At 37.7% G+C, this 144179-nt stretch overlaps 1 protein-coding gene across 1 annotated transcript; it reads right to left on the reverse strand.

The window, feature by feature from the left end:
• Nucleotides 1-41199: 41199 nt before the first annotated feature.
• Nucleotides 41200-109162, reverse strand: LOC101441606 (butyrophilin subfamily 1 member A1-like). The gene is made up of 7 exons (XM_058282294.1): nt 108916-109162; nt 73756-74037; nt 69504-69524; nt 43296-43316; nt 43176-43202; nt 43039-43065; nt 41200-41765 (listed from the first exon to the last, which is right to left on the reverse strand). Exons 1-7 carry the CDS (start codon nt 109160-109162, stop codon nt 41200-41202), a joined length of 1191 nt encoding a protein of 396 aa, XP_058138277.1.
• Nucleotides 109163-144179: the final 35017 nt, after the last annotated feature.

Raw genomic sequence — 144179 nt, forward strand, 5'->3', positions numbered from 1 at the left:
TTAACTAAAGAGGTAAAAAACTTATACACTGAGAACTATACAAGACTGTTCAAGGAAATCAAAGAAGACCTAAATAAATGGAAGAATATTCCTTGTTCATGGATAGGAAGACTGAATATTATTAAGATGTCTATCCTACCAAAACTGATCTACACATTCAATGCAATCCCAATAAAAATCAACACAGCCTTCTTTAAGGAACTAGAAAAACTATGAAATTTATTTAAAAGGAAAGAGGCCCCAAACAGCCAAAGACATATTGAAAAAGAAAAACGAAATTGAGGAATCACACTTCCTGACTTCAAAACATACTACAAAGCTACAGTAGTGAAAACAGCATGGTATTGGCATAAGGAGAGACACACAGACCAATGGAATTGAATTGAAAGTTCTTATATAGAACCTCATATATATAGCCATATAACATTCGATAAAGCCACCAAACCCTCTCAACTGGCAGAGAATGGCCTATTCAACAAATGGTGCCTGGAGAACTGGATAGCCATAGGTAGAAGAATGAAAGAGGATTACCATCTCACACCTTATACAAAGATCAACTCAAGATGGATCAAAGACCTAAATATAAGAGCCAAGACCATAAAGACCTTGGAAAGCAGTGTAGAGAAACATCTACAGGACCTTGTAATAGGAAATGGCTTCATGAATATCACACCAAAAGTACGAGCAGCAAAAGAACAAATAGATAAATGGGACCTCCTCAAAATTAAAGCCTTCTGCACCTCAAAGGAGTTTGTCAAGAAAGTAAAAAGGGAACCTGCACAATGGGAGAAAATATTTGGCAACCATATATCTGATAAGAGACTTATAACTTGCATATATAAAGAACTCATATATCTTGAAAATAAAAAGACAAACAACTCATTTAAAAAATGGGAAAAAGATTTAAACAGACACTTCTCCAAAGAAGAAATACAAATGGCTAAAAAGCACATGAAAAAATGCTCCAAATCTCTAGCTATCAGGGAAATGCAAATCAAAACTACAATGAGATACCATCTTACTCCCATAAGATTGGCAGCTATGAAAAAAACAGAAGAATACAAATGCTGGAGAGGATGTGAAGAAAGGGGAACACTCATCCACTGCTGGTGGGAATGCAGAAGGATCCAACCATTCTGGAGAACTGTTTGGCGGTTTCTCAAAAAACTAACCGTAGATTTGCCATATGACCCAGCAATACCACTGCTGGGTATATACCCAGCAGAACTGAAAACAAGGACCCATGTATGTACACCAATGTTCATAGCAGCATTGTTCACTATCGCCAAAAGTTGCAAGCAATCCAAATGCCCATCAACAGATGAGTGGATCAATAAAATGTGGTATATACACACAATGGAATACTACTCGGCTGTAAGAACAAATACACTACAAACACGTGAGAACATGGATGAATCTTGAGAACCTTATGTTGAGTGAAGCAACCCAGGCATTGAAGGACAAATACTACATGACCTCAATGATATGAAATAAGCAACCTGCCTCAGAGAGCTAGAGACTGGAAGATAGGCTTACAGGAAATCGGGTGGTGGAGGAAGGATGTGAGCCGACGTCTGCAGGGGTGGAATCTATGTTGAGCTGGTGCTAAGTATGAGCACAAAGAAGGGACAAAATGGGGGCAAGGGGTTGCCTTTGGGTGGGGCTTTGTGGGTTTGAGGGGGGCTGGGGATGGGTGGAGGGGTAATAATGTCCAAAAATTAGGGGGAGGGAGGGGCAACATACGAACATAAGAGAGTGTCAGGTGTTCGTTGAGAGTAAAATGTTGAGAAAATCGTATCAAAATATAATTAGGAGGGTTACCTGTTTAGGATGCTCAGGGGGGATGGTCTGATGTGGGACAGACTCTGGGGGAATAACTGAAGGCTCATTTTGTCAGGGTGGGTTGTACCATTGGGTAGAGACCCAAGTAGTGAGAGTTGGGGTGGACCCACCTCCTGGGGAGGACTAATACCATCAAATAGAGAGAACTATATCTCTGGTGAGAAAGGATGGCTCCCAGGGCATTAGGGCAGTTGAGAAAGTCAGGTCCTGAACACTGCTGCAAGTATCTCTGGACGTGGCTTCTCAGGAAATGGAGATTGGCTGGTGCTGTGGGCCCCAAGGGGAGGGGAAAATGGATGTGGAATGGATGGAACCAAGGTAAATGTGGGGGCAAGAGAGGAGTTTTGCGAGAGTACATGATGATGAATATAAAACATGTAATATTACACCAAAAACATATAGGGGACAACAGACTAATAATGTAAACCGTAATGCAAAACATAGGATAACTAAAAAATTTAGAAAACTGTACATTCTAAAGTATGGACCACATTGTAAGCACAGATGTCACCTTGTTTGAAAGCTATTATTTCAGAATCTGTACATCAGTTTCAGGAAATATGATATGAATAAGTTAAAAGATTATCACTTTGGAAGGGAAAAGGTCTTATGGTGGATGTGTGGGAGTACTGTATATTGTATATATGAATTACTATGATCTAAGACTCTTGTGAAGAGAAGCTCAATAATTAGAAAAAAAAAAAAAGAAAAGAAAAAGATAGGAGGTAGAAATTTTTCCAAATCAATATGTACTCTAGATCTAACCTTTAAACTCATCACTATATTCCATTTTACTAGTAAGGGAAACTGACATTATGTTGGGATTCACTTTACAGGAAGTTTTGGATCACAGAGTGGTTCAACAATGGCGGTGGAGGAATACTGATATAGGATGTTATTGACAGGCTATATATGGTTGACAGGGAGTTATGCAGGGCATATGCCCAGGGTACATGGTAATGTTTAGATATACTCATAGTGGAAACAATTAAAAACAACAGCTGGGGGGGTACTGGGTTCCTGGCCGGGGGGTCTCTGTCATGGTCCCTGGGGGAGCAGCGGCAGTCCCCCAGGTGTAATGGCAAGAACCAGGAAGGAATGAGGGCCCAACCATGGGCACCTGATACTAATGGCTATGCTTGCGAGTCTATACACCTGCAATAAGAACAAGGCCTAGAGTAGCATTGTGCCTGGGAGTTTCCTCCTGACAGCCTTCATGTTACTCAAATGTGGCCACTCTCAAAGCCAAACTCAGCACATAGATGCAGTGCATTCCCCCCAGCGTCGGACATGACACCCGGGGATGAGCCTCCCTGGCACCGATGGATCACTACCACATACCAGCTGAAGATGCAACTAGAAAATGACCTTGAATTAAAGGTTCAATGCGGATCAGCAGAATATCCCTGTCTACATATAATAACATGACGTTAAAATGCTGTTTGACCTAATGTAAGGGGGAAATGGAAAGGAGAAATGAGTTTATAAGGCGACGAGTCTCTAAAAAAGAGTCTGGAGGTTGTCAGAAGGAATGCCCTTATGCACAACTGAGCAGAGACTAAGAGACAGATAAAGTAGATACATCCCCAGGTATTGGTTCTTTTGAGGGATAAAGAGAACCCATGGGTTCTATGGTGATGGCAGATGGGGTTCACTGCGATGTCAGATGACCCTTCTTTGGAGCTGGTGTTTCTGCATGATGGAACTGGACTCAGAGGGGATCTCTTTTCACAAGACTTGCATGCTACTTTACTGGAATTGTAGTTGGTGCTGGGGTTTAAGATATATTTAGGGGATTTGAATCTCTGGACTGACAATATGATACCCAGGCCCAGAGCCTCAATAGACTTCAGCTCCTACACTCTGATTTATTGGACTTACTCCACTCAGCTAACATGGAGTTGAAGAAGGTCAACCACCGCACCATGGAACCTAGAGTGTCTACAACTGAAAGCAGGAGGAGTGCATCCAGTATCCAAGTGGAATCTAAGCCCCCACTTGACATAGATGTGCAATGGACACAACCAATCCAATGTCCACAGAGAAAATGTGGCATGGGTGTGGGAAGGGTGGCCATGGTGGCTGCTGGGTGCGGGAAATGGGAGGAAGAGATGAGATGGGGAGGTGTTTTCCGGACGTGGAGTTGTCCTGGGTGGTGCTTCATGGTCAATTAGGGGACATTGTAGATCCCCCCAGGGCCCACTGGATGGAACGTGGGAGAGTGTGGGCTATGATGTGGACCATTGACTATGGGGTGCAGTGATTCTCAGAGATGTACTTTCCAGGTGCAATGGATGTGTCACGATGATGGGAGAGAGTGTTGCTGTGGGGGGAGTGGGGGGTGGAGGCGGTGGGGTTGAATGGGACCTCATATTTTTTGAATGTAATATTTTTAAAAAATTAAAAAAAATAAATTGTAAGAGGGAAACAAAGTCACAATAAACTGAGTATTACTATTTTTGAAGATAATTATGGCCTCATTTTTAACCTACATACAGGAAGGATGGTTACTAATGCATAAGGGTTGAGAATGAAATGGTAATATGAGATTATCGATTCTTTGTCTTTCTTTATAGGGTTTAAGTGGCAATCAATTATCAATTGGTTTAGGGAATATATGGGTTTTATTCAGATATATATGAAAGAATGGATTTTTCCAGGTTAACACTCTAAGTAATGATGGGTTAGGTATATAGGCCTAATAAGTGTAATTACTGGCAGCTTCCTTATTACTTACGATCACCATCATCAGAAGTTGTAGAAGACTCCATCTCTTCATTCTGGGGTTTAATCCTTTTCACAGATAACTAAATTTGTTCTCCATTTTCTGAAATGATAAGAGCATAGCCTCACCCCCTTACTTTAATCCTGCCTTTCTTTCCATTCATTGCTTAAAATATCTTTCTAGAATATTGGTTGATCTTCATTTCCTGTGTCTACTGTAGATGTTTAACATTTTCCAGAGTTACATTCTGCAGGTGTTAATGAATTATAAACATTAAGAAAATGTAAAGTAAATAAAGCTTTTGCCAGTTGATCTTTAGGTGTTATAATACCATTATCTCCCCCTTTTTGTTTTAAAAGCATAGTTTTTAGGGTATGATGGCTGCATTCAACTATGGCTTGACCTGTAGGATTATAAGGAATGCTGGTAACATGTTGAATACCATATTTTAAAAAGAAAGATTCAAAGGATTTACTAATGTAAGAAGGTGTATTATTAATTTTTAGAGGGCAACCCATTACAGCAAAAGCAGGCTAGTTGTGAATGAACATGATGCAACTGTTCCTTACTTTGAGCAGTAGTCTACATAAAATGAGAATAAGTGTCAATATAAACATGAACATATTGTAGTTTACTAAAGGATGGTATGTGAGTAACATCCATCTGCTATAATTGATTAGGAATTAGGCCTCTGGGATTAGTTTCAGCCTGAAAAGGCACCACTGTTAGTGGTCCACAAGTAGGACAAGTGCAAATAATTTCTTGTGCCTGTAGTCTTGTTAACTTTTGATATTTATTTCATAGGCCTTTAGCATTAATGTGAGTTAAAGTATGGTAATCATGAGCACTTTGTAAACACCCTACTAATAAATCAGCTTGAGCATTATTTTCTGTCATAGGACCAGGAAAGAGGTATGAGAGCATATGTGAGTAATGTAAATAGGATGCTGTTTTAACCTGATGAGATGTTGCAAGTTAGTGAAAAGTTAAGATAACTCATCAGTAGCAAAGATATGAGCTGTTTTAATAGGCTTGACAGTAAGACATACATATTTAGAGTCAGAGACAATGTTCAAGGGCTCTTAAAACATTTATAAAACTTTAATGACGGCTGAAAGCTCTGTGCATTGATCAGAAGAAAAAGGAGTTTGCTAACCTGTTCTTTTTGAGAAGTAATGTATGCTGTTTTTTATTACTATTACTATCAGTAAATACTGTACAAGATGGTTGGGCTATGCACATAGCCTTGAAAAGCACTGCAAAAGTTTATTGTTGGGTTTTTTACAGATAGAGGAATGCAGCTGGCTTGATTTGTCTAAGAAGACACTAAAGAAAGTCTTAGCAAGTTTTAAAACAAAGTGATAGCAATTCAGCTGGATGTTAACTTTTTGCAACAAACTAGCAGTGTTTGGGATTGCTGCATACTAGTGTTGTTACTTTAATCTATGATAAGAGGTTGTTTCTGTAACACATACTTTTTTATAATAACTAAAACCATAAATAACCACATTGTACTTCTCTTTAATATTATCCTGAAATATTGGTAACTTTATACACTTTTAAGCATTCATAGGAACCTTTTATTCATATGACTTTAATTAATAGAGGGTTTAAGGAAAGAAAAAACTTGTTAATTTTATAGCACTTTAAAACACCTTTTATTTAACTTATAACATATTAAATAAACTCAATTATTACTTTAATTTTTCTTTCAAGGTAAAAGAACAAATCTCTTATAATTAGTTTGGAATAAAAGGCTACTGTTCAGGATTAGGTTTTGAGAAAGCAGTTTTGAACATTATGTTCCTTTAAAAGAGATAAAACTTTACTTTCTTGGAACACCGAGGAAATGATGAGCACAAGACGCACAAGAAGCTATTTTGATAAAGCAGACTTTCTTTGTATACTGATTATTGAGGATAAAAACTTGTACTAAAACAGATTGATTTGAGAGACCTTGAGAAAGAACAAAATTTTTAACTTTGCATTAGCATAGTACTTGATACTAAAGCCTTTAAAATTTTATAGATAGACCCATTAAATTTTATTTAACTTTAACTATAAAAATTCCTTTTCCACCAACCTTCTGCACTTTCAGTATTCACTCAGGTTTTGTCCCACACTCTACTCTTTCCAATAATCAATCATTTTATCTTAGGACAAAATTATCTTCTGTCTCCTTAACAATAAAAACACATTCCATATAGCCTACATACAAAGTTATGAAGCAAACTTCTTATAACATAATACCGTGAACACTAAACAAGCTTATTAAAATAATGAACTTTTCTTTAAATACTTAGTAGCATGCAATATCAGAAACAGTTTTCTAGAAGCAAGTTGTGAAGGGAGGCTGGCTGCAGCCAAGCTTTTTTGTTATAAAATTACTTTTTATTATTATTATTATTAATTCAGGTTTGTTTAAACACTTGAATTTAAACAATGCTTTATAAAACTTCTTATAATTATTTATAACCATATAGACTATAATTATATTATTTTAAGACAAGTTTTACCTTTATAGAACACATTTCTTTACTTAAAGTTACCACAATACTTTCTATAACTTGCCTCATGCATTTAAGTTCCAAGAGTTTATGAAAATTAGCCATCCTACTTTAGGACAAAACACACCTTTTTGCAAAAACTTATTAAATTTCAGTTAGCATTTTCACAAACTTTTAACCAAATATTCATTTAAGTTTTACATCCTTCATATTATCCTGTGAAGAAAAATAAGTTATTTATTTCAATCTAGGCCAGAATGACTCTTTATAAAAAGGCTTATAGTAATTTTGTTAATCAAGACTTATGATTTTTATCATTGTAGAGATTTTATTAACATTTAAACTTAAGTATTAATATAAGTGCTTATTTAATTTTTGGCCATTTGAATAGAGCTCTTTTATAAATTTTTATTAATTTATATTACCATCTGGAGGTATCAAAATATACACTGACATTGAACGAACAGACAAACACAGAACAATCACAACACAGTAACAGAAACATACAGTTTAAAATTAACTCATAATTCTTACTTTCTTGGTATAGCTGCTTTTAAGTTCTCCATTATATGACATTTTAAATATCACTTCTTAAGATTTCTTCTGGAATCCATGTTGCCTGTAATATGCAAGCTGGTACTTGGAAACATTGTTATTAGTTTAGTTATGGTTAAACATTGTTCAAAGTAAGGGGAGGGGACAGCTAGCCTGAACTTTGGGAAGGGTTTATTGCTTCTCACATTTGAAAACGCTTGGGGGAATGACTGTTACTCCGTTAGTAATGTGCGGGTACTTACACATTTGGCTTTATTATAATAGAGAGCTTTCTAGGTAATATAAGTTCGGGGGTTAAAATAGGAAGGGCTAGATTTTTCTAATCAGTAGGTGTATTGTGAGCATGAGAAATGCTGTTTAATAACATCTGAGCACAGGGGCTATTAAGACTATATTTTTGAATGGCTTTAGGAAGGTGAGCAATGGTTTTATGATGCCAAGGAGCCTAAAAGGGAGGAGAATCTCATTGTGGTAATTTACTGGAAAGAAGTGAGGAGGAGTGAATGGGTGGTGATTAAGGACAATTGCAGTAAGTGGAGCTGAAAGAGGAGGTGTAGAAGGCGCGGCAGTGAAAGAGTTAGTAAGCGGAGCTGAAAAGGGAGGTGCAGTAGGCGTGGCAGTGGGAGAGTTAAGCTCCAGCAGTTTTAGCCAGTGTCTAGTGGGGTGCCTGTAAGGCAGCCATGAATAGCTAAAAGAGTGGGTATGAGACTAAGGGGGAAGGCTTTGCCTTCGTGGACCTTAGTGGATTTGACTTGCCTGAGCAATTTAGCCCAAGTGGCAGGATTCCATATTGCAGCAGTGGAAAACCACGGGTTAAAATGGACAAGAAGTTCCGAATACTGATAGAGGTATTTTTTAGTGATTTTAAGGCGGCAGCTAGCTAAATAGGGCATGTAACGCCTGTGCTTCTAGTGCATTCTCAGAAGAGGCTAAGTTCCCCATTCTGAGGTTCACTTACCGATATGAAGCGGTCACTTCGGATCCTGCTGGTTGCTGTCCGGACGAGGTGGGGGGTCCCTGAGTTTGGGCGCCAGTTGTGGAGTGCCCCTGGGGCCGTTAGGTAGATGGCTGGCCTGGCCGTTAGCTAGACGGCTTTTGTCTCGGTGAGGCGAACTTCTCGAACGGGTTGTGAGTGATGATGGGGCCCCGGTATCACACAGCCAGGTTAAACACACAGTAACCACCCCGGAGACGCAGGCTCATGGCGCAGGTCTGGTTTATTGGGGAAGGGGCACAGCTTATATAGGCAGGGGTGGGGGCTTGAGGTGATGTGTCAATTATAGAAAGGCTAAGGGGATTGGGATAATATGAAGCAGCTACTTGATGGGATGAGGTAGTTTTGAAGTTGGCGTGCGCAGGCTTCTCTGGCAGGAAGCAGGCTAGGAAGAAGGGAGGTGCCTTTTGTGATAGCCATTGCGTATGCTTAGTGGCCATTTTGGCTACATGTTGTTTGCCGGCAAGCTCACCAACAGTTTATAGTTTTGGTTGTGTAAAACAAACTCCAGTTTAACCACAAATAAATATTTACAAATTTACAGAAAAGGAAATTAGAAGATCAGACATATACATTGCAAAAGATTAACTAAACAGGAAAGGAGGCTGTAATAGAGGTAAAGGGTAATAAAAAATAAAGGATATATACAATACAAAGGACAAAATGACTGAAGTAAGCATGGCCTTAAGAGTAAAAACAGTGAATGTTAATGGATTAATATCCCCAATCAAAAGAATGAAAGAATGGATAAAAAAATAAAGCACAATCCCTCTATATGTTGTTTACAAGAAACCTATCATAGACCAAAAGACAAAAATAAATTAATTCATGTAAGTAGTAATCAAATGTGAGCTGGTTTTTCTGTACTAATAATGGACAAAATGAACCTTAAGTGAAATGCTGTTGATAAGGGCTATGGGTGGGAGGCTCTTTGTCTCTTCAGAGATAACCTAAACTATCTGTGACTTGTGGGTGTGGGATGATAAAAGGCTGCAGTCCTGCCCTTGGTGAGCAGGAAACAGTTTAACAATGCAAGGTCTATAAACTTTAAGTATTCAGGGGAAATGCAAACCAAATATGCTAAAAGCTTATCGAATGCCTGAGGTCCATACTAAAAGCTTACCTAAGATGTGGAAATATATGCTAATTCAAGCCTATTGAGAACTGAAACAAAAGGACCATTTGGCCTTTCCTCTCTGTATAAAAGTGACTAAAAAATCTTGTTCAGGGCTCAGGATTGAAACAGAAAGTTCCCGAGTCTAGCTGGCCATCAATAAACCATTTTTCCTTCTCAAAATCATTCCTGAGTCCTGGCCTCTCTATACTCAAATAATTGAACTTCTCTCAATTTCTACAACATTTTTGGCGACCACGAAGGGACAACAAATGAAGGCCAGAGATGGTAGCATTTTGCTGCCCCTTCCAAATCCCTGAGGAAGCTGGGAGGACTTGGGTGAACTCCAAAGCTGGGCACCCCTGGATTAAATTTAATCCAGAAAAGATGTGGGCTCCACCAGAATCTTCCCGACAAAAATCAAGGGCAATGGAAGGTCTGAAGAGAAAGATTCTGGGAACAAAAAAGAACTTCGAACATGGAAGAAGGTAAGACTCCCCAGGTGAGCACAGTCTGGGAGGCCCTAGCTTTAATTGCTAGGAAGGGGAGGCTGATCACTTCCCGAGAGAACCCTAGTAGCCCCAGAAAATTGGGGGGAAGCCATTCTCTCTAGGCTTGGGAAAAGGAGAAAAACTGGGGAAAAACCCTGGTGTTTTGGGTTTGTCTAACTGCATGTTAGAATCTGGTACTGGTCTTATATCCACTAAAGGAGTGGAGTCTTGATTTTAATAGGAAGGGCTATTTATAGGTTCGAGTCCTAATGTCCTGGAGAAAAATCGGGAAAAAGCCCTGGTGTTTTGGGTTTGTCTAACTGCATATTAGAATCTGGTACTAGTCTTATATCCACTAAAGGAGTGGAGGCTTGATTTTAATAGGAAGGGCTATTTATAGGTTCAAGTCCTAACATCCTGGAAATTGGTCTAGATTAAAACAAAACAAAACAAAACAAAACAAAACTTGGTTACAGGAAAATGGATTGGCTTTTCTAGTGGAGCTTGGTCTGGATGTAAAGTTTAAACAGCGGAAAAAGTCTAGCTGAAATCTTTTGTTATGTTGCTAAATTGTGAATGAATTCACTTTATACCAAATGTTAAGTGTTCTGAGGTTTGTGATGGCTGTGGGGGCAGCCATGGTGAAAAAATATATATATAAACTTGTGGGTCAGATTAGTGACCTTTGTGCTTCTGTCTGTGTCAGCTCAATGCTAGTGTTGGAGTTGTGTCCTTATGTAAAGTAGAATTACAGCTGAGCTGGAGCCCTCCCTTGCCATTGGCAAGGGGGTGAAATGATTATGGGGCAAAACTGAGGAGTCTGGATGTTTGCACATGCTCTGCTGTCTTGTCTCTGGTCTGCCCCTTTGCCAGGGCTTGAAGGCCATCTGTATCTGTGTCTGTGCCACACACCCAAGTTTATTGGGGCTGCCCCAGTCAGGGTGGCTGGGTCCCCTGGAGAGTTGCCGAATTTGAGTAGGTTCTGTCTTCCCATTTTGGCTGAAAGCTGGAAAGTGGGGAGCGGCTTGCCCCTTTCCAGTGAGTTCACACCTTCTATTCATAAACCGCATTCCTGTTTGATTGTTGTGCACCCGACTGCCTGGAAGGGGGGGAAGTGAAGGGGGTGAAAAGCAGAATCAGAATAAATGCAGTAAAGTTCCCTCCTTAGGGTGTCAAAGCCAAAATACGTTTGCATTGTGCCCAGGTTCTTAGAAGGTATTGTAGTAACTTTAAGTAAGAGAATGTGTTCTGTGAAGGTAAAATTTGTCTTAAAGGTATAAATAATTATAAAAGTTTTACAAAGCATTGTTTAAATTAAGGTATTTAAATGGCTAATTACAGAAAGTCATTATTAAACAAAAACTGAATTAATAATAATAATAAAAGGTAATCTTATAACAAATTTACTTGGCAGCCAGCCTCCCCTGCCAACTTGCTTCCAAAGAATGTTTCTGGTATTACATGCTACTAAGTATTTAAAGTGAAGAAAAGTTCACTATTTTAACAAGCTTGTTTAGTATTAATGGCAATTATATATTGTAAGAAGTTTGCCTGGTAACTTAGTATGTGGGATACATGGAATGTGTTTTTATTGTTAAGGAAATAGAAGATGATTTTGTCCTAAGATAAAATGATTGATTATTGAGAAGAGTAGAGTGTGGGACAAAACCTGAATGAATACTGAAAGTGTAGAAGGTTTGTGGAAGGAAAATTTTATGATTAAAATTGAGTAAGATCAGTATACAAAAAAAATCTGTTTTATCAAAATAACTTCTTGTGCTTTAACCTCATCATTTCCTCAGTGTTTGAAAAAGAAGGGGTCTTCTCTTTTAAAGAACATTATATTCTAGAGATCAAATCCTGAAAAGTAGTTTTTTATTTCAAACTAACTGCAAGAGATTTATTCTTTTACCTTAAAAGAAAAACTAAAGTAATAGTTAAGTTCATTTAATATGTTATAAGTCGAATAAAAGGTGTTTAAAGGTGTTACAAAATTAACAGTTTTTAAAAAAATTAATAAAAACTGTAACCAAGTTAAAATCATTTATAAATGCATTTATATTATAAAACAGTGGAAAGATAATAACTGAAATTATAGCTGGGTGAATTTAGCCTGAAATTATTATTTAAGTGTAAACTCTAAACTTTACCTGTCCTTAGTCTATGGTTACTTCAAGCCTAACCTCACCCCTTGCCTTTGCTTATGGTTATTTCATAATAGCTTCTGCCCCTATAGGCCAGAGAAGAGCTGGGACATCACTGTCTCCTGTCCTGGTATTAGTAACCCTTTCTCTCATGAATTCAAGTGTAAACTAATAAATTGCTGCCTGATGGAATAAGGTTAAATGACCACTGGAGTTCTATTATCTTCAAAATCAAAAAGGGGGGTGGAGGGGGTGAAGTCTCCTGCCTTGATGGTCAGTGTTCCTAAGAGTGGCAATTCATGAGAAAAACCAGTCTGTCTCCCTGAGGCTTCAAATAGCCCCAGTAAATATATATAAAATTAATCTTGTTGCTTATCCAAAATTCTGCTAAATTCAAAGTAAAATATAAAGTTCTGAAATAAAAAAATAGTGCTAAAGCATTGAGAACATTTTGGTTACAATCCATTAAGAAAGAAAAATTCTTGTGTAAAACTGCATAGTCATAGTATAAAACTGCACAGTCATAGTGCAAATTAAGAAGAGTTTCAGGAGTCTTTGAAATGTTTTGCAGTCACACTTGTTTTGTAAGAATTAGAAGTTTAAAGTAACTAATGTTATGTTTTTGTGTCAAACTATTCATGTCTGCCTATTTGCTCAAATTGTTGAGGTTAAATATGCAGTTATAAGGAATATGTATTTCAGGACCCCAAATTAAGCTAAACAGTATATAAAATAATGCAAATTATAAGTAATATCAATGAGTTTTGTTTCTGTGTCTCTTTGTGTCTGCCCATTTGCTCAGTGTATGTCTTCATACATCAGGATAATAATATCAAATTAACAAATGAAAATTCTTAAAAGAGCTCTATTCAAATTGTTAATTAAATATGCAGTTATATATATAAATAAATGTTCTTAAAGCCCAAATTAAACTAAGCAGGATGAAAAAGTCATAGAAATCTGATTATAGAAACAATTGGGAAAGGGCCTCCTCTTTGCAAGAGCTTTAAAGGCAGGACTAGGTGTGGCAGATTAAACCTATCTACCAGGCTAGGGAATTAAGAATCAGTTTGCCCCATAATTTCCCAGTTTAAACCTTTTGTCAGCCATAAAATGTAAAAAACCAAAGATTAGGCTAATTTTCACATAAGGAAAAAAAAAAGTTGATTGGTGTAACCTGGTGGCCTGCTGCCACAGTGTCCCACTCCCGGGTTGGACAGCAGTGGAGGAGACCAGTTTAGGCCAGTCCTATGGGCAGTGGAAGGATGCCCAAGAAGGAGCTAAGTCGGTGCCATTTCAGCACTAAATTCTATTCCTTATTTGACAAAGGGGAGCAGGTAAAAACTAAAATGGTTGGAATGTGATAGAGGAAGCAGTTAAATCACAAACTTTTGCGTGGGAAAGTTAGATCTCAGATAAGCTGTAACTTCTGAAGTATCCAATCTATGAAAAAACAGGAAGAGCTTGCATGCTAGGCTTAGGGGTATAAATTGTGCTATTTTTCTTTGTTTGGGCACCAGCCATATCTGGCTCTGAGCCCCTTCTTGCAAGATTGAGAATTAATTCTTTTCTTCTCCACAATCTGGTGAGCCTTATTTTCTTCCAGAAGATTTCTTTCCAACAAAATAAAGGTAATTAGTGGCTTTATTAACAAATTTCAGTAAGTAAAGGAAAGTCCATAAAACTATGGAGAGATCTTTCCTGGGTTATGATTAAAAAATTAAGTAATTGTGTAATGTGTTTTAAAACCTGGTAGTCAGTATGCTTTTAAATTATTAATTTTCATAACTTAAACAAAGAAAAGAAGTTTTTAGCTTCCTGTAAGGGAAAAAGAGAACATTCCTTGCATAAACTATAATGGTTTCAATTTTATTTAACTTGAGTGTAATCTCCCATAGTTAATTTATAAACTAAATTAACATTATGTATGAAATCTTTAGAGTAATGAAAATTGTAAGTTCACATTAGTGAAATTAGGCTAAAGGAAAAAGATTGTAGATATGCTCTCTTAAATAAATAGAGTAACTTTCTTTGGTAATTGTAATTTAATAAGTTTATTTAAACATGAGGTGGCTAGTCAATGTGGTTATAGTCAATTATAAGGAGTTTGTAAAACATCCGCCAAACTGAAAATGTTTAAATAGTTCTAGTTCTAGAAGTCATTGTTAACTAAAACTTAGATTGGTATTGGTAGCAGAAATAACTTAATGATAATAAAACCTGTCTGAAGGCCACCGCAAAGTACATATTTAAGTAAATGGTAATAAAAAGTTATCTTGATTCTATTGGAAATCTTCTGTTTTCATTTTAACAATGAAAAATAATATTTTTCCTCTATTACTAAAGTAAAGTACCTACTGTTATCTTCATAGTAAAATTGTGTAAGTAAACAGTCATTTGATATATGTGCTGCATTAAGTTGTTTAAAATATATATAAAAACAAGGAATAAACTTTAACATTGTCAAACTCTTGTGCATTCAAACCAGGCCTTGAATACATTACAGGTGGCCTCTCCATGTGAGTTATTGGCTAGGCTGGTCACTGACCCCTCAATTAAAAATATTTGCTATATCAGCCTCTAGTTCTGCTCCTGAAGTTGATGGAAACTACGTTGCAGTTTCAAGTTCCTGCAGCAGCCAATAATGACTCGGTACAGCCAAGTGTACAATGGATATTGCCTCCAGACTGGCACTGTTCCATAGTGCCAAAGAGCACTATCCACCAGGCTAGTATAGAATACTGGAAAATCTCTCTAAGATCAAGGATGCTGCGACTTGCTCACTGCGTTGAAGAACATGCTAAGTGGAGCCATGATACCAGGATACTGTAAGTGAAACTTAAACACAATTGGCATTATGGCCTGCTCTCATGGAGAGATAACATGTAAAGTATTACAAACCTGAAACTCAAAACTAATAATTGTAACTCTGAATCCTTATGCATTAAGTAATACATTAGTTAATATTAAGTGCTGTACTTTTATCCTGTACTAAATATATGCCTAATAATTATAATGTTATCTTTTCTATTTTGGATCAAGTGCAGAAGTATATTAGACATGTTAAATTCCTGGTAAAATCATTTTCTAAACAGTTAATAAACATGTCTATAGAATAAGGTGGCAGTCTCACTAGTCTCAGTCAACTTCTGTATTCTACTGTACTCTGCTGTGTAGCAAAGGTGAGACTTGCCTGCTGATGGCGAGTCACCTATTGAACAAGTCAAAATTGCTAGAAGTTGTACAATTAAAACCAAGGTGTTAAAAAACCTTTATTCTGTAGTTCTGATCACTCCCACAGGTGAAAACTAAGAGAATTTCCAACTTAGTGTTCTAATCCTGAGTGAAGCCAGTTGCCCAAGGAGTACCAGTTCACCAGGAGCATCTGACAGAGCAAATGAGTGCCAATCATTGAACAGCTTGGAATGTGTCTTCAGACAAAGCTAAGTGTCTGTTGCAATTTCTCTCTAAAGATGAATAACTTAAAAAAGAATATATATGCTGTTCCCACCAACTTTTAAGGAGTGCCATCTTTATAGGCACCTAACCTTGTCTACCTCTGTAATCCAATGTCCTCTTTTAAAAACGGATATTCCAAATTTTTAATTAAGTTTGTTTCTTTCAGAGTAAACATCTTATTAACCATATGAAAACTTCATCCAACTTCGTACAGAATGCCAGATCCATCTTCCGCCAGTTAAAATAAATTAAGAGTTTTATACCTTATTAGGCAATGACTACAGCCCATGGCCAGCAGGAAGCAGTTACAGAAAAGAGATCATCTCCCTTCAGCACCCCTTTTAAATTAAAGGTGTAAACTCTTCAAGGGTAAAACAAAATTAATAGATGGATCTGGAACCTGACTGGAAATCCACGTGAGCGCCGGTGGCCGCAGGACGACTGCAGGAGGCCCCCGCCCCAGGATTCTGCTGTCCAGAATGAAAACTTCTAAACTTTTAAAAACAGTCCTGGATGCTACACTAAAGATTGATAAATAATCAATCAAAACAACAAACAGCCATCCACCTCATAGCTCCAACAATAATTATGCCAAAGCTTAGCAAGTTAAACTTTGGCAAAGAGGTGTAATGATGTGGGCTATGGGTGGGAGGCTCTTTGTCTCTTCAGAGATAATCTAAACTATCTGTGACTTGTGGGTGTGGGATGATAAAAGGCTGCAGTCCTGCCCTTGGTGAGCAGGAAACAGTTTAACAATGCAAGGTCTATAAACTTTAAGTATTCAGGGGAAATGCAAACAAAATATGCTAAAAGCTTATTGAATGCCTGAGGTCCATGCTAAAAGCTTACCTAAGATGTGGAAATATATGCTAATTCAAGCCTATTGAGAACTGAAACAAAAAGACCTTTTGGCCTTTCCTTTCTGTATAAAAGGGACTAAAAAATCTTGTTCGGGGCTCGGGATTGAAACAGAAAGTTCCCGAGTCTAGCTGGCCATCAATAAACCATTTTTCCTTCTCAAAATCATTCCTGAGTCCTGGCCTCTCTATACTCAAATAATTGAACTTCTCTCAAATTCTACAACACTGTTACAGGAGACAAAGGAGGACACTATATATTAAAAAGGGTCAGTCCACCAAGAAGAAATAAGCTCCTAACCACTATGTCCCCAAATATATCAGGCAAACACTGGCAAAAACAAATGTAGAAACAGACATCTCTACAATAATATTTGGAGTCTTCAATACAACACTTACATCAATAGGTCAAACATCTAGACAAATGATCCAAAGGGAAACATAGAACTTGGATAATGTGTAAACGAACTAGAATTAAAAGACATATACAGAACATTGCATTCCAAAAGAGGAGGATATACACTATTCTCATGTGCACACAGATGATTCCCCAAGTTATACCAGATTTTGGGTCACAAAACAAGTGTTAATAATGTTAAAAGTATTGAAATTATACTAAGCATTTTCTCTGACAGTAATGGATGAAACTGGAAATCATTCACAGGCAGAGAACTGGAAAATAACAAATATATGAATGTTAAGTAACACACCTAAATAATCAATGGGTCATAGAAGAAGTCACAAAATCAGCAAATATCTTGATACAAATGAAAACTAGAACACAACAAATCAAATTTGTGGGATCAATTGAAAGAAATGCTCAAAGGTATACTTAAAACCATAAATATTTACATTGAAAAAGAAGAAAGAGATAAATTCAAAGACATAACTGCACATAACTATAAAAAGAATAATAAACTAAAATCAAATCAAACAGAAAGAATTTAAAAAAAATTAAAACAAATAAATGAAATAGAAGAAAATAATTGAGAATATTAACAAAACCAAAAGTTAATTCTTTTTAAAGATTTTTTAAAAATGTGTAAACCTTTAGTTATACTGAAAAAAAGAAAAAGAGATCATGAGAATACATACATAAAATCAGAAATGATGGTAGGGCATTACCACCAAATCCATAGGAAATAAGGATAATAAATAACTGTATGTCATCAAGTTAGACAAACTAGATGAGATGGACAAACTCTTAGAAATATTGAAAAACTGTACTGACTAAAGGAAGACCTCAACAGATCAATTACAAGTAAAGAGATTGAATCAGTCATCAAAGGCCTCCCAGGAAAGAAATTGTTTCATGCGTGAATTCTACCAAATATTCAAAGTAAGTGACAGTTTAAGATTATTTATGAATCCCCAAAAATAAATATTACATTTGTAAACAAATCTATTCCTCTGGGTGAGATACCCTTTATTGTATTAAATTCAGAGGATTTAAGTTCTCTTGATAAAATTAATTTAGGACTTTTGATTCAAATACTTCAGTAGAGCATGACTCAGCTTGAGCCCTTGCCCACTGGTGGGCTGATATAAATGGACACTTAGTCAAGAAGACACACAGAAGAGGAGAGAACATTGTCACTTTTGATCTTCTGGTCTCAGGGAGAGATGACCCATTTTCCTGATAATTTGTAGCTGAAGAGAACAGAGTAGCTGAGCAATTGAGAAGACCTGGAAAGAAATGAACCTTATGCCAGAGACTGATATAGGGAGTCCTGAAAGACAAGCCCTATGCCAGCCTACAGCTAAAAATAGGAAGCAGATGAGCCTATGGAGCTTAAAAAGGAAGAGGAAACCCTAGAAGAAGGAGAGTCCAGGCAGAGATCAGTGACCATCTGGCTTCAAAACATGGCGACTAACTTTGGTGAAAAAGCAACCTTGATTTGGAGTTTTTAGGGCCTTGTAACCATAAGCTTTGACAAAAAATAAATACCCTTTATAAAAGCCAACAGATTTCTGGTACTTTGCATTAGCACTTCTTTGGCAGAATAATACAAAGTATTAACACAAATTCTACTCAAATTCTTCCAAAAAAATTAAAGAGGATAGAGCACTACTTAAATCCTTCTGGAAGCCAACAATCACCTTAATACAAAAGCCAGATAAATGTATGAAAAGGAAAAGAAAATATCAGACCAATATCTCTTATGAGTAGAGATGAAAAAATTTGCAACACATACTAGCAAACAAGATCTAGCACCAAGTTAAAAGAAATATGGTACATGATCTATTGAGATTTATTCCATGTATATAGGGGTGGTTATATAAAAAAACAAGTAATATAATACCCCCCATTAGCAGAAGGAAAGAGAAATCAAATGACCATCTCAATTGATGTAGAAAGGGCACTTGATGAAATCAAGCAATACTCATTTATTAAAAACACATAAACTAGGAATAGGAGGAAACTTCCTCAAAATGTTAATATACATATACAAAAAACTACTGCTAACATCATGTTCAATGGTAAAAGCCTGAAAACTTTTCTTTAAGATCTGGAAAGAGAGAAAGACTCCCACTCTCACTACTGTTATTTAATATTTTATGGATGTTCTAGCCAAAGTAATTAGGCAAGACAAAGAAACAAGAGATCTATGGATTAGAAAGGAAGAAATAAAACTTTCCTTATTGGTAAACAACATGATTCTACATATTGAAATTTCTAAAAATGTCTTCAAGAAAGCTTCTAGAATTAATAAATGAATTCATCCAAGTGGCAGGGTTCAAGATCAACAGACCAAAACCAGTAGCTTCTATATACTAGTAATAAAGGATGAGGAGCAAATAAAAAAAAATCATATTCAATTGAAATAAAAAGAATCAGATATATAGGAATTAATTAAATCAAGGGTGTAGAGGATATATAATTTTTTCTAAAAGAAATCAAATATCTAATAAATGGATGGGCATTCTATATTCATGGAATGGGAGACTAAATATTATCCAGATGTCAATTCTACCCAAAATAATTTACAGATTCTACACAATCTCAATAAACTTTCCAACAACTTTATTTATAGAAATGCAAAAGCCAATCATCAAACTTTTCTCAAAGGGTAAACAGACTGAATGGCCCCAAACATCTTGAAATAGAAGAATAAAATTAGAGGATTCACATTTCCCAAATATTAAATTTATTACATATCTGCAGTGGTAAAAACACAAACAAATGTGATATTTATGCATGGATAGATAAATGGATGAATGGAATTCCTTTATAGTCAGAATGTGATGAAAGCCTGTGTATCTATATCTGAAAATATAAAAACTCTGAAAAAAAGACAAATATATTTGACTACATTAAAATAAGCAAAAAAGAAATTCATGATTAAAAAATACCATAAACAAAATGAAGGGACAAATCATAAAATGGGATAAAAATAATCAACATATATCACAGAAAAAATAGTTAATCTCACCAATACATAAAGAGCACTTACAAACTAAGAAAACAATAGATAAATGGCAAAACCATGAAATTTCCCCAGAAAAGTTAGACAAAGAGCCCTTAAATTATGAAAAGGTGTTTACCCTCTTCCAATTCACTCTTGCATCTTCTGTAGGTAAAATCTCACTAGTTTATGATATACTCTTCCTTTAATATCCATAGAGGTAAAGTGGAAGGAAAACAGGAGTCAAGGTCTCAAACAATTCCAAAAACTTTCAAGGCACACACTATAAGGTTTCAAGGTCTGAGAGTAATCTATGATGTCTTGTCTTCAGAGCACAATGGAGTGACAACCTTTCCAAGGGCTTGCCCAATGGCTGTGCTCTTGACTCCGCTCTCATCAAGCATTGGGGTGGCAGCAGAATGCCAGGCTCCATCCTCTGAAAACACTGGGGTGATGGTCAGACTCTCCCTAATCTAAGGACAAAGGTTGAACATGCTCAGAAGTTCAAGGTTTTGGCCAAACTCGCTCAAATCATTGGGGGATGTGCTCCCTCTTTGATGCCTGGGGAGGCAGCATTCTTCCTGACAATGGGGCAGAAATCTCACCCTCTTCAAGCACAGGGGCATATTCACCCTTTCTGCACATATAAGTGGGTCCTTCCTCCTTGCTCAAGAAGATGTCTTCAGTCTAGATGTGGGCTTCTTTGGTTCTGCTTTTGAAGTCATTTTAAATTCAACTTGTCCCTTTTATGTCCTTTCTCATACAGTTTGTAAGTTGTTCCATTCATACAGATTTTGAAATAAACATGTTGGTTTGGCATGTGGGACACAGGGGCTCCAAATCTTTGATAATAGGATTTTCCACAAATCCTTCCTTGATAACTGCATTTCCAATCCTGTTTTGCTAGAAATGGCTGGCTGGTTCCAAGTTCAGTTAAATCCTCATGTGGAGCACTATTATCTGGGAACTTGTGGGAAGCTCAGAATTTTCTAAACCATCAATTTCTGATGTCTTTATGCCCAGGAGATCAGTTCTCAGCATAATACTTTCCTCTCGCATTTTACTCCAAACTGCAAGGAGAAGCCAGGCCACACTCTTCATATTTAGTTTGGAGATCTCCTCAACTAAATATCCAAATTCATCACTTTCACATTCTTCCTTATATCTCACATCAAGCATTAAGTTTGGCAAGTTCTCTGCCACTTTAAAACATGGGTCACCTTTCATCCAGTTTGCAATGACAGATTCATCATTTCTCTCTAAGGCCTCATCAGAAGTACATTTAGTGACCCTGTTTCTACCAACAGTCTCTTCAAAGCAAGTTAGGCATTTACCATCAAGCATCTCATTCTTGCCACATATCTAGTCAATAAGTCATTTCCATATTTTTGATATTTTGCAAATGTAGCACCTACTGTCTTGGTACCAAAATCTATTTTTATAATATATTTTTTATTGAAGTATATCATTCATACATGAACATGCATAACTAATAAGTGTATAGTAAAGATTGTGAACTTACAAAATTAACATGCTTAACATCATACAGGGGTCTCATATATCACCCTTCCACCAACACCTTGCATTGTTATGAAACATTTGTTACAAACTATGCAAGAGCAGCATCAGAATATTACTAACTATAATCCCTACCTTACATTTTGTGTATTTTCCACCAACCCATCCTATTATTTAAAAATATATTTTTTATTATGGATGTTGTGAACTTACAATACTATCATGCACGTGTGTAGAATTCCCATACAGCACCCCTTCACCAACCCACCACACCATGGTGGAACATTTGCTACAGATTATGTGATAATATCATCAGTCTATTACCAGCAACCATGGTCCATAACATACATCCATTATCAAAACAGTACATCTTTGGCATTGATGCAATATTATAGTATTGCTGTTACCCACAGCTTATAGGTCATACCAATTGTAGTTTTCCCATGCTTTTCCACATTCCCACCACCCTGCAATAGTGATGTACATCTGCTTTAGCTCACAGAAGGACACTCTTGCATTTTTATGCTCAACCATAATTCTCACCCACCTCTGGGTTCACCGTGTTATTCAGTCTCTAGATTATTCTTTAACTTGCTTTCAATTGATATTTGCTTGCCCAGACTACCCTTTTCAGCCACAATCCCATTTATAAACCAGTTGCTACTCACTATAATGTATTACCCTTAACTCTATCCATTTCCACACTTTTACAGACAAGTTAATTAAAACTTTTACATACATTAAGCATCAATTCTTTTCAACCTTCTTCTTGTCTTCTAATAACCTATACTCTAAGTTTTAAGTCCATGTGTTTATTCTTCATATTTAGTTCATATTAATGAGACCATGCAATATTGTCCTTTTGCATATGGCTTACTTCACTTAGTATGTCATCAATAATCATTCATGTTATCATATATATCTCAATTTCTTGTCTTCCTACTGCAGCATAGTATTCCATCATATGTATAAACCACATTTTGTTTATTCATTCATTGGCTGATGGACACTTGGGATGTTTCCATCTTTTGGCAATTGTGAATAGCACCATTATGAACATTGGTGTGCCAATGTCTGTGTCACAGATTTTTGTTCTTTTGGATATATTCCTAATAGAGGAATTGTTGGATAATTTGGAAGTTCTATAATTAGGTTCCAGAAGAACAGCCAAACTGTCTTCTAAAGAGGCTGCACCATTTTATAATCCTACAATATTGAAAGAGTGTTCCTATTTCTTCACATCCTCTCCAGCACTGTTTGTTATCTGCTTTTTAAAAAATAATGGCCATTTGGTATTAGATGATATATCATCATTGTTTTGATTTGCATTTCCCTAGGAGAATGTATACTAGACTCATGTAAGTTGTGTAGAGTTATAACAGTAAGTAGAGTACCTATATGAGACAGTCAACTGAATATGGGGAGGAATATAGTATGAATTAAAGGCCAATTTTTTCTTGAGAGAGGGAAAGAGAAAAGAAAGACAATAATATAAAGAGTGAATAAAAGACAGAAAACAGAACAAAGGTATTACAAATAAAAAGTCAGACAATTTGGGGGCCAAACAAATGGAGGTGAGATGTAAGAGAAACAATAGATGGTGGAGCATAGAAAGATGTAGAGGAAAGGGGATAGTGTTGGTGGCCAAAATCAGTATACACAGAAAAGAGGAAATGAAAGATGAGGACACACAGCAAATGTGAAGTGCTGCCTGCAGCACCTATTATATTAAAAATAAAATAAAATAAAAAAGAAGAGAAAGGAAGAAAGAGAAAAAAGAGGGGGATAAAAAAGGGGGGAAGCAAGCAAAAAAAAAAAAAAAGAAAAAGAGAAGAAAAGAAAAGAAAAGAAAAGGGGCCTTGGGGGGATAAAGAGGAAGGAAAAAACCTGGAGACAATGCAGCAATAACAACAACAGCAACAAAACAAAAACAAAAACAAAAACCCAAAGTTTCAAACTAGAAATCCTCTTTGCAGTTAAATAAAATGCTTAGGGATCTGACGTTCCCCCTTTCTCCCTTCCTCACTTCCCTCTCTCCCAGAGCAGCAGGAAAGCTGCATGAGAGGTCCAGTAGGAGATTCAAGTGGGTCCTTGGTGAACCAACTCAACACAGAAGATCGTGACTCTTTACTTCCAGCGAGAGAGAACCTACACCTCACCAGGAACCCCAAATATGCTATTGGAAGCTTGGAAAGCATGTCCTATAGTCCCTCCCCCTTAGGTGTGCTAGGAGAGGTTTAATTGATTTTCTGACTCCACCTTCTCCCAGACCAAGTTTCTTATCCCAGGGTATTTAGGTAAATTGGGCTTTCTCAGCAGATTCACCTCTCCTTTCTTCCCAGGCTCTCCCCAAGCCAGCTGGTATGCTTCTCCAAGCTCAAAAACAAACAGGCAAGCAAACGAACAAACAAAAACAAAAAACAAAAAAATGCAGAGGGCTAGGGTAATCATGGACTTCAGATGGACCTCAGGGCATGATGGATTTGGGAATGGGAAGTCCAGGATATTGTGGACTCAAGGTATGTGAGTCTGTGGAGCCTGGGCTATGAGGGTTTAGGGGATATGGACCTGGGAACCACGCATCCAGTAAACACGGGGTTTGGGAATGCTGCATCACAACCAACAGTTTTCAGGGATCACCATGGCTGCCAGCCCTAGGGGGAAGGTTCCCGCCCACAACTTCTGACCTCCATGTCAGAAACCCAAAATTGTACCTCTTGCAAGGACCTCTTCTATCACTGTCTCACCAAATTGGTGTCCAGACACCTCCTGCCCTGCAAGCCCCAGAAACAATCCACTCCAGCAGGACTCTGACCCTACTCAGCCACTTCTTTGCAGGAGAGATGATAAGGTGCACTCTCTCAGATGCCACCTTGCCCTGCCTCCTCTCCTGCATTTCCCTAATAGCTAGTGATATGGAACATTTTTTCTGTGCTTTTTGGCCATTGTATTTCCTCTTTGGAGGAATGTCTATTTAAATATTTGCACATTTTAAAATTGGGTTGCTTGCTCTTTTATTGTTGAATTGTATGATCTCTTTTTTTGGTCTTTATTTATTTTTTAATGTTACATTAGAAAATATGAGGTCCCCATATATCCCCCACCCCTCACCCCACTTCTCCCCCCATAACAATATTCTCCTCCATCATCATGAGACATTCATTGCACTTGGTGAATACATCTCTGAGCACTGCTGGACCTCATGGTCATTGGTCCACACCACAGCCCAAACTATCCCACAGTCCACCCAGTGGGCCATGGGAGGACATACAATGTCCAGTAACTGTCCCTGCAGCACCACCCAGGACAACTCCAACCCCTGAAAGTGCCCCCACATCACATCCATTCCTCCCAATCCCTACCCCCAGCAGCCACCATGGCCACTTTCTCCACACCAATGCCACATTTTCTTTGATTACTAATCACAATAGTTCATGAATAGAATATCAGTAAGTCCATTCTAATCCATATTCTATTCCTTCATCCTGTGGGCCTTGGAATGGTTGTGTCCACTCCACATCTATGTCAAGAGGGGACTTAGATTTTACATGGATGCTGGATGCAATTCTCTTGCTTTCAGTTGTAGGCACTCTTGGCTCCCTGGTGTGGTGGTTGACCTTCTTCACCTCCATGTTAGCTGAGTGGGGTAATTCCAGTAAACCAGAGTGTAGGAGCTGAAGTCTGTTGAGGCTCAGGGCCTGGCTATCACATGGTCAGTCCAGAGATTCAGGTCCCCTGGGTATACGCTAAACCCCAGGACCAAATACAAATCTGGTAAAAGTAACAAGAGAGGCTTGTGGACAAAGATCACATCTGAGTCCAGCTCCATCACACAGAAACACAAACTCCAAAGTAGGGCCAACTGACATGGCACTGAACTCCATCTGCCATGACAATAGAACCTGTGGGTCTCTGCAGCCTTCAGAAGAACCAATACCTGGGGTTGTAGCTACTTTATCTGTCTCTGGGACTCTGCTGAGGCATGCATAAGGGCGGCCCCTCTGATAACCTCCTGGCTCTTTTTGGAGACTCATAACCATATAAACTCATTTGTCCTTTCCATTTGCCCTGAATAACAGGTCAAAAAGCATTTTTAACTCCTGGTATTATATGTAGACTGAGATATTCTACTGGTTCAAGTTGACCCTTTTATTCAAGGTCATTTTCTAGTTACATCATCAGCTGGTACTTGGTAGTAATCCCTCGGTGCCAGGGAAGCTCATCCCCAGGAGTCATGTCCTATGCTGGGGGGAAGGCAATGCATTTACATGCTGAGTTTGGCTTCAAGACTGGCCACATTTGAGCAACAACGGAGGCTCTCAGGAGGTATAGGCACCCTGCAGCTCTAGGCCTTGTTCTTATTTCAGGTGCACAGGCTCACAAGCATAGTCATTAGTATCAAGGGTTCATTGTTGGACCTTCCTTCTTTTTTGGTCTTTGTCATTGCCCTTGGGGGGTTGTTGCTGTTCCTTTAGGGACTGTGATAGAGCTCCCCTGGCTAGGAACTCAGCACTCCCACAGATGTTGTTTTTCATTGTAACCACTATGAAAATATCCAAACATTTTTATGTACCCTGGATATATGCCCTGGAGAACTCCCTGCTAACCATGTGTGCCCTGTCAATAACATCCCACACCAGTATTCCTCCACTGCCATTGTTGAACCTCTCTGTTATCCAAAACTTCTTCAAAAATGAAGCCCAATATGTTGCCAGATTCCATAAATAGTAAAATGGAATATAGTGATGAGTTTAAAGGTTAGATATAGAATACATATTAATTTAGAAAAATTAAGGTAAAATAAATTGGGGAATCAAAAAATTAAGAAGTGCAAAAGCTTTGTTTTTGATGCTTTGCCTTCCATCACTTCAATAAGTGTTACTCTGTATGCAAATTGGCAAGGCAACTTCTTCCATCTTTTCCTCAGTATTTATGTCCTTTCTTTTTCTTTTCTTTTCTTTTTTCCCTAATTATTAAGCTTATCCTCACAAAAGTTTTAGATCACAGTAATTCATATATACAATATACAGTACTCCCACATATCCAACATAAAACCCTTTTCCCTTCCACAGCAATAATCTTTTTACATGTTCGTACTGTATTTACTGAAATCGATGTACAGATATTGACACAATAGCTTTCAAACAAGGTAATGTTTGGGTTTACATTGTGGTTTATATTTTAGACTATATAATTTTCTAAATTTTCAGTTATCTTATGTTTTACATTATGATTTACATTTTAGCCTATCAGCCCCTTTATATTTTTGGTGTAATTTAACATGTTTTATATCCATCCTTGCATAATCTTTTTGAACACTTCTATTACCCACACGGTTACATTGATTCCATCTATTCAATACCTCTTTCCCCCTCCCCTCAGGGCCCACCATGACAGTCAATCTTCATTGCTTGAAGGGCCATGTTCAGAGATACTTGCAACAGTGTTGAGGGCTTGACATGCTCAACTGCCCTAATACATTGGGAGCCACCATTTCTCTCGAGGGATACAATTCCCTCTATTTGAGAACATCAGTCCTCCCTAGGATGTGGGTATATCTTCACTCTCATTATATGGGTCTCTATCCATGATATAACCCACTATGGCAAAATGAGCACTCACACACTCCCTAGAAGCCTGTCTTGCATCAGATTATCCCCTTTAAGCATCTTAAACAGGTAACCTTCCCTATTATATTTTTGAAAAAGTTTTCTCAGCATTTGTATGATCTCTTTATATCAAATGGAAATCAAACTCTTATCAGATATGTGCTCTTCAAATATTTGCTCCCACTGAGCAGGCTACCTTTTTACCTTTTTGATGTAGTCCTTTGAATCACAAGTGTTTAAACTTGAGGAGATCCCATTTAACCATGTTTTCTTTCATTGCTTGTGCTTTTGGAGTAAGGGTTCAGAATCCACCACTTACCACCATGTCTTGAATATGTTTCTGTGCATTTTCTTCTAGGAGCTTTATGGTTCTTGTTTTATATTTAATGTTCTAAATCAATTTTGAGTTATTTTTTGTATAAGGTGTGAGATAGGGTCTTCTTTCTTTTCTTTGGCTATGGATGTTCATTCTCCCAGCACCATCTGTTGAATAAACTGTTCTGCCCCAGCTGGGTGGGTTTGAAAGGCTTGTCAAAAATCACTTGGCCATAGATGTGAGAGTCTGTTTCTGGATGATCAGTTCAGTTCCATTGGTCTACATGTCTATATTTATGCCAATACCATGCTGTTTTTACCACTGTGGCTAGGTAATATGATTTAAAATCTGGAAGTTAGAGGCCTCCAACTTCAATTTTCCTTTTTAAGATGTTTCTGGCTATTTAGGGCTTCTTACTCTTCCACATAAATTTGATCATTGTGTTTTCCATTGGTTTAAAAGTGCCAGTGGAATTTGTATTGGGATTGCATTGAATCTATATATCAATTTGGATAGAATTAACATCATAATGATATTCAGTCTTCCAATCTATGAGTATATAATATTCATCTAGTTATTAAATCTTCTTTGATTTCTTTTAGTAATGCATTATAGTTTCTTAATGCACAAACTTTACGTCCTTGTTTACATTTATTCCTAATTATTTGAATATTATAGTTGCTATTATAAATAGAATTTTTTTTACAGAATTCCTCCACAGATAGCACATTTCAATTGCACTAAAACACCACTGATTTTTGGTATTGATCTTGTATCCTGATACTCTACTGAAATACTGGAATTGTTTATTAGCTCTAGCATCTTTGTTGTAGATTTTTTTTTTACTTTCTAGATATAGGATCGTATATTTGTGAATAGTGAAAATTTTAGTTTTTCCTTTCTAATTTGGATACTTTTATTTCTTTTTCTTGCCTGATTTCTCTAGCTAGAACTTCCAGCACTATATTGAACAACAGTGATGATAATGGGCATCCTTGTCTTGTCCATGATCTCAAAAGGAGAACTTTCAGTCTTTCACCACTGAGTACAATGTTAGCTGTCAGTTTTTTGTATATGACCTTTATCATATTGAGAAAGTTGCCTTTAATTCCTGTCTTTTGTGGTATTTTTATCAAAAAAGGACGCTGTATTTTGTCAAATGCCTTTTCTGCATCAATGGATAAAATCAAGTTAATTTTCTTTGATTAATTAATTAATGTGGTGTATTATGCTGATTGATTTTCTTGTGTTGAACCATGCTTTCATCCCTGGTATAGAACCCATTTGATCATGATAATTAATTATTTTAATGTGTTTTTGGATTCATTTAGGAAGTATTTTATTCAGGATTTTTGCACCTGTATTCATTAGAAAAATATGTCTCTAATTTTCTTTTTTCATACTATCTTCATCTGGCTTTTGTATTAGGGTGATATTGGGTTCATAAAATGAGTTCAGTAGTGTTCATTCTTGTTCAATTATTTGGAAGAGCTTGAGTAAATTGGTAATAAATCTTTTTTGATTGCTTAGTAGGATCCACTTGTGAAACCATCTGGCCTGGACTTTTCAATTTGGGGAGGTTTTTGATGACTGTACCAATCTCTACTTGTGATTGTTTTGTTGAAGTGTTCTATTTCTTCTAGGTTGTTCATACATTTCTAGGAGTTTTTCCATTTTTTTCTACATTGCCTAGATTTTTGGCATAAAATTGTTCATCATATCCTCTTATGATCTCTTTTATTTCTGTGAGATCAGTAGTAATGGTCCCATTTAATTTTGTAGCTCACTTATTTGCATCTTCTCTCTTTTTTCTTAATCAGTCTAGCTAAGTGTTTGTTGATTTTGTTAAACATCTTGAAGAACCAGCTTTTCATATTGTTAATTCTCTCTATGCCTTTTTGTACTCAATTTCGTTTATTTCATTCCTTCTGCCTCTTGGGATTAGTTTGCTAGTTTGCTAGTTCTTACTGTGTAGTTCAGTCATTGATTTTATCACTTTCTTCTTTTTTAATGTGAATATTGAGGGCTATAAATTTTCCTCTCCATACTGCCTTCACTGCATGTCATACTTTCTGATATGGTTGTATTCTCATTGTAATTTGCCTCAAGACATTTCTTTTTTTTTTTTTAAAGATTTATTTATTTATTTCTCTCCCAGTCCCCCCCACCCCCTCACCCCGGTTGTCTGTTCTCTGTGTCTGTTTGTTGCATCTTGTTTCTTTGTCTGCTTCTGTTGTTGTCAGTGGCACGGGAATCTGTGTCTCTTTTTGTTGAGTCATCTTGTATTAGCTCTCCGTGTGTGCGGCACCATTCTTGGGCAGGCTGCACTTTCTTTCATGTTGGGCGGCTCTCCTTACAGGACACACTCGTTGTGCGTGGGGCTCCCCTATGCGGGGGACACCCCTGCGTGGCACGGCACTCCTTGTGTGCTTCAGCACTGCGCATGGGCCAGCTCCACAAGGGAGCAAGGGTCAAGGAGGCCCAGGGTTTGAACCGCGGACCTCCCATGTGGTAGACGGATGCCCTAACCACTGGGCCAAGTCCGTTTCCCAGGACATTTCTTGATTTCTCTTGAAATTTCTTCTTTTACCAACTGATTATTTAAGAGTGTGTTATTTAATCTTCATATATATGTGAATTTTTGATTTTTATGAAGCTTGTTGATTTCCAACTTTATTCCTTTGTGATCAAAGAAAGTATTTGTGTAAGTTTCATTTTTTTGAATTTATTGAGATCTGCTTTGTGACCCAATATATGGTCTGAAGAAAAATCCATGTACACTTGAAAAGAATGTATTTCCTTCTGTTTGGGGGTGCAAAGTTCTGTATATGTCTGTTAGGTTTAGTTCATTTATCATTTTATTCAAACTCTTTGTTTCTTTATTGATCCTCTGCCCAGATATCCCATCTAATGCTAAGAGTGGTATACTGAAGTCTCCAAATCTTATTGTAGATATTTCTATTTCTCCCTTCAGTGTTGCCAGTGTTTGCTTCAGGAATCTCAGGGAATCCTGGTTAGGTGCATATACATTTGTGAATGTTACATCTTCCTGGTGAATCATCCCTTTTATTAATATGTAGGGTCTTTCCTTGTCTCTAATAATAACTTTGTTTTTAAAGCCTATATCATCTGATATAAGTATAGCTATCCCAGAACTTTTTTTGTTACTGCATGTCTGGAATAAATTTTTCCAACCATTTACTTTCAATCTAATGGTATCCTTGAGTCTAAAGTGAGTCTCTTGCAGACAGCATATGGATGGCTCATATGTACTTATCCATTCCACCAGTCTGTGTCATTTGATTGGGGAATTTAATCCAATAACATTCAATGTTATTACTGTAGAGGTAATCCTTATTTCATCCATTTGGCCTTTATGTTTTATCTATCATTTTATTTTCACCACTCTTTTGATACTTTTATTTACTGCTACTGATACAGTCGTCATTTCTAGACTCTCTTCCAAGTCTCCCTCTCCTATCTTTTCTTTTAAGGCTGTTATTCTTCCTTTAGTAGTTCCTGAAAAGGCAGTCTTTTTGTTATAAACACTCTGTTTTTCTGTGAATATTCTAATCTCACTCTCCTTTTTGAAAGATAGTCGTTGTGGGTATGAAATTCTTGGCTGGCAGTTTTTCTCTTGCCATATCTTAAATATTGCATACCACTGCCTTCTTGCCTCCATGGTTTCTAATGAGAAATTTTCACTTAATCTTATTGGGTATCCCTTATAGTTCATGCATTGCTTTTCTCTTGCTGCTCTCAGAATTCTTTTTCTCTTTGACATTCGATATTCTAATTAGTGTGTGTCTTGGAGTTGTTCTATTCAGATTGATTTGAATGGGAGTATATTGTGCTTCTTGGAAACAGATATCTATGTCTTTCCGTAGGGTTGGGGAATTTCCCACCATTATTGCTTCAGATATTACTTTTGCCCCTTTTCCCATTTCTTCTCCTTCTGGGACACCCATGACACATATGTTTGCACATCACTTGCTGCCATTTATGTCCCTGAGACACTGTTCAATTTTTTCCATTCTTTTCTTTATCTGTTTTTTTGTGTGTGTGTTTGCTTTCTGAGGCCATGTCTTCAAGCTCACTGATTTGATTCCTTCTTCTGCTTCCTGAAATCTGCTGTTTTATACCCCCTGTGTATTTTTAATTTCATTTATTGCACCTTTCATTCCCATGAGGTCTGCTATTTTTCTATGTATTTTTTCAAATTCTTCTTTTTTCTCCCCCCATGTCTTCTAAATATCCTAATCTCTTTAGCCATCTCATTGAATTTATATAGGAGATTTGTTTGAATATCTATGATTAATATTCTTGACTCCTTTATGTCATCTGCAGGCTTACCTTGTTCCTGTAACTGGTTCATAACATCCTGTTTCTTGTTATGGATAATAAACTTTTTTTTGGTGTTCTCACATCTGCCTTGCTAGATGTAGTTATTCTGGTTGCAGTTTCTCTTTTTAGTTTAGGGCTTTCTTGTCTTTTCTCCCATGCTAATTGTGTAGTAGGAGTCAAGGATGTAGTTGGTGTTGTAAGCTATGAAGACTGAGGCTGCCCATGTTGACCCAGGAATTGATGACGTTTCTCCCCCAAATCTATTTTATTTTGCTGAAAGAAATATGGCAGAAGTGGGTTGACTTTTTCAATGGGGGTTTATTAGCTCTTAAAATTACAGTTCTGAAGCTGTGAAAATGTACAAATAAAGACTTCATGAGGATAGACTTTTCTCCTCAAAGACCAGATTCTCATGATCCTGGATTCCTGTTACATGGAAGGTCATACTGGCAGCATCTATCTTTCCCATCTCCCCTGGGTCTTCTTACTGCTTGCAGCTCCTGGCATCTTCCATTTTTCTTTCAGGGCCTATGGCTTCCTCTCTCCCTGGTTCCATTGACTGTAGTGTCTTGCATTCATGGATTTCTCTCTCCCAGCTCTGAGGTTTTCTCTCTGCTATTTTGGATTTTTTTCACACCGTATTCCATTTATTTTGTTTTCTGACTTCTGGGGTTTCCTCTCTCAGCTTCTGGGAGTTTTTCTTTGAATGACCTTCCATATTCATCCATGTTATAATGAAATGCAGTAAGAGGATTAAGACCCACCCTGGGTGATGACCTACTGAATTATTCTAATCAATGGCACTAAAATTAAGTGACTTAATCATGTTTCCACCTACAATAGGTTCACACCCACAAGAATGGATTAGATCAAAGGGCATGATCTTTTCTGTGGTCCACAAAAGCCACAAACTACCACACCTGGGATACTTACAAGTACTTAGAGGGGGAAAACTTTGGCAAATCTTAAATTGTTGGGGTTACTACTGCTTATTAAAAATATTTTATGCACCTACTCTTTTTCAATTGCTTACCTATTAAATTACTATAATGCTTAGAAATAGTATACCTATTTTAACTTAAAAAACATAGTTTACTATGTAAATTAAATATCTTATGTTTAAATTATGGAGGCTGACTTTGAACTAAGCTTAACACCCATGATTAAAACACAATGCAATAAATTAGAAGACATAAATAATAAAATTTCAGGTTGTGATATTTTTATGTTGGATCTAAACATGGTAATGTATTAAAGCATCTAGGAAATCACAATTTATTTGGTATGGTCAAAGGAGACTGCTAATGTTTATTTGCATCAGACTAAATGTTCAAGACAGAGAGAATAGCAAGTGTTATGAATTTGAAGTGAAGTTGAATTTTTTGTTTTTGTTTCAGGATTCATTGTAATAAAAATTGATTATGGGAAAAACAGTAAGAAATTTTCAAAAATGTTCTAGAATGGCAATAAGATTGAAGGAAAAAGAGTACAAATTGGCTGGCAAATTTGAATATGAGAATAGGAAACAATTCTTATATGAGTTGTATTGAATTTCTTAATGAAACCTGAAGAGAAGTCTTTATATCAGTTGCTGGTAAATTGAGTATAGTTGGGAGTAACAAAAATTATCTCAGAGTGAGGGAACACATATTTATTTGGGCATTGTAATACAATTTTCAGGCACTGAAGAAGTTCCTTTGAGATTTGTGGTATAGACCATGGTTAGTAGCAATGCTTCAATACATGTTCATTAATTGTAGCAAATGTACCACACTAAAGAAAGATGTTAATATGGGAATGTGTGGAGGGGGAGGAGGTGGGGTACATGGGAATCCCCCAATATTTTTGATGTTTCATTTATGTAATATAAAGCTTCTTTTGAAATAAAATAAAATAATTCTGAATATATGTTAAAAGTTAAAAAAAAGATGCTCTTTCATAGTCTGTGGCAAAATTTCCACAACAATGTATGTGTTGGTGGAGAGGTGATTTATGGGAATTCTTCCCATTATTCATGATTGTTTCGTAGGTTCATAATGTCTCTAATAAATGTATATATATACACATTACAAAAACAAAAAGGGAATCAGACTCATCAGGAAATTCACTGACGTGTTTCTAATTTTTTAATACTCTCCCTTTTTACAAGAGATTGTGGGTTTATGGAACAATAATGTATAAAATGTAGAATTCTCATGGACAGGCCAACAACAAACACCTTGCTTTTGGTGTGGAACATTTGTTACAATTGATAATAGCACCTTTTTATAATTCAACTTTTAAATAAATTCCATAGTTTAACTTGAAAATGGAAAAAATGTAGCTATGATGAAATAAATAATATTGGAAAAAGCAGAGCTCTCTCAACTTCAGAAAAGGCAAAGAAGCAAAACTGAATACAAAATGTATTACTAGTATATGATTCTGTGAAAGAAAATATATAAGTAATCAAAATAACAAAATTATTTAATACAGTAGTACTAGAAAGATATGTGGAAAAGAAGGGAGTGGCTTATGAAACCTAAATAACATCCATCATCATCTTAAATGAGTAGATTGAATGTAAAATGATACTTAGAAAATGGCAGTATAAAATATTTAGAGAAATGGACAAAAATTAGAGAAAATAGTTCAGTGTTGACTGTCCTCATTTAAGAGTAGAATTAGGGATGAGAAAGTAATTCCAATTTTCTTTATAGGCATCATTAATCTTTACTATATTAGTTTAATTTTAGTAACTTTATTGAGTTATAATTTATATGCCATAAAATCCACATTTTAATTGTTTAACTTATAGTTTTAAAAATATATTCTGTTGTGTAACCATCACCACAATCCAATTTTAGAACAATTCTGTCATGGAATAATTTCTTTTACATACTCACATATAATAATCCTTATCCCCACTTCTAGCCCCAGGCACCCATTAATCTGCATTTTGTCTGTATAGATTTTTATCTTTTGACTATTTTATCTGATTTCATTTGTTTAATAGAATTTTAAATAATGACCTTGTAATATTTTATAAATTAATTATTGAAATTGTGATGCAAAAAATTTTTGCATACTCTCTTCCACATTTGTATTATCTAAAAGTGATATCAAAAGTAAATTTTTATTGGTATTGTTAATTATATTAAAGTCATACATGGTACCCATTCAGCTCTGTCATCCAGAATATTTATATATTCATCTTAGTTTGTCTTTTTCAGTCCTAAAAATTGAGATTTTCCAGATTGTAGCTTTCCATTCAGCCTCTTCATTATACATTTAAATTTTGTGATTGATAAATGTACTGTCATTTCCTTCATGGATTATAATTTTGTCTGTATATTTTTAGAATATTCCACCCCATGAAAATGTTATTTTATTCCTAAAAAGTCATTTAGTTTGCATTTTTAAATGGAATATATATCATTGTGTGCTATGCAGTAGCATTCTGATACTATGTGTTTTGGGTGAAATTTGTGGTGTCCAGTTGTTTGGTTAAGCAGGTACTTGCCTGATGCTAGTATTAGTGTATTTATTTCAAGTTATATTTAAATTGTTAGTCAGTTGATTGACTCAAACTCATTACATTTACAAACATCAAATTAGATTACCTTCATCACTGGGTGATTTTGATAGAGTTTAATTAATACACTTCGATGATAGCATTTTCTTTCCTCTTTCTTTTATCTTAAGCATATATAAATTTTTTTCACATTTCTTAATTTGACTTGCCACTAATTTGTTCATTTTCAAAATTATTTTCTAAGGAAAAGTTTTCTTTTTCTTAGTTACTTGTATATATTTTTAAAATCTTGAAATATCTTTACCATCTATTTCCATTCCTTCTTGGGCAGTAAAAAAAAAGCAAAAAATAAAATAGATATATAAATCCAGTTGGCTTATTTTCTTAAAATACGTATAATTCTAATTATATCCAAGTATGTTTCCATTTATGAAGCTATTGAATTTTGTCTCTTTCTTCTTTTTTTTGGGTTTGATTTTTGTTACAATATGATCATGGAGTATAAATTGTATAATGAGTGAGTTTGGAATTTAGTGAATTTCTATGTGACTGTCAGGAAGGAATCTTTCATCTGAAGAAATAGAAAGCACAACTGAAAATAGTTACTTACAGGATGTTTATTGACCCATAAAAACAGAACTCCCAAAGTAGAGAAGGCTCAGTTTGATTCAATCCACTGGGTGTGACTCAGTTTCTCTAGGGTTCCCTTGGCTCTACCTTTTACTTGCACACACTCTATTCTCAAGCTGATGCAATGACGATCCTCCAAATGATCACTGGCTTCAGTTCTTGTCCCCAGTCTTTTCTCTACCCAGCAGCCAGAACAAGTTTTTTTAAACATGTCAGATCCATCTCACTTTTCCTCTCATGTCTTCCAAAATAGCTTCCCATGTTACTCAACATACTATGCAAGGTTGCAAAGTCTTTACAATGACCCAAAGGACTGTTATGCCTCATCTGCCACTTCTCCTCATTCACTCTGCACAAAATGAACTGGAATCTTGAGGTCTCCAAGCCTTACAACTGGGGAATTGGCACCTACCCCCTTCTGCACTTCCTTTTGGGGTCCATATGTGTCACTCTCTAGCTTTCTTGAGGTCCCTAACTACAAATACCATATAGAAATATAATGAGAAACATAGTCATACGTTTCTGTTTGTTTAGTTGGCTGTAGTTTTCTTCAGCAACTTATTATCTATTTGTTAATTGTCTGTTTCCCTGAAATAGACTTTTAAGTCTCAGAGAAAGGGACATTATTTTGTTCACCTGTGTATTTTTAAAACTGAAAATAATAAATTGTATGTGTAATACAATGAATAAACATTTGTTGAATATATTAGTGTATTAGCCAAAGGGGTGCTGATACAAAATGCCAGAAATTGGTTGGTTTTTATAAAGGGTATTTATTTGGGGTAGAGGCTTACAGTTACCAGGCCATAAATCATAAGTTACTTCCCTCACCAAAGTCTTGCCACATGTTGGAGCAAAATGGCTGCCAACATCTGCCAGGGCTCAGGCTTCTGGGTTCCTCCATTCCTGGCGTTCTTTTCTCTCTGGGCTCAGCTCCTCTGTTTTCAAGATTCCAATAACATCTTCACATGAAAATAGAGGTCATGTAACTGATGCAATCTAGTTGATTTCCATGTGAAAATTTCCTTTATCTTTTTAAGGCTTAATGTTTTATTTTGATATGTTTCTAGTCTCACAGAAAAGTTACAAGATTAGAACAAGGAAGTAAATGTTTATATTTTCTTTATGTATATCCATATACATTATTTCTGAATGATTTTAGAGTTAACTTGAGTTTTGTGCTTTTCTCTTTGCTAAATAATTCATTGTGAATTTCTTAAGATTGACATTCATTTATGATACAAAGTAAAAATTTTGGAAACTTAACATGGATTCAATGCTATTTTCTAATCCAGAGTTCATATTCAAATTTTATTAATTATTCCTGTATATCTTGTAGTTATTTTTCCTGTTGTAGGATAAAATTCTGGACAATGTATTACTAGTGTCATGTACATTTAGTCCCCTTCAAACTGCCAGTTTCTCAGACTTTTCGACCTTTCTTGATATTGGATTTTCTTTAGAATGGTATAGACTAGCTATTTTATAGAATGGTCCTCAATTTACACTTGTCTAATGTTTCCTACTGATCAGATCTAAGGCATTTAGGGAGGAATATCATAGAAGTAATTTTGTATCAGAGCATTACATGAGGGAGGATATAATTTTTGTTTTTCCCAATATTAGTGATTCTAATTATAATCACTTGCTCTAGGTTACATCCATCAGGGCTATTCACTGTGAAGTTATATAAAATTATTATTTTCCCTTTTTAAATAATAAGTAATTTGTGGGGAGATTCTTTGAGACTATGTAAATATCTTGCTCCATATCATACTTTTATTTTACTTCTATATTTAGTCATTTATTTATTCATTGGAATTCTACTGTAAAAAAGAGATTTCTCCTGTCTGCCATATACCATTATACTCATTCAGTTATTTATGTCAGTAAGGACCACAATTTTCATTTTATTTAAAAATTGCTATTATTATTTTTTCTATAATTCAGCCATTAGGATCTCTTTCTTCCAGTCTCTTATGCCTTTGAGATAAGACCTCTTCAAACTTTCAGAACTTACTTTCTGTTGCAATGGAATGTTGCAGGCTCATCTTATACTTTACTTTTCTAAGCCCCAGAATCAGTTTATTTTATTATTTTATTTTATTATTTTATTTTTAAAGAAACTTTAGAGTAAATAAATGTTAAATAAAAAATATAGGGGGTTTCCATATGCCCCAACCCCTCCCCCTCCCACACTTTCCTATATTAACAGCATTCTAAATCCATATATTATCCAAAGAGTTCTGGTTCATTTTAGTAGAGAATGATATTGAGAAATGAAAATCTGCAGACTGTGTGTTCATTGTTACTGGTGTGTCAATGTTTCTAGGCCCTCTCAGTGGAGAGCCACATCTCTATCTAGCTCATTCATCTATATTTAGATTTCATCTGTATAGCTATATCATTAATATCATCTATATACACATATATCCATATCTATATATATACACATACATTTATATCTATATTTAATTTTATACAAGCATAATATACATATATATCTAAAATCAACAGGTTATATTTACACCCACAATTTTTTAAAATATTTTTTAATTCATTTATTTAAAAAAATATTACATTCAAAAAATATGAGGTCCCATTCAACCCCACCTCCCCCACCCCCCACTCCCCCCACAGCAACACTCTCCCCCATCATCATGACACATCCATTGCACCTGGTAAGTACATCTCTGGGCATCGCTACACCCCGTAGTCAATGGTCCACATCATAGCCCACACTCTCCCACGTTCCATCCAGTGGGCCCTGGGGGGATCTACAATGTCCCGTAGTTGTCCGTGAAGCACCACCCAGGACAACTCCATGTCCCGAAAATGCCTCCCCATCTCATCTCTTCCTCCCATTCCCCACACCCAGTAGCCTACACCCACAATTCTAATCCAATATATCAGAGTATATTACATACCCTTTTGTATATATTTGTACCTGTCTTTTCCAATATGAGAAACCTGGTATATTTATTCACTTTATGAAGCACAGAATAAATAAAATTAGCTCAGATTTGCTCACCTATAAAACTGAAAATAGCAAAAGTAATAAATGAGTTTATTTTTTATTTATAATTATTTTCCTTCTCATGAAAAATGGATACACAGTGTATATTGTTTATTTAACGTCTGGTAACTAATCAGCCCAAAATGCAACAGCTTAAAACAATACTAATTATTTTTATCTCTCATGGTTTTTGTGGTTCAGGAATTCAGGGGTTGACTGGGCATTTTTGGTTCCACATCTCATGAAGTTTCAATTAGATGCTTGCAGAGCTGGCAGTACTCTCAGACTTGACTGGACTGGGTGATGCACTTTAAGGTGGTTTACCCATGCGGCTATTAAGAGGAGGCCTCCTTTATCTACACCTGAGCTTCTCCACAGAACTACCTGCGTGTCCTCATGGCATGGGGCCTGGTTTCCTCCAAAGAAATTGATCCAAGAGATAAAGGTGGAAGTTAAAATGTTTTTTTAACTTATTTTTTCTATTTTTTAATTTTTAAAGATGCTTTACATTACATAAATATTCCATAAAAATATAGGGATTCTCATATTCCCCATCTCTCCCCTCCCACACTTTTCCACATTAACATCTTTCATTAGTGTTGTACATGTGTAACATTTGATGAACCAATATTGAAATATTGCTACTAACTGTGGAATTTAGTTTACATTATAGTTTATACTCTGTCCTGCACAAGTAAACCTAACTTTGAAATGCCACATGCAAATACTTTCATTGTATTCTGTTGCTCATAAAAGTTAGCCCTTATTCAGTGAGGGAGGTATTAGTAGGCAAGGATAATTGGAGACCAGAGATCACATAGTGAAAAATACAAATTATAAGTGTACAATCAAGTGAGTTTTAGCCCATGAATATATCTATAACATCTAAACCCCTATCAAGCTACAAAATATTTACGTTACTCTAGAAAGGCCACTTCTGCCCTTTCTGCAGTCAGTCCCACCTCCTAAAACAACCTTTTGTTCTATTTTTTTTTCCACTTAAGGTTGTTTTGCTTGGTTAAGAACGTCATATAACATGTATTATTTTGGGTCCAGGTTCTTTTGTGCAACACAAAGTCCCTGAGACCCATACATATTATCGCATATATCACTGGTCCATTCTTTTTATTGCCAAATAATAATACAATGCTTGGCTGTACTGAAATATATTTATAGACTCCTTTTTGAAAGACACTTGTGTTTTTCAAGTCTCTAGCTATTAGTAACATAGCTTCTACGAGCATTCTTGTACAAGCTTTTATATTAAGATGTTTTCATTTCTCTAGAGTAAATACTTACTGGTGGAATTGTTGGTGATAGGATAGTTGTAAATTTAACTTTATAAGAAACAGCAAATCTTTCCTCAAAGTGATGGAACCATTTTATGCTCTCACCAGTAAGATGTGAAAGTTCACATTATCTTACAACCTCAAGAAACTGAGTTATTTTATCTTTAATTTAGACAATCAATAGGTGGTTTGTAGGCCGATATATTGGTAATAAAGGACAGCACGTAATGGCTAATTGCATGGGCAATGGAGGCGGGTTGTATGGGTTCTCTCTAAGATACATGATAGATATTCCTATGACCTAAGGGGTTTGAGAGGTGTATGCACAATTGCATAAAAATATTTTTGAAAACATTGGTCAGCCAGAGTTTTGATAGAATTCAATCTTATTCAATTAAATATTATTCAGTATGACATTGTATTCAAGCCACTGTTCTTTTGGTAGAGTAGTGGTTATAACAATGGCTGCCATTTGGTCTCTAGCTTTGTAGAGTCCAAGATTTATTGATTAAACAGAAACAAACAGGAATAAATGTTATACTACATGTTTAAAAAATATCTAAGAATGATTCTTTTAGGAAAGTAACTCAATGGTTTCAGAAACTTAACCTCAAATCTAGGAAGGATGTGAATGCTTTGCATTTTTTAAGACCAAAAGGGATAAAAGGAAGTCTATTGAGGGGAGAGGGGATTGTGAGTATGGGTGGTGGAAATGGCCCAGTGAGTAGAGTCACTCTTAGTTTCCCACAAGACTAGAAAAACACAGGGTCTTTGGTGGCAGATTTTCACACCCCATGGTTTGTAAGGTCCTGACTGGGGAATATCTATGCTTTCAGGGACTTGGAGATGACTATTATGGAAACGAATTTCAGGTGTGCTCCAAAGAGGACTGGCAGAAGATGTTACTGGCGCTGGGAAGGGTAAGGCCACCACTGTTTTCCTTACTGAGAGGTCCAGGGTAGAAATATGGTTTCAGGGGTTGGTTGAAGTTGCTTTTAAAGGTGTAGAGAGTGGTAAATTCTGTCACATTGTAGAAAATGATCAACCCTTTCTCATAATTCAAGAATATCCCCACAATCAAGAGGGATTCCGGGACATTAAATGAATAACGGGGGGTAGAAAGAGCCTGGTAAACACCATTTTTCAGGGAAATGGCCCAGAAACCATTCTCTGGACAAGCACGGGTATACTGTCCTTTCCGGTTAACTGAGTCCATACACAGTCCTAATTTCCACTTGTTCTTCCCTGCTACTCCGACCTCCCAATAATGCCTACCACCACTGAAGCATTTCTGACCTAGCACAGCCACCAGAGTATCAAATCGCTCAGGAAAGTCACACACGTGTTGCTTTTGCTGCAAAGATGTCACACATTTTCCATCATCTGACACAGAAAGATAAGGATGAGCAGAGGTTGCATCTAGTTTTATGTCTTCTGTAGGGGAAAGAAGACAAATGAAGTAGAAGGAACAAATTAATTGCATGATTTACTATTCAAATCTTTCAATAGCTAAAGGAGTGATCAGAGAAGGGGTGAGAAACAAAGAAGGCAGCATTTGAGGATCATTTTCATGTATACAGAGAATTAAAAAATAAACATCATCTATACACCATTATCCATGAATACTAACCAGACCAAAAATCTGGAGGTCTTTACTCGGGTTACCATATTTCCAAGTAATTTTAACTCTGAAACTGGTTCATGAGATAAATCCTGTGGTAGTGTCATATATGAAGTTTCAAATGTACCTCCAAGTACACAGCTTTTAGAAAGGAAATAAGGTCAATTTCCACAGCCTTCTGAAATTTCTGCTGCAATATTCTGATCTCAGAATGCTTTTCAAATATTCTCATTAAGAATATTCTGCCTAGCATTTAAAATAGAAAGAGTGATAAGTATGAGAGAGAACTGTCTGTGAGAGGCAGCATTACCTGCAAACATGGAGTTAGAAGCATAACCAACATAGGAGAGTAAGGTAGGAAGAGAGGAAGGAGATGTGGCTGGAGAGTCAAGGGGTGGAGGGTCCACTCCAATCTAGGACCATTAGGTCATTTTCAGGATTTGGGTTTCTTACTGAATAAGAGGGAGAGAGATGGAGGGTACAAATGGGAGCGAATGAGTATTCACAACTATTTAGTAGGGTTACTCTGTAGTGAAAATAAATGTGTCAGTGGCAGTATGGAAATATCAGACCAAGAAGTGTTGTCATTCTTTCCATTTTCAAGATAAGAGGAAAATTAGCATACTTGCATGACGGTGGGAAGATTTGAGATAAATGAAAATATGGAGGCTTCAAGAAGTGGAGGGAAAGAACAGAATCCATATCCTAATTATTTTTTAAAATCTATTGGTTTAGAAAAACTCTTGAGGTTCTTTTCTCTGGATTTAGGGTACAGGGAAAACTGCTACATTTCAGAACAAGTTATCGTTATTTCTGTGGTTTGGATAGCTTGTAAATTTTTTAGGGCATACATTTCTAAAATGAAATCCCTTCCATTTAGTGACTTGGATCTCATTTTTTGTTAAGTCCAAATACGCAGAATCAAATGATTTTTTGAGTTCAAAACTGTCCTATAGATCATCGTGTAAAACCTCCTCCTGGCATTTTTTTCACAGCAAAATCTCAGACAAGTTAAATGATAAGTATAGTCACTCAATAATATATTATCATATATATATGTATATATATATAATTCACTTGTATTACCTGCAAATCTTTGAACTTTATTCAGACCTACAATTAGATAAAGACATTCAAGATTAGCTGGATTACTGGGCATGAGAGTGGCTGTTGTAGGTAATGCAGTATTTGACATCAGTTGTGAAAATATCAACTTCACTTACTCTCTTTTCCCAGGACTCTTCTTCGGTCTGCAATAAATAACAAAGAAAGATATGTTCATTGAGAGAACACAGGTTATATTTTCAATTCAATTTACCCTAGGAGAGAAACCCCAAACTTACCAAGTTCTTTAGTTAATTTGTCTAAAAAATACAAATGAAAAGGAGAAAATATTAATTTCTCAAATTTCAGGAATTTTGATCCTAGGCTTTGGGCCCATCTTACTTGTGGAATATTGGTGAACATCTGTGAGCGTTTGCTGGAATTTGAATTCCAAGACTGAAATGTCAACATGTTCTAGCTCTCCTCCACGGGTGTCACCTGCCTTGTTACAGCAACTGAGTCTTGTATATTGTGGTCCTTAACGCTACCAAAAGTAACGCTTTCAAAACTTGCCAAATACTTCTGTATTGGCTCTGCTGCTCTTCAGGGCATTCTTTAATTAATTGCAGAAAATTCCTAATCATTCAGCAAATATTTACTGAGGAACTGCTTCAGGCCAAGCCTATTTTCTGTATCAGGAACTTGGTGATGGTTAGGACACAGCTCTACAGCCGCGAGGCCTGACAGCCTGTCAAAGGTACACTGTGCTAGGAGAAGGTTTCTTTAAGAAAACAGAAACAAGTCACCTCGGACATTCTTGCAGGTTGGCAAATTGTTATCATTTTTGGCTAGTTATAAATGCTTGTTATTCACTACAAAACCAATATATTTTAATTTAATTTACAAATGCAAATAGAAAGATGAAAATTATCCCATCAAGTTTTCATTACCTGGATATAACCACTTTAAAATATCTTGCTGTATTAGCATCTAGAATATTTGTATGTCTATGCAACAGAAAAGGCTCATTTGACACCTACAACTTCAAAAAATGCTCTGTACATTTAAAATATTTTGATATTTTTAATGAAAATAAAATTTCTTCTATAGCATAATTGAGTGACTGAATGGCATCTCATTTGGCAAATGTTATTTGTAAATAAATGAAAGATAATCCTTTCTTTTTGGATATTTAAATATTGATATTTCCTTATTTTGATAAATGCAAAAACAAAAATAATATTCATTAATATTTCTCATCCATGATGGATCTGCTAAAAGAAAAAAACAAACAGATAGACAAAAGCCACATCTAAAAATTGTCCTGAGCCAATCAATATTTAGAGTAAAAATGCAGTCTATAACTATACAGACTACGGACAAAAATTAAATTGTAAAATGAGAATGAAATTAAGACATTTCATTCTCAGCAAATCTATGACCTCATAAATAAGCCAAATCCCACTAATATATATTTTTATTCCCCCAAGTTCCCTTTTCCATGGCATTCCTTAGAATTTTAATTTGGCATTTATTCTGTACATGTAAAAATAAAGTATAAAAAATCTCAGACAAGTGCCACTCATTGGTTGGTAGTGTACATTAGAATTAAGCTACCGAAGAGACCGTTATGTTCTAAGAGAAGTAATGAACTACTGAATTTTGTAGATGAAAATGTGTTGAAACACATCACCATATCAGTTAATGGAATTAAAGTATCTAGTTTCACATACTAGGAAGAAAGAAGTATTCTTTGCACCTTCTTCTCAACCACCTCCTTTTTAACTCTACACATTGAATTCTTCACCAAGCCTGCTTGGTTCTACTTCCACTAAGGAATCAAATTCTCCCACCATCTGCACCATCTTCTCACCAATCTGAGTCTTTCTTGACTACTGTGGAAACTCCAATGAATTTTCTAGCACATACCAAGACATTCCTACAGCACAGTCCTTTTAAAATTCAGATCTTATGGTCTTAGTATGTAAAACCTCATGCATTCAAAATCCTTTCATTCTTATCTACCACTCATAGGATACATTTCTAAATTGTATACATGGCATGAAAGTTTTTTGTAATCTACTGTCTATCTACCTCTCCGATCTCATCTCATGCTGGTCTCTCAACATCTTGTTTAAAGATGTTACTCTTATTTTGATGCTTGATAGATTAGGGAAAGGAAGAGTTCCATTTTATTTACCCATGTACCAACATTGTAAAGAAACAATTTTTAGTAAAAAGACAGTCTTATAAAATAGATGTAGATGAACCTGCAGTAGCCTTTCTTATCAGGAAATTTTTCCATTTGTCTAACTGAAAGTGCTTGAATTATAGCTAAAATATTTATTTTATTCTAGGTATGACATTCTTTATTCTTTAAAAATGGAAAAGTTTGTGGTAGCATTCTATGTAAAATGCATTCCTGTATTCCTTTATTCAAAACAAATATTAATTCAATTCTTGGGAAATGGCTTGAGAAGAATTGTTTGAAATATTAGTAAGTCAAGGTATAGTGGTTTTCAGGTTAGGATTAATCTAAAGTCTGTGCTGAATGCACTAAGAATGGGATTTTTTTTTGCATTGGCCCATTAGGAGTACTCTTACGTTTGATTAATGCCCTCTCTTGTGTGGCAAGATTCTGTCAGAAAGAAAAGCTGAATCTGAGTATGCTTTCTTCGTCAGATGAAGCAAGGGACATTTTGAAAATAATATCATGTGTATCTCCTGGGCCAAAACCCTTAAAATTTTGCCTTATGTCTAAGGTGAGAGGAGCTATAATAAAGCAACTCTGAAATAGCTGTTGCTGATGTATGTTTGCTATTTTGTTTCTTGTTTATATGTTTTCTTTAGAACAAATGTCTCCATGAAAATTTGGAGCATAGAGAGGGACGGTGTTGGGGAAGTTGAGAGCATGGCACGTGCTTTGTGTAGTACTCCTTGCGGTCACCCCTCGGGCTGAAGTGTGGTTTGCTGGCCTGGCGGGGGCGCAGCCGCGGCAGGCCAAGCCGCTGCCCCCATAATAGGGTGGCTGGTCGGACTCACCGCCACCCCTGAAGGGAGCTCGGCATGGGCGCAGAGTGCCCCCTTCTCGGGTCTCCCCTTCTCGGCAGCCATGCTTCCGCGGCCGCCCCTCCTCCCAGATGGCGCCACACGATGCCTTCTTTCTCCCTGCGCAGGCGCAGGGCGGAAAATTCCAGTCTGCCCTTTTCCCCTCCCCCGACAACAGCAACAGCCAAACAGGCGTGGGCGGAAAAATCCAGTCTGCCCTTTTCCCTCCCCCGACAGCAGCAACAGCCAGGCGTGGGCGGGAAACTCAAGTCTGCCCTCCACCCCAGCAACAGCAGCCACCAATCCCTAAACCCTGCCCTTTCCCCCAGCAACAGCGACAGCCAATCCCTAACCACCACCCCTCCCCCGTCCAGTACCGCCCACTGACCTTTCACCGGCAACCAATCAGAACAGGGCGTGGCTTCGACCAATCAGCCTTCCCCAGCCCCTATAAAACTGTTGCCTCTCCCTCAATAAAGTGGACTTGCATGTTTACCTTATCTCCGCGGTAGTTCTTCTGCCGTGCGCCCTCCAGTCCTGAGAGCCCCCGACAAGGGCCTGGCCTCCCTTGTCCCCAGTTCGTCGCCTGCTTCTCCGGGTGACCCCTTCGTCGCCGGCTTCGCCGGGCGACCCCGTCAGCCGAACCGCGCAACCCCTTGTGAGACCGATCCCTCGTCTGCTGCTGGATCGACCCCTCGTCCCAAGCGGGACCGACCCCTCGTCCCAAGTGGGACCAACCCCTCCTCCAGAGCTGGACCGACCCCTCGTCCGCAGCCAGACCCCACCTCTACCGACCGAGCAAGCCGCCACAACTCCTCACTGCCTGGAAGTGGTGGCCACAGCAGAACCATCCTGTGCTGCAACAACATAGTGGTGATGATCGTAATGGTCTCCCAAGGGTCCAGTAAACACCACCCCTCATGGTTATCACATGTTAGGGATCATAGTGTGTGCAACGGGGCATTTATCCAGTGTCATTGCAGAGGCTTCCCCTTCCCAGCTGGGAAGACCAAAAGGTATGTGTCCTTTGATTTCTGTCTCCATGTCTGGTCAGTTTTAGTTTGGTGTGGAGTGTGGACTTTGAAGGTCGAAATATTGTTCCAGTGACTTTTTTGTGTGGTGACTGGACCAAGTAAATCTTATTCCTTAACATCAGGGCTAGTGTAAACTTAGTACATAACCATGTCCTGGACAGAGGCTGAACTGTGTTATCTACTTTATCTATGGAAATGTCTTCCTTAAAGGGAATTATCCAGGCAAATAATACCAAATTAAAACATACATTTCTTTGAGAGTTCACCTTATAAAAAAGTAAATGAAAATCTGCAGGTAATAATGAAAATAGAACTGTAACTAATAAAAATTACTTTCATAATTCCACATGTACAAGCTGATGGTCTTTGGTGATGTGACAATCAACATAATTAGTGTGCAATGGGACATTTCTCCAGGGTCATTTCAGAGGCAATAAAGAGAGGCTTCTTTATTATCCAGGGAGGTATCCAGGTAAATATAAAATACTAAATTAAAACTTACAATACTTATTTGATAGTTCAGCTGATAAACAGTAAATGAAAAATTGCAGATAATAGTGAAAATAGAACTGTAACTACTATCAAATTTTTATGATTAGTTAGCAGCAGAATGTATTTAGGTCAATATAACTACAAAAAAAAGTGTGCATCATAATTTAAATGGTCCAATTGATAAATTCACAGAGAAAAACTGAGTGAAAGCTAAACAGAGAGAGTTGATCCATTTTGGTTCCCTGGAGTCCTGGATATTGCCTTAAAACCATCTTTCTTTTCAAGGCTGTTAACTAAAACCTCAAAAGCTGTTATTACTATTATACTAACGCTACTCTTAATAACACAATATGCATCAAGAGTTTTAGATGTATGAACTTTTAATACTGAGTATAACCCTATGTCATAAATACCATTATTATATCATTTAAAAATTTAAAAAAACATACTCAAGGAGGTTAAAAAATCTTTTGCAAAATCATGAAGCTTCTAAGTAATAGAGCAGGAATTTAAAACCAGACCATCTGAATCAGTAGTTGTCACCTGTACCAAATATACCACACTAAGAGATCAGTAATAAGGGTAACTATTACCTATACTTTTAGTGAAATTTTTCCATAAACATAAATCTAAAACTTCTCTAAAAATAAGGTTTAAAAATTAAATGAACAAGTAAATAAATGAAGAAGAGGTATTACACAGGAGTTCTCTCTTCACTAGAGCTATTTTCATTAAGTAGATAAAAGACTAAGAGACTTGTATAATGGCTAAAGAATGAGCACAAATTGTGACTTTTAAGAACAAATATTGAAATTAAAAAGTTAATATACATGGACTTTTGGGACCTATTTTTTTATATGAGTGTATCTCCCAAGGGGATTCCATTTAACTTTCCTCACTGCAAAATTTTAGCTGTAATCATCTAATTCATTATTTATGTTCAATAAAGATGACATTTTACAGTATAAGTCTATTCATGATACTCCTTTACTGTAATGTTCAAAACTCTTAGCATGCCCAAAATGTTGCATCTACTGGACTTGGTCTACATACCTTGTAGTCTTACTTGTGTTTTCTGCAGCAGAATCTCCTGGTCAATATATGTCAAAACCATGTTTGAATCATATGTTTGCTCAACCCAGAGTGTAGCGTGCTCTCTGCTCCTGCCCTGCACACACTGGGCCCTCACAGACCTATCTATTCCATTCATTACCACTGATCTCAATTCCATTAGCACATCCTCAGGGAATATATGACCTCATACATAGGCCAAATCTCTCAGTATGTTTTTATTGCACCAATATCCCTCCTCATGACACTCATTAGAATATTAATTTGTCATTTATTCTGTACATGTAATTGTTTTTTTTTAAAGATTTATTTGTTTGTTTATTTCTCTCCCCTTCCCCCCATCCCGGTTGTCTGTTCTCTGTGTCTCTTTGTTGCTTCTTCTTTGTCTGCTTCTGTTATTGTCAGCGGCATGGGAATCTGTGTTTTCTTTTTGCTGCGTCATCTTGTTGTGTCAGCTCTCCTTGTTGTGTCAGCTCTATGTGTGGGCAGCACCATTCTTAGGCAGGCTGCACTTTCTTTGGTGCTGGGTGGCTCTCCTTACGGGGCGCACTCCTTGTGTGTGGGGCTCCCCTAGGCAGGGGACACCCCTGTGTGGCAGGGCACTCCTTGCGCGCATCAGCACTGCGCATGGGCCAGCTCCACACGGGTCAGGAGGCCCGGGGTTTGAACTGCGGACCTCCCATGTGGTAGATGGATGCCCTAACCGCTGGGCCAGGTCCACTTCCCTGTTCATGTAATTGTATATTTATTCCATAATAGAAACCTCAATGCAAATGAGGATCTCTTCTCTTTTTTAATTTTTCTATTATTGTTTCGGAAGTACCAATCACATATTAGACAGTTGATTTCTATATGCAGAAAAAGTCACTGAACTTAACTGAATGAGACAGATGAAAGAAGTCAGAGTCCCAGTCTTCACGTAGCACAAGCTGGCACATAATAACTTCAGCTTAAGCCTATCAACCATCTCCATGTTCAGAAACTTACATTCACAATTTTACAAGTAGACAAAAGATATCTTAGTTGCCTCTCAACGCTATTTTAGAACATCAATAAGCATTTCATAAACTGTGAGTTTTGACTTTGATGTAAAAATTTTAAAACTCAATTATGGGATATTATTGGATTTTGAAGGTTCAAACACTGCTAAGACATAAATAAATATCACTCACCATTCTTTTCTTGTATTCCTTCTGTATATAGAGAAAAAGTAAAACAAAATTATGTTTGAAAGTTTCCCCATTCACTATATATTTTTCTAAAAACAAGAAAATGTGCTAGAAATGCCTCTTTAAAGAAATAAAATTTGTCAATATCATTTCTTATACATCCTAAGCAAAGGCCAATTTCATGATGAATTGTAAGAAAAATTCCTGCTTACAATAGGAATGTAATAGTGTTGGGGGCCCTGGACCCCCTAAGTGCTCATAACATAGCTAGCTGCATGACCTAGACATAATGTAAACCTTAGCAACCCTCCCCAGAAGGGAGAGAATGCATAGACGGTATCATAAACTATGACCTTCCCGAAGTCGTAAACATCCTTGGCAATCATTCTTCCTACGAGTACAGTGAAAACATCAGCACACCCTGTGCATAAGCTTCATGTGACCCTACAGGAACTCTGTTCTCCTCCCTTTGGAATGTCCTTGTTCTGAAACCCCTTATATTTCACCCCTCCTATTCTCATCTCCTTGCAGAGCACTAACTTCACTCATTCCTAGACCAGTCAAAGATTCTTTCCTGTCTTCAAGTCCCAATAAAGCTTATGCTTGATTAAATGCCAAGTGTGTTCTTTTTTTTTAAAGATTTATTTTTATTTATTTAATTCCCCTCCCCTCCCCCGGTTGTCTGTTTTCTGTGTCTTTTTGCTGTGTCTTGTTTCTTTGTCCGCTTCTGTTGTCGTCAGCGGAACGGGAAGTGTGGGCGGTGCCATTCCTCGGCAGGCTGCTCCCTCCTTCGTGCTGGGCGGCTCTCCTTATGGGTGCACTCCTTGCGCGTGGGGCTCCCCTATGCGGGGGACACCCCTGCGTGGCGCGGCACTCCTTGCGCGCATCAGCACTGCGCGTGGGCCAGCTCCACACGGGTCAAGGAGGCCTGGGGTTTGAACCACGGACCTCCCATGTGGTAGACAGACGCCCTAACAACTGGGCCAAAGTCCGTGTCCCCCAAGTGTGTTCTTTGGTCTCATGGCCTACCATCGCATGCCCTTCAGGAATTGCATTGTAACAACTAGTGAGCCAGGAGCCAGGAGACAGAAGGACCCTTGGCAGTAGCAGGTGTGAGCGCAGGCAAAGGAAAATCTATGGGAGGGATCCTGGGTTGGCTTGTGGCATCCATGTGGGGAGGGAAGGCTACCCTCTTGAGCAGGTGGCGTTGCCTACTTCTTTGACCATTGTGGAACTCTGTGTGAGTTTGGGGATGCCCCCAAAACTCAGATGGGAATAGCAGTTAACTAAGATAGGGAAAAAAATCTGGCAGCAACTCTGCAAATCCCCTACTGCATGGATGGTACAACTGTTGGCTAGTGGAGGCTTATAGAATTAGTTTAGTTGTTGGAGAAGTAGGAAAACAGTAATATTAATGTTCTGTTTCCATGTTAATTCTAATTAGATCTGGAGATCTCATTGGTGTTGTTAAATTTCATTAACTTTGAACCAGATAGATCTATGAAGTAAAAAAAAAAATAAAGAAAAAAAGGCTAGCAGCTTTTATAAGCCTAATTAAACATATATTACAAAAATGGAAGTTCATAATACTTGTGTAAACTGTGGAAGAGATGAAATTGGATGTTAATTTGACATTGTTTTATGTTTAGTCACATTTTATTTTGCTTGTAATTTTTATCACAGTGTTTGTTGGAGAAAATATCACGCTTACTGGGACATGGAAACTGAAATGACTATAGACAAAGAAAGATTTATTGAGAAGCTCTCCCAATGGAGGGGGTCTGAAGAACAGACTTCAGCCCATTCCTGGAAGGGGGGGAGTTGAATTTATACAGAACTTTCCTAGGTGGGGAAATGATAGTTGGTGGGAGGGGGTTTGAGGGTTCGAGTGATGTGCAGGGGCCAATAGGAAGCCCTAGAGATGAAAACTTTCCCTGACAGTGACTAGAAGATAGTGGTTTAGGGAGTTATGTTTCTTGGAATGCTGCAGGAGCAGGTGTTACTTTGTTCTGTAGGGATTTTATCTCCCTGCCATATGTAGGTAGGGAAAGTTTCCATTTTCCTTTACTCCCATCTCTATGTGTTTCTTTGTTAACCTGTGGGGAGGTGCCTTGCCCTTGGACATGTGGGCTTATGGGGGATGGGGTTAGCCTTTCCAGTGCATATCAGGGGAACTGAGCTACAGTTTATTAATTATTGCAAACCTCTAACATTCCCAACTCTTTGTTTATATATATATATATACACACATATATGTGAGGACCTGGGTATTGGGGTATAAGGTACTGGGCAGGATGGCATCAGTTTGGTCTGGCTACTTCCTGCTGTCAAGGGGCAGAGAAAAGAAGTTCCCTTCTATCCTGTACAGTGGGTGTGGTTTCAGGTCCCGCAGGGGTTGATACTGTTGTTCACACAGTAGAAAACGCCGTTTATGTGTTCCTGGGCTATTGACTGTACAATTCGGTGTATGAATAGGACAAGAAGCTGTAAGAGACAAGAACCAAAAAGAAGCAGCAGCAGAACTGTTAATAATGGTGTTATATTGGGTAAAAAGATTGATTTTAAGGGTGAAGAAAAATAAAGGAATGAGGATAGCCATGACTGATTCCCTTAATTATTATTTTGGGCTTTCTGTATGATTTTTATGTTTTCCTTCAGGACTTTAAGACTTTCTTTTACCTGACCAGTTCTGTTAAGGTATTACAGGGTAGTGTGTGGTGTGAGGGGTGTGTGGGACAGAAGACTGTACAGGTTAGGAACCAGGGGAGCAATAGGCTGTGTGCCTTCATTAATAGTTCTAAGGTCTTGCACAAGACAACAGCTTCCACTGGTTTTTTTTTACTGCCAGAGTTGGAGTATTGACGGGTGCGTTAGTTGGGCGTACAAGGCCAGCATGACAGAGCTTGTCAATGGCAGGTTTCAAGCCTTGTTGGGCAGTGATGGGTAGGGGATACTGAGGAATATTTGTGAAAGACTGGGTCTTTTAAGACTACTTTGACAGGGGGATGGTGTGATGGACTGAAGGGAGCTGGTGTTGCAGACCTGGGGAGGAACTTCTGTTTGCAGTACAGGGGTCAGCAGGGACCTGGGAGCGGGGTGTGGTAGACAGGAGGGGAAGGAAGGTGGTTTGGGAGGATGGGAGCGTGAAGGAAATGGAGTGAAGTTTAGAGAGTATATTGCGACCTAGAAGTGGGGAGGGCAGGGGAGTGCAAAGGAAATGGAGTGACATTTAGGCAGTATATCGCTACCTAGAAGTGCAGAGGGGCAGGTATGGATCATGAGGAATTGGTGGGGAAATGTATGATTTTCTCTTGAGCATGTAAGTGGTTTGGTAATTAAAGGAGAAGAAGGGATTGCGTCAACTCCCACAATAGAGATAGAGGAAGTAGATAAAGGTCCTGAATGTTTTAGGAGGACCGAATGTGATCCCCATGTCAATTAAAAAGGAGATTGGCTTGCCTCCAACCTTGATGGTAACCCTCAGTTTAGACTTAGTGATGGAGATGTGGGACTGTTCCCAACCCGGGACTCATCAATCATCTTTTGTCAGTCTGAGAAGGTCTGGAAAGGAAGATCTTGGCCCCGGATCTGCGGGGTGCGCTGGAGGAACTCTCCTGGAAACAGGGCTTTCAGGACAGTCCGACTTCCAATGACCCTTGTGCTGACACTCTGGGCAAGGTGCAGATGGGGGCCTTGGATCAGGGCAGGATCGTGCCCAGGGCCCTTCCTTCCACATTTCAACAGGGTCCGGGTGGTGGCCGAGGGGAGGAAGAGGGAGGGGTTTTCTGAGAACAGACCCTGAGGGCAGCAGCAAGGAGGGAGGCTTTACCCTGATCTCGCTTATGCTTTTCCAATTTGCTTCCTCCTCTCTGTTGGTAAAGACCTTGAAGGCACTTTAATTAGGTTTTTCTGAGGGGTTTGAGGCCATCTTCTAACTTTTGTAGTTTTTTCTAATATTGGGATAAGATTGGGTAATGAAGTGGGTGTGTAAATATAGTTGACCAGAGTCTGAGTCAGGATTTAAATTAGTATATTTAAGGAGAGACTCGGTTAATCTGTGCATGAAGGCAGGTGGATTTTCATCAGGTTTCTGTGAGATTTTAAAAATTTTATCATAATTAACTGCCTTAAGAGCAGTCTTTTTCTTGCCTTCTATTATGCAAGTTAAGAAATGGGCCGTGCGAGCAAGGTCAGTCGAGCCTGGTTGGTCATCCCAGGAGGGGTTAGTGGTGGGAGCTGTGGTGGGACCGGCTGGATGCCTATTGGGATCCTGATGTGCATGGAGTCTGTGAAAGCAGCAGCTGCAGCCCATATATGGTTTTATCTTCTTGAGTTGTGGAGGAGGTAAGGATAATGTATGTGTCCTGATACGTGAGGGCATATGAGCGAGTGAGGTGCTGAAATTCTTTGATGTATGTAGCAGGGTTTTCAGAGGAAGATCCTAACCGGTCCTGTATTTGGCTTAAATCTGAGAGTGAGAAAGGAACGTGTGCTCTGACTATCCCTTCAGCTCCTGCTGCCTCCCGGAGGGCCAGAGAGGAGCTGGTGTCTGTGTGGAGTTAGGAGCCTGGCGCTGCAGAGGTGGAGGGCGCGGTGCAGAAGGAGGGGGGTGGTCCTCATGAGCTGGTATGAGGAGGAGAGAAAGGAGGGTTAGAGGAAGGAGGGATGGAGGGTGAGTGCGGGGATAACACCGGAGGATTACAGGGAGAAGGCACAGGAGGAGCAGGATCTGAGGGATCAAAGTCGAAGTTTTCACAAGTTTTAGGGGGCGGAGTTTTGAGGAGGGAGATTTTTGAGGAGGTTTCTGATGTAAAAGAAGAATTTGGTAGGAAGAACAGGATTGGCAGAGGGAGGGATGATTTTGAAGACAGAAAAATACCTGAGTTTAAGGGATCTCTGGTCATCTGCCATGGCGCTGGATAAAGTTCTCTAAGTTTGGGAGAACTTGGAAATCAAAAGTGCTGTTTTTTGTTCAACTTGTACCGAGGCCACACAGAGGTTGAATAGAAAATGAGTTTGTTATCTACAGGACCTTGTAATAGGAAATGGCTTCATGAATATCACACCAAAAGCACGAGCAGCAAAAGAACAAATAGATAAATGGGACTTCCTCAAAATTAAAGCCTTCTGCACCTCAAAGGAGTTTGTCAAGAAAGTAAAAAGGGAGCCCACACAATGGGAGAAAATATTTGGCAACCATATATCTGATAGGAGACTTATAACTTGCATATATAAAGAACTCATATATCTTGAAAACAAAAAGATAAACAACCCATTTAAAAAATGGGAAAAAGATTTAAACAGACACTTCTCCAAAGAAGAAATACAAATGGCTAAAAAGCACATGAAAAAGTGCTCCAAATCTCTAGCTATCAGGGAAATGCAAATCAAAACTACAATGAGATACCATCTTACTCCCATAAGATTGGCAGTTATGAAAAAAACAGAAGAATACAAGTACTGGAGAGGATGTGAAGAAAGGGGAACACTCATCCACTGCTGGTGGGAATGCAGAAGGATCCAACCATTCTGGAGGACAGTTTGGCAGTTTCTCAAAAAACTAACCATAGATTTGCTATATGACCCAGCTATACCACTGCTGGGTATATACACAGCAGAATTGAAAACAAGGACACAAACCGATATATGTACACCAATGTTCATAGCAGCATTGTTCACTATGGCCAAAAGTTGGAATCAATCCAAATGCCCATCAACAGATGAGTGGATCAATAAAATGTGGTATATACACACAATGGAATACTACTCGGCTGTAAGAACAAATACACTACAAGCACACGTGATAACATGGATGAACCTTGAGAATCTTATGTTGAGTGAAGCAACCCAGGCATTGAAGGACAAATACTACATGACCTCAATGATATGAAATAAGCAAACTGCCTCAGAGGGCTAGAGTGTGGAAAAGAAGCTTACAGGAAATCGGGGGGTGGAGGAAGGATGTGAGCCGACGTCTGCAAGGGTGGAATCTGTGATGAGCTGGCGGTAAGTATGAGCACAAAGAAGGGACAAAATGGGGGCAAGGGCTTACCTTCGGGTGGGGCTTTGTGGGTTTGAGGGGGGCTGGGGATGGGAAGAGGGGTAATGTTGTCCAAAAATTGGGGGGAGGGAGGGGCAACATATGAACATGGGAGAGTGTCAGGTGTTCGTTGAGAACAAAATGTTGAGAAAATCGTATCAAAGTATAAGTAGGAGGGTTACCTGTTTAGGATGCTCAGGGGGTATGGTCTGATGCGGGACGGACTCCGGGGAAATAGCTGAAGGCTCATTTTGCCAAGGTGGGTTGTACCACTGGGAAGAGACCCAAGAAGTGAGAGTTGGGGTGGACCCACATCCTGGGGAGGACTAATACCGTCAAATAGAGAGAACTGTATCTCTTGTGAGAAAGGATGGCTCCCAGGGCATTAGGGCAGTTGAGAAAGTCAGGCCCTGAATACTGCTGCAAGTATCTCTGGACATGGCTTCTTGGGAAATGGAGATTGGCTGGCGTTGTGGGCCCCAAGGGGAGGGGAAAATGGATGTGGAATGGATGGAACCAAGGTGAATATGGGGGCAAGAGAGGAGTTCTGTGAGAGTACACGAGGATGAATATAAAACATGTAATATTACACCAGAAACATAGGGGACGACAGACTAATAATGTAAACCATAAGGCAAAGCATAGGATAACTAAAAAATTTAGAAAACTGTACAACCTAAAGTATGGACCACATAGTAAGCACAGATGTCACCTTGTTTGAAAGCTATTGTCTCGGAATCTGTACATCAGTTTCAGGAAATATGATATGAATAAGTTAAAAGATTATCGCTGTGGAAGGGAAAAGGTTTTATGGTGGATCTGGGGAAGTACTGTATATTGTATATATGAATTTCGGTGATCTAAGACTCTTGTGAAGCTGACATTATGTTGGGATTCACTTTACAGGAAGTTTTGGATCACAGAGTGGTTCAACAATGGCAGCAGAGGAATACTGATATAGGATGTTATTGACAGGATATATATGGTTGACAGGGAGTTATACAGGGCATATGCCCAGGGTATATAGTAATGTCTAGATATACTCATAGTGGAAACAATTAAAAACAACAGCTGGGGGGGTACTGGGCCCCTGGCCAGTAGGTCACTGTTGTGGACCCGGGGGGAGCAGCGGCAGTCCCCCAGGTGCAAAGGCAAGAACCAGGAAGGAAGGAGGGCCCAACAGTGGGCTCCTGATACTAATGGCTATGCTTTTGAGCCTATACACCTGCAATAAGAACAAGGCCTAGAGTAGCACTGTGCCTGGGAGTTTCCTCCTGACAGCCTTCATGTTACTCAAATGTGGCCACTCTCACAGCCAAACTCAGCATGTAGATGCAGTGCATTCCCCCCAGCGTGGGACATGACACCTAGGGATGAGCCTCCCTGGCACTGAGGTATCACTACCACATACCAGCTGAAGATGCAACTAGAAAATGACCTTGAATTAAAGGTTCAATATGGATCAGCAGAATATCCCTGTCTACACATAATAACATGACTTCAAAATGCTGTTTGACCTAATGTAAGGGGGAAATGGAAAGGAGAAATGAGATTATAAGGCTATGAGTCTCTAAAAAAGAGTCTGGAGGTTGTCAGAAGGAATGCCCTTATGCACAACTGAGCAGAGTCTAAGAGACAGATAAAGTAGATACAACCCCAGGTATTGATTCTTTTGAGGGATAAAGAGAACCACGGGTTCTATGGTCATGGCAGATGGGGTTCACTGCCATGGCAGATGGCCCTTCCTTGGAGCTGGTGTTTCTGCATGATGGAATTGGACTCAGAGGGGATCTCTTTTCACAAGACTTGCATGCTACTTTATTGGAATTGTAGTTGGTGCTGGGGTTTTAGATATATTTAGGGGATTTGAATCTCTGGACTGATAATATGACACCCAGGCCCAGAGCCTCAACAGACTTCAGGTCCTACACTTTGATTTATTGGACTTACCCCACTCAGCTAACATGGAGTTGAAGAAGGTCAACCACCACACCATGGAGCCTAGAGTGTCTACAACTGAAAGCAGGAGGAGTGCATCCAGTATCCATGTGGAATCTAAGCCCCCACTTGACATAGATGTGCAATGGACACAACCAATCCAATGTCCACAGAGAAAATGTGGAATGGGTGTGGGAAGGGTAGCCATGGTGGCTGCTGGGTTTGGGGAATGGGAGGAAGAGATGAGATGTGGAGGCATTTTCGGGACGTGGAGTTGTCCTGGGTGGTGCTTCACAGACAATTACGGGACATTGTAGATCCCCCCAGGGCCCACTGGATGGAACGTGGGAGAGTGCGGGCTATGATGTGGACCATTGACTATGGGGTGCAGTGATGCTCAGAGATGTACTTACCAGGTGCAATGGATGTGTCATGATGATGGGAGAGAGTGTTGCTGTGGGGGGAGTGGGGGGTGGGGGCGGTGGGGTTGAATGGGACCTCATATTTTTTTAATGTAATTTTAAAAAATAAATAAATAATTAAAAAAAAAAAAGAAAATGAGTTTGTTAGGTCTGATGTCTCCTTCTGGGTACAGAGTTTTAAGGTTTTGAAAGAGACAGCCCAGAGGCATGGATTTTGGGGGGGCTGAAATTGAATTCCCCATTTTAGGTGGCTGGGGTGAGACTAAGGACCTCCAGAACGGGGGAGATTCTGAGTGAGACAGGCATCCATGAATCAGTCAGATATCTCCAAGGAAATGGGAAACCGCTCTTGGAGCCAGACGTCTCTGGAGCCAGGGGTTCCTTCTCATGAGGATGCAGGCATACCACCTGCCGTGGCCCTTGGGGAACAGTGAGGATCTTGACCTAGCGCTGGTTTTCCCAGTGGGTTGTCCTGGACAACAGAAAAGAAAAGAGAGACCCCGAGATCCTCCAGCAGAGAAATCCTTAACTCACCCAGCCGAGATTCGCTGTCCGGTGTTGGATGGGAGTTTGGCCCTGGCAGAAGGGAGATTCCTCACTAGTCAATCAGTCTCAACATGACCCCAGTCCCGGGTTTCAACACCATATGTTGGAGAAAATATGGCTCTTACTGGGACACAGAGACTGAAATGACTATAGACAAAGAAAGATTTATTGAGAAGCTCTCCCAATGGAGGGGGTCTGAAGAACAGACTGCAGCCCCCTCCTGGAAGGGGGGGAGTTGAATTTATACAGAACTTTCCTAGGCAGGGAAATGATAGTTGGTGGGAGGGGGTTGAGGGTTCGAGTGATGTGCAGGGGCCAATAGGAAGCCCTAGAGGTGAAAACTTTCCCTGACAGTGACTAGAAGATAGTGGGCTAGGGAGTTATGTTTCTTGGAATGCTGCATGAGCAGGTGTTTCTTTGTTCTGTAGGAATTTTATCTCCCTCCGATATGTAGGTAGGGAAGGTTTCATTTCCCTTTACTCTTGTCTCTATGTGGTTTCTTTGTTTAACCTGTGGGGAAGTGCCGTGCCCTTGGACATGTAGGCTTATGGGGGGTGGGATTAGCCTTTCCAGTGCATATCAGGGGAAACTGAGCTACAGCTTGTTAATTATTGCAGACCTCCAACAGTGTTAAAAAGAACTTTCAGTTTTGAATCAATAGCTTATTCCTGAAGCTCAAGTCTGTTTAAGTGTACTCCTGGAGAGTAATCCAGAATAAGTGAGTTAATTGTCTGTCTGTCTAAACTGCAAATTGTGCTTAACTGCATTTAAAATGTTCAAGTACTCCTCATCACCTGGTTGCTTATTACTAATAAAAGTGTTTCCAAGAATGACCTTACATATTACAGGCAATACTGGTTCCAGAGGAGATCTTAAGAGTGGTAAAAATCAGATATGCGAAATGATGGAGAGCTTGGAGACAGCCATACAAAAGGATTGAGAATTATGAGCCAAATTAGTGAGATTTATGTTTCTGTTAGTGTGACTAACTCTTTTTGTGTTTGTCTGTTAGTTCAGTGTATATTTTCATACATTTGGATAGTAATATTAAATTAACAAATGCAAATTCTTTGAAGAGCTCTACTCAAATGGCCAAAAATTAAGTAAGTGTTTGTATGGTAGAGGAGTACTCCTCAAGCCCAAATTAGAAAAGACAAACAGGACATAAAGTCACGTAAAATCTGAATAAAAGAAACAACTTAAAGAAAGAAAGTAAAAAGTTTATCCTGAATTCTTCCATAATCTATCTATAGTCTACCTATACCCAGGGTCTTTTATAACCTTGATTGAATTCCAGTAAAACCAGTTGAGGAAACTAAGGGGATGGGCTGGATGTGGAAAGATAGGGAGATGAGAGCTTAGCCTAGAATTCTGTCTACTAGGCCTGGAAATTAAAGTGATAGGGATAGAGGGAATAGTACAGAATAAACCTTGTCTTCTATAGTCTGTTCTGCAATTCCCCTATTACATTTACATTTTAACAGCTTTTTAAGATGACCATACTAATCCAATGGTCAAATTCCAGTAATAAAGAAAAGTCCTTGAAAGCTATGGGAAGTTTTTTTCTAAATTATGATTAAGCAAATTAAAAAAATTCTAGCATAATCTAGAATTTGAGAGTCAGTATGCTTTTAAGGTTATTCACAATTTTAGAATTTATTAAAGAAAAAAGAGGTTTTAACCTCCTGTGGATGAATGAAGAAAAAAGAATCTTTCTTGCATAAACTATAATGGTTTCAATTTGATTTAGCTTGGGTTTAATCTCCTTAGGTTTATAAGATAGTAATAAAACAAATCAGCATTGTATATATTAAATCTTAAGATGATGAAAATTGTAAGTTTTTGGCTAATGGAATTATTATGAAACTCTTTTAAAAACTGATTTATCCTAAATTAAAATGCATAGTTTTTTTCTTCACAGAATAAAGTGAGGGATATGAGAATTAAATGGATATAGAGAGAAGTAAAAGATATGTGGAAGTGAATTCATAGTCATTGCTGATAAATTTTATGATTTTTTAAAAAGGGAATGTGTTTTGTTCTAAAATAAGATGGCTGCTTTTCATAAAGTCAGGGTGGAAATAAGTGGGACAACACTTCAATGAATATAGAAAGTTGTAGAAATTATTGTAGGAGGTAGTATTAAGTAAGAGAATGTGTTTTATAAAGATGAAATGAGTGTTCATATGAACTAACTAGTTTATGTGGTTATGGTTGGTTACAGAAAGTTTGCAAAACATTTTTTAAACTGAAATATTTAAATGGGTAATCCCAGGAATCCATTATTAAATAGAAACCTGAACTGATATTGATAACAATCATGGCAGATGAGTTCAGTGCCATGTCAGTTGGCCCTACTTTGGAATTTGTGTTTCTGTGTGATGGAGCTGGACTCAGATGTGTTCTTTGTTCACAATCCTCTCCTGTTACTTTTACTGGAACTGTAGTTGGTGCTGAGATTAAATGTATACCCAGGGGACCTGAATCTCTGGACTGACCATGTGATAGCCAGGCCCTGAGCCTCAACAGATTTGCAACTCCTACACTCTGGTTTATTGGACTTACTCCACTCAGCTAACATGGAGGTGGAGAAGGTCAACCACCACACCAGGGAGCCAAGAGTGCCTACAACTGAAAGCAGGAGGATTTCATCCAGCATCCATCTGGAATCTAAGACCCCTCTTGATATAGATGTGGAGTGGACACAACCATTCTAAGGTCCACAGGATGGAGGAATTAGAATATGGATTAGAGTGGACTTACTGATATTCTATTCATGAACTATTGTGATAAGTAATTGAAGAAAATGTGGCCTTGGTTTGGAGAAACTGGCCATGGTGGCTGCTGGGGGTAGGGAGTGGGAGGAAGAGATGAGATATGGGGGCATTTTCGGGACTTGGAGTTGTCCTGGGTGGTGCTGCAGGGATAGTTACTGGACATTGTATGTCCTCCCATGGCCCACTGGGTGGACTATGGGGGAGTGTGGGCTATGGAGTGGACCACAGGCCATGGGGTGCAGCGGTGCTCAGAGATGTATTCACCAAGTGCAGTGAATGTCTCATGATGATGGAGGAGGTTGTTATTATGGGGGAAGGAGTGGGGTGAGGGGGGTGGGGTATATGGGGACCTCATTTTTTTTTTAATATAATATTAAAAAAATAAAGACAAAAAATTTTTTAAAAAGTAACTTCATAACAGGGAAACCTGTCCACCTCAATTTGCATATTAAAGTGGTGGTAGGGAGAAGACAATCTTGATTTAATTGGGAGTCTTAGGTTTTCATAAAATAATGGAGAAAATCATTTTTCCTGTACTTCTAAAATAAAATACATGTTATTTAATGTAATCAAGGTAAAGGTGTAAAACTAAAAACTAAAGCACTAAAATAGCTAAGTTTATTTGGTATGTTATAAACTGCATTGGAAATATTTAGAAAGTGTATTAAAATTAAAAAGTAATATACTTCAATATTGTCAAATTCTTTTGTGTACTCGAATCAGACATTTGATACACTGCATGATGCCTCTGAATTTGAGTTATTGTCTAGATTTGTCACTGACCCCCAAAACAATAAAGGTATTTGCCACATCTCTGGTTATGTTCCTGTAGTGGATGGAGAGAATGTTTCACTTTCAGAATCCTGCAGCCACTAGCAGTGGCTCAATATGGCCCAATTTACAATGGACGTTGTCTCCAAATTGACTCTGTTTCATAGTGCTGAAGATTGCTATGCTTCAGGCCAGTGAAACACTGGAACTTGTTCCAGGGGCCAATGTGCTGCAGCATGCTGGTTGTGTGAAGGACAAACCAAGTGGTGCAAGAATTACCAGAGTGATGTGAATAGAACTTAAACACAACTGGCATTACAGCCTGTTGTCATGGACAACATGTTTGGTATTGCAAACCTGGAGCTTAGATCTATTAACTGCATCATAAAGAGAATTTGTACATTTATCAGTGCATTGATTAGCATTAAGTGCTGTATCAATATACCTGATGAATATGGTAACATCTATTCAAGATCATATACAGAGGGATATTGAACATGTTAAAAGTCTTTGTAAAAACTTAATTCATTTTCTAATTAATTATGAATGTGGCTATAAGATAAAAAAATAGTTCTCTTAAGTATTGTCCTTATTTTGTTTGCCATACTCTTATATTTTTGTTGCTATATTGTCATGTGAGTTTATGTCTAGGGCATGCCTCTTTTCATGCTTCTAGATGTACTAGGCATAACCACTGCTGTGGGAACTGGACGTGGCAGTTTCCCAGACAGCAATTTGTAACTTACAAGTTCAAGGCCATTTGGTTCAGGAGGCTGCAGCCTCTGGAGGCACCTGGTCTTTCTTATACCCATGGCCCTGTATGCCATGGCTGATCCTCTTTTTGGGTCATTGTACCACCATTTTCTTTATCACTTTAATCAGATCATGTGTCTTCAAAATCCTAACTAAGTTTATTTCTTCCAAAATCAATGCCTTCTAGAATAAGGCATTAGTCATGTGGGGATTTCATCCAGATCCAACCACAGTGCAGGACTCACTTTCCCTCAACCTCAGTAGAATAGCCAGAGAGTTTTCCACCTGGCAGGGTCCTCCGCCTCTAACCAGCGGGAAGAAGCTGCAGAGGAAAGACCATGGACTTCAGCTCCCCCTTAAGAATAAGGATGTGAACTCTCCGAGGGTGTGGTGGAAACAGGTTAGTACAGGGAACGGGGGAAGATGACTGGTCAGAATAAATGCCACAAAGACTCCGGTCATGAGGTCCAATTTGAAAGCCCTGTACTACTTTGTTATCTACTAATGGAGGTGTTGCTTGTGTGCTGTTAATCAGTATGACCTACCCCATGCTGTTCCCCATAAACATCTTTCTTTTTGCCCATAGCACCCTAGCCATCCTCCCTTCATGGGCTTCAGCAGTAACCCATGCCCCTAATCAAGCCCTATGTTGGGTTTGCAAAGACTTACCGTCCTTGGGTGCTAGTGGACTTCCTTGGACCATAACTCCTGCACATTTGACAGTGTGGAACACATCGCTGGCTTAGCAGAATAAATCCAATTGACAAGTTTGTAACAAGACCTTATTTAAGACTGAGATTCAGCTGTCATCTTTCAATGAGGTTCATAATTATATTTTGCCCAAACAGGTGAATAAACCCAGGTCTTTATTCGGATATGATGTATATGATAGTGTAGGATGGTTAATGGCCAAATCTGTCACCTAGATCACTTTATCCCTGTCTGAATGGAACAGCAAGAGGGAATCCATGATATGAGGTGACTACCTCCTCTGTTGTGTAATAGTTCTATCAAGGTTAGATATAGAGTAGAGCATGCTTCCTGGTGGTTCTACCCATTGGCCATTTTTTTGTGGCAGGTGAAATTGCAATTGTCACTCAAATATACATAATGACTTTAGCGGTTCTTTTTTATTGTTGCTGTAGAATGTGGGTGCAATACTTGTCCTATAATCAAGGAAGGCCATTACGCAGACTGTGGGGACTCCGTTCCCCTATTTCCTTAGCATGCAGCCACCAGTGTGACTAGACGTAAGTTAAAGGTTAACAACCCTCCTCAGAGGGGAGAACATGCGTAGATTGTATCAGGAACTATAATCTTCCCAAAGCTGTAAATGTCCTTTGTCTACATCCTTCCAACGGGTGTAGTGAAAACATCATCACGCCCTATGTGTATGCTTCATATGATCCTGCAGGAATTCTGTTCTCATACCGTATGGAATGACCTTGTTCTGAAACCTATTATATGCCCCTCATTTTATCATCTCTTTGTGGAGCACTAGCTTCATTCATTCTTTGGCTAGCTACCACCAAAGATGCTCTCTTGTCCATAAGAGCCAATAAGGCATTGCCTGACTAGATGCTAGATGTCTTGTTTGGTCTCAAGGCCTCACCAACTCAAGTCCTTCAATAGAAACTGTCTGGAAATAATATTAAAGCATTATAGACAAACTTTAAAGGAAATTGAAAGCAATAATTAGGAGAAATAAAAACTTGAATAAATGGAGAAGCGTAAAATATTTTGAAATGGTAAACTGTTTTAAATATGCCAATTGTTCCCCCCAAATTTTATGTATTAAATGGTATTCTCATAAAGAATTATTCAGCTTTATTTTCCTGTACTTTGGAAAGATATTTTTTCTTTATCTGTAAGAATAAGCAAACAGCTATTTTAAAACATAGTTTGAGACTGGTAATTTAGATAAATCATAATGTGTCTAAACTTAAGATCATATGAAGTTATGAGGATATATGAATCGTAGATAAGCATAGTATATTGAACGATTTAAAATATATCATACTTGAAAATGCAAAGTATTTAAAAATTGATAATTTACAGTTATATATAGCTGTTTCATCTTCATACAGTATAGCAAAATAAAATAAGTATTAAATATTAAGCGGCAAATAAAACAACTTTCTCAACTTGATTGAAATAGAAGAAAACAGAAAACAATTTTCAATATTTTACATCACCTTTAAATGCTAAAACATATTTAATAAGCTAGGATAAAATTTCAATACATATGCCTCTGCCTAAATGTGACTGTCTTAAAAAGCAAATTATTTATATAAAACTAAGCCTATCAATATCATTTCACTTGGAATCTAATCATAGTTATATATATATATACACTTTTGAAGATTGTTAGATTATTGCATGGAATCAATTGCTAATATAATCTTTGAAGAGCAAATATATTCATTCTATAATACATTTGTCTCCAAAGATATGAACATTCTGTTCATACTTTTCTGTTTAATTAATATCTCTGTGAAAGCAAAACAAAACAACAACAACAAAAATAAGATAAATAACAGACAATGAGAAATCTACAACCACCAAAATTTGTCTGAAAGAATTGCCATAGAAACCATCCCAAATCAGGAATCTTTCCAGATATGAATTAGTAAAATATTAGCTCAGAAATGAAAATGAGGATAGGAGAAATAGAGAAAAAGATTTTATCAGATTAACAGACTGATTTCTAGGAATCCTCAGGATTATAAACTGTGCCCATAGAACCATCATCCAGAGTTTCTATGCCTCACTCACTAAATCAGCCTTCATATAATCCTGCTGATTGTGTAAGGTTCACCATAGGATATTCATGAAAATAGCTCATCTAGGAGGTCTGATCCCTGAGCAATAGGGACAGGGTAAGTGAGGCTTGGGCAGTGTGATTTGTGAGGAATTAGGATCAGCCTAAACAACCAACCAGCCAACACTGCCCAAGAAGAAACCCAGGACATTGGGAAACATAATCCAATATTAATATAAAAAACAATCTAAATTTGATATTTAATGTATATGATCATGTCTTCCAAAATTGATGAGGTCATTATAGATTAGAAAGAAAGCCCAATTATAACCAAAATTTTCAAATGCAGAAGAGGAAGAAAAATATTTTCCAGTGTATTTTGCACAGGCTTCCTATTCTCAATTTCAGTGGAAGTGGGTCAACAAACAAAACAAATTCCAAAAATGAAAATAAAAATACTAACTACCGTTAATAGGGCTTTTCATTATGGGTCAGACACTGTTTTGCATTAAAGGAAGCATATTGTGACTCTTTTGGACTTTCTTGTCATTTGTGGTTACCCTAGGACATCCTTTGGCACACTGCCCGTTAATTAACCAGTCTCTCTTCTCTATAGAGTTAATAATTACAGATTTGAAGAGACCTTAGGGATAATCATCCAACAAAGATCAGGGAGTCCTGGACAAGCCAGATATGGCAACCTAAGGAAGAAACTTAGAATTACCAAATTTGAAATGTATATGGATTTTTATTTTTTTATGTAAAGGCTATTTATTTCTTAAATCTCATTATCTATCAAATTTATCAAAAGTGCCTGGGCATTTTTAATTGTGACCAATTCTGTAAACAGAGGTGGGAAATGAATGACTTACCATATAGTTCCTGGAGCTCACCTTTTAAAACAAATACAAAAAGTATTTAGAAGGTAAATATCCACAAATTCTAGAAGTATGTTCCTCCATTAAGGCAGTGCAGCCTGACATGAGCTGGAAACTACCAAGAGCTGCACGGCTGGGTCACAAATAGAAAGAAGTGACATCTGCACAACAGTAGAATGATGATGCTTGGAAGACTTTTGAAAATGTGTACTATGATTCAGAGGGGGTTGTGTCTGGGTTTTTCACAGGAGAGTCTCCAATATTGGGACCAGAGCAGATTTCTGCAAGATCCTAGTGTGACTTATGTGCTGAATATTTGGGAGATATGATTTGCCCTCTATTCACATATTCTGAAAAGTAAACAGTGTTACAAGCATTAGCTATTTCTCATTAAAATAATTTAAAACTGTGTAAATAATAATCTAAAATTGTTATTTATAGATTTGGCACCTGAGGAGGAGTGGAACTAAGATAAAGAGAATGAGAGGAAGGTATTTAGTTCCACAATCATCTTTCTCAGGAAAGAGCAAGAAGTTAATGTTTTATTTCCTCATTTACCCAGCAGCTGTTGTCTATTGAGGAACCTGTCTTCAAGATATTGAGAGAGTTTTCATGCTCTAATGTTCCCAGGGTTATATTGTCCTTTCTGCTCCCTGGTGCTCTGACTCCTCTAGGCTCCAAGATCCACTCAGTTAGGGGAGACTCAGGCACAGAAACAGGACATTCTGCATATCAAGCTTGCAACATTGTACCCAGTGTTCACAACATGGATAATAGACCAAATAGAAAAAAGAATAGGATTGATCCACTATATGTATTGAATTGGACATTATCCACTCTTACAGAGATGCTTCATTCAATAAGCTTGCATTACTTACTTTTTATTCAATAGTCATTTTAATGGTATCTTTCAAGAAATTTGAAACTACTCAATTAGAAATTCCAGGTATTCTTAATGGTATTAAAAACTATTCAAACCAGACATGAATTGCCTTAAATTTTCTTATGATTTACAAAAAAAATAAGTGCATGTCCATGATGCTGGTAAATGAGGAAATTTGCTGTATTTGGGAAATTTAATTTTTACAAAATTTTTAATCTTTTTTTAAAAGATACATAGATCACACAAAATGTTACATTAAAAAATATAAGAGGTTCCCATATTCCCCCACTTCCCACCACCCCACTCCTCCCACATCAACAGCCTCTTTCATTAGTGTGGCAAATTCATTGCATTTAATGAATATATTTTGGACCACTGCTACACAGCATGGATTTTAGTTTACATTGTAGTTTACACTCTCTTCCAGTCCATTCAAGAGGAGCAGGACATCAAACAGCTAATCAAAGCTCTCCAAGCAAATATTACGGACCAACTTAATGAAGTGAAGGAAGAGATTAAGGGTACTAAAACACTTGGAGAGCATACTTAAGAAATTTTAAACATACACAAAAAGTTAACAGATATAATGGCGATGAATAGCACAATCAAAGAAATAAAAAATATACTCTCAGCAAATAACAGAAGATTTGAACAGGCAGAAGAAAGAATTAGTCATGTGGAAGACAGTACATCTGCAATAAGTAGAACTGATAGATAAAAAGACAGAAAAAATCCAGCAGGGACTTAGTGATTTGAGTGACAACACAAAACACACAAGCATACATATTATAGGCATCCCACAAGAAGATGCATTACTTGTGTTTGATTCAATTCATGACTATGAGTTTTCAAAAGGGCGCTGGTCTTTTTGAGTGATTGACATTTTAAAATATTTCATGTCATCTTTAACTGACTTTTAAATTTTTAAGTCAAAAAGGAAATGATTCTATTTCCCTTAGATGGGCCCTTGGTCTATTCTAAGATTTCCAACATATTATCTCAATTTGTAAATGAAAGCTCTGTAGATCTAGTTCTGTGCATCCTGGAAACCGGCATAATTTTTTTGGAGTATTTTATATACCCCCAGGCATTTACACTTTCTATTCCTTCTATCCCCCAAGCAATATACATACACTATAAATTCTCATATTTAAATGAAAATCAATATTTTCTAAACCATTAAGTTAATTGCAGTAGTTCTTAAAATGTGGTCTTTGACCAGCAACATCAGCATCATCAGGGAATTTGATAGAAATACAAATTCTCGGCTCCCAGACAAGACTTACTGAATTAGAAACTTTGGGTGTAGCCTTCTGTATGTGGGTGGGTGGGGGTTGAGGTTCTGGGGACTGGGGATTGAACCTGGGACCTTGTATGTGGGAAGCCAGCATTCAACCGCTGAGTCACATCAGCTTCTCTGAGTTTTTTTGTGGTTTGTGTGCTTGTTGTCTGTCTGTTTGTTTTAGGAGCCACCAGGGACCAAACCAGGTCCTCCCATGTGGGAAGTGGGCCATTAACCAGTTGAGCCCCATCTCCACCCCTTCTGTGTTTTAACTAACCTTTCAAATGATTCTGATGCATGTTCAGGATGGAAAAACACTACTCTGTATGAGATTAGAAATAATTTAATGAAAAGTGTGATTTGGTGTTTCTTCCCTAGATTGTTGAAATTGATCAAATACAGTTACATCTCATTGAGGCTGATAAATGATGGGCTGACTACTTCACTACACTTTACTTAAGTTGAACTCGAATCTTTCTATTTTATTGTGGGTAAGTGGAGTTCTGTAGGAACTTTTCAAGCAAACACAATTCCTATAACCCTTTCTAAAGGGCTCCATGTTTTCATGCTCTCCTTGCATCAGTGAAATTATCTTTTAAATGAAACAGTGGGGTTCTCTGAGTTAGAAATAAACCAACTCACCGTGCTTCTTCATGAGTGAACCTAAAACAAACACACAAAAAGGGATATATTATTAAGACTAAGGTATGGATGCATAGCCTTTCAGCTCACAAGAAGATACTTTGCAGATCTCATTATGAAGAGTAAGGTTCCAATCTGGCTCCATTCTGTCCATGGAAAGGGCTCTAAAGAGTTTACCTACCTGTACACATCTTTCCAACCTAGAGATAACAGAATACAGGAAGCAAATGTAAAGTAAAACTAAAAAATATTTAATACCAGTGGTCCAGAATCCTACTATCTTTTGGCTATCTTTTTCCTCAAAGCAATCATTACAAAGGGATATAACTTTAAAATGCTAATCTTCCTCATGATATTTTCATCATGTATCAAATGTAATATCCTTGACAGTTTATATTCGGTTAAGATGAGATTTTTTTGCTTTTACTTTAGAAGAAAATCACATATTGAGACAACAGTCATCATCTCTATGTTTTCCTCATACATTTTCAGCAGAATTGACACTAATTTTTTAGAAGGTAGGGTGGGATGTGAGAAAAGGATTTGCATGTATCAAATGCAAATGCATTTTAAGAGTAAAACAATGAATATCTCATTTAATGTCAAGTTCTTGATTACAAGACATCTATGCCTGAACACTCTGCTAGGGAGCTAAAGAATTTCATAAAATGAGCAAGATGTATTCTCTTTAGTCAGAGGAACAGGAACTTTATCTATATTGTACCTGCTACAAACCTAGCAGTGGGCAACCTAGTGGAGTTCCTGACACATAATAGCTATAAATGTATGCAAATGATATATAAGCATGTCCTTTACTACAAAGTATAGAAGTTCTTCTTGATGAATCAATCATGTTACCTATTATTTAAACTTGTGGGATTAACTTGGTGTTAGCTGAAAGAATCTTATGCATGGACCCAAAGAAATCTGTTTAAGGGAAAGACAGTTGTTCCAAGAGAAATTACTTTGCCTGTATATTACTAAAAATTTTGTCATATACATACATGTATATGTGTTTGTAATTTTCCCCCAACCATTTAATCAGTTCTCCTATGTTGTCAGCTCAGGCTAATTGATTGGTGAATAAAGATAAAGTAATATATGCTTAATATAAAAAGAGTTAATTGAATTGATTATGTGTGATGGATTTTGGGTGATGATGTTAGACTGGCCAACTTTCTAAAAATTAGCTCATATTTTTTTATTTCTTCCACTCTTATCCTTTTATTCTACTACTCCTGTCCTTACATGCTGCTATCCTTGGTTCTAGCAGCTATGTACTTTATTTTTTTTTATCCCACCCTTCTGGCTTTTTTTTTTTTTTTTTTTTGCTTGCTGTCTGCTCTCTGTATCCATTTGCTGTGTGTTCTTCTGTGTCTGTATTTATTTTTATTTATTCCCCCCGCCCTTGTGGCTTGCTTATTTTCTGCTCTCTGTATCCATTTGCTGCATGCTCTTTTGTGTGTTTTTTTTGCTTGTCTCCCTTTTTGTCATGTCACCTTGCTGAGTCAGCTCTCCACAGCACTTGCAGGCTGGTGGCACTCCAAGTTTCCCAGGCCAGCAGCTCTCTGCAGCATGCAGGTGAGCCTGCCTTCACAAGGAGGCCCCAGGATGTGAACCCAGGGCCTCCCATATGGTAGATGGGAGCCCAACTAACGGAGACAAATGCTTCCCTAAGTAGTTTATTTTTTGTCTTAAAGCAAAAATTAAGTTTGTACAAAATATATATGTCATTGCAATAGCCATTTTTCAATTTGAATTGATCAAATTATGAACTAAGATTCTTCTTTTGATAAGATAGCTGACCAAGACCAGAAAACCTTTATTATCTCTTAAAGATGTAGAGCCAATTATAATGAGGTGGAATATATTTTCCTCTTCATGTTTTCTTCTTGCTGTAACATTCTAAAGATATCATACAATCCATGTCTGGTTTTACTGAAATGAGTTATCCTCTGAATCCCTCACAAATGAAGTCAGACCCCCATTTACCTTTTGATTTTCTAGCACGCACTAGTAGAACACCGATGATCCCAATGGTGACCAGGAGAACCACAATCACAGGCACTGCCACTGGCCAGGGTGAGACCCTGGGGAACAAGTCCTCTGAAAGACAGGAATTGTCTCCTTGAGGTCCAGTTTGACACCAGGTTACTTAGCTGTTAATTATGACTCCTCAGATGTTCTCTCCTATGAGTTATTATTAGGGGCCATTCCTTCTCAAGCTTCCCTGCAAGTCTAATGAATTCAGATTCAGGAATCCTGAAGAATTTCCTGTATCCCTCCTTCCCAATGTTCAGAAACACAGGAAGCACATTTTTGAAATTACAAAGATTTAAAATATGCAAAACACATTAAAATAATATAACAGACACCCATGTATCCACCAGCCGTATTTTACAAATATTAATTTATCATTTTATTTGTAAGATATACTTCTTTTACAATAAAATGCTGCAAATGCATTAAAGGTTCTCCTTCCATCAAGATTTATTTCTTCCCCTTATGGTGTCCCTAATGTGATGTCAACATGAGTCCTCACTATCCACTTATTTTCTACCTCTACTTGCATTTGAGCCAATATGTAGATGAGTGAAAATAGAAATGGGTTATGAATAAAATTAAATGAGGGATTGACATTGTTTGGATTGATAAGCCATACAGATCTTGTGGTGTAGGACCCAGAGACAGAGTTTAAGTTTATTCAGATCCTTCTGAGATGTCCAACTGACCATTAGCAACTTAAATCAGTAGTGATGGCATGCTGCCATCATTATTCTATTTATTCAAGCAGGTTCAACAGAGGTTCAAAGGCATCCTCAATCAGGGATTGACTTCATTCAAAACTTCAACAACACGTTTGCAAATATGCATGAAATTGTGTCTAATTATAAAAATATGAAGAAACATTTTTTATTCATTGTTCATCTCCAACATATAGGTTTTCGAGAGTTTTCTGTTATGATAACTTGAGAGCATTCATTTGTTCTTTTATCATTCCAGACTCATCATCCTTTCTTACATGTTCCTTAACTCCTTTCATAACTGTAAAAGTATTCCCAGAAGAATTTTGTTATTTTTCTTCCTCTTTATATTTCTTAGTCATCATAAAATTAAAAAAAAATAATTTTAGGACATAAGCTTTTCTCTCTTCACATTAAAACTTAAATTCTCCTTTGAATTATTTAAATTAAGTATGGCTTTTAAAACTGGAGCACACAAGAAATGACATTTTACTAATTAGTAAAATTCATACAATGTTCTTTTATATATCCATTTTGTAAAAATAAATTTTGGAGTAAGTGTTATGCTAAGTAATGAGGATTAAAAGAAGTAAGATACAGTGTCCTCAACAGGAGAATACTTTACCTGGAAATATATTGCAATATACAATGAAAATAATGTAAGAATTTTAAAAGGGGGCACTTAACACAGACTAGGTTGGTGAAGACATACTGAAAAGGGAATTAGGGTTAAATCTTGAAGGATCAAAGAGAAAAACATGGTTAAAAGAAAATTGAGGGGGGATGGCGGGAGCTAGAGAAAGAAGATTGAGATGGAAAAGGAGGGGAAAATATGAGAACAGAGAGATAAGGAAGAGCAAATGAAGAAAAGCCTTGTTGACGGGTGCAATGCTTCCCTTCCTAAGATAAACAAATAGGGAGAGTCGGAGGGGAGCTTTGGGGCAAAATTTTATTCCTTGAATAATCCTTTTGGGTATGCATAGAGGGTAGATTGAGTTGCCTGAACTTTTGTCTACCTATGGTATGAATTGTACCATATAATCTTCATAACAACCGTACGAGCTAGACGGCATTATTATTCCCATTTAACTGTCCTACATTAAGCTTCCTTAACTCATTTAACACTAGGCACAGAAATGTTGCTATTGCCCAAGGTCATAAGCTTGTAGGTGGTGCTGCCAAGACTCCAACTCAAGATGACAGAAAAAACAGAAAATTGTTATGAATGCTTTTCCCTAAGAAATGAGCTTAAGATAGAAGGGCTTTAAGAGATTCCTCAAAATCTTTCATTATCTTTTCATTGTTTTAGCATATCTCATGTATTTTGATATATTAAAATAATGGCATCTATTTGACTTCTAGAGGGATACAAAACAGGACACAAAGATGTAATTTTACTGTGTTTACACATATGAGTTACAAATTCTAGGTCTATTGGTCATAGGTCTTTGCCAGTTATAACTTCTTGTCAGCAGCAATCCTCAGGAGGCTACCTTGAAGGAACTGACCTGTCACAGAAATGTGCACTTCTTTTTCCTCTTTGAGGACTGGGTTCCTTATGGAACAGGCCACATTTCCTGCAGAACTTTTGTCCAGCGTTATAGATGTCTCCACATGAAACAAGCCACTTCTTTCTGGTGTCTTTGTCTCAGAGGCTGGAAGCAAACGCTGTCCTTGCAGGTCCCTCCACTCTACCTCAGGCTCTGGGTACCACCCCGCGGACGTGCAGGTCAGAACAAGCCCTTTGGTTTCACCAAGGTCAATGCGAATATGAGGGGCTGTTCCCGAGCCTGGAAAATGAAAGGGAGACAAAGTACGTTTCTTCAAGAGTTTAGTGTGTTTCCCATGGGCCATTGAACATAAGCCTATTAATGAAACTCTATGGATCTCAACTTTACTAGCAATTATGGGAGTGAAAAAATTGCTGACCTCAAATGATTTGGGGGAGCTGCAAATTAAAGAAGCTATTACAGCATTTTAATAAGTACCCAAACACTAAGCAGTTCCATATCATTTTTCCCTTTTCCTCCTATATCACTGACAAGTCACTTGTAATTTCTTCTGATGACTGCTCAAGTGGCGAAGCTGAACACTGTCAGTCCTATTGCAGCTTGTGAACACACATCATTTCATGTTTTTCTGAGGTAGCTACCAAGTTATCTCTAGAGTATCCATTCATCATTTGTTTCTAGTTCTTTTCAATAAACGGTCCTGGCATTACGAATGTTCTATTGATGTGGGCTATGGGTGGGAGGCTCTTTGTCTCTTCAGAGGTAACCTTAACCTAAGCACATTATACATGATTGTTTGTAAATGTGCAAATTCTCTATTAAAAAAATTGTTGCAGAACTCGGGACTTCAGTGAAGTTAAATTGTACTGAAAGTCACCACTCACCATTATGCCACACTATCTGGATAGCATGACACTAGTAGGCTGCGGAAGAGCAATTACTCTACCACAAACTTAGTATGCTTTCTAAGATATATGTCATAAAAGTTGAGGACTTGGAATGTAATAACATAATCAGACATTCTCATTTTGGTGGGAAAGGCTATATTTTCTCTACTGCTCTTGTCAAAAGAAAGTAAAAATCTCAAATTTGTAAAATTGGTAAATGAAAGGATCATTGGGCTCAGACTGTGGTATTGGTGTGAGCTATGGGTGGGAGGCTCTTTGTCTCTTCAGAGATAACCTTAACCTAAGCTGTCTGCCCTGACTTGTGGGTGTGGGATGGTGAGAGGCTGCAGTGCTGCCCTTGGTGACCATGGCAACGACTCCAGTCCCAGGAAACAGATTATCAATGCAAACTCCATAAACTTCAAATATTCAGGGAATATGCAAACCAAATGTGCTAAAAGCTTATCTAAAATGTATAAGGTCTATGCTAAAAGCTTACCTAGGATGTGGACAATATATGCCAATTCAAGCCTATTGAGCACTGAAACAAAGAACAATTTAACCCTTCCTCTCTGTATAAAAGGAACTCAAAATTCTTGTTCAGGGCTCCAGTTTGAAACAAAAAGCTCCCGAGTCCGGCCGGCCATCAATAAACCATTTTTCCTTCTCAAAATCATTCCTGAGTCCTGGCCTCTCTATACCCAAATAATTGAACCTCTCTCAAATTCTACAACACTATATCATTGTGGTCTAGTACCAGAGACACTAAGTACAAGAGGCTATTGAACTCTTGGAGTGGAGCTAGTGCAACTGAGCAGCTGACATTTAAGTTTTAATGAGTATTAATTGTATTTAAGTAGCGACAAGTAGCTAAAGTATTGGACAGCAAGATGTGGGGATTGTACAATTATAGCCATGGATATGTCTCTCCAGCTACCTCCCATGGCGATGTAGATGGGAACAACATATGCACCTTCTAAATTATTTCCTTAAACAGAGCATAAACTATATTATAGACTATAGACCATCGTTAGTAGCAATGCTTCAATATCTGTTCATTAATTGTAACAAACATACCAAACTAATGAAAGATGTTATTAATGTAGGAAAGTGTGGGAAGGGAAGGGAGTGGGGAATATGAGATTTCACAATTTTTTTATGTAACACTTATGTAATCAAAGGCTTCTTTAAAAATAAATTTTAAAAAAATTGAAAGAAGAAAGAGGTATGCTTTTGTCTCCACTCTTTCACCTTCTTAATGACTGGAGCGCAGGTGTGGCAAAGAGTTGTCTGCAAAGGTGAAGATGCAAGAAGAATTCCAAGAAAGTGTCAGGTAAGGGAGCTGCAAGACTCAGTCCTTTCACAAAAATAACTATTAAATAGGCAAGAACAAAAGCCGGAACAACACAGCACTGTACGCAGGCAAGATGTGGAGGATGAGGGTGTGTTATAGACCAGCGACATTGACCAGACTCGGACTTTGAATAGAGTTCCAGCTGAGAGCTTTATTAGCCACACAGCGACTGCCGCATCCTACGCAGAGGAGAGAGCAGCCCCGAGTCTCAGGGAAGGGGTGCTTGTATAGTCCTTTAGGAAGGGGGAGGGGGTCTAGCAAGCAAGCAGGCACAGAAGCAGGACACTGCGGTTAGCTGAAGAGAGCGTATCTATTTTTTTTAAAAAAAGGTCTTTCTTGCGAACAGCCCCATGTTATTTATTGGCATTTTTCTTGGGAGCAGCCCTGAGTTATTTATTGGCACTCTTCTTGGGAGCAGCTTAAGCCCTAAGTTATTTGTTTATCTGAAGGCATTTGCAGTTCCTATTTCCTAATGTAGTTCTATTCCTATTTTCCTAATGTGGCCTTACTCTTACATTTCTCCCTTTCCTTTATGGTAATTCAAATCTTTGAATTTTTTTCATGGGTAGGTATTAATTGGTAGGAGGCATTTAAAACCATAAGTTTAACAGTTTGGAATTTTTTTGTACTAATTTCTTTAAATTACTGATTATAAATGGGCTGCAAGTAAGCTGTACAAGGAAGATAAACAGGGGCCCTGCTAAAGCAGTGATGAAGGTTGTGAGCCAAGGGGACTAGTTAAAAAGCCGTGATACCAGTTGGCGGGCATTTCCTGGGCTTTATCACACTCTTCTAATCGCCTGCAAACTCAGGCTAGGCTTTCTTTAATAACTCTTGAATGGTTAGTATAAAAACAGCAGGTTTTGCCTAGGGTTACAAATAGGCCTCCCTGCCAGAGGAACAGTAAATCTGATCTTTGCTTATTCTGGAGAACTGCTTCAGCGAGGGAGTCTAAGGCTTGTTCCAGATGGCTTATTTGATACTGAAGGTTTTTAATGTCCTGGGTACTAAGGAGGACAGGGTTTTAAGTCACTCTTTCTTTTCACTAGGGCTGCTAATTTCATTGTGACGGAGCTGGCTACCCCTAGACTCACTAGCAGTGGAACAAGAAAGGGGCCCTCTTGTATATTTGGTGACCTGGTTCTGGTATTTCTAATAAGTTAAAGAGCTCCCTGCTCTTAAGCCTCAGACAGTAATAAACCTGGGGGATTATATATTTTAGGACACAGAGGTTGTTGGAGTCGGGGAGACTATAAGGGGTTAGTCCTGAGACATAGGCAAACCAAGTTTCCGGAGGAGGGGCAACCAACCCCCAGGATTTGTCTGAATTTGCCTGGTTTGTAGTTGCACGGTGTTTACAGGAATCAGCAGAAGTTTAGAAGTTTTTATTCTGGACAGTAGAATCCTGGGGCAGGGGCCTCCTGCAGTCATCTTGGGGCCACCAGCACTTACGTAGATTTCTAGCCAGGCTCCAGATCCATCTATCAATTTTGTTTTCACCCTTGAAGATTTACACCTTTAATCTGAAAGGGGTACTGAAGGGAGATGATCTCTATTCTGTAACTTCTTCCTGCTGGCCATGGGCTGTAGTCATTGCCTAACAAGGTGTAAAACTTTTATTTTATTTTAACTGGAGGAAGATAGATCTGGTATTCTGTACGAAGTTGGATAGAGTTTTTATATGGTTAATAAGATGTTCACTCTGAAAGAAACAATTAAAAATTTGGAATACCCATTTTTAAAAGAGGACATTGGATTCCAGAGGTAGACGAGGTTAGGTGCTTATAAAGATGGCACCCTTTTTTTAAAAGCTGGTGGGAACAGTATATATATATATTTTTTCTAAGTTATTTATTTCCAGAGAGAAATTGCAATAGATACTTAGCTTTGTTTGAAGACACATTTCAAGCTGTTTAATGATTGGCACTCATGTGCTCTGTCAGATGCTTTTGGTGAACTGGCACCTTTTGGGCAATTGGTTTTATTCAGGATTAGTGCACCAAATTGGAAATTTTTTTAGTTTTCAGCTATGGGAGTGATCAGAACTATAGAATAAAGGTTTTTTTTTTTACATTTTGGTTTTAATTGTACAATTTCTGGTAATTTTGACTTGTTCAATAGGTGACTCATTATTAGCAAGCAAGCTTCATTTTTGCTACACAGTAGAGTACAGTAGAATTGTAAATTGACTGAACCTGGCTGAGACTGCTACTTTATTCTATAGACATGTTTATTAACTGTTTAGAAAATGAATTTACTAGGAATTTAACATGTTTAATATACTTTTGCACTTGATCTAAAATAGAAAAGATAACATTATAGTTATTAGGCATATATTTAGTACAGGATAAAAGTATAGCACTTAATATTAACTAATGTATTATTTAATGCATAAGGATTCAGAGTTGCAATTAATAGTTTTAAGTTTCAGGTTTGTAATACTTTACATGTTATCTTTCCATGCGAGCAGGCCAAAATGCCAATTGTGTTTAAGTTTTACTTACAGTATCCTGGTATCATGGCTCCACTTTGCATGTTTTTCACACAGTGAGCAAGTTGCGGCATTGTTGATTCTAGAGAGAATTTCCAGTATTCTACCAGCCAGGTGCATAGTGCTCTCTGGCACTATGGAACGGTGCCAGTTTGGAAGCAATATTCATTGTACCCTTGGCTGTACCAAGTCATCATTGGCTGCTACAGGAGCTTGAAACTACAATGTAGTTTTCATTGACTTCAGGAGCAAAACCAGAGGCTGATATAGCAAATATTTTTAATTGAGGGATTAGTGACCAGCCTAGCCAATAACTCACAGGGAGAGGCAACCTGCAATGTATTCAAGGCCTGGTTTGAATGCATAAAAGATTTTGACAATGTTAAAGTTTATTCCTTGCTTTTATATATTTTAAACAATTTAATGCAACACATCATATATCAAATGACTGTTTACCTATATAATTTTACCATGAAGATAATAGTAGGTATTTTATTTTAGTAATAGAGGGAAAAAACTAATTTTCATTGTTAAAATAAAAACAGAAGATTCTCAATAGAATCAAGATAATTTTTATTACTATTTATTTAAATATGCACCTTGCGGTGGCTTTCAGACAGGTTTTATTATCACAAAGTTATTCTTTGCAACTAATATCAATCCAAGTTTTTAGTTAACAATGACTTTTAGAACTATAATTATTTAAACATTTTTAGCTTGGAAGATGCTCTACAAACTTTTTATAATTGACCATAACTACACTGACCAGTTACCTTATATTTCAATAAACTTATTGAATTACAATTACTAACCAAAGAAATTTATCTTATTTATTTAAAAGAGCACATCTACAGTTTTTCTTCTTTAGCTTAATTTTATTAACATAAACTTATAATTTTTATTGCTCAAAAGACCCTGTACATACAATGCCAATTTATTTAATGGGCACTTCATAAACTGAGGGAGATTACACCCAAGCTAAACAAAATTGAAACCACAATAGTTTATGCAAGGAATGTTCTTTTTTCTTTACAGGAAGCTAAAGCTTCTTTTTTTGTTTAAGCTATGAAAATGAATAATTTTCAAAAGCATACAGACTACCAGTTTTTCAAACACAATATATAATTACTTAATTTGTTTAATCATAATCCCAGAAAGATTTTTTCATAGTTTTTATGGACTTTTTTACTTGTTGGAAACTGAGGCATGGTGGTCTCATAAAGGGAGATGTGCTGTTTTCATGGCTACACTTTTAACATAGGAATGCAGCAATTAAGCCTTTCTAGTTAACAGGATAGAGCTGTCTGGGGCAGGGAGAAATATGAGTAAACACACTTTGTAGTTTGAAAGGAATACTGAATCTTTGTACTTTGAGATAAGTTTTTTAATTTATGAGTCTTGTTAATGTGTAGTTACACTGCTTGTTATCTCTATAGTTTGAGTATATATAATGCCACATGTAGAAAATAAAGTTGTTTGAGGAGTCATTACTCGCAGACCCCCTGATCCCAGCTCATTAGTTTTTTTTTTTTTGTTTCCTCCCCCCTTTTTCTCTTTCTTTCATTCCCAATACCCTTCAGGTCCAAATATCCAACATTTACTTACTGAAATTTGTTAACAGAACTATTAATTACTCTTACTTTTATGGCTGTCAAAAGGTCCAAACTGGGAAATTACAGGGCAAACTGATTTCTAATTCTCCAGCCTAGTAGATAGTTTCAATATGCCACACTTAGTCCTGCCCTTAAAACTTTGGCAGAGAGAAGGCTCTTTTTTAATAGTTCTTATAATTAGACTTTTATAAGACTCTTTTCATCTTTCTCAGTTTAATTTGGGCTCCAAGAATATTTATTCACATATATAACTGCATATTTAATTTTTAAAACCTGTTAATTTTATAACACTTTTAAACACCTTTCATTCAACTTACAACATATTAAATGAACTTAACTATTACTTTAATTTTTCTTTTAAGGTAAAGGACTAAATTTCTTGCTGTTAGTTTGAAACAAAAAAGCTGCTTTTCAGGATTTGATTTCTAGAACATTATGTTCTCTTAAAAGAGATAAGACCATTTCTTCTTCAAACACTGAGGAAATGATGAGGTTAAAGCACAAGAACCTATTTTGATAAAATAGACTTTCTTTGTATATTGATTATTCAGGAAACTTTTACTAAAAGAGACTAATGACTTGAGAGACTTTGAGAAAGAACGACATTTTTAACTTTGCATCAGTACACTATTTGATACTAAACCTTTTAAAACTTTATAGACAGACTTACTCAATTTTAATCATAAGAATTTCCCTTCCACAAACCTTCTACACTTTTAGTATTCATTCAGGTTTTGTCCCACACACTACTTTTTCCAATAATCAATCATTTTATCTTAGGACAAAATCATCTCCTGTTTTCTTAACAATAAAAACACATTCCATATATTCCACATCCTAAGTTACCAGGCAAACTTCTTACAACATGTAATTGCCATCAACACTAAACTTTTCTTCACTCTAAACTTAGTAGCATGCAATACTAAAAACAGTCTCCTAGGAGCAAGTTGGCAGGAGAGGCTGGCTGCTGACAAGTTTTCCTGTTATAAAATTACCTTTCATCATTATTATTATCAATTCAGTTATTATTTAATAATGACTTTTTGGAATTAGCCATTAAATACTTTAATTTAAACAATTCTTCATTAAACTTCTTATAATTATTTACAACCATATAGACTATAATTATATTATTTTAAGACAAATTTTACCTTCACAGAACACATTTCCTTACTTAAAGTTACCATAATACCTTTTACAACTTGCCACATGCATTTAAGTTCCAAGAGTTTATGAAAATTAGCCATCCTATTTTAGGATAAAACACACCTTTCAGAAAAAACTTATTAAATTTCAGCCAGAATTCTCACAAGCTTTTAACCTTTTTTAATGTTCATTTAAGTTTTACATCCTTTATTTTATTCTGTGAGGAAAAATATTCCTTTCAATTTAGGCAAGAACCAATTTGTAATGAAAAGACAGTAATTTTGTTAAGACTTAGAATTTTTTTTGTCATTGTAGAAATTCCATTAACATTCAAACTTATGTATTAATATAAGGGCTTATTTTATATTTGGCCATTTGAATAGAGCTCTTTTTAAAAAAATTTTATTTATTAATTTATATTACCATCCGGAGGTATCAAAATATACACTGACACTGAACAGACAAACACAAAACAATTACAACACATCAGCAGAAACATACAGTTTAGAATTGACTCATAATTTTTCACAAATTACACAGAACAGAAATACAAAAAGACAAACAATTAAGACAGACAAAAAGACAAACCAGACAACCTGAACCGCGGTCAAGAGCGACATCTCTCTCTGACAGTGGGTGGGATCTATTTGCTGCATCCAGCAGATCCATTTCCCCACAACCCACAGACTCTGCAGAGGTTTTCCAGAAAACAGACTCACCTAGGGTCATCCCATTTGCTGATCCTGGGCCCAGGAACTCCTGACACTCTCCAGATAGAATTTAGGTGGAGACAAGTTCCAGGGCCAGGCAGCATCCGGGGCGGAGGAACGTCTCTCCAAGGCCTTCCCCTAGACTGTGGGTCTGTCCCCGGAGTGTACCCATCTCCCTGAGTCTGAGGAGATCAACCCTGCTGGAGTGGGGGATCTCATTGATCAATCTCGCTGGGGCCTCCAAATGTTATAGACCAGCGATATCGACCAGACTCAGACTTTGAATAGAGTTCCAACTGAGCGCTTTATTAGCTGCATGGTGACTGCCTCATCCTACACAGAGGAGAGAGCAGCCCCGAGTCTCAGGGAAGAGGTGTTTTTATAGCTTTTTAGGAGGGGGGGGATTAGCAAGCAAGCAGGCACAGAAGCAGGACACTGCGGTTAGCAGAAGGTAGCATATCTATTTTTTTAAAAGCTCTTTCTTGGGAGCAGCCCCATGTTATTTATTGGCACTCTTCTTGGGAGCAGCTTAAGCCCTAAGTTATTTATTTATCTGAAGGCACTTGCAATTCCTATTTCCTAATGTAGTTCTATTCCTGTTTTCCTAATGTGGCCTTACCCTTACAGGTGATAAATTACTGTAAAGAACAGTAAATTGCTCTCTTTACACAGCAAATACCTCTGTCCATCTCTACTCATGTGACTTTCTATTTTGAGGTCCTGTCCCTGGCTAGCTGCTGGTAACAGAAAGAGACATAAAAATCTTCTTCTTCCTGAACAAGGGTGGACATGACTGACCAATGACCATAGTTTTGGTTAGTGAATTCCTATTCTGAGGGAAGCTATTATTTCAACCTGCTCTGGACAAAGGCAGTGTCACACATTTTTTCAACCCTTGCTGGAAAGGGGCAGTTTTTGTGGAAATGTATAAATGCTGTGCTTCCTCTGGAATGTGGGGGTCAGTTAGCTGGAGGGCTGAATTTGCCAGCAGGCTAGGGAGGTTCAGCTTTGGGGGGTCATGTTAGTAGCTATTCACTCCAGGTCTGATCCCATCCCCAGGGCACTAGTCTTTGTACCCTGATTTGGTCTCTACCTCCTCCATTTTGGCTTGGAAATAATGACTTGTATGCCTCCTGTATGCCCCTCCTCACAGAACTTGCCCTCCAGGCAAAAGCATCTTGAGACAATGAAAGGAGTGTTGAAACTATAGAGGCAGTCTGTGGGAAAGGCCTCTAGTTTTAACTGGTTTGGAGAGGGAGTTCTGTCTCCTGGGAAACAGAGACAACAACCAAATTCTTATGGACAGGAGAACTGTAAAACAACTAACAAGCAGAAGCTCAGAAAGAAAGGCAAAATGTGTACACTGCCTACAACAGGGGAACAGCTTCCTGATAGTAATATAGCCTGAGCATAAATTCAAAATTGTTTCCAAGTGTACCTAGTCTCTAGAAATCCAATAAGTAATATAGGCCCTACAGTCTTTGAATATTCAGAAAGGATGTAAGACTGAATGTGTGTTCAAAGTTGCATCCAGATGGAATGTGGGGGAGATTTTAACTCAAGCTCACCTGAAATGTGGAGGATATGCTAACTCAAGCTCCCATGAAATGTGGGTGGTACTTTAATTCAAAACCTATCTGGCACTCAGACAAACACTTAACTAACAAGGAAAGTCATTTTTCTTTCATAAAAGCACCATTTAACTCCCAACCCTTGTATCTTTTCTGTATAAAAGGGAATCCAAAATTCTATTTGAAGCTCGGTTTTTACTAGGACAGGAGTCCACTGAGTCTGGCCAGTTGAAATAAATCAACTTCCTTCTCAGAGCTCTCATGTCCTGCCCTTCCATACTGCATACACCCAACTCTCTACTACAATAGGAGGATGGAAGGTCAAGAAAATTTCTGCTTTATCTCCAGGTTTTTGCAAAACCAAGAAACAGAAATGTCAGGGAATAGATCCCAGAATTAACATTTCAAAATATTAAATGTACAGTGTTCAGCAAAAAATTAGAAGACAAATAGGAAATTATGGTCCATCCAAAGGAAGAAGCATAAAAATCTAGAAGACTTCAATGAAGAAGACAAGAGTGTAAATCTACCTAACAAAGCCTTTAAAACACATTTTAAAATTGCTAAAGGAGATGAAGGAAACTACAAAGAAGGAACTAATGGATATAAGGAAAACAATGAATAAGCAATATGAAAGTTTTAGTTAAGAGAAAATTTTAAAAAGGAACCAAACCAAAGTACTGGAGATGAAGACCACAATAACTGAAGTGAAAAATATTCAGGAGGATTTCAAGAACAGATTGGAGCTGGAAGAAGAAAAGAAAAATGAACTTGAAGAGAGGACACTTGAGATGACCCATCTGAGGAGCTGAAAGAAAACGGCCCCCAAATTTGTAGCCCTAAACACCTATGCTAAAAAGGAATAAAGTGCTAAAATCAAAGACATTATTGAATGTAAATTTTATGAAACCATTCCCTACTTCCTATATTATTTTCTGATGTTGTTTTTCTCATTTCACTTTTATGGTGATAAAATATTCACAGATAAACAAACTAATAGAGTATATGCCATAAACCTGCCCTACAAGATATAGTAAAGGGGGTTCTGCAGGTTGAAAGAAAAAAACAGGAGAAACATCTGTCTGTCTTTTTGCCAGTACCATGCTGTTTTGCCACTCTAGCTAACTAATATGCCTCAAATTTTGGGAAGTTTGCTTAAGTTTTCTGTCTTTATTTCTTTATTGGTTTAGCTAATTTTTTTTTTCAATTTTGTTGAACTTCTCAAGGAATGAATTGTTATCTTTTGTTCTCTATTTCATTAATTTCTGCTTTGATCTTTACTATTTCTTTCCTTGAGCTTGGTTTGAGATTAGTTTGCTGTTCTTTTTCTAGTTCCTCCAGATTATCATAAGATCTTCAGTTTTTGCTCTTTTTTTTAAAAAATGAAAACATTGAGGGCTATAAATTTCCCTCTCAACACTGCTTTTGTCATAGCTTATATGTTTGATATGTTGTATCCTCTTTTTCATTCATCTCAAGATATTTGCTGAATTCTCTTGTAATTTTTACTTTAACTCACTACTTAAGAGTTTGTCTAAACCCCATATATTTATTTTTCTCTTTTCTATAAATTATTGATTTCCACCTTCATTCCATTATGATTACAGAAAACATTTTGTGTATGTCAATCTTTTTAAATTTATTGAGACTTGTCTTGTGACTCAAGATGTGGTGTTTCTTGGGGAAGGATCTATGATCACTTGAAAATAATGTATATCCTGCTGTTCTGGATAGATATCTGTTAGGTCTAGTTCATTTATCATATTGTTCAAGTTCTCTGTTTCTTTATCCTCTGTGCAGATATTCTATCCAATATTGGGAGTGGTGTATCAAAGTCTCCAACTATTATCATTGAGTCATCTATTTCTCCCTTCAGGTTTGCCAGTGTGTGCCTCATGTATCTTGTGGCACTCAGATCAGGTTCATAAATATTTAGTACAGTTATATCTTCTTGGTGATTTTCCTCTTTTATTAATATATAATAGTCTTTTTCATCGCTTCTAACAGTTTTGCATTTAAAAGCTATTTTGTTCTTTTTTTGTTTACTATTTGCATGGAATATCTTCCCAGCCTTTCATTTTTAACCAGGTTGTATCCATATGTCTGAGATGAGTCTTTGTAGACAACATATAGATGGCTCCTATTTTTCATCCATTCTATCAGTCTATGTATTTTTATTGGTGAGTTAAAGCAATTAACAGTCTATGATATTATTATTGTAAAGATACTAATTACTTCATTTTTCCTTTAGCTTCCTATTGTTGTATCACACTATTGTTTGTTTATTTACCCTTCCTAATAATATTTATTTCTTCACTTTTCTCCAAGTCTCATGCCCTTGGTTTTCCCTTCCAGGCTGTAGAACTCCCTTAATATCTCTTGTGCTTCTGGTCTTTTGGTAACATATTCTATCAGTTTTTCTTAATCTTTCAAGACTTTGAACTCATCCTCATTTTTTCCTTTTTTTAAATCAATTTTTTGAGCATATTAATAAAGCATGCAATTTATCCAAAGTGACTTTGATGAGAAATCTGTTACTTATGCTGATGATTCTTTCTTTTTAATCCTCTGTGCCACTTTCTGCTGCTCCTGGAGTGTTCACGCCCATGAAAGGTCTCCTTTTCATATTTCAGGGTTCATTGGATAGATGTGAAAGACTACTGGAAAACTTTGAATTGCTTCATCCAATTTGTCCTTCATTTTCTGTTCTCATATTTTTCTATTGTCTGTCTTCTTATCCAAACCATTTCTCACCTTTATTTTTTCCTTTCAGGTGGAAGCACCCCTTCACTACCTCTTGCAAATCTGGACTTTTAGTAACATATTCTACCAGCTTTTCTTTGTCTATGAAGGCTGAACTCATTCTCTCTTTGAAGTATAGCTTTGCTGGACACAGAGTTCCTGGCTGGCAGTTTTCCTCTTTCATTAACTTCATTTCCATGGTTTCTGAAGAAAGGTGGACACTTAATCTCATTGACTTTCTTATATGTGATGCTTTGCATTTCTTTTGTTGCTTTCAGAATCCTCTCCTTTTATCTGATATTTGTCACTCTTGAACAGTAGGTGTCATGGGGTGAGTTTATTCAAATTTATTCTGCTTTTGGTGAATTGTCCTTTTTGGGTATTGGTATTTATGTCCTTCATAAGGATTGGGAAGTTTTTGGTCTTTATTTGGTCAAATATTCTTTCTGCTTCTTTTCCATTCTTTTCTCATTCTGGGTCAACAATAATATGAATGTTTGTGCATTTTGAGTTGTCATTCAATTCCCTGAGATCTGCTCCATTTTTTACATTCTCTTCTCTTTCTGTTCTCCTGTCTTTTCCAGCTCAAACGCTCTGTCTTTGGAATCACTAGTTCTGTCTTTAAGCAATTCAAGTCTGCTCTTATGTGTCTCTAATGTATCTTGTATCTCATCCATCTTGTCCTTCATTCTCATAAGGTTTGTTAGTTTTCTTTGCAGGCTTTCAAATTGTTCTTTATGCTTCTCCAGTGTCTTCTTAATATCTTTTATTTCTTTAGTTATATTTTCTTTAAATTCTTCAAAATGATTTAGGAGAGTTTTGTGATTTTCACTGATTAATTGTATTAAATCATGTATCTCTTCAGGATATTTGGTTTGTTCTTTTGACTGGGTCATTTCTTAGTATGGACTGTAATTTTTTTCTGATGTCTAGGCATCTGTATATGTTGGTGTATTTACTCTGATGCCTAAATTCCCTCTTCCTTATTTGCTTATTTTCCACAACTCTTCTTTGATCTTTCATTCACCTTATTCTCAGACTTTAAAACTGCTCAGACTTAAGTTTTCAATATCAGGCCAGGGACTTACTGGCACAGATTTTCTCCCAGGGATTGGATATAGAAGGTGTAGTTTTTTCCTATGCAGTTTCCAGACTGGCAAGAGGATGGTGCTAGTCAGTTCACCTTTCCATGGAGGTGTTTCAGTCTAGGCTTTCCCGTGTTCCTGTGTTGAAAGCTCAGATTGGAGATTCAAAGTGGGGTCTGCAGGCCAAGTTCACTGAAGAAATGCACCCCAACTTCCCCTCCCTTTTCCCTTGAAACAGCTGCAAGATAGGAAGATGCCCCTTCCTCTCTCAGTGGGCTGCAGTAAAACAGGTGTTTTACCTCAGCTTAATGTCTTGAGGTTCGGGTTGGGGAGCCCTTTCCAGCCACCATGGCAGCTTGGTAACTCACACTTGTCATTTTGGCTTCTTTGTCTCTCTGACACCCTTCATCCTGGGAATTGTATATCACTGTCCTGGACCCACAGAGCAAGTTATTCAGGGCACTTTTGGTTCTTTCTCTACTCTTTTTGTGAGAGCTTTCAGCTCTGCCTGTTAGTCCATTGTCATCTTCCCAGAATCCCTCTCATTCTCATTTTTGAGGGCAAGCTTTGCTGGATAGAGAATTCTTGGCTGGCAGTCTTTCTCTATCAGTACATTAAATACATCATTCTACTTTCTTCTTACCTCCATGGTTTCTGATGAGAGCTATTATCAGAATGACAATGTAGGTGTCTCATGTTGGTGTCTCAAATCTGCTTTTATGTGACCCTAATGTATTTTTAAACTTCTCCATTGTGTCTTTCATTCCAATAAGGTTGGTTACTTTTCTTTGCAGGCTTTAAAATTGTTCTTTATGCTCACACAGTGTTTTCTTAATATCTTTTATCTGCTTAGTCATATTATCTGTCAATTATTTGATTTGATTTTATAGATTTGTGTGATTATCATTAATTGTCTTAAATGCCATATCTCTACAGGATATTTTATTTTTTCCTTTCACTGGGCCAACTCTTCCTATTTCTTAGTATGGTTTGTACTTTTTTGCTGAAGTCTATGCATCTGAATATATTGGTTAATTTACTCTGATGGCTAATTTATCTCTCTTGCCTATTGTCTTTCTTCACAGCTCTGACACTCCCTCAATTTTCCATTATAATCCTCTGACTTTCCCTCAATTTTCCATTATAACAATTGTTAGGGAGGAAGATGTCTGTTCCCCTCTCAGTGAGCTGCAGTGATCCACGGGTTTCATCCCATCATAATATTTTGAGGATGAAGTTGGGGATCCCTTCCTGGCCACCATGGGTGTTTTGTGTATCATACTTGTTTTTTTCAGGTTCTATGTCTCTAAGTTTCTCACCTTCCTGGGAGTTGTGCAGTACAGTCCTGGTCTGATGGCCCACAAAGCTGCTCCCTTGGAAACCTTTCGGCACTTTCTCCATTATTTTTGTGAGAGAGTTGAACCCTGCCTTTCTACTCCAATGCTATCTTCCCACAAGTGGGATGATATTTTAAAAGACATATTTTACAGGACTTTGGAAAACTGAGAAATGTTCCAGTAAGTTATCAGATTATCTGTTAATAAAAGGAAACCAACCATTGAATCACTCCACACTATTTCTTATTAAATGTGTGGGCTAAGGATGAACACAACTTCTGGAAATGTAGCTGTTACTATTGATGTGGGATGTGGGTGGGAGGCTCTTTGTCTCTTCAGAGATAACCTAAGCTGTCTGTGACTTGTAGGTGTGAGATGGTAAGAGGCTACAGTCCTGCCCTTGGTGACCATGGCAATGACTCCAGTCCCAGGAAACAGTTTAATAATGCAAAGTTTATAAACTTTAAGTATTCAGGGGAAATTCAAACCAAATATGCTAAAAGCTTATCTAGAATGTATGAAGTCCATGCTAAAAGCTTACCTAAGATGTGGAAGATATATATGCTAATTCAAGCCTATTGAGAACTAAAATGAAAGGACTATTTAACCTTTCCTCTCCATATAAAAGAAACTCAGAAGGCTTGTTTGGGGCTCAGGTTTGCAACAGGAAGCTCCTGAGTCTGGCCGGCTGTCAAGAAACCATTTTTCCTTCTCAAAATCATTCCTGAGTCCTGGCCTCTCTATACACAAATAGTTGAACCTCTCTCAAATTCTACAACATTTTTGGGGGCTCTCCCGGGATTGCAAATGAAGGCCAGAGATGGTAGCATTTTGCTACCCCTTCCAAGTCCCCGAGGAAGCCAGGAGGACTCGGGTGAACCCCAATCTGGGCACCCCTGGATTAAATTTAATCCAGAAGAGATGTGGGCTCCACCAGAGTCTTCCTGATGAAAATCAAGGGCAATGGAAGGTCTTAAGAGAAAGATTCTGGGAAAGAAAAAGAACTCCAAACATGAAAGAAGGTAACACTCCCTGGGTGAGCACAGTCTGGAAAGCCCTAGCTTTAATTGCTAGGAAGGGGAGGCTGATCACCTCCCGAGAGAACCCTAGTAGCCCCAGAAAATTGGGGGGAAGTTGTTCTCTCTAGGTCTGGAAAAAGGAGAAAAACCAGGAAAAAGCCTGGTGTTTTGAGTTTGTCTAACTGCATGATGGAATCTAGTACTGGTCTTATATTCACTGAAGGAGTGGAAGCTTGATTATAATAGGAAGGGTTGTTTATAAGTTCAAGTCCTAATGTCCTGGAAATTGGTCTGGATTTTTAAGAAAACTTGGTTACAGGAAAATGGATCAGCTTTTCTAGTGAAGCTTGGTCTGGGTGTAAAGTTAAACAGTGAAAAAGGTCTAGCTGGAATCTTTTGTTATGGTGCTGGATTGTGAATGAATTCCCTTTATACCAAATGTTAAGTGTTCTAAGGTTTGTGATGGCTGTGGGGGCAGCCATACTGAAAAATATATATAGAACTTGTGGGTCAGATTAGTGACCTTTGTGCTTCTGTCTGTGTCAGCTCAATGCTAGTGTTGGAGTTGTTTGGTTATGTAAAGTAGAATTTAGTTGAGCTGGAACCCTCCCTTGCCATTGGCAAGGGGGTGAAATGACTATGGGGCAAAAACCGAGGAGTCTGGATGTTTGCAGAGTCTAGATGTTTGTGCATGCTCTGCTGTCTTGTCTCTGGTCTGCCCCTTTGCTGGGGCTTGGAGGCCATCTGTGTCCATGCCATGCCCAAGTTTGTTGGGGCTGCCCCAGTCAGGATGGCTGGGTCCCTGGGAGGGGTGCCAAATTTGAGTAGGTTCTGTCTGTCCATTTTGGCAGAGCGCTGGAAAGGGGGGAGTGGCTTGCCCCTTTCCAGTGAGTCCATACCTTTTATTCATAAGCCACATTCCTATTTGATTGTTGTGCACCCGACTGCCTGGAAGGGGGGAAAGTGAAGGGGGTAAAAAGCAGAATCAAAATAAAGGCAGTAAAGTTCCCTCCCTAGGGTGTCAAGGCCAAAATCTCTCTCTCTGTAAGACTGTAGAAATACTTTGGAATGTTTTAGAACTGTAAAATTGTCTGAAGAAAGGAGGCTATGACTAGAAACACTAGACCGCTAATCGCTTGATATCCTTTTCAGTGGTCTGGCTGGGAACTTCAGGGTTGTGAAACTACAGAGGGAAAAGAAAAAAAAAGAATGAAATGCCACTTTAAAATCTATGTTTGGCTTTTGACAGTTGCTGGCGCCTAAAAATTCATGGTAAAAAGGTAAAAAGGTAGTTTAAAATGAATCTTTAAATGCCAATATTCTCTTGCTGGTGAATTAAATGCTTAACTTGCAGATGAGAATTTGTTTCATTACTAAGGCAGGACTTCAAAGAATTGTTATTAATAAAATTCTTGTAGCTTAATTAATAAAGGTATCCAATTCACCTTAAGGTTAAAAAATTAATAAAAACTATAACTGAGTTAAGATCATTTATTAATGCATTTATATTATAAAACAATGGAAAGATAATAACTGAAATTATAGCTGGGTGATTTTAGCCTGAAACTATTATTGTAAGTGTAAATTCTAAACTAACCTTGCCTTCGCTTATGGTTACTTCAAGCCTAGCCTCACCCCTTGTCTTTGCCTGTGGTTATTTCATAACAGCTCCTGTCCTACTGGTATTAGTAACCCTGCTTTCTCTCATGAATCTAAGTGTGGGCTGGATTGCTGCCTGGTGGAATTCTTAGCCCTTGGGTTTAAAGGACCACTGGAGTTTATTATCTCCAAGGACTGGGGGGAGTAAAGGGAGTCTCCTGCCTTGACTGTCAGTGTTCCTAGGAGTGGCAATTCATGAGAGAAACCAGTTTGTCTCCCTGAGGCTTCCAATAGCCTCAGTGAATATACATAGAATTAATCTTGTTGCTTATCCAAAATTCTGCTAAATTCAAAGTAAAATATAAAGTTCTGAAACAAAAAATGGTGCTAAAGCATTGAGAACATTTTGGTTACAATCCATTAATTAAGAAGGAACATTGTTGTGTAAAACTGCATGGTCATAGTGTAAAACTGCACAGTCATAGTGCAAATTAAGAAAAGTTTCAGGAGTCTTTGAAATGTTTTGCAGTCACACTTATTTTGTAAAAAATAGAAGTTTTAAGTAACTAAAGTTATGTTTTTGTGTCAAACTATTCATGTCTGCTTATTTGCTCAAATTGTTGAAGTTAAATATGCAGTTATATAAGTAATATATATTTCCGAAACCCAAATTAAGCTAAACAGTATATAAAAAATGCAAATTATAAGTAACATCAATGAGTTGTGTTTCTGTGTCTAACTCTATTTGTGTCTACCGTTTGCTCGGTGTATGTCTTCATATATCAGGATGATAGTATCAAATTAACAAGTGAGAATTCTTAAAAAAAACTCTATTCAAATTGTTAAAAATTAAATATACAGTTATATATGTGAATAAACATTCTTGGAGCCCAAGTTAGACTAAGCAGTATGAAAAAGTCATATAAAAACCTGATTATAGAAACTATTGGGAAAGGGCCTCCTCTTTGCAAAGAGCTTTAAAGGCAAGACTAGTTGTGGCAGATTAAACCTATCTACTAGGCTAAGAAATTAAGAATCAGGTTGCCCTGTAATTTCCCAGTTTAAACCTTTTGTCAGCCATAAAATGTAGAAAAACAAAGATTAGTTTAGTTTTCACATAAAAGAAGAAAATAGTGATTAATGTAACCTGGCAGCCTATTGCCTCAGTCTCCCATTCCCGGGTTAAACATCAACAAAGGAAACCAGCTTAATCCAGTCCTATAGGCAATAAAAAGATGCCCATGAAAGAACTAAGTCAATACCAATTAGCACTAAATTCTGTTCCTTATTTGACAAAGGGGAGCAGGTAAAAACTAAAGTGGTTGGAATGTAATAGAGGCAGCGGTTAAATCACAAACTTTTGCACAGGAAAGTTAGATCTTCTCAGATAGACTGTAACTTCTGAAGTATCCAGTTTATGGAGAAACAGAGGAAGAATTTGAGTACTAGGCTTAGGGGTATAAATTGTGTCATTTTCCTTTGTTCGGGGCGCCAGCCATATTTTCTGGTTGTGTGCCCCTTCTTGCAAGATTGAGAATAAATTCTTTTCTTCTCCACAACTGGGTGAGCCTTATTTTCTTCCAGAAGATTTCTTTCCAACAAAAATAAAGGTAATTAGTGGCTCTATTGACAAATTTCAGTAAGTAAAGAAAAGTCCATAAAAACTATGGAGAGATCTTTCCTGGATTATGATTAAATGAATTAAGTAATTGTGTAATGTGTTTTGAAACCTGGTAGTCAATGTGGGGGTGAATAGGGACCTCATGTTTTTTTAATGTAATATTTTTTTAAAAATGAATAAATTGAGTAGAATTTGGAAAAAAATTCATTTTCAAAACTTAAACAAAAGAAAAGTTTTAGCTTCCTGTAAAGATAAAAAGAGAACATTCCTTGCATAAACTATAATGGTTTCAATTTTCTTTAGCTTAAGTGTAATCTCCCATAGTTAACTTATAAACTAAATTAACATTATATGTACAAAATCTTTAAAGTAATAAAAATTTAAGTTCACGTTAATAAAATTAAGCTAAAAAAAGATTCTTTAAGATATGCTCTCTTAAAGAAATAAAGTAAATTTCTTTGGTTAGTAACTATAATTTACTAAGTTTATTTAAATGTAAGGTAATCAGTCAATGTGGTTGTAGTCAATTATAAAAAGTTTGTAAAACATCTTCCAAACTGAAAACATTTAAATAATTCTAGTTATAGAAGTCATTGCTAACTGAAAACTTGGATTGGTATTGGTTGCAAAAAATAACTTGGTAGTAATAAAACCTGTCTGAAGGCTACTGCAAGGTGCATATTTAAGTAAATGGTAATAAAAAGTTATCTTGATTCTATTGGGAATCTTCTGTTTTCATTTTAACAATGGAAAATAGGTTTTTTTTTCCCTCTATTACTAAAATAAAATACCTACTATTATCTTCATGGTAAAATTATATAAGTAAACAGTCATTTGATACATGATGTGTTGCATTAAATTGTTTAAAATATATATAAAAACAAGGAATAAACTTTAACATTGTCAGACTCTTTTGTGCATTCAAACCAGGCCTTGAATACATTACAGGTGGCCTCTCCATGTGAGTTATTGGCTAGGCTGGTCACTGACCCCTCAATTAAAAATATTTGCTATATCAGCTTCTGGTTCTGCTCCTGAAGTTAATGGAAACTACATTGCAGCTTCAAGCTCCTGCAGCAGCCAATGATGACTAGGTACAACCAAGTGTACAATGAATATTGCCTCCAGACTGACACTGTTCCATAGTGCCAGAGAGCACTATGCACCAGGCTAGTAGAATACTGGAAAATCTGTCTAAGATAAAGGATGCTGTGACTTGCTCACTGCATTGAAGAACATGCTAAGTGGAGCCATGATACCAGGATACTGTAAGTGAAACTTAAACACAATTGGCATTATGGCCTGCTCTCATGGAGAGATAACATGTAAAGTATACAAACCTGAAACTTAAAACTAATAATTGCAACTTTGAATCCTTATGCATTAAGTGATACATTAGTTAATATTAAGTGCTATACTTTTATCCTGTACTAAATATATGCCTAATAATTATAACATTATCTTTTCTATTTTGAATCAAGTGCAAAAGTATATTAGACATGTTATATTCCTAGTAAATTCATTTTCTAAGCAGTTAATAAACATGTCTATAGAATAAGGTGGCAGTCTCAGCCAGGCTCAGTCAACTTACTATTCTACTGTACTGTGTAGCAAAAATGAGGCTTGCTTGCTAATAATGAGTCGCCTATTGAACAAGTCAAAATTACCAGAAATTGTACAATTAAAACCAAAGTGTAAAAAAACCTTTATTCTGTATTTCTGATCACTCCTACAGCTAAAAACTAAGAAAATTTCCAACTTGGTGTACTAATCCTGAATGAAACCAATTACCCAAAGGGTGCCAGTTCACCAGGAGCATCTGAGAGAGCACTAGTGCCAATCATTAAAGAGCTTGAAATGTGTCTTCAAACAAAGCTAAGTATCTATTGCAATTTCTCTCTAAAAATAAATAACTTAGGAAAAAACATTTATATATACTGTTCTCAAAAGCTTTTGAAAAAAGGGTGCCATCTTTATAAGCACCTAACCTTGTCTACCTCTGTAATCCAATGTCTTCTTTTAAAAACGGGTATTCTAAATTTTTTAATTAAGTTTGTTTCTTTCAGAGTGAACATCTTATTAACCATATGAGAACTTCATCCAACTTCATACAGAATACCAGCTCCATCTTCCTCCAGTTAAATAAAATAAGAGTTTTACACCTTGTTAGGCAATGACTACAGCCCATGGCCAGCAGGAAGCAGTTACAGAAAAGAGATCATCTCCCTTCAGCACTCCTTTTAGATTAAGGTGTAAACTCTTTGAGGGTAAAATAAAATTAATAGACGGATCTGGAACCTGACTGGAAATCCAGGTGAGCACCAGTGGCCCCAGGATGACTGCAGGGGCCCCCTGCCCCAGGATTCTGCTGTCCAGAGTAAAAACTTCTAAACTTCTAAAAACAAAGTCCTGGATGCTACACTAAAGATTGATAATCAATCAAAACAACAAACAGCCATTCACCTCATAGCTCCAACAATAATTATGCCAAAGCTTAGCAAGTTAAACTTTGGCAAAGGGCGGAAATGATGTGGGCTATGGGTGGGAGACTCCTTGTCTCTTCAGAGATAACCTAAGCTGTCTGTGACTTGTGGGTGTGGGGTGATAAAAGGCTGCAGTCCTGCCCTTGGTGACCATGGCAATGACTCCAGTCCCAGGAAACAGTTTAACAATGCAAGGTCTATAAACTTTAAGTATTCAGGGGAAATGCAAACAAAATATGCTAAAAGCTTATCTAGGATGTATGAAGTCCATGCTAAAAGCTTACCTAAGATGTAGAAGATATATATGCTAATTCAAGCCTATTGAGAACTGAAACAAAAGGACCATTTAACCTTTCCTCTCTGTATAAAAGAAACTCAAAAGTCTAGTTTGGGGCTTGGGTTTGCAACAGGAAGCTCCCGAGTCCGGCCAGCCATCAATAAATGATTTTTCCTTCTCAAAATCATTCCTGAGTCCTAGCCTCTCTATATGCAAATAATTGAACCTCTCTCAAATTCTACAATATTACCAATTGTGATTTCATCAATTAGAGCAATGAGAGAGATATATAGGGAAGTTGGATATATTGGTAATTTAAAAGGCTTTGAAAGTGTTTTGCAAATATTGCTTAAACTCTTTTTAATTTAACTTGAATTCTCAAGTTATAGTTAGGAGAATAAAAGGAGAAAAGTTTCCAGTACCTTGGGAAAGCCAGTTTTTTGACTCTCACGTTCTTTCAGAATAGATATTTCCTATCATACTGTTGTAGAATTTGAGAGATGTTCAATTATTTGGGTATAGAGAGGCCAGGACTCAGGAATGATTTTGAGAAGGAAAAATGGTTTATTGATGGCCAGCCGGACTCGGGAGCTTTCTGTTTCAATCCTGAGCCCTGAACAAGATTTTCAAGTTCTTTTTATACAGGGTGGGGAGTCAAAAGGTGTTTTTATCAAAGAAAACTACTTTCTTTGTTAGTTCAGTCTTTGTCAGGTGAGCTTGAATTAGCACCTTGCCACATTCCATCTGGATGTAACCTTGACTACACATTTAGTCTTACAACCTTTCTGAACATTCAAAGCCCATATCACTTAACTGGATTTCTAGAGACTAGGCACACTATATTATATTTCCCATTTGAGGCCAAGTCCAAGCTCCCTTAAGTTTTGGCATGACCACCAACAGAGTTTCCCTGGACTGACTGGTATGTATAGAGTTAGCATTGCTAAATTGCCTCCTGGGACTGGAGTCGTTGCCATGGTCACCAAGGGCAGCACTGCAGCCTCTCACCGTCCCACACCCACAAGTCAGGACAGACAGCTTAGGTTAAGGTTATCTCCAGAGACAAAGAGCCTCCCACCCACAGCCCACACCAATACCACAGTCTAAGCCCAATGATCCTTTCATTTACTAGTTTTACAAATTTGAGATTTTTACTTTCTTTTGACAATAGCAGTAGAGAAAATATAGCTTTTCCCACCAAAATGAGAATATCTGATTATATTATTACATTCCAAGTCCTCAACTTTTATGACATATATCTTAGAAAGCATACTAAGTTTGTGGTAGAGTAATTGCTCTTCTGCAGCCTACTAGTGTCATGCTATCCAGATAGTGTGGCATAATGGTGAGTGGTGACTTTCAGTACAATTTAACTTCAGAATTCACTGAAGTCCCGAGTTCTGCAACAATTTTTTAATAGAGAATTTGCACATTTACAAACAATCATGTATAATGTGCAGAATTTCAACACATCACCTTCTCTACCTACACCTTACATCATTATGGAGCATGGGTTACAGATTGTGAAAGAAAATGATGAGATTTTTATAACCAACTGTGAACCATAGTATATGCTTGGTATATTTTTCCATATATGCCCACAGAAATCAATAAATATCTCAAGATGCATAAAATGAGAACACAACATATCAGAACCTATGGAATCCAGTAAAAGTAGGGCTGAGAGGGAAATTTGTAGCCCCATTGCTTACATTAAAAAAGAACAAAGAGCTAAAATCAATGCCCTAACTACATAGCTGGAGGAACTAGAAAATGAACAACAAACTATTCCAAAACAAGCAGAAGGAATAAATGAAATTGAGAAATAAAAACAATAGAATTAACCAAACCAAAATTTGGATCTTAAAGAAGATGAATAAAATTTACAAAGAAAAAATAGAAAATATGTGAATTTAAAAATCAGAAATGAAAATGTGGATAATTCTACTGAAGACACCACATAAATAAATGTTTGCATCCCCTTTCTGGGGTGAGGTAGCAAATGAAGCTGCTATTGACTTTGCAGAATGTTTTTCCAGGAGGAACTAATTTCTGGCTGTGGACCAAATGTCTCTTATTTAGCAAGAAGTGAAAAAATTATAGAATGGAATGAGGGGGCAAGATGTCGTCTGCATGAGTGCACCTCACATCTCTCCTGCAGAGAAGCAGCTGAGTAGGGTTGGAATCTTGCCAGAGTGGACTGTTTTGGGGGCTTGCAAGGCAGGAGGTGTCTGGACGTCGATTTGGAGAGACTGTGACAGAAGTAGTGCTTGCTAAAGGTAGAATTGTGGGGAGGTGGGACCTTTCCCCCTAGGGCTGGCAGCCACAGTGTTCCCTGACAGCTGCTGGTTATGTGGTAGCTTTCCCAAGCCCCATGTTCCCCAGATGCATGGTCCCCAGGTCCATGTCCCCTAAGCTCCAGTAGCCCACGTTCCACAGACCCACATACCTTGAGTCTACATTATCCCAGACTTCCATTTCCCAAATCCAGCACTCCCTGAGGTCCGGGATTACCCTGGCCCTCCGGTTTTGGACTCTGTGAGTGCAAGGGATTTGGTGGGAGGTGCAGAGGGCCAAATGAACACAGATTCAATTTTCTGGTCCCCTGCTTTTTTTTTTGAGCTCGGGGGAGCATACTAGCTGGCTTGGGGAGAGCCAGGGAAGAAAGGAGAGGTGAATCTGCAGAGAAAGCCCAATTGACCTAAATGCCCTGGGATAGGAAACTTGGTCTGGGAGAAGGTGGAGTCAGAAAATCAACTAGCCCTCCTGCAGAACACCGAAGAAAGAGGGACTGTAGGATGTGTTTTCCAAGCTTCCAATAGTATATTTGGGGTTCCTGCTGAGGTGTGGGTGCTCGCTCTCTGGAAATAAAGAATCATTTTTTTCTGTGCTGAGCTGGTTCACCAAGGACCAACTTGAATCTCCTACTGGACCCCTCATGCAGCTTTCCTGATACCCTGGGAGAGAGGGATGTGAGGAAGGGAGAAAGGAGGAAAGTCAGATCCTAAGCATTTCATTTAACTGCAAAGAGGATTCCTTGCTTGTAACTTTGTCTGTTTTTTTTCTGTTGGTTTGTCATCTTGTTTTTCCTTCCTCTTTATCCCCCAAGGCCGTTTTTCTTTTCTTTTCTTTTCTTTTCTTTTCTTTTCTTTTCTTTTCTTTTCTTTTTTCTTTTTCTCGTTCTCATTCTCTTTTTCTTGCTTGCTTCCTCCCTTCATCCTCCCTTTTTTCTTTCTTTCTCTTCTTTTTTATTTTGTTATATTAAGTGCTGCAGAAGAGTTTCACATTTGCTGTGTTTCCTCATCCTGCATTTTCTCTTTTCTGTGTGTGTTGATTTTGGCCTCCTTCAATATCCCCTTTCCTCTACATCTTTCTATCCTCCATCATTTATTGTTTCTCTTACATTTCACCTCTCTTTTTATGGCCCCCAATTTTTTTGACTTTTTATTTCTAATATCTTTGTTCTATTTTCTGTCTGTTATTCACTCTTTATATTATTGTCCTTTTTTTTCCTCTTTCCCTCTCTCCTGAACACACTGGCCTTTTAATTCATACTATATTCCTCCCCATATTCAATTTACTGTCTCATTATAGGTACTCTACTTTTCTGACTATTGTAACTCTACACAGTTTACATGAGTCTAACATCCATTCTCCTAGATCTCATGTGGTTCCTCTGTTAACATTTACTATCAGTACTACTATTGTACATTTTCTTTTCTTACTCCTTTTGCTTTCTCTGGCCCTAATATTTTCCTTAAGTGAACTTAGCCAACAACAAGAAAATAGAATAAGAAGAACAAAATGACAAAGAGAAGACTTAACTTGCATGCAAAAACAACAACTAATTAAACCCCAAGACTAGACAAAGAAGCTAAGCAACTGATTAAACCCATCAAGATAAAATGATGACCAGACAGCAACAAAAAGCTACAAACCAAACCAATAATCAGGAAAACATGGCACAATCCAATGAGCAAACTAAAAACAGGAAGAGGAGCAAAACATCAAAGAGGTAATTAAAGCTCTCAAAACATATATTAGGGACCAATTTGATGAAGTGTAGGAAGAGATTAAGAAGATGAAGAAAACACTTGGGGAGAATACAGAAGAAATTGCAATGATACACAAAAAGATAACGGATATGATGGCAATGAACAGCACTATTCAAAAATAAAAAATACACTCTCAGCAAATAACAGCAGATTTGAAGAGGCAGAGGAAAGAATTAGTGATGTGGGAGACAGTACATCTGAAATCAAACGGATTGCAGAACTGATGAATAAAAAGATAAAAAATATCCAGGAGGGACTTAGGGACCTAAATGACAATGCAAAACATGCAAAAATGTGCATTATGGGCATCCCAGAAGGAGAGGAGAAGGGAAAGGGGACAGAAGGAGTATTGGAGGGAATAATGGCTAAAAACTTCCCAAATCTATTTAGGAAGATGGATATATATGTCCAGGAAGCACAATGCACCCCAAACAGCATAAATCTGAAAAGGCCTACTGCAAGACATACACTTGTCAAATTATCCAATGCATGAGACAAAGAGAAAGTTCTAAAAGCAGCAAGAGAAAAGAAAACCATCACATACAAGGGAAGCTCAATTAGATTAAGTGCTGATTTCTCTTCTGAAACCATGGAGGCAAGAAGGCAGTGGTATGACGTAGTCAAGGTACTAAAAGAAAAGAATTTCCAGCCAAGAATACTCTATCCAGCTAAGCTGGCATTCAAAAATGATGGAGAGTTCAAAATGTTCACAGATAAACAGAAACTAAGAGTTAATGCCAGGAAGTGGACTTAGCCCAGTGGACAGGGCATCCGTCTACCACATGCGAGGTCCACGGGCTTCCTTGACCCATGTGGAGCTGGCCTATGTGCAGTGTTGAGGCACATAAGGAGTGCTGTGCCACGCAGGGGTGTCCACCGTGTAGGGGAGCCCCATGTGCAAGGAGTGCACCCTGTAAGGAGAGCCATCCAGAGCAAAAGAAAGTGCAGCCTGTCCAAGAATGGTGCTGCACACACAGAGAGCTGACACAACAAGATGATGCAACAAAAAGAAACACAGATTCCCATGCCACTGGCAACAACAGAAGTGGACAAAAAGAACACGCAGCAAATGGATACAGAGAACAGACATCTGGAGAGGGGATGGGAAGGAAGGGGAGAGAAATAAATAAAATAAATCTTGAAAATAAAAAAGAGTATATGCCAACAAGAATCCTGCCCTTCAAGAAATACTAAAGGGACTTCTGCAGGAAGAAAGAATAAACAGGAGAGACAGAGTTGGAGGAGAGTGTAAGAGCAACTAAAAAGATAAAAAGAGAAAAAAATCAAACAAAATATGACACACACAAATCCAAAGAAAATATGGTTAATATAAGTAATTCCTTGAAAATAATAACACTGAAAGTCAATAGATTAAACTTACCTCTCTAGAGATTCAGACTGGAAAACTGGGTAAGGAAATACAACCCATCTACATGCTGTCTATAAGAAACACATCTTAGACCCAGAGATTCAAGAAGGGTGAAAGTGAATGGCTGGAAAACAATCTTACAAGCAAACAATAACCAAAAAAAGGCAGGAGTAGCTATATTAATATCAGACAAAATAGACTTTAAATGCAAAACTCTTGTGAGAGACAAAGATGGACACTACATATTAGTGAAAGGGATAATCTTTCAAGAAGAAAGAATAATCATAAACATTTTTGCTTCTAACAAGGGTGCCTCCAAATTCATGAGGCAAACACTGGAAAAATTAAGTGAAAGAATAGATGCCCCAGAACTATAGTGGGGGACTTTAATACTCCACTATCAACTTTGGACAGAACACCTCAACAGAGAATCAATAAAGAAACAAAAACTTTGAACAATATATTAGAGGAGCTGGACCTAATAGACATATACAGAACATGACACCCAAATACAGCAATATTTACATTCTTCTCAAGTGCACATGGATCATTTGCCAAGATAGACCACATGCTAGGCCACAGAAAAATTCTCAATGAATTCAGAAAGATCGAAATCATACAAAATAATTTCTCTGACCACAGCGGAATGAAGCTGGAAATCTGCAAGGGCCAGAGGCCCAGATTTGGCACCAAGATTTGGAAGTTAAACAACACACTCTTAGAAAAACAGTGGGTCAATGAGGAAATCTCAAAAGAAATCAATAACTACCTTGAAACAAATGAAAATGATAACACAATATACCAAAACTTATGGGATGCAGCAAAAGCAGTACTGAGAGGGAAATTTACAGTCATAAATTCATACATAAAAAAGAAGAAAGAGCTAAAATTGAAGGACTAACGGCACACTTCAAAGAATTAGTGAAAAAACAACAAAGTAACCCCAAAGGAAGAAGAAAGAAAGAAATAACAAAGATCAGAGCAGAGCTAAATGAAATAGAAAATAACAAAGCACTTGAAAAAATAAACAAAAACCAAGACCTGGTTCTTTGAGAAGATTAATAAAATGGACAAACCCTTAGTTAGACTAACAAAGAAAAAAAGAGAGAAGATGTAAGTACCCAAAATAAGAAATGAGAAAGGAGATATCACCACTAACCCCACAGAAATAAAGACTATCATAAGAGGATACTTTGAAAAACTATATTCCAACAAGAAGGACAATTTAGAGGAAATGGACAAATTCCTAGAAACACAGAAGCAGCCTACATTGATGAAAGAAGAAAATGATGATCTCAACAAACCAATCACAAGTAAAAAGATAGAGTCATTAAAAACCTCCCAACTAGGAAGAGCCCTGGGCCAGATGGCTTCACAGGTGAATTCTACTAAACATTTCAGAAACAATTAACACTAGTCTTGATCAAATTCTTCCAAAAAATCAAAATAGTAGGAACATTGCCTAAGTCATTCTATGATGCCAACATTACCCTAGTACCAAAGTGAAACAAAGACACCACAAGAAAGGAAAACTACAGACCAATCTCTAATGAACCTAGATGCAAAAATCCTCAACAAAATACTTGCTAATAATATTCAACAACACATTAAATGAATTATACACCATGACCAAGTGGGATTCATTCCTGGTATGCAAGGATGTTTCAACATAAGAAAATCAATTACTGTAATACACCATATGAACAGATTGAAGGGAAAAATCACATAATCATATCTATAGATGCAGAAAAACCATTTGACAAAATATAGCACCCTTTCTTGATAAAAACACTGCAAAAGATCAGAATAGAAGGAAACTTTCTGAACATGATAAAGGGTATATATGAAAAATCCACAGCTCACGTCATTTACAATGGTGGAATCATAAAATCTTTCCCACTAATATCAGGAACAAGACAAGGATGCCTGCTATCACCACTTCTGTTTAACATTGTGTTAGAAGTACTTGCTCTGGCAATGAGGCAAGAACCAGATATAAAAGGCATCCAAATTGGAAAGGAAGTAGTCAAAATTTCAGTATTTGCAGATGACATGATCCTATACATAGAAAATCTTGAGAAGTCTACAAAACTTCTAGAACTTATAAATGAGTTCAGTAAAGTCATAGGTTATAAGGTCAATGTGCAAAAATCAGTAGCATTTCTGTACACCAAAAATGAGCAATCTCAGGAGGGAATCAAGAAACAAATACCATTTACAATAAAAATAAAAAAATCAAATACCTAGGAATAAATTTAACTAAAAATGTAAAGGACTTATATACAGAAACTTTACAGCATTGTTCAAGGAAACCAAAGAAGACCTAAATAAATGGAACAACATTCTCTGTTCATGGATAGGAAGACTAAATATTATTAAGATGTCAATCCTACCAAAACTGATCTGCAGATTCAATGCAATCCCAATAAAAATCAACATAGCATTCTTTAAGGAACTAGAAAAACTACCTATGAAATTTATTTGGAAAGGAAAGAGGTCCTGAATAGCCAAAGACATATTGAAAAAGAAAAATGAAATTAGAGGAATCACACTACCTGACTTCAAAACATACCACAGAGCTACAGCATTGAAAATGACATGGTACTGGGACAAGGATAGACACACTGACCAATGGAACCAGATTGAGAGTTCTGATATAGATCCTCATATATACAGCCATACGATATTCGACAAGACCACCAAACCCACTCAACTGGGGAAGAATGGCCTATTCAACAAATGGTGCCTGGAGAACTGGATATCCATAGGCAAAAGAATGAAAGAGGATTACCAACTCACACCTTAAACAAAAATCAACTCAAGATGGATCAAAAACCTAAATATAGGAGCCAAGACTATAAAAACCTTGGAAAGCAATGTAGGGAAGCATCTACAGGACCTTGTAATAGGAAATGGCTTCATGAACTTCACACCAAAAGCAGGGGCAGCCAAAGAACAAATAGATAAATGGGACTTCCTCAAAATTAAAGCCTTCTGCACCTCAAAAGAGTTTGTCGAGAAAGTGAAAAGAGAGCCTACACAATGGGAGAAAATATTTGGTAACTACATATCTGATAGGCATCTTATATCCTGCATATATAAAGAACTCCTATATCTCAAAAATAAAAAGACAACCCATTTAAAAAATGGGAAAAAGATTTGAACAGATGCTTCTCCAAAGAAGAAATACAAATGGCTAAAAAGCACATGAAAAAATGCTCTAAATCACTAGCTATTAAGGACATACAAATCAAAACAACAATGCGGTACCATCTTACTCCCATAATACTCGCAGCTATTAAAAAAAAAAAAAACCACCAGAAGACTGCAAGTGCTGGAGGGGATGTGGAGGAATGGAACACTCATCCAGTGCTGGTGGGAATGTAGAAGGATCCAGCCATTCTTGAGGACAGTTTGGCAGTTTCTCAAAAAGTCACTATAGATTTGCCATATGGCCCAGCAATTCCACTGCTGGGTATATATCCATTAGAACTGAAAACAAGAACACAAACTGATATATGCACACCAACATTCATAGCAGCACTATTCACTGTTGCCAAAAGTTGGAATCAACTCAAATGCCCATCCACAGATGAATGGATAAATAAAATGTGTTAAATACATACAATGGAATACTACTCAGCTATAAGAAGGAATACAGTACAAAAACGTGATAACATGGATGAATCTTGAGGACCTTATGTTGAGTAAAGCAACCCAGGCATTGAAGGACAAATACTAGATGATGTCTCTCATATGAAATAAGTAATCCAAGCTATCTCAAATAGCTAGAGACTGGATGACAGGCTTAAAGGAAGTTGGGGGGTAGAGGAAGGTTGCGAGCTGACACCTACGTGGGTGAAATCTATGATAAGCTGGAGATAAGTATTTGTACAGGAAAAGGATAAAATGGGGGTATAGGAATACCTTTGGGTGGAGCTTTTTGGGCTTGAAGTGGACTAGGGATGGGAGGATGAGTCAGATGACCCAAGAAATTGGGGAGAGGGTGGGGGGAACATTTGAACATATGAGATTGTCAGGTATTTGGTTGAAACTATAATGTTTCTAAAGAGTTTACTTCTTTAGAAAATATAATAAGGAAGGTTACCTATTTAAGATGCTTAAAGGGGGGCATCTGACACAGGGCAGGCTTTTAGGGAGTGTGTGAGTGTTAATTTTGCCATAGTGGGTTATATCATTGGATGGAGACCCATACAATGACAGTGAAGGTATACCCACATCTTGGGGAGGACTGATGTTCTCAAATAGAGGGAATTGTATCTCTTGAGAGAATTTGTGGCTCCCAATGGTTTAGGGCAGTCAAGTATGTCAAGCCTTCAACATTGCTACAAATATCTCTGAATATGGTCCTTCAAGTAATGAAGAGTGATTGTCACTGTGGGCCCTGAGGGGAGGGGGAAAGAGGTATTGAATAGATGGAATCTGTGTAACTGTGGGGCTTTGTAAGTGTTCCACAAGTCCATGCAATGATGGATATAGGACATGTTAAGTTAGACCAAAAAATGTATAAAAGTCTATAGGTCAAAATGTAAACCATAATATAAAACATAAGGAAGCTAAAAATTTAGAAAATTGTATATTCTAAAATTATAAACCATAATGTAAACCCTAATGGAACCATGTTTGAAAGCTATTATTTCAATATCTGTACATCAGCTGCAGCAAATATAATATGAACATGTAAAAAGATAATTTCTGGGGAAGGGACAAAGTGTTTGATGTTGGATATGTGGGAGTACTGTGTATTGTATATGTGAATTACTGTGATCTAAAACTTTTGTGAAGAGAAACTTAATAATTAGAAAAAAAAAACAAGAAAAAGAAAGGATGTAGACACAGGAAGAAATGGAAGAAATTGCCTTGCCACTGTACATACAGTGCAACACCTATTGCAGTGATGAAAGGAAAACATCAAAAACAAGGCTTTTTCTTTTTTTCATTTTTTGTTACCCCTATTTATTTTTACTTTACTTAATTTTTCTAAATTAGTATGTATTGTATATCTAACCTTTAACCCCATCACTATACTCCATTTTACTATTAATGGATCCTGGCAATAATATTAGGCTTCATTTTTTAAGAAGTTTTGGACTATAGAGAGGTTCAACTATGGCAGGGGAGGAACACTCATGTGGGGTGTTACTGATGGGGGGCACATGGTTGGGAGGGAGTTCTCCAGGGCATGTATACAGGGTACATAAAAATGTTTGGATATTTTCATAGTGGTTACAGTTAAAAATGATAACTGAGGGAGTGCTGAATTCCTAGCCAGGGGAGCTCTATCATATTCCCCAATGGAACAGCAACAATGGTGAAGACCAATAAAGAAGAATGGTCCAACAATGAGCCCTTGATACTGATGACAATGCTTATGAGCTGTGCACCTGAAATATGAACTAGGCCTAGATCTGCAGGGTGCCTAAGAGTTACCTCCTGAGAGCCTCCATGTTGCTCAAATGTGGCCACTCTCTAAGCCAAACTCAGCATGTAAATGCATTACCTTCCCCCCAACATGGGACATGACTCCTGAGGATGAGCCTTCCTGGCACTGAGGGATTACTACCAAACACCAGCTGATGATGTAACTAGAAAAAGACCTTGAATAAAAGGGTAAACTCAGACCAGCAGAAAATCTCAGCCTACATGTAATATTAGGTTTTAAAAACTGCTTTTTGACCTTGAATAAAAGGGGGAAATGGAAAGGACAAATGAATTTATATGGCAATGAGTCTCCAGAAGAGAGCGGGAGGTCATCAGAGAAGTCCCACTTATGCATGCCTCAGCAGGATCCCAGAGACAGTTGAAGTAGATACAAGCCCAGGTAATGGTTCTCCTGAGGGCTACAGAGACCCACAGGTTTTATGGTCATGGCAGATGGCTCTGGAGTTCAGAGTCATGTCAGTTGGCCCTACTTTGGAGTTTGTGTTCCTGAGTTGGATCCAGATGTGACCTTTCTACACATGCCTTTTCTGTTACTTTTACTGGACCTGTGATTGGTGCTGGGGTTGGTGTACACTCAGGAGATCTGAATCTCTGAACTGTCCATGTGACAGCCAGGCCCTGAGCCTCAGCAGACTTGCAAATCCTACCCTCTGGTTTATTGGAATTACCCCAGCCAGCTAACAGGGAAGTGGAGAAGGTCAACCACCACACCAGGGAGCCAAGAGTGTCTATAATTGCAAGGAGGAGAATTGCGTCCATCATCCATGTGGAATCTAAGTTTCCTCTCTATATAGAGGTGGAGTGGACATAACCATCCCAGGGTCCACAGGATGGAGGAATAGAGTATGGATTAGAGTGGACTTACTGTATTCTACTATGGAAGAAATTGTTGCATCGATGTGGAGGAAGTGGCCATGAGCGTAGGGCAAGGGAAGAAGAGATGTGATGTGGGGGCATTTTCAGGACTTGGAGTTGTCCTGGGTGGTACTGCAGGGACAGATGCTGGGCATTGTATGTCCTGCCATGGCCCACTGGGTGGACTAGGGGATAGTGTAAACTACAGTGTACACCACTATCCATGTGGTGCAGCCGTGGTCCAAAATGTATTCACCAAATGCAATGAATGTCCCACGATGATGAAAAACATTGTTGATGTGGAAGGAGTGGGGTGAGAGGGATGGGGGTATATGGGGACCTCATATTTTTTTGAATGTAACATTTAAAAAATATATATAGAGAAAAAATTTAAAAAGTAAAAAATTATAGAATGCATGCCAGAAACTACAAAACCTGAAAGAGGAATTTGAACTTTACTTGAGGAGCTGGCATTGTCCTGAGACTGTCACAAATAAGAATACTTGGCATGAATTCACCTTGAAGAGGGAAAAAACATTGAACTAGTGTAGTAACTTTATTTATGACATAAAATGTCTGAAGATGCAGGGATCAAAATAAAATTAACAATTACAAAACATGGCACAACAAAATAGACTATATGTATCATGGTCCTTCCAATGAACCTTAAGAGAAACCAGCATGTGTAATCCATCATAGAATTCCAATAATATTACTTTTCAAAGGCTGGAAAAGTGTTTTGCTTTGATCTGTGTGTAATTATCTGTACCTCCAATTTAGCCAGTCTTTAAAAGATAATGAGGGAACTAGTCTGAGTTGGTCACAAAAATTTGGAATAGCCCCTTAGACATCTTTGATTTAAATTTACATAATAAGCATAACCCCTGAACTCTTTAGTAGGCACTGCTATATTTTTAGGGAAAGGATTGATTGGGGCATAATATTTGGCTGAACTAGAAACCTTCTTTGTTGACTCATTTTGGTAGGAACAATTGATGAGCGAGAGTGCGATATAAAAGTGCAAATATATGTAGTAATCTCTGAGTAAGAAGGGATATCATAGCAAGGGTGGGAAAGACTATATTTCATTGAACATGAACATATTCCTTGTGGACCAGAATGATGGTCCAGAAAACTTGGGCATGAGGGAAGACTAGTCAGATTCTGATTTCCTGCATCTGCCTTGCTTCTTGTGGTTTTTGGATATTTGACAAAACTCTCTAGATAAAATGAGTTTCTGGGATACTTCAGATAAAAGAAGTATCAGACTTCCTGCTCTTTCCTTCTTTTAAACAAAAATATTGATGAGGAAAAATAATTCCTATTATAACCTGAAGAAGATGGAACAGATTGAATAGAATTTAATCTCTCAAATATTCTTGGCATTCTTGGTGGCTGTTTTGTAAGACTCAATTATCTCTGTCTATATACTTCAATATATATTACAAAGTTTCCAAAGGATTTCATTCCAGAAGCTCACCTGTGACCAACACTTGAAACTGTGCTTCATTGAAGTATGTGGAGCTTTCAAAGAAACAACTGTATTTCCCTCCATCAGAAGGACGAATGTGATGGATCCGCAGGGCCACATGCCCTTCGGTGATATTGTCTCTCAGGAACTCAGTCCTCCCTCGGTACTCTGGCCTCTGCTGCTCCAGATGATCCTGAAAGTTTTTATAATGATGCACCAGGACAAAAGGATTGATCTGAAACCATCTCACCTCCATGTTCTGAACATTCATCAGTGGGTTGAGATGGCAGGGCAACACAGCCTCTTTTCCCACCAAAGCAATGACAGGCGCTTTCGGTCCTATGACATGGAATTCTCCTGGGGATAGTTAAGAAAAGGATAAGTTCAGCACCAAGACTGTGGCAGTAGTGATTGTGAAAGAAGATTTAGAATAGCTTAATTAATAGTGAGCTATGGGACATAAATAAATAGATTAAAAATAAAGGTACTGCATTACAGTATTAGTATAAGTCCTAATGATAAAACACAATTCCAATGAGCAACAATAATATAACCACAAATAAATTTGTTTTTTCCTACTTGCCTAGGATTGGAACTCAAATTCTTATAAATTAGTCTATGTAAGTCTCATAAGAACTCTATGTATTAGAGATAATATTCCTTAATTAAAGATAATGAATTTGAATCAGGAAGAAATTTAGCAGCTTGCTCAAAAACCCAAAAATAGTAAGGCACACAATGAAAATGATAACACTGGCAATCAAATATTCTCTTGCCTTAAACAAATATAGTGTACTATATTGCATTACTTAATATAGTTTAACATTTACTGAAATAGAATATGAAACTATTACAAGTAATATTGATGTTAAGGAAAACAAAACGCTAGTTATAATATTTTTCCAATTTAGAAAATGAGTGTTAGTCCATGTTTATAAAATTGATATGTTTAAACAAAGCTATAAGTTATCTATGCTTATAGCCTTTATGAATCAATATAGTCTTTCCTTATAATGCTTTTGTATACAAAAAACCTCCATAGATGTGTTTCAATTTGCAACAATACCCAATCCTCACATTTTTATTCTTTCTTCCTATAAATATGGGAAGAAAGTTACTAAGTGATACGCATTTTTCCATTTACACTAATCAACTTTCTTTTCATCTGACTCTGTGGTTCCAGCACCTTCTATGTGGATATAGGGCAACCACTACTTTAAAGAAGAGAGGCACTGTGGATCCAGAGGAAAAATGATGCAAACAAAAGCATCTGATCAAAGAGTAAGATGTAAAGATACAATCTGAACTTTGCAGATCCTACTTTTCCCATCCATTGATCATAGTCTCAAATAGTTATCTAGTCCCTAGTCAATGTCGTGTTCTACTCTAGGAGTAAAGCAATGTTCTTCCTTTCTAGTCACTGATGTTCTAGTTTAACTGGTGAACATATAGATGAATATTTTGATGAGAATGATAAAGAATAAAGTTGGATAAAATATAATAGAGTGGCAGGCAAGGATTTCATGGGCTAAAAACAAAACCCAGGAGCATATGATTTTCAGGACTGTTCTACCCTCAGTTTGGACCCTCATGGCGCAGCTTGGGGAAGATGATGAGAAGGATTGTTAGATGGAAGCAAAGAAGCTTCCAGAGAAGGCTGAGATGTTCAAGAATGAGCAGCATGAACTGTGTGTTTCAGAAATTGCCATGTACTGAATCCACACTTAGAGAAGATCCTAATTTAAGGTTTGTTGACCTCTCATCACTTCTGGGCCAGGGAATATTCTTTGTTATTTTCCTACAGCTTCTTCTCTGTGCTGACAGTCAATATTCAATCAGTAGTAATTTCCCCAGTAAGAAAAGCTCAATTTTGTCAACCCTGCTCAGCTTCTTACATGAAAACTCTTTCTTACAATGCCCTTTAAAGAATGGAAGGCTGTACACCTTGGCATTTAGTACCCCGTGACGAGGACAGGATGGATTTGCTTAGAAATAGTTGGGAGAGTGGGGGAATTCACCTCATCTCTTAGATAAAAGGGAAAATTTTGCATAATTAACCTGGAATCTGCATAAAACTTATAGTATATCATAGATATTTGCCACAGACTGGAGGAAGAAGGGGTACATAGTAGAAGATTAGGTACCAGGGATCTGCGTAAGCGGTGTGACCTCCAAAATCCATTTTAAAGAACACCTTACACAACCACCACACCATGGAGCCTAGAGTGATTACAACTGAAAATGGGAGGATTGCATCCAGCATCCAGGTGGAATCTGAGCCTCCTCTTGACATAAAGGTGCAATGGACACAACCAATCCAGTGTCCACATAGAAGAGGTGGCATTGGATTGGGAAAAGTGGACATAATGGACAAAGGGTATGGGGAAAGGCAGGAAGAGATGAGAGGTGGAGGCGTCTTCGGGACATGGAGCTGCCCTGGATGGTGCTTCAGAGGTAATCACCGGACATTGTAAATCCTCACAGGGCCTACATGATGGAATAGAGGAGAGTATGGGCCATGATGTGAACCAATGTATATGAGGTGCAGAGGTGCCCAAAGATGTACTTACCAAATCCAATGGATGTGTCATGATGATGGGAACGAGTGTTGTTGGGGGGGCGGAGAGGGGGGGTGGGGGGGTGGGGTTGAATGGGACCTCACATATATATTTTTAATGTAATATTATTACAAAGTCAATAAAAAATAAAAAAATTAAAATAATAAAAAAAAAAAAAATAAAGAACACCTTACAATGCACAGACCTTTGAACTGGGGGTGGGGGGGTGGGAAAGAGTTTTCTCACAGTATGGTGGAATGACACATACTTGAATCATTAAATGGTCTTGCTGTTATCCTCTCTGAAGAGTCCTATATATATATAAAGAGCTCATGGAAATATGGAAATACCTAGCTACCTCCCATTGAGATAACTGAGTGGTAAAAAATCCTCTCAATTAAACTAAATTGTACATTACTCGAAACCACGTAAAGCATGTGGTAAGTCAATAGGTATCAAGACAATGCAAAATGAATGGTAGAAAAAAATGGCCAAGTTCTATAGGTGGAAAATAATTATGCAATGAAAGCTTAGACATGAATTAATGTTAGTTTTAAAAGGTTAGTTTGTTTTTATTTTTTAAGGAGGTGCCAGTAATAGAACTTGGGAACTTCTGCATGTGAAGCAGGCACTCAACCACTGAGCTACACTCTTTATACAAAAGGTTAGTTTTAAAACATCTATATTACATAAAAATTAAGGCAAAATGCAGTGGACATTGCCATCCCAGGGTCCTCAGGATGGAGGAATAAAATATGGATTAGAGTGGATTTATTGATATTCTGCTATAGGATTATTGTGACTATAGGAATGGAAGAAACTGTATCATGGGTGTGGAGACAGTGGCCACGGGAGTTGCTGAGGGCAGGGAGAGGGAAGAAGAGATGTGATATGGGGCATTTTGGAACTTGGAGTTGTCCTGAATGATATTGCAGGGACAGATGCTGGACATTATATATCCTGCCATAATCCACTGAATGGACTGGGAGAGAGCGTAAACTACAATGTAAGGCATAATTCATGCTGTGTAGCAGGGTTCCAAAAAGTATTCATCAAATGCAATGAATGTGTCACACTGATGAAAGAGGTTGTTGATGTGGGAGGAGTAGGGGTGGGGTGGGGAGCGGGGGTAGATGGGAACCTCATATTTTTTAATGTAACATTTTGTTTGATCTATGTATTTTAAAAAAAAAGATAGTAAAAATATTAAGGCATAGAAATAGATATCCCAGGAAGAAATGTTCAATGAAAGGAAAAACAATAGTCTGATTAATTTAGAAAAAGAAGTGGAAGGCATAATATAAAGTGTTAGTGCAGACAGCCAGAGATCTAGTACGTGTAACTCATCATGTCAAATCAGTATTCTGTATTCTGTTAATCTCCAATCAGCCTTTGCATTAATTTCCTAATTCCTAAAGACAATAACATTAAAAGAAAAACCCCATGGCAATAGTTGTTAGCAAATCACTAATTAAAAGTCATGAATGTCAAACAAATTAAGTCACTGAAATAAACATTTTATCCACCTTATCAAACAATTCCATGGTTTCAGTCACTTGAATTCAAGTGTTCCAACAATTGAGATTTAGACTTACTCCTCTCTTACCTGCTGTCACTCTGAGCCTCCCACTCCCCAGATGATGTACTAATAAGACCACCCTGGAAATTTATAAAAGGTTTAATAGCCAGTTGGGTCACTGCCTATCTCTACTAATTTGGGAGTTGTCAAATTTATGTATGATTAATGTAATTTACTTTTATTCAAGGTGCTTTAGCAACCAACTTAAAAATACAGAAATAATCTTGCCAATTATTATGTTTCAAAGTGTCCAATTAACAGTCGAATTGAACAGCAGCTGTTTAATAAATTTTTATGGAAAGGAGAAGTAACAAAAGAGCAGCAAAGAACACAGCAAAGAGCTTATTTAGCACAAGTCGTTATAGGAGGAAACCCACCTTGTAGCTTTTTAAATATACCTCCTTCCTTCCTGCTGCCAACTCACTCCTTTAAAACTGAAACCAGCAAGCACGTGTACTTGGTCCAAACTATCAATATTAGGCTGATCAGATAATGTGCATATAATGATTATGGGTATGTGAATAAATGTTCAACTATCTATAGAGTCTGAGGACGTGGAATGAAGTGGTTAGGTTAAAAATAATACAGAAATAAAAGAAGCAATGATTAGCTTGATATAATAATAACCACTCACTAAATGAATGTTCTGAAGAGCTATTAACTGAAGTGTTAGTGACAGGGTATGAAAGAGGTAAAAAGACATTGGTCTTATGCTCAGTATTTTTCACATATCCTGTCCTTCAAAGCTCTCTGAGATGGTGAGAGGAACAATTTTACACAAACACTTCACTCATTTCTCCAAGTGGAATCACACAGGGTGGCCCCTCCACCTGCCTCACTCCCCTGGAACCTGAATCCAGCCTTCATATCAGTAATAATGGAAACTAGAGGCAAATTCACCACAGCCGATTGGCATTTTCACTAGACCTCTGTCTGAACCCCTAGAAATGGCCCCGAGCGCCAGAAAAGTTAAGATCTCAGGATGTTCGGAGTATCCCTAGGCATGATCAGGGGTAATCTGGGCAGAGCTCTGACTTGGATCCCGCAGCTGAGCACTGAATTTCCCCAGATGTTTTTCAACAGCAGTCTGCATTTTCAGTCTCTTAGTAGCTATTCTACATACACAGAAATATCAGACAAGAGGCAAGCAAAAAGAAAACAAAGAAATGTCCAGATTCAAGGGGCGCATTTGAACGAGTGGTATGTTGGGAGTCATCTCACAAATCCAAAGTGCCCACCTACCTGTGCCTGTGTGGGGAAATATGAACAGGAGGAGGAGGGTCCCAGGAACAAGACGTGATGGAGCCATCTCAGGTGGCCTCCCGGGCTCTTCACTATCTTTCATCCACATGGGGAGGCAAGGAGAGCTGCCATCAGGCCTGGTCATCCAGCGTTAGCTACAGAGCTCCTTCCTGAAGATTTTTAAATCCACTTCCTTTCTCTACAAACTTCCCTCTCAATATGAAAGTGAAAATCAGGTGCACTTTCTCCTGATTATCACTAAGAGGGTGACCATGTGGGGTGTGTGTGGCAGGGTGCATTGGGTCACAGTCCATCCCAACTGATATTTTTACAACTTATACTGATTTTTTAAGCTTTTTAAATTGAAGTTAGATATTCATACATGAACATACATAAACAGTAGGTGTATAGTGTAAGCTGTGAACTTACAAGACGAAGATGAATGCCATCATTCAGGGCTCCTGTATTTCACCCCACCTCTAACACCCAGCATTTTTGTTAAGCAATTGTTACAAACTACATTACTAACTATAGCCAATATCTCAACATTTGGTGTATTCTCCCCCCAACGCACCCTGTTAATGACATCCTAAATTACTGTTACAGACTTGTTATTATTCATGAAAGAATGTTCTCTATTTGTTCTGTTAACCGCACTATATTTTCCACCACAGGAACTGAGTTACACACTCCCATGCTTTGTACAACCCATTCAAAGTGTACACTCAGCAGCTCTCATTTTCATCATAGTTGTGCTGTCATCAGTTCAGTCAATTTTAGAACATTTTCTTTATTCCAAAAGGAAATGTTCCATACCTTCTTATACCTGCAATTATTTTCCCTTAGATTTGATATATCTTCTTTGCCATTGCTGCAAAAATATTACAAAATTACTGTTAAGTATAATCCATAAGCTACATTAGTTGTAATTTTACCATGTATTACCATATACATAAAACTTAATTAACTTTCATATGTTATTAACTACAATCTTCATATACCACCAAAATCACTGTTTTACAGTACCTATATTATTCTCTAGCTTTCTTTCATTTGAAATATTACTTCAACAGACTACTCTTTCAAGCCACAATTGCATTTATAATTCAGTAGTGTTAGGTATATTCACTATAATGTATTACCATCCACACTATTCATTTCCACACATTTACAATAAGCCTTATTGAAAATTCTACATACAGTAAGTATCAGTTCCCATTCTCAACACACAATTCTATTTGCTAATAAACTATAGTCTAGAGTTTATCTACATGACTTTACTCATAATTTTATTTCATGTTAGTGAGACAATATCTGTCCTTTTGTATCTGGATTATTCCACTCAACATTATGTCCTCGAGGTCACCCATGTTGTCATATGCGTACTGATTTCATTTCTTCTTACAGCTGGATAGCATTCCTTTGTATATATATAACACATTTTGTTTTTCCACTCATCAGTTGAGGGACATGGATTATTTCCAAAGGCCTTCTTTTTCCAAGGTGTCTTTTCTCATGGTTCAACCATATCACATTCCTATACATAGTCAACACCAATAGGTCCTAGACTGCAGTGCATATCTGCAAGTTGAATAAATTCTCAAGGTCATGAGTACCTGATGAAACAGCTGTTGCTCAGCATGGTTGCACATGTAAGGTGCCACAGAGAGGGGACTGTGCTGAAGAAAATTGAATATCTGCTTCTACTGGCATGCCTTAAAATAGCATCCAGCATTTATCCGTCTTAGAAATCCATGCTTCTCTGCATTAGCAGTAACGTATTATGAAAAAGAAACCACCCAAACATCTTAAACCCTCCAAACTAAAGATAATCATAGACTTTTATAGGTGACATAAATCAATCCAGGACTAATACAGAGTCTTCAAAATTCATATTAAAATATAGGCGAAAGCACAGAAATAGAAAGAAAAAAGGAATGTACAAATCATTATCTTTAATAAATCTAGCAACTAAGTGGCATTCTGAAAGAGGAATACAATTCCCAACCCAAATTTAAAAGGTATCAGAGCTAGAACTTGTCAATTACCTTTTCATTTAACCTAGGCTTCTTGGCTACAAGGTGGAAGGAAATGTGATAAACTCAACTCCACAAACGTTTCATCCAAATGTATCATGACAAAAGAAGACAAATATTTCCACTCCCCTAAATTTCAGACTTTCCATCACTTCAGCCAAAAGTTCTGCACATGTTCATGAATTATTTTCTTTTGTTTCTCATTCCCACTCCAGCCTTTGACTAATGGCAAAACTTGTAATGCAACAATTTTCACTGTTAAATGTTTTCCTGACTCCTGGCTCTCTTCCTCCATATTTCTGCCGATGTTTTTGTCCATTATGCTTCTAAGAGCTCTGTAGTTGAGCACCAGCTCCCCACATATGAGGTCCTGGGTTCAATTCCCAGTACCTCGGAAAAATGGGTACTTGGGGAGCGGATGTGAATCAAGAAGCTGAGTGCCTGCTTTACACATGGGTGGTCCCGGGTTCAGTTCTTGGTAACTCGTAAAAAAAAAAAAAAAAACCACAAAGAATAAGCAAAGTAAATGAAAAAAACCAACTCAGGTAGCCAATATGACTCAGTGATTGAACCCAGGGTTCCCAATATAAGGCTCTGGGTTCAATTACTGCCCCCAATACCACACACACACTGAAGACTAGTTCTTTAATTGACCTCAGCCTAAGGCCTTATAATTAATGTCATCTCACGGCTTCTGGGAATGTGTTTGAATTTTTGGAAAGTCTTCCTTTCTTCATAGTCTAATGCTGGAGAAGCTGTAGGTGAGTCACACATGCATACATGCTTAGCAAATAACTATATGTTACAACCAGAAAAGCCCACCAAGAAATAAATGAAAAATAAATAATTGAAAAGTGGAAAATAAGCAAAAAATGCTTTAGAGATTTAATTAACCATAAGAATGAAATACTGTCTTCTGGAATTATGTCCAGTGTGACATGTCAATTTAGTTTCTAATGATGACAAAATGTATTTAACAATTGCTGATGTGTACATACAACTCACATTATTTGTTTGACTCTCAGAATTGACTTTAAGATACAAGCAGATATTTAATTCCATTTTAAAAATTGTACATACTGTATGAAACCATGCAGTACCATAAGGAAATTGTGGGCAAAGAACTGCATACTAGGGATGTGTTTCTTTGTTGCATAATTATTATTAGTTTACTTTTTACCAAAAAAGCTACCCAAATTTCATGGTGTTGATTATATCTGTGGATATAGTTTCCTTTTCTAAAAAATCCCAGAATTGGAGCACTAGTGAAAGGGCGTGCTGGCCAAGTATTTAAGTCTCATGAAAATGCCCTTCTATTATGCCTCCCAGAAAGAGCCATGGTAAAATGTATGCACTCCACACTGTCCAATAATGATGAATAAAGATCGATGTAAAATTCTTCCGCTGAAGTAACTATGAGTCTGTGGACATAATTATTTCCCCCTTCTAACACAGAACATTCATCATTTGTTTTTGCTTATATTTGGAATGAGCTGACGAATCCTTTTTTTTTCTTATTTATTTTTCACCTTAAAAAATATAAGAGGCTCCTATATACCCCACTCCCTACTCCCCCACTCCTCCCACATCAGCAACCTCTTTCATCAGAGTGACACATTCATTGCATTTGGTGAACACATTCTGGAGCACTGCTACAGCACATGGATTATAGTTTACATTGTACTTTACACTCTCTCTCCGTCCCATCAGTGGGTTATGGCAGGCTATATAATGTCCTGCATCTGTCCCTGCAATCTTGAGCACACTGCCAAGGACCTTAGAAGCAAATTGCTGTAAGAAGTCGTGTCTAATTGTTGCCTATTGTATCTTGAGTAGAAAAATAAAGAAATTTTATTTTAAAACATTTCTAAGAGTTAGAATAATTTATAATAACCCTACACATGGCTCTTCTGCCCCTTTAATTTGAACTTATAATTAGCACTGTACTCATTAAATATATGTTCCTGGTACTTAAATCTTCTGGCCGTTCACATACAAGTTGAGCCCTGAATCTCAGCAGAGTTGCAACCAACACCTACTCTCCTGTTCAATGGACTCATCCAGGACAACTAACAAAAGAATGATGACGGACAATGCCCATCCCAGAAAACACAGTGTATCCACAACTCTGAGCAAGGAAGTTCCATCCCCCTGCCCCATGGGATCCAAGACCCCTCTCAATCAGAAGTAAAATGGACAACACCATTCCAAAGTCCTCACGTTGAGAAATGGACAAACCTAAGTGCGGATGCAACTATGGACTACAATAGACTTATTATTACTAGCAATAGAAGAACTCTTTATCATTGATATAAAGGCACTGGCCACCAGAAGTTCCGAGGGAATGGAGAGGGGGAATAGGTGTAACATAGGACACTTCTGGCCTTTGTAATTGTCCTGCATGACATTGCAATGACAGATACTGGCCATTATACATTTTGTCAAAATCTATAAAATTGTGTGGTACAAAGTGTGAACTATAATGTAAACTATAGACTATGATTAGTAGAAGTGCTTCAATATGTGTTCATCATTTGTAACAAATGTACCACACTAATTAAAGATATGTGTGTATGTGGGAAAGTGGAGAAGGTGGGTATATGGGAATACCCTATATTTTTAATGTAACATTTATAATATCTAAAGCTTCTTTAAAAATGAAAAAAAATTTTTTTTAAAAACACCTCCAATAATTTCTTTCCTTTGGAATCTCCCTTCTCTCATAGGGAAAAATTATTCCTAAGTTTTGAACAAAAACATACTTAAAATGAAAATAATTACCAAATTTGTGTTTTAACTTCTATTAATTCTAAGCTTCCCTTTCTGGTCTGGCTCAGTTCTCTGCATTTAGGGACATTCTCTTATGTATTTTTATATAATCAAGTTCCTGTTATTAATGAATACAACCAGTCAGCTCTCATGGCCTATATATCATCTTTTTATTGATTAAATTAATGTTAATTTCCATGGATCAGCAATGAATTATAGCTGGAAATGCACAAATGTTTGAAGCAGAGGTGGAGCCTTGTATGAGTTTTCATTTCATGAAAGAAACAAACAAATATCTAAGGTATCGCATAATAGATGCTGTGATAGATGTGAGTGAAAATTACTGCTGGAGGACAGAAGATAATGGGGAGTTTTACCTGGATAAACTGTAAAGATTCCATAGATTTGATGGCATTAGGGATGAGCTCAAAGGAGAAGTAGTATAATGGGTGTGTGTGAGGGCATGCCAGCTTAATAATGATAACTGCATAAGCAAGACTAGCAGACCAAAGCCTCATTTCCTGGGCAGATCACCACTTGAGCCTCTCAAAGGCTAAGACTTCTCATAACAGGAAGAGACAGGCTCAATCCCTGCCTGGAAATCAGCACTACACAGCCTTGAGCATAGCAGGTATTCAAAACTTATCACAGAGCTATGCATGAAATCCTTTGAACTGGCTCTGTTTTTAATTATTAATTCATTGGGTCTCAGTGTGGGCTCCTAGATGTCTCTTCTTTTTTTCTCAGGATTTACACTTGTTCTGCCCAGGTCTAAGCACTCTTCCAAACTTCTGTTTCTTCATTTCATTTTCAACCATAGGCAATTCTGTCACTCGATCCATTCTCTCAAGACTCAATGTCTTTCTCCATATTCAGATTTTAAAAATTTAAGCTAAAGACGCCACTGCTAAATACACAGTCAGAATGAGGTCTTGCTACATTATAATTTATTCTTGCCTCCCAGACAAAATCCACTGGGAGAAGAAAAACTAATGTTAGTTTAAAATCTGAAACATTACTTTGTGAAGGATAATACATTTCAGTGGATGGAGAAAAAAAGGAAGAATGAGGATGAAGAGTTCACAATGCAGAAAAGCCTGTTATTTAAACTGGTATAGTGGCATCAATGAGAAATTTAAATTTTAGGATGAATAATTCTCAATTACATAGTTTATTTTTGCCTGAGCAGGAGAAAGAATAGCATTTAAAAAATATATTTTGTTGAAGTACATCATTCATACATAAACATGCATAAACAATTACTTTATAGCAAATGTTGTGAACTTACAAAATAAACCTGCATATATCATACAGGAGTACTATACATCACCCTTCCACCAACACATTGTTGTGAAACATTTGTTACAAACTATGTAAGAGAATCATCAAAAAATTACTAACTATATCTCTATCTTAGATTTGGTATATTTTTCTCCCAACCCACCCTATTTTTAAATATACATACATACATATATATATATATATTTATTTATTTATTTATTACAGAGCTTGTGAATTTACAAAACAATCAGGCACATGTGTAGAATTCCCATACAACTTCCCTTCACCAACACACCACACATTTGTTACAGAATATGGGATAATATCATTAGACTGTTACTGTCAACCATCATATCCATAGCATATATTTGACACACTTTTTCCATACTCCCCCATTATCAACAGAGTTCGTCTTTGACAATGATGCAAGGTTATTGCAGTATTGCTGTTAACCACAGTCCATATATCACACCAATTTTATTTTTCCCATGCTTCTCCACTTTCTCACCACCCTTCAATACTGATGCACATCTGCTCTAGCTCACAGAAGGACACTCTACATCAACTACAATTCTCATCCATCTCTGAGTTCACTTTGTTATTCAGTCTTTAAATTATTGTCCAGCTTCTTTCAATTGAAATTTCCTTCCCAAGACAAATCTTTTCAGCCACAATCCCATTTATAAACCAGCTGCTAATCACTATAATGTATTACTATCAACTCTATACATTTCCATACTTTTACAGTCATTAATTAAAACTTATATGTACATTAAGCATCAGTATTTTTTCTCAACCCTCCTCTTATTTCCTAATAACTGATACTCTGTGTTTTTATTCCATGTATTTATTCTTTGTATTTAATTCATATTAATGAGACAATGTAATATTTGTCCTTTTGTGTCTGCCTTACTTCACTTGGCATAATGTCCTCAAGATTCATCCATGTTATCATATTTGTCCAAAATTTCACTTCTTCTTACTGCAGCATAGCATTCCATCATATGTATATACCCTATTTTGTTTATCCATTCATTGGTTGATGGACTCTTGGGTTGTTCACTTATTTTGGCAATTGTGAATAATATCACTATGAACATCAGTGTGCAGATGTCTGTTTGTACCATAGTTTTCAGTTCTTCTGGATATATTCCAAGTGGAAGAATTGCTGGGTCATATGGCAGTTCTATATTTAGCATTGTGAGGAAACAATCTGTCTTCCACAGAGGCTGCACCATTTTACAATCCCACCAACAGTGAAAGAGTGTTCCTATTTCTCCACATCCCATCCAGCACTTATTATTGACTCTTTATTAAATAACGACCATTCAATGTGGTGTTCGGTGATATCTCATTGATGTTGTGATTTGCATTTTCCTAATAGCAAGTGATATTGAACATTTTTTTAAATGTGCTTTTGGCAATTTGTATTTCTTCTTTGGAGGAATGTCTATTTAAATCTTTTGCCCATTTTAAAATTGGATTTCTTGCTCTTTTATTGTTGAGCTGTATGGTCTCTTTATATGGAATGGAAATCAAACCCTTATCAAATATGTGGCTTCCAAGTATTTTCTCCCGTCAAGAGGTTTGCCTTTTCAGCATCTTGATGAAGACTTTGAACCACAGAAGTGTTTAAGTTTGAGGAGGTCCCATTTATCCATGTATTCTTTCATTGCTTGTGTTTTCAGTGTAAGATTTAAGAATATACCACCTACCACCAGGTCTTGAAGATGTTTCCTTACATTTTCTTCTAGGAGCTTTATGGTTCTTGCTTTTATACTAGATCTTTGATCCAATTTGAGTTATTTTTTTAATGAGGTGTGAGATAGGTGTCCTCTTTCTTTCTTTTGTTTATGGATAATGAATCCTCTCAGCACCATTTGCTGAGTAGACTGTTCTTATCCAGCTGAGTGGGTTTGGCAGGCTAGTCAAAAATTACTTAGTCACAGATGTGAGGGTCTGTTTCTGAACCATCATTTCAGTACCACTGTATTTATGCCACTGTATTTATGTGTCTGTATTTATGCCAATACCCTGCAGTTTTTACCACTGTAGCTAGGTAATATGATCTAATATCCAGAAGTGAGAGTCCTCCAGGACCTCTTACCCTGCCATAAAAATTTGATAATTATGTTTTCCATTTGTTTAAAAAATGCTCATGAAATTTTTATTGGGATTCCATTGAATATGTATGTCAATTAAGATAGAATTGACATCTTATTGATAGCTTTCCAACCCATGAACATGGAATGATCTTCAATTTATTTAGATCTTTTTTGATTCATTTTAGCAATACATTGTAGTTTTCTGAATACTAGTGTTTTACCTCCTTGGTTAAGTTTATTTCTAAATATTTGATTCTTTTTGTTGCTATTGTGAATGAAATTTTTTCCTAACTTCCTCCTTAGATTGCACTTTACAGCTGTATAGAAATGCCAATGATTTTTGTGTATTGATATTGTATCCTGACTACTGAAATTGTTTATTAGCTCTAACAACTCTGCTGTAGATTTTTCAGGACTTTCTAAATATAGGATTGTATCATCTGTGAATGGTGAAAGTTTTTCTTCTTTCTTTCCAATTTGGATGAATTTTTTCTTCTTGCCTGATTCTAGCTAAAACCTCTAGCACGATATATTTTTGTTATTGTTCCTATTCTTCAGGTATTTATTTAATTTCTTTTTACTTTTTACTTTTTTATTTCTTTTTTTAAAAAAATACATAGATCACAAAAAGTCTTGCATTAAAAAATACAAGAAGCTCCCATATACCCCACACACCACTCTACCCCACTCCTGCCACATTAAACCTCTTTCATCATTGTGGCACATTGATTGCATTTGGTGGATACATTTTGGAGCACTGCTGCACTGCATGGATTATAGTTTACATTGTAGTTTGCACTCTCCCCCAGTACATTCAGTGGGTTTTAGCAGGATATATAATGTCCAGCATCTGTCCCTGCAATATCATTTAGGACAACTCCAAGATACCATCTTACTCCCATTATACTGCCATTTACTTAAAAAAAAAACAGAAGACTACAAGTGTTAGAGAGGATGTGAAGAAAGGGGAACACTCATCCACTGCTGGTGGGAATGCAGAAGGATCCAGCCATTCCGGAGGAGAGTTTGGCGTTTTTTCAAAAACTAGCCATAGATTTGCCATATGGCCCAGCAATTCCACTGCTGGGTATATACCCAGAAAAACTGAAAACAAGGACACAAACCAAATGTGCATACCAATGTTCTTTTGCATTCCATGTTGTCCATCCCTAAATCCCTGCTAGATTTTTCTTTTTTTATGTATTTGTTCTACTATCTGTCTGATTTGATTTCTTGGAATGTGCCATTCATCACCATCATATCTGGTATCTTTTTTACGTATGTTTACAATTTCTTCAGTATTTTCTCCCTGTATCTTCTTAATATCCTTAATCTCTCCCTTCTTTTTATTAGGTTGAGTCATGATATTGGTTTTGGACATCTCTGATTAATTGTTCCATATTCTGCATCTCCTCCTGGTTTTTTGTTTCGTCATTGAACAGTGCCATGTTTTCCTGTTTCTTAGTATGGCTTGTAATTTTTGTTGTTGACTACATATCTGTTTATTTTGTTATGTTTATTCAGTTGATTAACTTCTAGGGGAAAGCAAGTCATGGTTTCTCTTTGGCTCTTTATCTTTCCAGTACCCTCAATGTGCCTTCCCTTTACATATCCAAAGCAGCTGGCAGAGAGGCAGCAGTTTGCTCTCCTCTCAGTTAGATGCAATTTAGCAGGAGTTTTGCTCTCACTTAATAGCACATGGATGGGGGAGGGGAGGTCTTTTCAGCAGCTGGGAGGGTTAACTCATAGTTTTGGTTTCATCTTCTTCTCTCTGTCCTTCGCTCTCCAGGGAGTTGTGAAGCACTGTGCTGAACTGCTGTACCCCAAGGTAGGTACCCAAGGCAACTTTTGACTCTTCCTCTGTTGTTTTAGTGAAAGCTGAGTCTTCCCTGACTAACCTGATGGCCATGTTGCCACAATCCTCTCTGTTTTATTTTTGAGATGAAGGATTTCTTTCTATTTCCTAGATATTAAGTCCTTATTGGATAAATGATTACCACATATTTTCTGCCATTGAGTAAGCTGTCTTTTCTCTTTCTTGACAAACTCCTTTGAAGCACATTTATTTTTTAATTTTGAGGAGATCCCATTTATCTATTTTTTTTTTGGTTCACACTTTGTGTGTAAATTTTGTGAAAACATTTCCTAATACAAGATCTCATAGCTGCTTCCCTATATTATCTTCTGGTAGTTTTAGGACTTGGCCCTTATATTTAGGTCTTTGATACATCTTGGATTAATTTTTATACGGGACATCAGATGGCGATCCTCTCTCATTCTTTTGGATATGGATATTCAGTTCTCACAGCATGATTTATCAAAAAAGCCATTCTGTCCCAGTTGAGTGGGCTTGATGACCTTGTCTAATCAGTAGACCATACATGTGATGATCTAGATCAGAATACTCAGTTAAGTTCCATACTTGTCTGTCCTTGTGCCAATACCATGCAGTTTTGACCACTGTAGCTTTGTAGTATGATTTAAAGTCAGGTCGCATGATTCCTCCAATTCCACTCTTTATTTCCATATGATTTTGGCTATTTGATACATCATGTCCTTCCAAATAAAGTTAATAATTGACTTTTTAAATTCTGTAAAAATGCTGTTTTAATTTTTATCTGTATTGCTTTAAATCTGTAAATCAATTTGGATAGGAAAGACATCTTAATAATATTTAGTCTTCCAATCCATGAACATTATTGGTATTTGACATTCTTATGAGTATGTGTCTCAGAGTATGTATATTAGAAATTACTCTGCAGTACATTGCTCTTCATGGGCATGTATATTTATGTCTTTCATGAACGTTGGGAAATTTTCAAGCATTATATCATCTAATATTCTTTTTGCTCCTTTTCTCTTCTCTTCTTCTGGGACACTGATGACTCATATGTTCGAAAATTTTATGCTTCTGCTATCCCTAAAATCCTTGAGACACTGCTCAATATTTTATATTTTTTTCTATTTGCCCTTCTGTATGTAATATTTTGATTATCCTGTCTTCTAGTTCACTGATTTCCTCTGCCTGTTGAAATATGATGCTGTATGCCTCCAGTGTATTTAACCACTTTTATTAAGCATTTCTTCATATAATTTCTATTTTTCTTTTTATTCATTAAAATCTTCATTATGCTCACATATTGTCTTAATATCATTTATCTCCGTAGACATATTTTCCTTCATTTCCTTGAATTGATTTAGTAAATCAATTGAATAATGCTGTTGTGAACATAGGTCAGTGTCTTGTCAGTGTGGCCTACCTGGGAATTTGTGTTCCTGAGTGTGATGGAGTTGGACTCAGATGTGAACTTTCTACACATGCCTCTTCTATCACTTTTTCTGGACCTGTGTTTGGTGCTGGGGTTGGTGTATACCCAGGAGACTTCAATTTCTGGACTTTCCATGTGCCAGGTGGGTCCTGAGCCTCAGCAGAGTTGCAGCTTCTACTCTCCAGTTTGTTGGATTTGCACAGGTCAACTAACAGGAGGGAGAAGATGTCAACCACTACACCAGGGAACCGAGAGTGCCTACAACTGCAAGCAGGAGAATCACATCCATCAACTATGTGGGATCTAAGCCCCCTTGTGATAGAGAGGTGGAGCAAACATCACCACCCCAGAGTCCACAGGACTGAGGAATAAAATATGAATTAGAGTGAACCTACTGGTATTCTACTATAGAACAATTGTGACTAGTAATGGAAGAAACTGTAGCATTGATCTAGGGAAAGTGACCAAGGTAGTTGCTGAGGGCAGGGAGAGGGAAGTAGAGATGAGATAGGGGGACAATTTGGGGACTTGGAGTTGTCCTAAATGATATTGTAGGGACAGACGCTGCACATTACATCACCTGCCATAACTCACTGAATGGACTGGGGGAGAGTGTAAACTACAATCTAAACGACAATTCTTGTGGTGTAGCAGTGCTCCAAAATGTATTTACCAAATGCAATGAATGTGTCACAGTGATGAAAGAGGTTGTTGATGTGGGAGGAGTGGGAGTGGGTGGGAAGTGGGGTATGTGGGAACCTCTTATATTTTTTAATGTAACATTATTTTGTGATTTATGTATCTTTAAAAAATGATAATTTATTATTAAAATAAGTAAATAAATAAGAGAAAATAAAACAAACCATTGAGAAGGTCTGAACTTATGCTAATTCAATTTTTAATTTTCTGAGCCAGACTTATTCTCACTGTGACAGCAATACTGTAAATTAACTTTATTTTTCTTTTTAAGATTTATTTATTTATTTCTCTCCCCCCTTCCCCCCAGTTGTCTGCTCTGTCCATTTGCTGCATGTTCTTCTGTGACCACTTCTATCCTTATCAGTGGCGCCGGGAAATTGTTTCCTTTTATTGCATCATCTTGTTGTGCCAGCTCTCCGTGTGTGCAGTGCCATTCTTGGGCAGGCTGCACTTTCTTTCGCACTGGGTGGTTCTCCTTGTGCATGGGGCTCCCCTACACAGGGGACACCCCTATGTGGCACGGCACTCCTTGTGCGCATCAGCACTGCACATGGGCCAGCTCCACACGGGTCAAGGAGGCCCAGGGTTTGAACCGTGGACCTCCCATGTGGTAGGTGGACGCCCTATCCACTGGGCAAAGTCTGCTTCCCTTAACTTTAAAAAATGTATGTTGAAATACATTCATTGTGTTTATAACAGGGCTTTAATTTAGCATCCTATGTGTAAAATACATGACAAGCTGCCTTGTCATATCATTGATTTACTTTACAATCAAATTGTCTTAGGAATAATATTCATATCCTGTGCTTATTCCTTATTCTAAATGCCTTGCAGCATGTTGTATTTCTTTATTGGAAAAATGTCATGATTTGATTCCCCAGGTAAGTAATTTCCACCTTCTCACATTACCAGGTCCATTGTTCCTTGAGTTCCAAAGCCTCTGGTATGGCTAAATGAGCTTGGCTATTTAGGAGGGGAGGCAAAGAAGAATCCCATCCATGTGCAATAATGGCCTATGGCTTCCTCAGAGGAGATGTGCAGAGAATTTTACCCTTGGGATCTAATTATTGAATTTATTTTTGAACATATATTTTATTACAGAAGCTGTGAACTTACAAAACAATCATGCACATGTGTAAAATTTCCAGAAAATAACCCTTCACCAACACATGACACCATTGTGGAACATTTGTTACATTTTATAAGATAATATCTTCAGACTATTACTATTACTATTAATGTGTTGTTGGACTCTATTAGCAAGTATTTTGTTAAGGATTTTTGAATCAGTATTTATAGGAAAATGAGTCTTTAATTTTATTTTCATGGTATCTTAACCTGACTTTGGTATTAGGGTGATATCGACTTCATAGAATGGTTGGTAGCATTCATTCATGTTCAATTTTGGGGAAGAGCTTGAGCAAGACTGATAATAAATCATCTTTGAACACATGGTAGAACTCACCTGTGAAACAATTTGGAGTGTTTTTTGAAGACTGCTTCAATCTCTTTACTTGTGTTTTTTTTGAGGTCTTCTGTTTCTTCTAAGGTCAGTGTAGTTTGTTCATACATTCCTAGGAAGTCTTCCTTTTCTCTATATTGTTGAGTTTTTCAGGGTACATTTGTTCATAGTCTCCTCTTATGATCCCCTTTATTTATGTGGGGTCAGTAGTAATATCCCTGTTTTCATTTTTAAATTTTATTTATTTGCATCTTCTCTTTTTTCTTCCTTTGTCAGACTAGAGGTTTGTCAATTTTGTTAATCTTGAATAAATTTTTGTCTTGTTAATTCTGTCCACTTTTTTAAAAGAATCATTTTTATTTATCCCTCCCTGTTGCTTTTTTGCTTGCCGTCTGCTCTGTGTGTACATTTGTTGTGTACTCTCTGTGACTGCTTGTCTTCTCTTCTCTTTTGGAGGCACTGGGAACAAATCCTGGGAACTCTGATATGGGAGAGAGGCACTCAATTGCTTGAGCGACCTCAGCTCCCTGGCCTGTTGTGTCTCTCATTGTCTCTCCTCTTTGTCTCTTTTTTGTTACATCAGCTTTCAATGTGGGCCAGCTCTCCACAGCTTTCCAAGCAGGCCACCTCACTATGTGAGTCTCTTTACCTTAACCAGGAGGCCCTGGGAAACAAACCCAGGACCTCCCGTAGAGTAAATGGGAGCCCAACTGCTTGAACCACATCCACTTACCTCTCCGCTTGTTTAAAATTTCATTTTTGTTCTGATCTTTCTTATTTCATTCCTTCTGCTTGATTTGCAAATAGTTTGCTTTTCTTTTCTATTTCCTCCATCTGTGAAGGTAGGTCATTGTTTTTAGCTCTTTTTTTCTTTTTCAGTGTAAGCATTGTGGACTATAAACTTCCCTCACAGCACTGCCTTTGTTGAATGCCATAGGTTCTGATATGTTGTGTTCTCATTGTCATTCATCTCAAGATATTTATTGATTTCTCCCAGTATGTCTTCTTTGACCCACTGATTATTTAAGAGTGTGTTGTTTAATTTCTATATATTTGTGAATTACCCCCTTTTTTGCTTTTTGTTGATTTCTAATTTTATTCAATTGTGCTCAGAGAAATGGAATCCACAGGTGCTCAACTCTCCAGTCTGTGTAGGTTAAAAGTGTCTGCCATTGCCCAGAGAGGCTGAGGAAAACCAGCTCCCTTCCATCATTTTAGGAGATGGAGGTGGATCCACAGGTGTCCAACAGTGCATTCCATGCAGAACGATAATGTCTGCCATTGCCCTGAAGGTCTGAGGAAACATCAGACCACTCCTGTCCTATTTGGGTGTGGGGATGGATCCACAGCTACCCACATTATATTCTGTGTAGGATGGCCATGCTGGCCATTTCCCAAAAAGGTTGAGAAGACACAGCTTCCACCTATCTTACTTAGGTGGTGTGGATAGAACTACATGTGTCTGATTATTCACTCTATTTGGACCAAAAGCATCTGCAGTTATCCAGAGAGGCTGGGGAAACATCAGCCCTCTCCTATACTATGAGAGGGAAGGCAGGGGTGGAGATGGAATTGCAGGTGCTCAACAAACCAGTTTGTGTGGGCTTCAAGTGTCTGCTTTCGCCCAGAGAGGTCGAGGAAACACAGTTCCCCTCCTATTTTTTTGGTCGGCTGGGTGGGAAGTACAGTTGTCTGAGTATCCAGTCTGCATAAGCCAAAAGCACCAGCATTTGCCCAAAGAAGCTGAAGAAACATCAGCCCCCTGCTATCCTATGGGGGTGGAGGGGTGGAGATGGAACTGAAGTCACTCAACAAACAAGTTTTTGTAGACCAAAATTGCCTGCAGTTGCTCAGAGAAGATGAGGAAACATAACTCCTCTCCTATCCTATTGAAATTCAGAGATGGAGCCCCAAGTGTCCAACTATTCAGTCTGTGCCTGCCAAAATTGCCCCCAGCTTCCTGGAGAGGCTGGTGCAGGCCCAGGCAGCATCCCCCTGCCAGAGATGTTTCTGGAGCCTAGGCTAGGGCTGCAATCAAATCTGGGTGCAAATAAGCCAGTCCCTATCATCACTGTGATTTTCAATCAGCCCTGTTTCCCCTTTTGCCTGGGGTAGAATTAAAATGGCAGTTACCAGCCTCTTTCCAACTTGGACAGGTTCAAGCTTCAGCTATTTTTAGGATTATACTTTAGCCATCCACATTTACATACCTGAAGTCATTGGCTAACTATCTCTTCCTTCACCATATTTGGAAAATGGAGCTTCTAATTCCAGTCACAGAATAGCTGCCAAGGTGGTTTGTGCCACCAGTGGAGAACGGGCACTGGCCTCTGTGTTGAGGAGTGCTCTACTCATGCAACTGCACTGCAGATGGGCAGTCCTCCTTCTTTCTTTCCATTCTTTCAAGGGTGTTGCAGGATGTTCTTCTGGTCTACTGGTCTCTAAGACAGGTGCTTTAAATAGCTCTGGGTGATAACTATCCACCCTAGAGGGTGAGCTGACTGTTGGAATCCCTTTCTCAGCAGCCGTCTTGCCCCTCTGCCATGAATTTACATTATTATTTTGAACTACATCAGGAATAATACTAGTAGATAAATACTAGTTGTTTGGATAATTGCATTCATTTCCTCTTGTTCATCAATACTGTTTATAAGAATTGTGCTGTGATTGTAGATGATGACAAATTGTCAAAGTATCTTCAAACTTCTGCCATGTGTTCTCTTCCCTAATGTCAGTTTTCAGGATCTAGCACGCCTATATTGGAGCATAGTGTATGAAATATTAAGCTTACCTTTAGAATCAAGTTGGAAGTTGAAAAATCTCCCTGCTGCATCCATTTGGAAAGAAACCTTTACAAAGAGAACCATATGAAAACCATTGTCTTCAAATGGACCTTTTGCCTATTTTTTCAGATTTTGTAATTATTTTGGTAGTTGTGTTTAGTTTAATGCATGGTACTGTGCTTTGACAGTACTCAGTTAAAGCACATAATGAACATGAAGTCCACAGTGGAATATTGATTTTGTTATATTCAAAGGTAAATTTATGAAACTTTAGAGAAAATTAAGAGTCCAGCTATAAATTTATTCAAATTTCAAAATTCTTAAAGTAGTAATTCCAAACATGTTCAAATAATGGATTAATATAAATATACATAAGTGTGAAGGTTTTCACCTGCCTAGTATATCTAAAATAATGAATAAAGATAAATTATGTAACAAAATGAAAAGACATGCTAATACTTTTATTAGACCCCAGAACTGGACCTTTGGAGATAACCAGAGAAAAAACTTTAACATGAGAGTTAGGAAGAACTTGCTTTCATTATATCTGCAGACAGGAGCCAAGGTCAGTCTAAAACAACGCAGACCTGACTCCCTGTGCTGCAGTTTTACTGTTGCTTAAGTACCTAAGTTGCTATTTAGCATTTGCTTTGATTATGCATTAGTTTTTATGCATATGGATGAACACACATAGCTAGTTATATAATTGTTTGATTAGTATGTTCAGGAAATCACACTTGCACATAAGTTGCATGATCAAAAAAGAGGTGGATAACTCCACCCATGGGTGAGAATTTTACTATGCTAAATAAGCAAGCTGAAGTGAGGACACCACAGGGCTTCTTCTGCACAAGTCTGGCCAACTGTTTGAAACTGTTCTTCATTCTTCATGGTTTCAGCTAGATATTCTTGATCACAAGAACCAGAATTTGGCACCAAGAAAGTGTTGAACTTCATAACCGTCTAATTCACATATAATTCTTTCCTTTATATCTTAGCAACAGGGAAACAAGTTACTTTCAGGTATTCATTCATCCTACATCTATCAATTTCCTCCTTCTAGTTTTTTGATGATATTCTTATCACAGGGGAAAGGGACAAAGATCAGGTCTCTGTAGCTATGTCCTGCTCACACTATGGACTTTGATCTCTTAGAAAACTATAGTGAGAGGGTGACCTGAGGAGGAACAGTAAGTCTGTTAGAGTTTGCAATTGCTTTTTAAATAAAGCATTGCATGCATGATGAGTATGTGTGCAATTATAAAGAGAATTAAGATAATAATTAATGAATGGGAGCAACAACTTAATGAAGGTGGATGGGTTCCAGAAAGAGAAATTATTTCCGTGTTTTATGTGGTTATTGCTCTCACTTCTTTGGAGAGATTGGTGGCTAAGTATGTGGCTGCAGTTCCAGCAAATGCTGCGATTCCTAGAAAGGTAAACAAAGGAATTAGTTGACTTTCTTTGATTATTTGTGGTGTTACAAGTTTTGGGGTCTGATTTTACAAAAGTATGTTGAATTTTGTTTAATTAGGCTTTTCTGACCTAATTTCAAGGTATAGATTCACTGAGGCATTCCACAATACAACCAGTCCAGGTATTACTTGATATTGATTGTGCAAATTTACACAACACCAACACTTAATTCTATTGTAGAAGTTTTGTATGATTTGCAAAACAGGAGTGAGGGATGATTAGCATCTTCCCTTAGGGCTAGTTATTGATAGGTTCTGTAAGAAAAAGATCAGAATTATTATCTGGTGGAATTTTTTTCTTTCCGAATAGGAAATGCAGGTTCCCAACAGACTCCACTTCATGTTTCAATTCAGGTGTGGTCTCTGGTTTAGGACCTCTTTTATCTATCAGTTCTGATAAGTAGTAAGGTTTTGCTCTGGTATGATGGACCCAGGACTTGATTCTCTGTAACAAGAGAATAATGAGAGGTGAAAAGTACTGTGTAAATTTCCTTCCATTTAGAATTAAGCTGATTTTCAAGGTGTTTATTTTTCAAAACATTGAAAAGAACCTAATCCCCAACTGAGAAGGGGCGGAGAGTTTGGTCAGTGGATATTTTAGGCACATATTTGCATATACATGCATGGTGTGAGGAGCTTTCCTAACTGGAATAACATCTAAGGTTATTGGGGAACTGGATTTTTCCCTGAGGTTGCTTAGAAGTGGCCTTCCATACATACGGTTGAAAAGACTTAAATTCTCTTCTAGGGTCCACCCTGACCTGCAGGAGAGCTAGGTTCAGTGTTTCCATCCATTTTAATTGTGTTTCTTGACAAATTTTGTTTAAGGTTTTCTTTAAAGTGTAGCTCATCTTTTCCACCTTTTTTGATGCCTCAGGTCTCCAGGCTGCATGCAGTTTCCACTTAATTCTGAGACTTTGGTTGAGTCTTTGCGCCACAGATGAAATACAAACAGGTTCATTACCTGACTGGGTTGTTTGGGACCAAAACTTGGGATGATTTCCTGAAGAAAGAACTTCATTACCATTGAATGCTGTTTTGTGTGGCAGGGAAAAGCTTCTGCTCATCCTGAGGAGGTGTTTACAAATACTAAAAGATAGTTAAATTTTCTTGTGGTTTTATAATAATGCTTTGGGTGACTCCTACTTCCCATGTGCATGTGTTTAAGATTCCCAGCCAGTGAGGCTGCATAGGCCAACACCACAGCCAAGTGGCCTCATTTTCCCAGTTTGTATGGTTTGAGGTATAGGCAACAACAGATTACTATTACTGCCCCTTTTGGGTTTAGGGCTACTAGTCCTTTGAATCATATTCTCAATGTTTACATCTTGGTCTAGCTATTAGCCTTTCAGTTGGAGCAGATTTTGTAACATGAGGTACTGAATTTAAACAGATTAAGGTTGGAGACAGTTTCTTAAGGCATTGTTGTAAAGATCCCTTATTGCTTCATATTTGCACCCTTCGAAGGCTGTACATCCATTCTGTAAGACCTGCACCAGTGGAGTTATGAGACTGAAGGAAAATTTAGACAATATTCTGATTCATAGCCTAAGACTGCTTGAGGTGACCAGTAAACGGAGTTTCATTAACACTAGCTTGCTGGTTGCAAGAGTTCCCTGGCAGTGTCTGTGGTAGTGAAAGCATACCTTGACCCTCCTGAGAGTGGGAGAGGACCAAGGTGATCTACTTGCCAACATGCTATTGAGGTCTGTGCTTGGCCAATATGTTCTACCTTGTGAGGCAATTGCTGTAGTCATTTGAGCGAGCACAGTGGACACCCATGGGTGATGTGCATGAGCTGCTGGTGGGTAACAGGGAGCTGGGATGGCTGCCATAGGGTCTGGTAGCCATGATGTCTGCTTTTCCTGTGCTGTTGCTCTGCTGATTCTCAGGTTTTAATGAGAGCATCTGCCCCAACATTCCCAAGAAGAGTGTTAGAGGAGTGGGCAGGGATGTTATAGACAGTTACCTGTCATTGCTGACAGGCAGATGTCTCAGATGTCCTTCCAAAGATTTCTCCTCCACAGAGGGCAGCCCATGACAGTCCATTATTCCTGTTTTGTTTCTAGTACTTGTAATTCACCCATGGATAGGCATGGTAACTTTCAGAGTGACCAGATAATATTGGGTTAAGCCCTCTACTTGCAACAGGGCATGGTATGTTGTATACATTTGCTTTTACCAGGGGCTACATCATAATTTTGTCCCCTTCCACAATTGGGACCAAAACCCAAGGGGTATTTGCTTAGAATGTTGCCTTTGCCACAAAATCCACCATCCACTCCAAGTCAATATTGGTGCTGGCTTCATCCAATGTGCAGGGTCAGGTAAGGTCCACCACCCTTTATTGCTTCAGTTGGTGCTTTTACTCTCTTTACCTTTTAAAAAGCAGCTTACTGTGTGTCCTCCATTCCCATGTACAACCTTTTCTGATTAACACATACATAAGGCAATTAATTGTTTTAGAGTTTCAGGACACAATAAAATTAAAGTACGAAAAGCTATTTTGATAAAAAAGACTCTCTGCTTTGTATATTAAAATAAGCACTTATTTGTTCTTTTGGCATTTGAATAGATCTCTGTTAAGAATTTTTATTTATTAACTTAATATTACCATCCCAAGGTGTGAAAATATACACTGAACAAACAGACTAACACAAAAATGCTAAGATACAACAGAAACATAAAATTTAATAATTTGACTTAGAGATCTTACTCCTTTGTTACAGTTGTTTACAAGCTTTCCATCATTTCACATCCTTGATTTTTATTGGTTTTTGATCTTTGACTGGGGCTAAAGGTGACTCACACAGCATTAACTCACAACTTTTTAGTTTCTGTATTTCTCCACAACTCAAAGAGGATTTGACATACATGACTTTTTGCCCATTTTTCTTGCCGTTTACAAAACAAGTTTAATTGTAATATAATGTTACAATTCAAAGATCCTATTTTTGGTTATTATTTTCTGTTGTTTAATTTATATCTAGCTTAATTTTCATAACTAAAATATAATTATGCTTCAGTAACCCAGATCCCCCAAATTTAGACCAAATTTTCAGGATGCATCCTAGTGGTGAACACTCATTCCCCTTGGTGACAGAAAGATAGAGAGAAAGAAAATAGATCTACAAGGAGTATGTCACTATAGACCTAGGTCTCACCTTGCACTTTTTAGCGAACAAGTGGCCCATTTTAAGCTCTAAGTGAATATTTAAAGATGGAGTAAAGTAGCAGGTTATTTTCATTATGAATTGACAGTTATATTAATTTTTAAATCTTTCTTATTATCTTTATGAGAGCCTGTAAATTTTATGTTTGTCCCAACCTCAGAGCAGACATTTTAGTTGTCTCTACCTGAGCATCTAAACTCAAGTCATTTATAATTGTTACTCCTTACTTAAAGATCATGTTATACTTTTTACCCAAGCTTTTTAACTAATTAGAAATTCTTCAAATAATTAATTTTAGAATATTTTGTAGCATTTAGGATTTATTTCACATGTGATTTCTGTATCCATTACTATCAATTTTTTCTGTAAATTTTTTCTAAAAATATGTATTCTGTCATCTATTCTATTAGACACTAATTCAGAAGTAGAAAATTTGTTTAATAGGTTTTAACGTTTAGTTATCTATGATATAAAATTTAGAGCAATATTAAAAGTACATATGTGACTACAAACATTATTGTATATGTATACATATATTTGTTTATGCAAATGTACTAAATGTTCATGGCATAGTATTCAGAATAGTATAATATTATATTATTAATTTAATAAATAAATAATTCCAATGTAATGCTTATTTTATGGTTTATGTAAAAGGCACTGTTCTCAGTAAGAAGTCATTATTATTAAAATTTATTTTGCATTTTACATTGGTTATCATGGAGTTAAGACTCTAGTTTGTAAGAAAAACAAGAAAATAATAATTAAAGCTAAAACTGAGCAATTTTAGAAAAGCAGGGCTATTACAGGTTGTTGTAAGAAAGTTAAATTATGTTGGAGACTTAACCCTGAGGTGGAATCAGGTATGTCTCTTTGAGGAAAGTACATTTAAATTTCATACAATTTATGTCCGTTAAAGGAAACCAGGAAATTTCCTCTAACTTATAAATGAATCACACACCTGATCAATCTCTTTCCATCTCCTCCACTTCCTTATCCAATACTGAGTGAATTCCTGGAGGAGGTGTAGGACTCATCCAGACACCCAGCCTCAACTCTGGAATTTTCATCCTCTGCGACTTTCCCTTCCATTTCACAAGATTCACAAGCCCCATGACCGCAGCTAGAATCCCTCCACACCCATGATTTGCTGGGTGTCTAACTCCAGACTCCTATTCTTTCTAGCTCTTTTGCTGCATCCTCATCACTCTCCCACTTTGTATTCTCTTATACAAATTGCCTTCTTCTTTGACTCCACTCTCTCTATAAATACTACTCATACCTGTGCTTTCACTTCCCCCTTCATAAAATAAGCAATAACCAAACATTCCAGGCCTTGTTTCTCTTTTTTATTATTTCTTTTTCATTCCCTTCACTGAAAACTTATTTGAAAATATAAGCTATTACCTTGTCTTCACTTTAATTCTTCACTCTCAAATAGTATTTAATTTACTCTGGAATATTCACGAAATATTCACTTTAATTCATGAAGTAGATGCCATCAAACTTAGGCAAATTTAAAAACATAGTTAAAGCATTATTTTAGACCAGGTACAGAACATTAGTCAATCTAAAGATAGATAGCATATATAAAATAAAGAGTAGTAGTATGTGTGTGCAATACATGTTATTATTATTTATATAGTTTATTTTAGCATTTTATTATGGAAAACTATATATACAATGAAAATCGTTCATCTACACCACTTTCATCTGTACAATTCAGAAGCATTAATTACAATCACAAATTTTGCCCCATCAACCTCAACAATTACTAAAAGTTTGCATATCCTCAAATAGTAACTCTGTGTCCATTAAGCACCAACTTGCTATACCACACCATCTGTAGGCCCTGTTAACCTATAGCTACTTCTGTAACTAGAAATATGCTTATTCTAGGTATTTCATATAAGTGATTCATAAAATGTTTGTCTTCTTGTATCTGGCTCATTTCACTATCATGATTCATTTGTTTTGTGATATATCAGAACCTCATAATTTTCATGACTGAATAATTCACTGTATGTTTCTACTATTTTGTTTATCAAGTTTTCTATTAATGTACACATTGATTTCTTCTACCATTTGGTTATTGTGCTGTTAAAATTTTTGTCTACAATATCTATTTGCATCATTATTTTCAATTCTTTTGTGTGTATTCATAGAAGTGGAACTACTGTCTCGTATGTTAATTTTATGTTAACTTTTTTAGGAAGCTCCAATTTTTTTTCTAAAGGAGCTTCATATTGTGGCATTTTCAGAAACAATGTGTGAGATTCCTATTTTCTATAACCTTTTCATCACTTGATATTTTCCATTAAACTATAAAAAAAATAGTAGCCATTCTAGTGTGTATGAAGGGATACATCATTGTGATTTTGATTTTCATTCTCTTAACATATAATAATGTTGAGCAACTTTTTATGTATTTTTATTGGCTCTTTATGTATTTATCTTCTTTGCAGAAATATCTATTCAAATACTTTGTCCATTTTTAATGGTCCTTTCTTTATGTTCCTTAATTACCTGAGTCTCTATATATTGTGAACATCAAGTCATTTACATATATTTAATTTACAATTGTGTAGTCTTTTAAGATTCTCAATAATGTTCTTTGATACACAAAAGATTTTAATTTTGATGAGTTCAATTTATTTATTTACCCTTTTGTTGTGTGTGCTTTTGTTGTCATACCTAAGAATTCACTAAATAATACAATATCCAGTAGATTTTTCCATTTTTCTGAGTTTTATGATATTAGCCCTTATATTCATGTTATTGATACATTTTGTTTTAAATTTTTGTATATGGTGTTAGGTAGGGGCACAATTTCATTCATTGTCTTATGAATATGTACTTTTCACAGTACCATTTTTTAAAGAAGATATTCTTTACCCATTGAGTGAATTGGAGGTGTCTGTCCAAAATTAAAAAGCCATAGTTATGAGGGTTTATTTCTGAACTCTCAAGTCAATTCTGGTTTTCTATGTTTGTGTTCTTGTGGTGTTAGTTCCATATTGTCTTGATTGCTTTACTGTTGTAATAAGTTTTGAAATCAGAAAGTGTGAATTCTTAAATTTTGCCCTTTTTCTAGATACTTTTCCTGGATATTTGATGATTGGCTTTTCCATTTCTGCAAATTGCTGTTGGAGCTTTGATTGGGATTACATTGAGTCTGTAAATCATTTTGGGTAAAATTAAGAATTGAACAATATTTAGTCTTCCTATCCATGAACATGGAATATCCTGCCTTTTACTTAGGCTGTCCTTAACTTCTATCAGGATTGTTTTATAGTCTTCCATGTATATGTCCTTTAATTCCTGGTTAAATTCATTTCTAGTTATTTTATAATACTGGTAACTATTACAAAAGTATTGTTTCCTGAACCCTTCTTCAGATTATTCATTAATGTTTTGTAGAAGTACTATCATTTTGTGCATTTTGGTTTTGTGCACCTTAGCTTTGTTGAATTTGTTTATTGAGCTCTAGTAACTTTGTAGTGGGTTTTTAAGGATTTTCTTTATATAGTTTTATTTCAATTGCAAATAGGGAATATTTCAATTCACCTTCCTAATTTGGATTTGTTTTCTTGTGGTTTTTTTCTTTTTCTTTTTGCCTAATTGCTCTGGCTAGAAATTGCAGTACAATGTTGAATAACAATGTTGATAGTGAGCCTCTTTTTCATATTCATGATCTTAGAGGTAAGCATTCAGGCTTTCACAATTAAGTTTGAGTTTAGCTGTGTGTTTTCATAGATGCCCTTTATCATTATAAAGATGGTAGCTTCTTTCAATTTTCTTAGGGCTTTCCTAAAGGTTTTTCTAGCTTTTGTCAAAAGCTTTATCTGCATCAATTAAAGCATCAGATAATACTTGTTATTCATTCTATTAGTGTGGTGTATCACATTAATTGATTTTCTAATGCTGAACCATCCTAGCATACCAGGGATAAATCCCATTGGAAAATATTGCATAATTATCTAAATGTGATGTTGTATTTGGTTTACTAATATTGAGGATTTTTGCATCTATATCCATGGAATATTTTTCTGAAATTTCATCTTACTGTCTTAATTTGACTTTATTATTAGGGTAATGCTGGCCTCATGGAATGAGAGGAAATATTCCATCCTCTTGGTGTTAATCTCTCATGGGAGGTTCTTTTAAAACTGGAAAATGAAGATTTCTTTTGGACTTTTCATTGTTGGGAAATTTTTGATATGTGGTTCAGCCTGTTGTGATAGTCAATTTCTTCTTGAGTCAGTGTAATTAATGTGCATGCTTCTAGATTATTTCCATGTCATGTAATTTATCTAATTTATTGATGTATTATTGACCATACTCTCTATTTATAATTCTTCAGTATTTCTGAAGGATGGGTATTAATTCATTTTAGTTAATGTCCTCCTCCTTTAGTCATTGCCATTCTAGAGGAAGATTTGTCAATTGATTGATTTTTTTTAAAAAGTACCTTTGGTTCCATGATCCTTTCTACTTTTTAACTCTCTATTTCATTTCTACCAATATAATCTCTGTTACTTCCTTCCTTTTCTCACTTTTTCCCCCCTGGGACACCCAGGAGAGATGTTTGGTTTCTGACTTGAGAAATTTCTTTATTTTTAATATAAGTATTTAGACTTATAAATTTAATTGTCTGCACTGTCATTACTGGATCCACTAGTTTATGGTGTTTTCATTTTAATTTCCTTGAAGATATTTCTCATTTTTTTTGTGATTTCTTCTCTGACCCATTAGGATTATTTGTGTTTCTTCCTTATTTTCATATAATTGTAAATTTTAAATAATTCATCTGTTATTGATTTCTAGCTTTATTCTATTGTGGTTGGAGAATATGTATTGAACAATCAATTATTAAATGTGTATTGATACACATCGATATCATGGACTTGGCTTATTTATGTTGATGCTATATTTATGAACCTTGCTCTTTTGAAATTGGAACTTAGCCTAGTAATATATATTGTCTAAGAGTTAACTACTGAAAACCCTTGTTGCTCAAATGTGGCCTATCTCTAAGCCATACAGAGCATGCAAAATCACTATCTTCCTCTCCTCCCCTGGCATGGGACATGACATTCAGGAATGAACCTCTCTGGCACCAAAGGATTATTACCAAGTGCTAACTATCTACTAGACCAAAAAGGGGAAATATTAAATATAAATGAGTTTTTATGGCTAAGAGATTTTAAAGGGAGTTGGAAGGTCATTCCAGAGTTTATGCTTATTCATGTTTCAAGAGGATTCTCCTGACTACCACTGTTGTCGGAAACTGGCTGACCTATTAGTTGCTTCTTGTTATTGTTCAAAAGGTTCTAAATTGCCTCCTGTTATTGTAAATTACCTTATTGTAGATGTTGCAAGTTGCTTCTTGTTATTGTACAAGACATTCTAAGTTCCTTCCTGTTATTGTAAATTACCTTATTGTAGATGTTGCAAGTTGCTTCTTGTTATTGTACAAGATGTTCTAAGTTGCTTCCTGTTATAGTAAATTACCTTATTGTAGATGTTTCAAGTAGCTTCCTGTAGCCCACTGTGGCTGAGTGTGAGGGTCTCGTCCTCGCTCGGGCCCAAGAGTCGGGGGGGCTTGCTCCTGCCAAACCACTGGCGGGGGGTGCCCCAAGAGGGAGCACTGGTTCTCCAGGCGTGGGGGACGCGTGGTTGGGGGAAAACCACGGAGACCGCTTGAGCGCAAGAACAGGTCTGCTTTATTATGGAAGTACACTTGGTTATATAGGGTTGGGTAGAGGGAGGAGTAAGATATAGGGAGGGCTAGCTGAGAGGTTTGGAATAGGGGAGGGGAAAGGGGGAGTGAGAGCTGGCCGGATGTTGGGCTAGGTGGGAGATAGAAAGGGGGAGGGCAGCGCCGGCCAGCCGCTAGCAGCAAAGGCCTAGTCAGGCGTGGTCACCTTATCTAGGCCCAGTGGGCAGAGGCGGTATCACTTCTTGCCGCACCGTTTGCTACTGTGGCAAGCCGGGTGCCCTTCCTCCCACATTTCCCCCTTTGTTTTTATTAAGCTCCTCCGAAAAGCTTGATTTGAGGAGGGAGGGGGACTGTGCCTGTCTTAGGTCGGGATTGCGCCCAGCCAGGCAATGCCCGTGCCACACAGGTGGCCAGTTTTACCCGTCATGGGGAAGCGCGGCAGCAAAAGGCCGTGTCCCTGCCTTAGGTTGACTGGCGGGCCGATCCCGTTGCCCGTCATTGGCTAACCAGTCCAGCGCCTCGATGGAATGTTGGCGGCCTTAGATAAACAGGGCGGGGGAGGGGAAAGGGTAAGGGTAAGGGGTTAGGATGGGCGGTGAGAAGGGGTAGGGGCAGGGGAGCTGGGGCTTGGGTGCGTTGAGAGGCGGCTGGCCATTTGGGGAGGACGGCAATTAATGGAGACTCCTGGTGCGTCTTCGTCGGTGGTGCGGATTCGCTGGTACCGGACCTGGATGGGCTTACTAAGGACAGAGTTAACTTGATTTTTGACAAGCTGGACAGTTCACCTGATGATCCAGGGTCCTAGGGCTAATAGGAGGATAAGGGTGAGGAGCGGGCCTAGAAAGGGGAGAAAGTAAGAAAGGATTCCATTGGGCAGCCCCCAAGGGAAAGACCATCCAGCTTCACGTTCCTGCTTTCTCTTGCGGAGGCCCTCCCTAACTTGTACGAGGTTATCTCGAATGAGGCCAGAGTGGCTAGCATAGAAGCAGCATTCTTCTTCTAACGCTGTGCAGAGCCCCCCTTCTTTTAGGAGGAGGAGGTTTAGGCCCCTGTGGTTTTGGAGAATGACTTTAGACAGGGAGTTGAGAGATGTTTCAAGGTGGGCCATGGAAGTCTCAAGGCGGGTGATGTCTGCATCGACAGCTTGCCTAAGGGTTGAAAAGGAGTTATCTTGGAGGCTGAGAGCTGCAGCTCCAGTGGCTGCGCCGGCAAGATCTAGAAGGGTGGCAATTGTGATGGCGGTGAAGACTTCCTGTTTCTGCTCGTGCTGCGGGGAGCTGAAGTGCTGCCAGGAGTCAAAGAATTGGTTATCAGTATAAAAGAGAACGCGGGGGGCAATGAGTATGAGCACACAGGTGTCGCTGGTGGAGGTAAGGGTTTGAACATTGAGACATGGAGTGAGGCCGGAGGAAGAACATAGCCATTTGGTATTATTAAGGGGAATTAGGAACTTAGCAGCTGCATTAGGGGTGTGAGTTAGGCTGCAGAGGGACTGCATGGAGGGGAGAACTGTGCCGCTGGTTTTTATTATACAGAGTCCAGTCTGGGAAACTGATCGGAGGGTGAGTCCTCTTTTTGTTTGGTTCCAATTGCAAGAGGTACCAGTGGAGTCTGGGGAGGTGCGATAGGCGCTGTTGGTAGCTAAGGCTTCATAGAAGGGAGCTGCGGCGGAGAAGCAGAGCCAGCAACGTTGTGTAAGGTTGGGCTGGGATAAGTTTAAGGAGATAAATGATGCATTGAGGAGGGCTACAAGAGGGTTGGGGGGTGGCAGGGTTTGGCGGTGGGGAGGATACCTAGTGATGGAAGGATTTAAGGTGGTAGCAGGAGGAGAAGGAGAAACAGAGGGAGGAGGGGGAGGCCGTGCGTGGGGAGGATTGAGAACTTGATTTGGGCCCACGGCGGCGGATTGTGTGCGGATTGAATTTTTCTTTATAATGAAAAAGGCACCGTAATCATAGTTGCTCATGTAAAGTCGGGCTCCCCAGGTGCGGCCCTGTAGCCAGCCTGCATTTTTAGGGTTTTTGACAGTGAGTGTGATGCTGCCCTAGTGACCTTTATCTTTAAAAGAAAAGGAGAGATAGGGGTCCCTATTGGGAGCTCCCGACCATCCGTGGGCCATGGTTTTGCACCCCCAGGAGGGGCAGTAATAGTGCGCTGGGTCATGGCAGCCTCTGGCCGTGGAAGGACAAATATAGAAGCCTGAGACTTCATGATTATAGGGGCCAGTAAGGCCTGTAAGTGAGCTGTACCAACACCAGTGAGTATTGTGTGTAATGTCTTGAAGGGAACCACCACTGGCGAAAGGAAGGTTGGCAAGATTACATATGTGCACTGTGAAGGAGGGAGCACCCGCAGTAATGTTATTAGCGAGGAGCTTTTCCTGCTGCCAAAGAGAGAGTGTCCAGTTAAAGGGCTGATGGCTTATACTAGCCTGGTCCGTAGTGGAGGGGAGCAGAGCTAACATGAAAAGCAGGAGAGAGTGTAGATTTTTAGGTTTTTTGTTTGAAGCTAAGGCGCGGACAGCAAGCTGTACTAGCTGTCCAAGGAGGAGGGTGTCATGAGCTAGATCTGCGGCCATATTTAGCCTCTCCATCCGATGGGCGAGTGCTCTCATCATCCGTCGTTGGAACCTGCTGCTGGCCGGTGGCGGGTTTGACGTTTTTTTTTCGGGGATCCAGAGTGGCTGGGAGGCATTTTCTGGAAAGACACAAGCAAACCCTCTGCCTTGGGTGAGAAGGGGACTGGGTCCCTGCCAATTGTTTGTTTCTGGGTCCTTCCAAAACACCATCGGGGCAACTGTTGGTGCGTAGGAGGGGCCCCAATGCTTATGGAGGGGGGAAAGACTGTTTTTATCAAAGGAGAGGAGGTTTATGTGAATGAGGCAGGCAGTGATAATGTCGCCTGGTTGACTATGTGGGCGTAGATCCTTCTCTTATTGAATTTGCACTTTGAGCTGGCGGTGGATGCATTCTACTATAGCCTGCCCCTGGGGGTTGTATGGAATGCCGAAGTGGTGAGTAATGTTGTAGAGCTGGAGAAATGCAGCGAATGAGGAGCTGCGATACTCAGGCCTATTATTGGTTTTAACATCCCAAGGAACCCCCATGAATAAGATGGCTT

The sequence above is a fragment of the Dasypus novemcinctus genome, chromosome 19 (assembly GCF_030445035.2).
Source record: "Dasypus novemcinctus isolate mDasNov1 chromosome 19, mDasNov1.1.hap2, whole genome shotgun sequence".
NCBI lineage: Eukaryota > Metazoa > Chordata > Mammalia > Cingulata > Dasypodidae > Dasypus > Dasypus novemcinctus.

What these genes read in the sequence shown, in the direction of transcription:
- LOC101441606 (XM_058282294.1), bottom strand. Translation starts at nt 109,162, where the DNA reads ATGGAGGTGAGATGGTTTCAGATCAATCCTTTTGTCCTGGTGCATCAT. An exon ending in TTCACTCATGAAGAAGCACG is followed by an intron (nt 43,317 to 69,503) that starts GTGAGTTGGTTT and finishes TGTATTTTTTAG; the next exon opens with ACAAATTAACTAAAGAACTT. An exon ending in AAGAGTCCTGGGAAAAGAGA is followed by an intron (nt 43,066 to 43,175) that starts GTAAGTGAAGTT and finishes ATCTAATTGTAG; the next exon opens with GTCTGAATAAAGTTCAAAGA.